This window comes from Carlito syrichta, unplaced genomic scaffold (assembly GCF_000164805.1).
Source record: "Carlito syrichta isolate Samal-C Ts95f unplaced genomic scaffold, Tarsius_syrichta-2.0.1 Scaffold82261, whole genome shotgun sequence".
In the NCBI taxonomy this organism is placed as follows: domain Eukaryota; kingdom Metazoa; phylum Chordata; class Mammalia; order Primates; family Tarsiidae; genus Carlito; species Carlito syrichta.
The window spans coordinates 50,517-186,218 of NW_007026357.1; the positions used below are offsets into that span (position 1 = coordinate 50,517).

Here is a 135,702-nt window from a genome sequence, read left to right on the forward strand (position 1 = left end):
ACAGGCTGAGCCAGCCAGCCCGGCTGGGGCAATAATTTTAAAAGGTTGAGAAACATTGTCTTAGGGCAAGGACTCCTGGACTCCTCAAAGATTTAAGATCTGACACATCAAATGCACTTTTTAAAGTTTTAAAAGTTTGTATTTAAAATGTATTTGCACCTCCTTTTCTTTCTAATCTACTACAAAACACTTTTTTTTGCAATGTTCTAAATTTAGACATTAAAAAATTCAATACAGTACAGTATATAAAACCCAACCTATGCCAAGGCTGTTTTTGTGACAAAAGGCATTTTTGAAAAATGACTTTCCCTTTGAGGTCAGACTGTTTGGTATGGCAATCTGGCAGCAAGATTTTGCAGAAGGCAGTGGAAGGAACGTTGGGCACCAGAAATATATACGTGTCCATCCCAGATTTGCTCGGGATTAGTTTTGCCATCAGGGGAAGTCACTGAATGCCCCTGAGCCCCGGTTTCCTAATCTGTCAAACAAGAATATTAATACCTAACCTAGGGTTGTGAAAGGATTTGAGATAAAGAATGTCAGGTGGGTGTCACTTACTGTCCTGATTTAAGTAATAAGGATAAAGTGAAAATTAACTGGATAGAAGGGAACAAGGCGCCCAGTGGATCTATTTTGCCAGACTTCACAAACATCCTGTTTGGACTCCTGCTGCTTCCATTAAAAATAAAAATAAAAATCCTTTCACACAGAATGTAGTCCCTGCCGAATTTAAATAAACTCACAAGGATTATCGGTAGCTTACAAAGTAAGATGTAGGCTTTGCATCAATGAAGAGACATGAGGATGATCAGATAGCAGCAAGGAGAAGCATTCCTCCTGCTTCGTAAAAATCACCATGATTTATTTCTTTAATGAAACAATCAGGGGCTTATGCAGGCACAACAGCTGTGGTTTTATGAAGGGAAAATAAGCCAGAATTCCTTACGGTGGGGCTGCTGCCACAAGGGGTCAGATCTGGATTATTGGTGTAGGCTGGCATCACCCCGGAGTAGCACAAGCATGACTAGCTATCACAAAACTTTAAATAACTTGCAGTTGTTTTAGGTGAGAAAAGCTCAAGCAATAGCAAACCAGACCAGCTCAAGTAAGGGCTTCAGTGTCTTTGATCTGAGCTGAGGTGAATGCCTGGAGCCGGAACACAAGAAGGAACACGGTTATCTTGAAGCTCACGCTGGTCGCTGGTTGCCCACTCAACAGATGTGAGCAGTTTAGCTGTCGCCATAAATCAAGGGTTTTTCCCCTCAAAAGTTATAAATAGGGATGTGTAAATATTTTGGATTCATCAGCCTCCAAGTATTCAGATGTTCTGGGTTCAACCAAACTTAATACATCGTGCTGAGCAAATTTCCTCCTGATTTTTTTAGGACCGTCTGTGATTTATGGGAAATGGAATCCATATGTTTCTGCTTCATTTACACTTAAATCATCAAAAGATTGTGTGTTGTAAGAGCTATTTCATGTCCAAGATGCCTCTGAGCATGATTTTTAGAAAAATATATAAGCAGCTTAAAATTTGTGGTCCCTTTATAAGACGGGGGGGTGGGGGGGGGAGACAGAGAGACAGAGGGAGAGAGAGAGAGAGAGAGAGAGAGAGAGAGAGAGAGAGAACAAGAACACACCTAGGAAAGCCTCTTTTGCCAAGACGAAATACATTTGAAAACCAGGAAGTTCAATTCAGGCTGAAACTACAAACCTATTAATTTCAAATGAGTCCAGAATTTGGGAGAAAATGAAGTTTCCTCTCCAGCAAGTTTCAGAAGCACCTTTGATGAATATAGAAAAGCAGCTGTCGGCCCGGCAACTGCTCCAGGGAAAAGAGGGCGGCGAAAGCTCCTTGAGCTACCCAGCTAACGGCGCCTGGAGGCTCTCTTACTCTTGGGCCTCCTGAGAGCCGTCGCTCCAGTCCGGATCAAGTCTCTGCCCGGTTTTGGCGTGGAAACACCGGCTCTCGCGATGTTTCCGGGGGGCTGTCCTCCAGTCGTAGGCCAGCACTTCCCGTCTGTGCTTCGGCCGCTTGGTGCCCTCGGCCAGCCCGTGGGCTGCCTGTTGTGTGTGCGTTTGGGATGGGTTTGCTTATTTATTGGGCAGTTTCTTTAGAGACGGATCTCATTCGCTCCCAAAAGGACCAAGTCATGCAGTTTGTGTAAAGTGAAAAGTATGGGAACTAGAGACTTACAAGGTAGTAAAAGGCCACAGGTAAAACTAAGTCTCCCTGCCCCCATCTCGACATTTAGTCTCTGACATCTTGGTAGCTCTTATGCCCTCTTACGTTTGTACTCTTATTTTTATATGGTATCCTTTAAAATATTTTATGTGATAACATAACAGATATCTTTAAATCTCTGCAGAGGATTTCTCTATTCATCATTAAAGTATTATAGCAAATTAGGATGTGGGACTTCATCGTCCAGTGGGGTCTCCAGACTGTGTGGTCTGAAATCACTTCAGCAGAATTAACAGTCCTGTGAATTACCTATATATCCCAATTCATTATCTGAGAATGAAGGACAAGATTTTGAGATATTAGAGGTTACTTTTTTGCTTCTCTCGTCCCTAATCCTAAAGATCATTCAATAAAATGTTTCTTAATCTCACCACCCGTAGGTAATCACTGTTAGCATTTTGGTGTATGTCCTTTGAGTTGATCTTGTGCATGCACATGTGCACAAATGCACGCAGTTTAATAAGATTGTACTATCTATTCTGGGTTATAGCTTCTCTTTTTCATTTAGTAGATATATTGTGCACTTTCCCCATATTAATAAACTATTTTTGCCTCTGAGCTTGAATACTTGTATACTATTTCACTCTGAGATTGCATCACAATTATCTTAATATCACAGAATATTTGTAAATATGAGCTTTAAAAATCAACATTTCAGATATATTTTTAAATGTCAACTTTTTTTAAGAAACATTTTCTGTATCTTAAGACAAACTAAGTATAACTTCTAATCTTACAGTTTCTTGCATCTTAGAGCAAAATAGAAAACATCTTTTGAGAATCATGGAAAATATCCACTTTGTTTAGAAAAGACCAAGCTCTTCTATTTAGACAGTACTTTTAAAACATCCCTAGGAAAAAATCAATAAGTTAATCGGTAAATATTGTTTCTTTTTCTTCTACATCCAAAACGAAAACAAAAACCCCTGTGACTTAAATTCATCTGCCTCTCCTTGTTGGATGCTCAGTCCATTGGTAAAGATGCTGGAATCAGTTTATAAGACAGCTAAAGTCCACACTCATTTTGCTGTCTGTTTCTGAGTTCCTTCCCCCCATGTTTTGGATTTTTCCAATCAGTTACTAGAGAACTCAGTTCTGTCCCTTTTGTTGACAGGTTGCCAGGATACATCCAGGAGACAAAGGCTGTGGTTCCTGTTACCCAGCAAGCAGCCTCAAACTAACACCAACTCCAAAAGAAGGGATGTGAATCTTGGAGCGCCTGGCTAATTTGCTCCATTTCCACCAGCCTCCTCCCTGAATACTCAGAGGTGCTCAGCATTCCATGCTAAAAAACAACATAGAAAAGTAAAGAATAAATGTTACAAGGTAAGGTTCTCAGACGGTGTGCTGTTTCTCTGTTGTCTGGTAGCTCTTAATTCTCAAACTTTTCCTTTCAACTAATAACGACTGCTTACTTGAGATAGTCTTGGTCTCTCACTTGTTTCTCACCCATGTGCAATAAATATTTCCTTGCTATAGAAAAGAAGATTAAAAAACCCCAATTAATCCTTAAGCAAAAAACCTCAAGTACTACTAAAAAATAAATACAATATACTTTGTTGGATGATGGTGGCAATAATAGGTGAACTATGGATCAAAGTTTCTAATAGCTAAAAGATAATTAAATTCCACTTAAAGGAATGATTTTTAAAATAATTTTCTTCAAAGAAAAGTAGATAGAATAGGTTTTTGACATTAATCCAGAGTTATATGCTTATTAGCCAGATAATACATGAAAGAAAAAGGGCAATAAAGGCTCTAGTTAGTCAGTTGACTTGGCTATTTTTTGTTTTCAGTTGAGATAAAATCTATTTGGAGTGGAATGTAACCAATCATGAGTTCTTAAATTCAAGCTCCTAAAATCAATGAGTTTAAACTCATTGATGTAACCATGTAACCATCACCTCAGTAGGCATAGGACATGTCTATCACCCCAAAAAGTTTCTTGTGTCCTTTCCAGCCAATCTTCACTCCATAACAACCACTGTTCTGATTTTTATCACCAAAGAATTGTTTGGTCATTTATGAACTTTATATAAATAGAATCATACAGTATATATTCTTGTATCTGACTTTGGCTCGGCAGAATGTTTTTCAAATATTTTTTCTGTTGTTTTGTAAATCAGTAGTTCTTTTTACAGGTGAGTATAATTGCATTACATGATTATTTCACATTTTTTTATTCTGTTGATTAATATTTTATTTGTTTCTAGTTTGGGCCTCCTATAACTAAAATGGCTATAAACTTTCTTGCACAAGCTTTTTCACCACAATTTTATTATTTATTTTTAAATTTCTTCCAGCATTATTGGGATATGATTGACAAATATAAATTGCATTTATGAGAGGTGACCCCCCCCCAAAAAAAAAACAGAATTATTTTTTGGAAGACGGGTCTCTTGTAATACAAGCTTCTTCCATAGGTAAGTGGTCTAGGAACCCATCAGCACTAGATACCAGCTAGTGGTGGTGTGATAGGCTGAATTTGGCTTCAGTGAAATTTTTTTTTTTTTTGGAGGTTCTTTCAAAACATTTGCTCTTTTCATGATGGATGATGTACATGAGCAACCTGCCCACACTGTCCTGTTAGCAGTTTCTGACCAAAAAAACAGCATGACTCCCTTTATCCCCATCTTCTCTATTCCCCTTGACCTTGCTCTGAGCGCCTTATTTTTGTTTCCCGGGATGAAAAAAGTCCTCAAAGGGAAACATTTTGCTGATGTGTAAGAGGTGAAACAAAAAAATGGCAGGGGCACTAAAGGGAATCAAAATTGATGAGTTCAAAAACGGTTTAGAACAGTGGAAAAGGCGACTCTAAAGGTGTATTACATCAAACGGAGAGTACTTTGAAGATGACTGAATTTTAAACATGTAAGAACAAATACACAATTTTTTTATAAATAAATTCTGGGTTGTTTTGAGTCCCCTTCTTATTTAGGATGTACAATGAGAAGTTTTGTTTTATGTATATATTGTAAAATGATTACCACAATCAAACTAATTAAAATATTCATCACCTCACATAGGTACCTTTTTTACTTTTTGGTGGTGATGAGAATACTTGGGATCTAATATCTTGGCAAATGTGTATACTACATTATTACCAACTATAGTCACCATGCTGTACTTTAGGTCTCCAGTACCTATTCATCGTATAGCTGAAAGTTTGTACCCTTTGACCAGTATCTTCCCTTCACCCCATCCCCCAACCCCTGGTAACCATGAGTCTACTAAAATGACCAACAGGTATATGAAAAGATGCTCAACATCTTTAATTATCAGAAATACAAACAAAACCACAATGAGATATTACCACACATCTATTAGAATGGCTGCTATAAAAAAGACCAAAGATAAGTGTTGGTGAGGATGTGAAGAAAAAGATATCCTTGTATACTGTTGGTAGGAATGTAAATTTTTACAGTTATTATTGAAAACAGTACGGAGGTTCCTCAAAAGGTTAAAAATAGAACTATCATATGATTCATCAATCCTACTTCTGAGTATCTATCTAAAGTAAACTTTGGGAGACAGAGGTGAAAGGATTGCCTGAGCTCAGGGGTTTGAAACCAGTCAGAGCAACTTGGCGAGACCTTGTCTCCAATAAATAAACAAATTAACCGGGCATGGTGGTGCATGCGTTTGGTTCCAGCTACTTGGAAGGCCGAGGCGGAAGTATCACCTGAGCCCAGCAGGTTGAGGCTGTAGTGGCCATGAGCAGTGTTCCACTGCACTCCAGCCTGGGTGACAGAGTGAGACTCTGACAGAAATATAAATAAATAAAAATAAAGTAAATGAAATCAGTATGTAAAAGAGATATCTACACTTTCTTGTTTATTGCAGCATTATTTACAATAGCCAAAATTTGGAAACAATTTAAGTGTTCATCAACAGATGAATGGATAAAGAAAAGGTGGTATTACATATAATGGAATATTATTGAACCTTAAAAAAAAGAACAAAATCCTGCCATTTACAACAATATAGATGAACCTAGAACATCTATATCTATGCTAGTGAAATAAGCCAGACATAGAAAGACAATACTATATAATCTCACTTATGTAAAACTGCACAAGTCTTTTGCTGGATATATATGTTCATTTATTCCGGATTTAGACCTGTAATGAATTTCAAGGGTGATAGGGTGGATATTTATAGTGAATAGAAAATGATATGTCACTATGATAATGAAATTATGACTAATGAAATTGAGCACTTTTACATGGGATTGTGGAGATTTGTATCTCTTTTTAATTCTTGATTTAATTACTGACTCCTTTTAATTATCACATATTTCACTCATTTTATTTTATTTTTATTTCAATAGCTTAGGGCGTACAAACGATGCATGGATCATCATGGATGCATTGTTTAGTGGTGAAGAAGTCTAGGCTATAAGTGTATCCTCCACCCCAACCTATGCATATTGCACCTGATAGGTGATTTTTCATTATCAGTCCCCTGCTCCCTTGCCCCTTCTACATCTCCAGTGTCCATTATGCCATTCCATATGCCTTTGTAGTTCCTTAGTTTAGCTTCTACTTGTAAGTGAGAACATGCAGTGTTTGGTTTTCCATTTCCGCATTACTTCACTTAGAATGGTGTTCTCCAGTTCCATCCAAATTGCCACAAAAGACATTATTTCATCCCTTTTCATGACTGAGTAGTAATCTATGGTCATGGTAAATATACATATGATATATATTATATATCACATTTTTGTTATCCTTCAGTCAGTTGATGGGCTTTAGGTTGATTCCACATCTTTGCAGTTGTGAATTTTTTACCCATTTTAAATGTTTTTCTTTTTTATAATGCCTTTATTGATGGATAATTTACATATAAGATGCAGCTATTTTAAGTATACAATTTGGTGATTGACAAATAATTACAACCTTGTAACCACCGACGATATCAGTATAAGAACATATACAAGCCAGGCTCAGTGGCTCAGCCTGTAATCCCGCGCCTTTGGGAGGCCGAGGTGAGTGGATTGCCTGAGCCCGCGGGTTCGAGACCCGCCTGGGCAGCGAGACCTCATCTCTACAATAAATCTAAAAATCAGCCGGGCGTGGTAACGCATGCCTGTAATTCTGGCTAATCGGAAGGCTGAGGCGGAAGGATCGCCGGAGCCCAGCAGGTCGAGGCTGCGGTGGCCGGGAGCAGCCACAGCACTCCTGCACTCCAGTCTGGGCAACAGAGTGAGACTCCAACTCAAAAAAAAAAAAAAAAAAAGAACATATACATTAACCTTTGGAGTCAATTCTCCACCCGTGCATCTACTCACCAAACAATCATTTATATTTTGTGTCACTACAGATTAGCTTTGTCTTTTCTGGTATCTCATATAAATGAAATAATCCAGTACATACTCTTTTGTATCTAATTTTTTCAGCATCATCTTTTTCAGAGGAATCCATGTTGCTGTGTATATGATAGTTTATTCATTTTTTAAACTGTGGAACAAGATTCTATTGTATAAATATGCCATCATTTTTATCCATTAATCTGTTGATATATATTTATGTTGTTTCCAATTTTTCACTATTATGAGTAAAGCTGCTATAAACGTTTGCATATGACTTTTTGTGAACATATACTCTCATTTTTCTTAGGTAATTATTTAAATTGCCAATACCACTGGGTAGGTATAGGTTTAATTTTATAAGAAATTATTGGCCGGGCTGGGTGGCTCAGCCTGTAATCCTGCGCCTTTGGGAGGCTGAGGTGAGTGGATTGCTTGAGCCCGCGGGTTCGAGACCCTCCTGGGCAACTTGGCAAGACCTCATCTCTACAATAAATCAAAAAATCAACCGGGCGTGGTAGCGCGTGCCTGTAGTTCCAGCTACTTGGAAGGCTGAGGCGGAAGGATCGCCTGAGCCCATCAGGTCGAGGCTGCGGTGGCCGGGAGCCGCCACTGCACTCCAGTCTGGGTGACAGAGTGAGACTCCAATTCAAAAAAAAAAAAAGAAAGAAATTATTGAACAGTTTTTCTGAGTGGTTGTAAAATTTCACATTCCCACCAAGCATTTATGAAAGTTCCAGTTTTTTTACATCTTCCATTTGTCTTGGCAATCTTTTTAATTTTAGCCATTCTAGTATGCACGTCTAGTGCTATCTCTGAAGTTATTTGTTTTGTTTTATTCTGTTTTATTTTTTTGAGTTGGAGTATCACTATGTCGCTCCTACCGGAGTGCAGTGGCGGCTCCCGGCCACCGCAGCCTGGATCTGCTGGGCTCTGGCGATCCTCTCAGGTAGCTGGAACTACAGGTGCGCGCTACCATGCCCGGCTAACTTTTGATATGAATATATCATATATATGAATATATGTTTCATATGTATTTCTTTTCAGAAATAGATCTTGCAAACATTTTTCAATCCTGGCTTGCTTTTTAATTTTCTTAATGATACATTTTAATGAGTATAAGTTTATAATTTAGAGTAAGTATAATTTATTATTTTTCTTTTATATGTAGTGCTTTGGTATTTTGTTTAAGAAATCTTTGCAAATATCAAGATCATAAAGATATTCTCCTATGCTTTCTCTTAGAAGCTTTGTAAATTTTCCTTTTATATTTTGTTCTATGAATCATCTTTAGTTAATTTTCGTGTGTGGTGAAAGTAGGGAGTTACTATTAATTTTCTCCCAATATGTTGAGTATTATTTTATGAGCCTATTGACTATATATTTTCTGTATATTTATATATAAATATATGTATATATTTATATACAAATATATATTTATATATCTTATCTATTGATATATACATTATATATTTTTTCTATATATAATATTTATACATATATTTCATATATTAATATATATAAATATATATTTCATATGTATTTCTTTTCAGATGTTCTACTATCATTTGTTTATTTTTTAAAATCTTTTTTCCTGTAATTTTTTTAATTTTAAAGATGTGGGGTACAATTCAGGGGTACAAACAAATGTTCATTATAGAATTTGTTTTAAAAGAGTTTCTTCTCCATTGAATTGTCTGTCATCTTTGTCAAAAATGAATTTACTGTGTATGTGAATTACCATATATGTCTGTCCTCCCTATTCTTTTACATGGATTCATTTGTTTATCTTTATTAAGATCATTAATTTTAAAGCTAATTCATCTTGGCTTGTAGGTAGTGAAGGAAGTATTCAGAATAAGTATGAAATTTGTGTTTTTCCATGACTGCTTGCCAGTGGAACCATCAACAAGAATTAGAGTCAGGTTGGGCACTCTTTCTTGCCTCTTGCCCAAATGTTTCTCTAGTCAGTAATCTGATTTTAAGTGATTCTGTAATAAGCAAAAGCCAAAAATATAGTTCTAAATTAGTTCATGAGTCATAATTCCAGATTTAAAAAATTTTTTTCATAAGCTAATTAATACAGAATGTGACTTGACCTTAATTTTTATTTATTCAATAATTTGCCAAGTGTCTACTATATTCCAAACACTGTCCTAGACAGGGAAAAAGGGAAGAGAATATTTATTTGTTCATAATTTCTGCAAGAAAATATTATTTATAAATCTACCTTATTTCTTATTTATAATGTATTTTTCACAATCCAGAGAAAAATCTATATGTGGTACAATAAGCAACAGATTAAATGTTTTTATATATTCCTATGAATTGACAGAAAACTACCAACACACAAATGTTTACTATGGAAAAATATTTTTCAGCTTTTGCAAATTTAGCTATCACTGCTATAAAATATCCATTTCGCTTAAGCCTGAAAATATAATATATCATTTGCTTTTTCCAGTTTATTTTAGAATTAGAATCTAATATATTATTTCCAAAAGAAATTTGTTTATAAGCTAGATCTTTATTATATTATTATTATTATCATTTTAAAGATGTGAGGAATTCAGGGTTGGGTATACAAATGTTCATTATGCAGGTACCCTTGTTGATAAGGTGTGCCCCCTTCCCCAGGCAGATTCCCACTACTGCCAATCCCACTTCCCCACAAGCTAGATCTTAATTTGGCCACTTCTTCTCTGGCTCTACATAATTTAAATGAAAGTCTAATATTATTTTAAATCATTTTCCCAGACTCTCTGGTGAATTATACATTTTCTGGAGTATATACAATTCTAAAAGTACGTTTTAAATGGTGAAGAATATAAATCATTTCAGAACACCCTTCTTGAGGGAGCAGTGATGATTCCTGTGGATTCTCAAAAACATAGAGAATAACTCTCTATATTTCACAGCATACACATATGGCAATAGGAATATACCATGTTGGGGGCAGTAGAGAGGGAAATGTAAAGAAGACAAGTTGCTAATAGGTTAAAAATGATGGCAAAGTGTAAATAGAATACCTATGGTACAATGTGGCCAAACATTTATTTAAAAGAAGGTCCTAAGAGGAGCCCAATGGAGTTCTGCAAAACAAAACTTGGTAGGATTCTGGTCACATTGAATACTGTCTTATGCAGTCACATTGATTAATAATTGAGTGTCTCATTGGTAAAATGAAGTCTCATTTGTAGAGACTGTAAATTTTTCTTATATATGCTCAAATAGTAAATAGTTTAGGCCTTGTAGCCCATGTATTCTGCCATTATGGGGCAAAAGCAGTAAAAGACAAATACAAATGAATAAACATGACTGTGTTCCAATAAAGCTTTATTTACAAAAAGAGGTGGACAGCTAGCCAGAACAAAGGGTCATAATTTGTCAGCCTTGTTCTTATGTTCAAGGAATACTGATGAAATACCTCCTAAAAATCATATGTTAATATTTAAAGGCCTATGGTTTGAAACTGCTGAGTGTTTTTCTGCTGAGTGACTAGTACTTGGGAGTTCTCTTTTAAGAGGTGTGACTGGAGATTCACATATAGAAGAATGAAACTAGATCTCGACTCTCATCATGTAAAAAAAATCAAATCAAAAGAAATTGGAGACTTACATCTAAGACCTGAAACTATGTAACCACTAGAAGACAAAAATCAGAGAAACATTTCAGGACATTGGTCTGGGCAAAGAAGTCGTCTTCTTCTTTTTTTTTTTTTTTGGTAGATTGATGGGAGATTTATTATGAGAATTGTCTTATCCATTATGAAGGCAAGAAATCCTGTGATATTCCATCTGCAAACTGGAGAACCAGGAAAGCTAGTTGTAAAATTCAGTCTAAGTCTGAAGGCCTGAAAAGTAGAGGCACTGCTGGTGTCAAGTCATAGAGTCTGAAAGTCCAACAACGAGGAGTTCTGATGTTAAAGGACAAGAGAAGATGGATGTCTTAGCTCAAGAAAAAAGAAATTCTCCTTTTTTTCACCTGTGTGTTTTATCAGAGCTCTCAACAAATTGGATGATGTCTACCCACACTGGTGAAGGTATATCATCTTTATTCAGTTTGCTGATTGAAGTGCCAGTCTCTTCCAGAAACATCTTCACAGACACACAAAATAACATCTTACCATCTATCTGAGTATCCCTTAACCCAGTCAAGTAGACACATAAAATTAACCATCACAGTGCCTTTTGATGCACAAATTTTTAAAATGTTGATGAAGTCCAGTAAATCTATATTTTCTTTTTTTGCTGGAACTTTTGTTGCTAGAGCTAAGGAATCATAGAAGTCTTCTTAAGTAAGACCTCAGAAGCACAGGAAACCAAAGCAAAAATGGACAAATGGGATCACATCAAACTAAAAAGCTTCTGAACAACAAAGGAAATAATTAATCACCTGAAAAACAACCCATCTGAGAAGGGATTAACAACTAGAATATGTAAGGAGTTCAAGCAACCCAATAGGAAAAATAATAATAATTCTCTTTTAAAATGGGCAAAATATCTGAATGGACATTTCTCAAAAGAAGACATACAAGTGGCCAGCAGGCATATGAAAAAATGCTCAGCATTATTAATCATCAGAGAAATGCACATCAAAACTACAATGAGATATTATCTCAGCCCAGTTATAAATGGCTTTTATAAAAAAGACAGGCAATAGCAGATGCTGGTGAGAATGTAGAGAAAGAGGAACACTTGTAACATTGTTGATGGGAATGTAAATTAGTACAATCACTGTGAAAAACAGTGGGTTTTCCACATATGGGGTTCCTCATAAAACTAAAAAGAGCTACCATATGATCCAGCAATCTCACTGCTGAGTATATTTCCAGGAGAAAGGAAATCAATATATCAAAGAGATATCTGCACTCCCATATTTATTGCAACACTATTCACAATAGCCAAGATAAGAATCAACTTATGTGTCCATCAATGGATGAACAGATAAGAAAATGTGGTATATAAACACAATAAAATATTATTCAGCCATAAAAAAGAATACACTCCTGTCATTTGCAACAACATGGGTGGAACTGGAAGTCATTATGTTCATTGAAATTATCTAGGCACAACAGCACACATTACATGTTCTCACATGTAAGAGCTAAAATAAACTGGATTCATGGAGACAGAGGTAGAATGATGGTCACCAGCGGCTGGGAAGGGTGGCAGGGAGTGAAGATAAAGAAGAGTTGTTTAATAGCTAGATAGAATAAGATTTAGTGTTTGGTAGCACAATAGGGTGACTGTGGTTAATAATTATTGTAGATTTAAAAATAACTAAAAGAGTGGAATCGTAATGTTCCCAACACAAAGAAATGATAAATGCTTGAGGAAATAGATATCCCAGTCACCCTGATCTGATTACATTGTATGCTTATATTAAAATATCACATGTACCCCATAAACATGTACAACTTTTATGTGTCCATAATGATTAAAGTATAAAATTTTTTAAAGGAAAAGATTTCCAAGGGAAACAACATCTTGAAAGTTATCAGCGCTCAGTATACATAAAGTCAAGAGGGACAATGTATGTATAAACTCAGCTCAGGAAAGACAAGCTCTCTTATTCTACTGTAGCTTTCCACCTAGTTAGACAGTGCCCGGTGCATGTGATTAGTTGGTTATACAGCCACCTTCATTCAGTGTGCCTGTCTAACTCATTCTCTGGGGGAGCTGTAGCCCAAAGATTCTGGTTGCTTATTATTTGATAAACAATCTTTACCATGAGGTACAGTGTTTGGTTCTGTTCACAGTCTTTGGCTGTATTTTTATTTATCTTAGATTCAGTATAGTTACTCTTCTAAAGCTGTAATGTTGTAATAAGACTAATTCCTTGAGTTAGTATTATAAAGAAGAGTGAACAAGAGTTAAATAAGCAGGTATACCTAAGCCTTGAGAAAATACCATAAAACAAGTTGTTTATTATTCCTCTATTTAAATATTAAACTTGACTTTTGTTTAAAAATCTAATATAAAATCAAACTAATCTTACTCAATTCAGCCAACATTCAATATATTTGGTTAGCCCCTACAATGTGCCTTGCACTGGTCTAGGCACTGGGGATACAACTGTGCAGAGATCAAATAAGTCCCTATTGTCTTGGAGTTTATGTATAAGTGAAGGAGATACATATCACACATGCAAACAAATAAACTAAACAAAAACATAGTGCTAAGTGCTGTGAAGAAAATAAATAGTGCCAGCTGGGCTCGGTGGCTCAGCCTGTAATCCCGCGCTCTTGGGAGGCTGAGGTGAGTGGATTGCCTGAGCCCGTGGGTTCGAGACCTGCCTGGGCAGCGAGACCTCATCTCTACAATAAATTAAAAAATCAGCCGGGTGTGGTAGCACGTGCCTGTATTTCCGGCTACTTGGAAGGCTGAGGCAGAAGGATCGCCGAAGCCCAGCAAGGTCGAGGCTGTGGTGGCCGAGAGCGGCCACTGCACTCCAGCCTGGGCGACAGAGTGAGACTCCAACTCAAAAAAAAGAAAAGAAATAGTGCCATCACTAAATACAACTTTGATGATGGTGACATCTGTTACATGTATGCACATAAATGGGTACGTGTATATGTGGGGTGTGTGTGTGTGTGTGTGTGTGTATGTGCACACGCATGTGCACACGTGTGTGTGATTGTGTATGTTGTGGGTGTGTTTGAGAGAGTGAGAGAAATTATTTAAGACAGAGTAATTAGGGAAGGCCTCTGTGAGTTGGTGATATTTAAATAGATGCCTGAAAGACGAAATGGGAAAACCAAACAAAAAACTGGAGGAAGGTTCCAGGCAATGGTAAAAGCATGTGCAAAGCCTCTTTCCAATCACTTCCTCAACCTTCCCCAGAGGAAGAAAGGGTTTGCCTTGTCAGAAGACTGAGAGATGAATATGGACGAAGCATTGTGCAGAAAAGGTAGAGTAAAAGGAGACAGGCAGAGACTTAAGGAGGTACCAGTTTACATGGGGTCTTTCTGGTCAAGAGTTTGGATTTTATTTTGAGAATAGTGGAACGACCATGGAGCATTTAGTCGGCAGAGGATTAAGTTCTGATCATAATTTAAGGAGTTGACTAGGAGTGCTCTGAGTCTTTGGCATTGGATAACTTCTGTGATATTACATTAATTCAACATGGGTTGAGGGGTAAAGCCGGTAAGGTTGGAAGTGGCTATTCACGCCCCTGATGAAATAGCCCATGGATGGTGAGGCACACCCATTCACCTGCATGGCAGTGGACTTATCAGTGCAGGCAAAACATCCAAAAGGAATAGCCATCCATTTCAATGCTAGATGTGGAACTGTTTCCACATGAATTAATGTAATATCACAGAAGTTATCCAATGCCAAACAGGTGGAATGGAGTCAAGAGTGAAAGAATGTGGGAAAGGTGATGCATTAAGATGCAAAAGGCAGGGGAAAAAACCAGAAAATGAGAAGGGGAGTATAAGACGATGACTAAAATAGGATAAGATGTTTACTTCCCTGCCAAATTATCAATAGGCAATCATATCGAGAACAAATGCATGATAAATGTTTTTAGAGTGTCTGTTAGTGCCTTTTCCCTTACTCGCTTCTTCCTAACCCCACATCTCACATGCGAGCCCATAATAAGATGGAGAATCTAGTCGGAGAGCTGGGCAGAGGAGACGACCTCATTATGATCTCAGCCAGGCCTCATCACCGGTGTGACTTCTCCCAAGTTCAAAGGTACGGTCAGAAGATTGTTTTAGTAAAATTACTGTGAAATGAAGAACAGAATGAGAAGTAGTGAGGATTGGAGACAGAAGAAAAAGCCATTGGACAAAGACTCAGAACTGAACTTCAGTTAGATTCTCAGCCAACAATTGTCTTTATTAATACCATCTGACCTAGTCACAGTCCAGCATATCATGACCAAATAAGTGTTAGATGGACTGGAATTCTGTCATGAAGTAGTGACTAAGTAAAGATTATAACAATGATTATCAATAAATTCCTTTCACCTGAAAGGAATATGGAGAGGGATGTGTAAGGAGTGTGTATATGTGTGTCTTCACGTGTGTGTATTCATGTGTGTGAGCAATTGGAAACTGAGTGCTCAGTGACGTGATAATGAATACAGCTAGGAAAATTCTAGCTTCTTGACAAGTGTATATATTTATTGAAAGGGTGAAAATACATATATTTAATTTTGTGAAAAATTATTTGCATTATAGTTCATTTTAAAATCATAAATGTGTAATCAAAGTTAATACTTACATTCCTTGAATCAGTTCATGGCATTTTTTCTCAAAAACACCAAATGTTTGTGCAATATTAAAATAAAATAAATCTGGGATTGCTTTATCTTCTTAGTTCCAAGTGAACCATCTTAAATATAAAACACATAATATTTCAATCAACAAAAATTAAAACCACATTTTCCTTTTCAGCTAGCCTATTTCCTATGTAAAATGCTATGTCAAGTGGAGTTTAATTATTTGAGCTATTAGAACACTTATGGATGATAAGAAGTTTCCAAATAAAGTTTTCATCTGAGATTCTCAGGATAAGTACCACAGGAATGCTGTTTTAGCTAGAATTACTTAAACTGACACTACCATTTTCTGCCTAAATAAAGTGTCTTTGTCATTCACTAAGAATTTAATAATCTTTAAGGTAACAAGACTTATTTCATTGTTAATTTTGTAACTGGGATTTTACAATTAACCAAAAAGAATAAAAATGTGTGGCCTAATATAGTCATTCTTTCACATGATATTTACAGGATGGATCCTCAATGTATGCATTTTCAAATATTGATCCCATAATGTCTTGAGATAGTTTAGCTTACTCTATGTATTTTTTCCATACAATCAAGATATTATAATATCATGAAATTTGAACAATTAGAAAACAAGGAGCAGATGGCATGAACAAATAAATGAAAACCAGCTTACAACACTAAAACTGGGAAGAAAGTACAGTGACTGAACAAAAATAAAATATTGAGAAATTGTCAAAGCCCACTGAAAGCAAATGAACACATGACTAAGTAAATTTCATCTGCACATTGCCACCTGGGATGGCAAGATAGAGAAGGAAAAGCCTTTTAAAGCAGCTTAGGAGTTATTTGCCTTATTTGTCTTTAGTGGTATGGGCTTTGTAGGTCTAGTACTTCTGGGCACAGATGGACAGGAAAGGTTAAGGAGGAGAAGGAAGGGAAGAGGATGTTCATGATGCCTATTATTGGTGTGCCATGAACTTGGGCTGATGAAATTCTCTGTAAAGTTCACCTGGGAGCTGGGATAACCACAAACCATCACAGAAAACCCTCACAGGTGAAGAGCTCTACTAAACTCTACAATTGGAAACCCTAGGTGCTATGACTAGAATGTTTTTGTCCTCTCCAAAATGCTGAAACTTAACTCTCTCCAAAATTTAGGTGTTGCCAGTGTGATGGTATTAAAACATAGAGCCTTTAGGAGATGATTAGGCCATGAGGGCTCTCTCAACATTAATGGGATTACGGTCCTTATAAAAGGGACTTCATGCAACATTCAGCTAGCTTTCTTGCCCCTCCCATCTTCTGCCATGTGAGGATGCAGCAAGAAGGCCCTCACCAGACCAGACGCCAATGCCCTTGAACTTTCTAGCCTTCGGAACTTTGAGAAATAAAATTCTGTTCTTTATAAGTTACCCAGTCTGTGGTATTATGTTACAGCAGCACAAAATGAACTGAGACACTAGGATTGGTCCTTCTGCTCTGTATGAAGCCAGTAGAATAACATAATTTAAATTACATTGTAGTAATAATACAGTAGTGCAGCTATGAAGGAAAGACCAAGACCATCACTGAAGCATGGATACTATTGAGCTTCTGATTACCTCCAGATTTCTTACTTTGATGAAAATATATTTCTCCATTTCTTTAAGTGACTGGAGAGGAAGTTTCTTTACTTATAGTATTATACTATTCACAATGATACAGAATTGCAGTAATAATATATATAATAATTAGCCTGTTGACTCATGGATGGAAGAATTGAGTTATTTGGAATTATCTCTAATGAATAAGGCAATGGTGATTTTAAAAAATTATGTCACAAAATATCTATTCTGGGCTCCATTAGCAGAGGCAACACCCCAGGATAAATTATCACATAAATTCTGTTCCAGGAAGGACATTCTTACCTGGCTCACGTAGTCTCAAACCATGGAGTATTTATTATAAGGATACATGCACACGGAAACCCAACGGAATCCAATAAGCAGGCCTCAGGAAGGACAGAGACTACCTGTTCTAGGGCAATTCCTAGCCAAGAATTGAGTAGACTCTGTTCTCTGGTCCAGACATCAAAATACTTACTAGGTCATTTTTCATGAAAGTTTCCAAATTCTAGGAGGAAAGTCAAAGAAGCTTTCAATCAAGCTATTGTTCCTTTTGCTGGCTAAAGTATTAATAATCACTTCCATTGCTTTTTCATCCCCATCCTCTAAAAATGTCTCTTTCTTGAATTGTTTTGAAAGTCTGAGCAGAGCTAGAGAACCCTACCCTGCTTCTGTTTTTAGGAGGGTTGGAAAAAAAGAGGCCTGTCCACCATGAAGCTCTGTGAGCCAACCTTTTGTCAGTGCCCAACTCTGTCCTAATCAGCTCTGACTGGGAATGAAGAGTTGACTAATATGCAGAAGAACATGACCACATAGGTCTACCTCACCAGAAGGTGGGGCAAGTTTCCTTAGCAGGGGCTATGTGTATGACAAGAAACATGATTAAAATATTTCATACTGGTTTGATAATTTTAGAAAATATATGCATATTTTTCATAATTTTTCAGCATTTCTTTCCTTTTCAAAACTACAGGTTAAAACATCTTTTAATAAAATCTGAATACAGCATGACTTTAGTTAGAAAATGAAAACACTGGAATTCTTCAGAATATTTTAGTGAAAGAATAATTTAAAAAATTCTATAGTTAGCCTCATAATTAAATTTTCCAGCCTGATGGATTTATGAATATAAAAATATGTGATAGAAGACAGGTTTTAAAACTATACAGTAACAATTGTGATATTATAATTATCATCTACCTGTGTACCAGTGTGCTAAGCATTTAATCTTACTTTTAAGCTTCACAACAATCCTGCAAGGTGAATATTATCCCACTAAACATATTATAAAACCAGACACATAGAGGTTACATGTCTCATTCAAGATTCCACAACTGCTACACATTTTGGAGTTAAGATTTGAAACTAGGTCTGAGTTTACAAGAGGGGATGCAAAAAATAACTTTGGAGTGGGGATTAGCAAAGTACTTATTTGATTCTTTGCTATAGGCTACTTTTTCTGCTGTTACTTAGTATATTAAACCTCACCGGTGTATTTCACAATTCACTTGACCATTGACATTTTCTCCCCAGATATGATGATTTCATCAAAATCAAGAGCTGAGTGAACTGATCCCATATAACAAAGAAAGGAGAATGGGGAATTGGTTTGACATTAAAAGGGAGGATGCTGTTGGAAAGAAATAATTTCATTATTTAGGCTCTGTCTAAATGAAGCAAAATTCTATAGCAGAAGCTCACTTTCTAGTCCAAAGCATTTGTCAAGATTTTGAATAAGAATATTTAGGTATATGTCAGCTACTAGTAACTCAAGATGGGACATGAAGGCAACTGTTAGAACCAACATTAAACAGAATTTCAGTATAGGAGGGAACATACAATATATGTCTGACTTTGGGTAGTACACAAGGTCTCATGAAGTGTAGGTACAAATTACATTTTTGTAAAACAGAGTGATCTATTTTTCTACTAAACGTGTGCTTTTAGAGGAAAATCTGCAATGCATCCTTTTAGGAAACTAAAAAATTCTCTTCATCTAAGTGGTAAAGGCTGACGTTATCCACATTTCATTACCCATGAACTTTTTTCAATCTTCTGTCATATATTTATAAGAAAATTAATAAAGTTTTCTCATTTCCCACAAGAAAATCAAAATTCCTGCAATTAGCAATAAGGCTGTTTATGATTTATTTCCATTTTACCTTTGCAGCTACTTATATCAGGTATACACCATTTGTTTTCCCCCTCTCATTTTAACCACATCCCATGGCCCATCTGTACACGTGTACTTGCATACACGCTCACACACTCACACACACATATACAACCACTCATATCCATCTACAAACTCATATTCATCCACATACCCATCTACACATTCACACTGTGTACACACTTACACCCATCCACTCATATCTCTCCACCTCCAATCCCTCACACCCACCTACACATACCCACACACGTAATATCCAACAATTTGTACCCATCTACACATTCACATCCATCTATATACCGACATCACTACACCCACTCACACCTATCTATGCACACACCCCTCCACTTGTATCACCTACGCACACTTGTACGCATCCCCGTAATCCCACCCATCTACTCACACCCATTTGCATGAACCCATCAACTCATCTACATTTCTCCCCCACACACACTCATCCACTTATGCCCATCTATATACACATACTCACACCCATGTACTCATACCTAATTACACACCCACACCCATCCACTCACACACATCCTCATCTTCTCATGTGCAGACACACCTCAAGCCCCTCCCTGACAAATACACACACATATCACACACACACACACACACACACACACACACACACACACACACACACCATATATATATACACCTATCTCTCCTGCCACAAATCAAGTCCCATGTTTTAAATGCTGCTCTGTAAGCTAAAAATGTCTGTCTTTGTCTCTCACTATCTAATTCCTATTCATTTTTCTTAGACTAGCTCACATGACTTTTGGCACATGAATGTTCATAGTAGCCGTATTTATAACAGCCAAACTGTAGTTATCCAAAATGTTCTTCAAAGGGTAAAACAAATTATAACACCTACATACCTTGAATTCAGCAATTAAAAGCAGCAAACTGTTGATACATGCAACAACGTGGATGAATCTCCAGAGAATTATGTGGAATGACAAAAAACCAACCCCCAAAGGTTGTATGCAGTATAATTCAATTTTTAAAGTATTTTTAAGTGGTAAAATTTTAGAATTAGAAGACAGATTAGTGGTTTTCAGGAGTAAGGGAGAGGGACTTGGGGGAGGCAGTTGAAGGGAGGTGGGTATAGTCATAAAAGGGCAGCACAAGGAATTCCTGTGGTGTTGGAACTGTTCAGTATATTGACTGTGGTAGTGGAAACTTACACAGGTGGTAAAACTGCATAGAGCTTAATCCATATCCATATCCATACATGTGAGTACAAATAAAACTGGGGATTCTGGCTTAGTTCAATAGATTGTATCAATGTCAATATTCTACCTGAGATATTATACTATAGTTTTGCAAAATGTTACCATTTGGATATAAACTGAGCAAGTGTACAAGAGATCTCCGTACTTCTTTAAATGGCATGTGAATCTTTAATTATCTCAATAAAAATTGCAATTAAATGTGCAATTATAATGTCATCATCAGACTTAAAAAGTTGACTTTTTTTTTTTTTTTTAAGTCAGAGTCTCACTCTCTTACCCAGGCTGGAGTGCAGTGGTATGCTTACAGCCACCACAGCCACAACCTGTTGGGCTCAGGTGATTCTTCCACCTCAGTCTTCCAAATAGCTGGAACTACAAGCATGTACCACCATGTCCAGCAAATTTTTTGATTTATTGTAGAGATGAGGTCTCGCCGAGTTGCCCAGGCTGGTCTCAAACTTGTGGTCTCAGGCAGTCCTCTCACTTCAGCCTCCCAAATGCTAGGATTATAGGTATGAGCCACTGCCCCTGGCCAGACATTCATTCTTAACATCTGGGTGGGAAGATACATTTTAAAGACTCATGATAGGGTTCCTTTGCAACTAAGATGTTGTAAACGGCAGTTAGATCCAAATTACTGTGTAAGTCTTTCTTCATGAGGGAGCAGGTAGACAGGAAAATAGCAATGGATGTCTCATCTTTGGTACAGGACAGCTACAGCATGTTAATGCTATAATTTACCCTTGTGTGACCCTTTTCTATCTGTGGAGAAGTTTCAAATATGACTCTTACAGATAAAATTCTCAGTGTCACCCCTGCATTAAACTGAAATCTACTTTCTAGGCATCACAGGTAGCACCTCCAACATCCTTACGCTATATTTACAGTGTACTCCAAATTTCATTATTTCTGCTTTTGTTTATGTGGTTCATACACATTGGGTATGAGCTGGATAAACAGTAGTATACCCATGAACTACTGACACCAGGGGACAATTAAAGGGGTTACACAGAAAGTGCCATAGAACACATAATGAAGGATCCATTTAATACTATGACTTCATATAGGTAATGACCCTACAAAATAGAAATCCAAACTGTAAGTGACTCTTTCCTCCCAGAAAGGGCTTAAACTCCCAACTCTATTTGTTAGAGAAAGCTGCTTATAGTCCTAAGGACACAATTGAAGGAGGAAAAGGAAAACTTTGTGATGCAAACAACACCTTCATTGACTGGAGATGTAGTCAGTTCTGGAGCAGTGGGTATTTTTGTCAAGTTTCTGAAGAAAACAGTTAATAAAGATACGCTTGAATGTGAATACGCAGATGCAAAACAAAGACTATGGTCAAATGGAAAAGGAGAGAAGAAACTCCAAGACATGCTGGCCACACTGAGGAGGATGCAAAACCTGTTGAGGTTTCTCACCAGAGGGAGAGAGAGATACTGGGACCCATGTTTAATGATATCTGAATATTTATCTTGTCTTGTTATTATAGAAGGAATTGTATCATAATTCTTATCCTAGAGGACTGTCGGGGGAATCTCAGCAAGGACCATGGGATGGAGTCTTCCATGGTGGTATTTCGAATGCAGAGTTGAGGTGGGTGACCATGCCCTGACTATTAAGAATCTGGGGGTAGCCGGGCTCAGTGGCTCAGCCTGTAATCCCGCGCCTTTGGGAGGCTGAGGTAAGTGGATTGCCTGAGCCCGCGGGTTCGAGACCCACCTGGACAGGTGAGACCTCATCTCTACAATAAATCAAAAAATTAGCCGGGCATGGTAGCGCATAATTCTGGCTACTTGGAAGGCTGAGGCGGAAGGATCGCCAGAGCCCAGCAGGTCGAGGTTGCGGTGGCCGGGAGCGGCCACTGCACTCCATTTCTGGGCGACAGAGTGAGACTCCAACTCAAAAAAAAAAAGAATCTGGGGGTACAGTGTGGCCAAAACTAGCTGAGAAACCTTTTTCTAAGGGCTGCGTTTACAAAGATATTTTCTTTCTCTTGGGATAACTTAGTTTTCTATAAGTACTGTATCAAGTTATCACAAAATTAGTGGCTTAAAACAACATAAATTTATTATAATTCTATAAGTCAGAAGTCCAACATGGGTCCCATTAAGGTAAAATCAAGGTGTCAGCAAGTCTGTGTTCCTTAGAAGGTGCTAGGCAAGAATCTGTTTCCTTGCTCTTCCCAGCTTTAGAGAATACCCATATTCTTTGGCTTACAGCCCCCTTCCTCCATCTTTCTTCCTTCCCTTCCCTTCCCTTCCCTTTCTCTTTCCTCCCTCCCTCCCACCCCTCTTCCTCCCTCCCCCTCTCCCTCCCTCCTTTCCTCCCTCCCTTCCTCCCTCTCTCTTTTTCTTTCTAACTGGACTCTCACTCTGTCTCCCAGGCTAGGATGCACTACTTATGGCCACCGCAGCCTCGACCTGCTGGGCTCAGGCAATCCTTCCACTTCAGGCTTCCAGTTAGCTGGAACTACTCGCATGCACCACCACACCCATGAGGTCTCGCCAAGTTGTCCAGGCTGGTCTTGAACCCCTGGGCTCAGTCAATCCTTTCCCTTCCGCCTCTCAAAGTGCTGAGATTCGAGATGTGAGCCACTGTACCCAGTGCTTTCCTCCATTTTAAAGTCAGCAACAGCTAATTGAGCCCTTTTCACACTTCATATTTCTTCTACTGCTTCTTCTTTCTCACTGATTGGGGAAAAGTTCTTCCACATTTGAGGACTCGTGTGATTATACTGGGCTCATCATCTCTAATCCTGGTTTCTTCAGAATATGATAAAGTAAAATATAAATCACATTTTTGTAATGGTGAACTGCTTGGCATTGCCTTCATTTTTTCCGTCAAGTGGAAAATCCATAACAAATTAGCAATGGAATTAACCATGGAATGCTATATTCTTCACTTTCTTCTTAATGACATCTTGTCCTTATTCTGTTGGGTTGTCGTAGACTTAAAGTGCAAGAAGACAATGGAAACATGAAACAAAGTGAAATAGAACACAGACGGTAGGCAACAGCCTGCAGAAAATAGAAGAAAGATAGGAAGCATCAGCATCTGCAATGTTCATTTTAAATTGAATTCTTCCAATCAAATATCTCAATATTTCCAATCCTTGTGTAACTTAAAATATTCTCATAGATCTCATCTTTGTGTAGCAAAGGAAAACAGAACAAGGCAGCTGATACTCTCACCGACTTCCTCACTATTTGATAAGTTTGATAGTTATTGGACATGGGGTGAAAGGAGTAAATTTTGAACCACAAAAACTTTAAACTGAAATCTAAGAAGGATTTAAAATAAAGAACATTCACCACATTTTATGATTTACTTGAGCTCTGGGGACATAGAGAATGAACAAGTTTCTCCTAGGTGCCAGGAGACTGACTCATCCTAATGGTTTTCTGCAGCAAGGTAGATATCTATGTAAACTTTTCTGAGAAATAAGTTGTAGTACTGAGAATTCTGCATAATCAGTGAGCTCTAAGCATGTGGCTCATAAAAGAGTGCCTTGTTTACAAGATTCATGTCAAATGGAATAACAATAGCTTTGTGATGACTCATTTATATAGAAAGATGACAGATGTGGGAAGAATGACAACAAAAAGCCTATGTTCGGAAGCAGCCTTTAGCTTATGGACACATACAAACTACAAGTCTCCAGAGTCACTACCAGGGAAGTCATGGTGAGCATGTCAGAAAACAGAGACGTATTCATTCATGCACACAGCAGAAATCCAGCCTGCGTTATGGGCTCTGCTGTTTTTGCCTTCCTTCCCAGGGATTTTTTTACCCCCAGAAACAGCTTTAGTGGATACAGCATTATTAACAAAGGGTGTTGATGTCTGTAATGAATGGTAATGATGATCAATTTAAGTGTTAGCCAGGCTCCAGGAGGCACTGACCTCCTGGAGGTGGATAAAACTTAGGCACAACTTTGAGACTTGTAGGGTAAATGGGTGATGTGGCTAGCAAGGTTTCTCCAGGACACAGTGAGGCCCATCCTTCTTATGCCAATTTATTCTGGCCACACAGCTCTCTTCAAGGGCAGCTGTATTCTTCATTGTGTTTGTTTCCACCTGGGCACACTGGCTTAGTGACTACACTTCTGATACTCCCATCCTGTGTCTCAGAAGTCTGGGCCAGAAATGTTGCACTAAGTTACAGTAAATCAACAGTGGGAACTGTATAAGCATATCACATAATGGGGACTAGGAAATATATGTGTCCATTTGTAATTCTTTTAAAATTTGATACTAAGACATCAATAGTTTTGTGATGTAAGTTTTTCCTCTCAAATTTTTTTTTAAACGTTGATGTGTCAGTTGTAGACACTTGATGATTATAGATCTCATTCTTGGTTGAGAAGGAATTACTTGGCCATTCAAATACATTTTCTTTTTTTTTCTGTAGTACTCTATTTATTTTTTTGAGTATACACATACAATATTGAGTTACACATACACACAATTTTCACTTGATTTCAGAGACTTCATGGACAAACTGCACAGTACATTATTTCTTCAGGAATGATCTTTTAAGATAGATTCTCATTTTGTAACCTATGGGCCCATAACTTCACAAAGATTTTTATTTATTTATTTTAGATACACATGTGTATTCTTTCTTTCTTTTTTTTGAGTCGGAGTTTCACCCTGTTGCCCAGGCTGGAATGCAGTGGCATGTTCACGGCCACCACAGCCTTGATCTGCTGAGTTCAAGTGATCCTTCTGCCTCAGTCTTCCAAGTAGCTGGAACCACATGCATGCACCACCATGCATAGCTAATTTTTTTATTTATTGTAGAGACAAGGTCTTGCCAAGTTGCCTAGGCTGGTCTTGAACCCCTGGGCTCAGGCAGTTCTCTTCCCTCTGCCTTCCAAAGTGCTAAAATTACAAACATGAGCCACCATGCCCAGCCCACATGCATATTCATTACATGGATATGTTGTGTAGTGGTGGGCACTGAGTCTCAGCTGGCCCACTCTCCAGTTGGTGAACATTGTGTCCCATAGGTAGTTTCTGAGTCTTAACCCCACTCTCCTTTCTCCTTCCCACTTATTGGTATCCCTGGTGTCTATTATTTCCATCTTTGTGACCATTTAGCTCCCACATGTGAGTCAGAACAGGTGGGATTTTGTTTTCTGTTTCTGAGTCAGGTCACTTAGGATGATAATCTCCATCTCCATCTCTATGTTTCTGCAAAGAACATGATTTCATTGTTTTTTATGACTGAGTAGTATTCCATGATGTGTATATACCACATTTTCATTATCCACTGATCGGTTGATGAGCATTTATGTTGTTGAATACATTTTCAATTCAAACTAATTTATAGGTACCTATTGGCAAAATGGTCAGCTTGGCAAAAAAGAAAGAAAAGTACACCAAATTCTGTGATTCCACAAAGAAGCATAATTCTCTTATGAAGTATATTCAGACCAAATCTTTAAAATCCAGCAATAGACTATATTGCTAATAGCTTGTTAATTGTTCTTTTTATTGACTGATTCTTTCTTTAAACTAATTATAAGACATCTACCACACCTCATCTAGGGAGTCATTTAGTGGCAAAACAGGGTTAAATAGAAGAGTAGCTGCTACATGAACAGATAAATCAATAATTATAGGAATGCCTCCAAAAAGTTCAGATGATTCACAAATCACATTTTTGACTGTGCCTCCTTTTTTTTCTTCTATTATCCTATCTGTGACTATTCTATACACTGGTTGCTTGATATTTTCTTTCCTAAATTATATATGTTATCTCCTATGACCCTTCAGTAACTTATGAAAATTCCTTCTTAGGTTCCTGGTTCTTTCTTTTCTCCTTGGATTTTCCCCTGCTTCCTACAACCAAGCATTTCAGCCCAGCCTACTTTCATTAGGAAGATTTCTTTCTAAATGATTATTAATAAATATGTTGTGTTTTTAAAAATTATACTCTATAGAAAAGACTTCAATTGGATTTCCAGTTTTTGAAAGGCTGGGACTCCCAATTCCTCAACATAATTTCAAATATTTAATTTAAGAATAAGGGAAAAGGCACTTTCAAGCAAGAGTCAGAACCAGCCACAAACTGAAATGCCCTTGAGGCTGAAGCATAAACCATAAATTGGAGAAGCAGGCTGGTTAGAAATTTTGGAAGAGTAAAGACTGGCTGCCTGACCTACAGGGACAGCTCTTAGCATCAGTTTATGTTGGATGTTAGCACATAGGAATGTGGGCTCTGTTTGGCCAGATCTTCCACTTTTTCAAGAGAACCAAACACCTTTATTTTATGTGACATCTCCCAATTTTAAAATAAAAACAACTAAGTCAAACAGTTGAACTCTTTGCAGGCCAAAAAGAACATATCTGTAGGCCACATGTGACCTATGAGCCAGTCCTTTAAAATCTTGAAAAAAAGCTATTGGTATAGAACTATTCTACTGGAATAGAATTTTCCTAAATATGAGAAAATATGGTATGTGAAATTTCTTTGGTGATGTGTTTGTTATTTCACAGCCTGACTCCTCCACTTTTTTTTGCATATTCTTTGAATTTCTATGTATTATAGGCCTCTAATGTGATTATACTGATTGCTTGCATAACCAGTTCTTCACCACTGCAAATGTCAGTATTGCAATTATATGGTCATACCTGTGTGACATTCATGACTCTTGGAGACTCTGTGATTTGGATACTCAATATAGAGGGAAAATTACAGGCTTGCTCTAACAATAGCTTTCATAGGGTGATATTATAAGCCTTGACAACATAAAATTTCCTTCAGAGGGCTCTACTTAGAAGTGTAAAGAGTGCATTTCTCCATTTTTTTGTTTTCATAGCTTTTCTAACACCATAAACTATTATGTTCACACCTGACAATTAGATTGAATGAAAGTGAAAGAACTTATTTCTTGGCTTAAAACTTCACAGTGAAGTGGAGACAAAGAAAGAAAAATGTTTCGTTAGCTATTCATAATCAGCCTAGAAATGTCAGTATGCCCTCAAAGCTGTGCCTCAGGCTATATGGCTTTCATGAAAGTGTTTCTACTTTTTATCTTTAAAATGCTGCCCCTGTATTTCTTAAACCATATTACCACCAGTCCCCAACTGCTCTCACATGTCCTTTTCCAAGCACAACTGATTTACTGAGGACTGCAGGCCCCACTGGCCCAGTGCTTCCTGGAAGAGAGTGAGCAGAACTAGTCAGAATAAGCCAGACCAGCTGCCCTCAACACTCCTTGTCCTCTTTGGTGTAGGAGTGGTGTCACTTTATTGTGAATCCCTCTGCAGTGGTGGCCTTATGGCTGGGTGGTCAGCTGGGGAAGAATGCCATATAAAAGTTAGAAAAGTATAAGTATGCTTAACATGGCATATTTCCCTTTAGGATTTTGTTCAGTTTGTGGAAAATGGAAGAGCATGTTTTGGCTCTTGAAGCATAGTGATGGTATAAAAATTACAAAACTGTGTTTTTGGTAGCCTGAATGAGTTGAGGGTTGAATGTTAATGTAAGCTTCTTCTTATTTTCTCAAATGTTATTAAAGAATTCATTTACATTTATATTTATTGCAATAGCTAAGTAATATGCAGCTTGAATACCACAGCTTTATATTACTTCTTTTCTGAGGTTTTTTTGTTGTTATCAGTTTGAATTACTAAAACTTAGAAAGTTAGAAGAAGCATCTATGGAGTTAAAAATCACATCTCCAAGGAGGAGGCACAGACTGGCTGGCGATACTGTCCAGTGGGGTTGGTCAGTTAGTCTGGTTTTACAAGTGTTGGAACAATTGCTATTCAGCTGGATTCAGCTGCCTCTACTGGAAAGAACTGCTGCTGCAGGGGTAAAGCCGTGTCGCGGTGATGCAACCACAAGCAGACAGGAAGCCTTTCAAAAGGAGTAAGTCCCTCTTCCTCCCACAACCTTACATTCTCCTTCCAGTGCCCCTGTTGGCAGAGCTTAGCACAGAGCCAACTGGCAGAGCAGAAATGGGTCAGGCAGAGCCCTAGCACCAGCATCATGCAGCTGGGGATAGAAAAGAAGTGGGAGAGTATAGACACAATAAGTTAACAACTGGCACGGTGTTGATGTCGTCTAGCTCTTTAAATATCTCTTGAAAAAATAAGTTTTCGTTTTCTTGAGGAAAAATAGGTCATTAAAACTTTTTCTTTAAAAAAAAGTCTATAGAAAAAGAAGTGCTGTAAATGAATTAAGAACCATTGATTCTGTATTTACAGTTTCGAGTTGTTTATTTCTGATTTTTAGGAGAATGTATATATTTAGTAAGTCAATTTTGTTCCATAGCATATATACTCCCTCAAAAAAATTTCTTCAAAAAAGATCCTGTAATTTGAAATATTACTATTAGAATTAATTTGTGTTAAGTCAATGACCACTATTAAAATACAGACACATCTCAGTTAGTATTAGGCTTTCGTATAAAGAAGAGACCCTTAAAAAGTGGCTAAAATGCAAATAAGCATTTATTTATTTTATGCAAGTAAAATCTAAGGAAGGCATTCCAGGGCTCCTAGGGTGACTCCAACATTATCAGGGGTCCAAGTCCATCCAGCTCTCTGCACTGTCATATCAGGGGTTACATGAATATAAACTGTTCTAAGATGACTGCTAGAGCTCCAGCCATCACATCCATGTTCTAGGCACCAGTATGAAGGGAAGGAAGAGGAGCAGGTTGTGAGCCTCTTCCCTTTCAAGAACAGTTATTGCAAGTTCTACATAATATTTCCACAACCTACAAAGGAGCCTGTAGATTTTTCACTTGGAAATCATGTGCCCTGCTAAAAATTGGGACTATGTTAATTTGAGGGAGTTGGAGGGAATAGTTATTGGTAGGGAACTAACTGTCTCTGCCAGACTCTGGGAGGGATGTTGCTTCATGAATCACAAGCCTCGGTGTGAATGATTCCATCAGCTCCTTTTTGAAAGCAAGATTTCATAGGTGAGAAAAACTGGTGAGCATATGAGGATATTAGACTGGAGAGGGTGAAGGCTGCTGAATGGGGTGGATGGAGGATATTGAAACTCTATTTTAGACTCTCACTCAGAGCCAACATCAGCCCCACTCCATCTTTCTTATTATATGTTTATCCATTTAAAGAATTTGGATTCTGTGCTAACAGGGAAAGGGTCATGTCAGGTACCATTTATATTTATTTTATTTTTCAAAGGACTAAATTTTTTTTAAGACTTAATCACACTTTTGGTTGTGTTCTTTCCCCCTCTCTCCTTTAGAGAAACACCTTCTAATGCCAGGATGAGTTCTACATTTTCATGGTTATGACATTCATCTTTGTGAGTTTGCCTCTCTCGTTTCATGAACCCCAAAGGGAATGGAAAAAAGGCATATTGATAAAATGTGGTGCCTTCCAAGACATTCTTTAAACATCCTATGTGCAAATATGGTCAAAATGAATAATTCAGGCCAACTGAGTGAACACTTCTCCAGGGATGCTTGGGGGTGAAACTGGCTGGTTTTGCAGTGATTCTCTTTATAAATTAGCAGCATTGCTTTATGACATGTCTGGGTGGTAGGTCAGTTTTTTATGTGGTTTAAGGGTATGCATTTAGTATTTTCCAGCACTTTCACTCTTAGAACTAACTTCTAGGGGAGGGCAACCGATGCTGTTGCCTTTGCAGAATCACTGTTGGAAACACCACACATTTGTCCATTAGTCATCTCAGAAATATCACTCGCTTCCCACTGCTTTATGTTTCATACTTTGATTCCTTTACTCACAATAAGAGAAAAGTTTCAAGAGGGCATTGGAAGAAGAAAGGGATGATAGGAAAAGAAAAGACAAAGATTCGCATGGGAATTTTATGACGTTTTATCATGTTTGCTGCAAAGGAAATGTTTGCTATGCACAAAAGCTTGTGTGCAGCAAAGATCCATCCCTCATCAAAATGAGGGTGTGGATGCAAACAGAACACCACCTGGCCTCCTGGGATGGCCTTCACTTTCACCCTGTGTCCATGATAAAGACAGGCTAAACCCATCATTCGTTTCTGACACACCCCACATCCCCTCACCTATCCCTACCCCTGGCTAGTTATGAAGATTTTTCTTAAAACGTTAGGGAAATCATTAAAAAAAATCTGTATTGTGCATTACTTGGAAAAATTCTTGGTCTAGAAACACACACATACACACACACACACACACACACACACACACACACACACACACACACACATTCTCTCCCACTTAACATTGAAAACATTGTCTTCAATAGCCCCAACCTCCCTCTTCCTCTTCTTGCATCTCAGGGGTTTCTCCTTTGTTCCTAATCTCCCCATCTCTTTTCCCCATCCTTCTCCTCAAGGGGAGCTTAAAGGCGGGTGAGAGCTTAGTGACCTTCCCATGTGGCATGTGAATAGTACATTGAATCAGGGATAAAAACCAAAGGGAAGACGCTCTGCTGGTGGAATTTAGGCAGAATGAATAATGGAAAAAGCTGAGAATTAGAGCCAGAGAGAGCTGGAGTTGATTCACAGTTCTGTCATTTAGAAACTGACTGCTTCGGGCAAATTTCTTGTCTTTCTGAGTCACAGTTTCTTTATTTATACAATTTAAATAATGATTTACCATCATTTGATAATTAACTTATGCATTAACTTTTAAAAATTAGTGCAATTCTGGCACATAATTGGCTTCAATTATTATTCTCTTATCTTATTAAGAGGAAGAGGGAGGAGTTTGGGGGGCAAGTCATCGGGATTTTCTCAGTATTCTAATCTGCTGAGAACCAGCTGACAGTGTGTGTGTAAGCAAAAGAGAGACAGAGTGTGTTCAGGGGAAGGAAATTCGATTGTATTGATTTTTCTAATCTGCCTTCTTAAGTAGTATTAGTGTCTGCAACTTCCTGGTATTAAGAAAATTTTTTTAAAAGTCTTTGGTGAACAAGAAATCAGAGTTGTTCGGGGTTATTTCACCCATGGGCTGACAAAAACCTAATGAAATATGTTTACACCATTCCTGTGTTCCCTAGATTTACCTTCTCTTTTGGATGGTGCTGATCAAGTGATACATTTCTCTAAGCTTCCTTTTCTGTGCTGGTCACTCTGGGATGAACACATACTTTTGCCACATGTGTTAATACTACTGTCTTATAATCTGTCAAAATGAAGAATGACTTCCTTCTCCATGCCACACCTTATTTGATACTCTTAATGACAAAGATTCAGACTTTTTTGGCACCAAATATAGGATGGGCACAGATCTCACACCTCTTGTTGTCCCTTATCAAACCCAACACCCAGTGTTTCCATATGATCAGCACTGCAGCCCTTGCTCTGCCTGAACTCAAGCATTTGCCCTAGTGTTGCAGGGTCCAGAATCCCAAGGCTGCTGCTTCTGTGATTGAGAATGGATGCTTTAGTCTCTAACCCTGAGCTGGGTCAGCCTTCAGGAAATGAATAAAGTCTCGAGGCTTTTGAAAATAATCATTTTGGGGGGCTCGATTATGAACCCATGGTAAAATTTACTCGTGATTGTTCACAAGATAAAAACTTAGGCTTCTGTCTGAAATAGGATCCTATAAGTCCTTTCTCCTGGTTTGGGAAATCCAGTGGCCTTGTGTTTATTTTAAAAAATTGGAAGACAAATATATATATGAAAGAAGAAAGCAAGTATGATACTTTACAAAAGAGCATCAGGCAATGCTTGAGCATCTCTATCCCATGGAAAAGCTGCAGATATCCCACTATCCCACTGGGATGTGTGTAGGCCTAGGCTGCATTCTTTGCCTGAGAATTAGGACCATACTTTATTAATACCCCTTTCCCATAATCAAGAAAAGTGGGCACATGGTAGATTACAAGGAGTTTATGCCCTTCTGAGGGTGTTCCTGATAATCCTCATAATAGTCACTATTGAATTACATCTTCTCCAGGAGTTCTTAAATTCAGGTTCGTGGACACTCAAGAAGTCTGTGACACAACTATGTCTCAATTAAAATGTATATCACAACTAAAAATATTTGACAAATTATTTCAATAATAGTGATAGTAAAACTATTTATTTTTTATTTATTTCTTCTTGTGAGTTGGAGTCTCACTCTTGTCGCCGAGGCTGGAGTGCAGTGGCACACTCACAGCTATCGCAGCCTTGACCTTCTGGGCTTAGGTGATCCTTCTGCCTCAGCCTTCCAAGTAGCTGGAACTATAGACACACGCCACCATGCCCGGCTAGATTTTTTGTGATTTATTGTAGAGATGGTTGTTTTTATTTTTTGCTTTTAAAAACATTCTGATAAGTCCATAGGTTTTACAGAACTGTCAAAGGGAACCATAGCACTAGAAAGTTAAGAATCTCTGAGGTAGTAGAAGTTTCTGTGGGGTCCAGGATTTTTTTTTTTTTTAATGGCTTGCTGATTTAATTAATCTAATTTTCTGAGTTCTTGATGTTCTCTTTTATTAGTCTCTCCACCCTAGCCTCAGCCTCTGTTGGTTTGTGCCATCTTTGTCTGTGATGTGCTGTTACTGTCAATTTTCTTTTCTTGAACATTAGTTTCAATATGATGATAGTTCAATTCATGATGGAAAATATCTTCACAATATGATGATAGTACAATTCATGATGGAAAATGTCTTCATGTTTACTTCAAAGCTTATCACCCAAATCCTATGTGCTAGTTACTATGCCAGCCAAGGAAGATATGAGGTCAATATTAATAAACAAATACTACCCTTGATCAGTTTATAATCTAAGGAGTGTGTGTGTGTGTGTGTGTGTGTGTGTGTGTGTGTGTGTGTGTGTGTGTACATAATAACTTCTTAATTTATATTCCCCACTCCCCTCCACAGATCTTGGAGACATCTGAGGTTTACTGGGGACTTTCCAACATTCCAGACTGCTGCCCTGCAATGAAAGCTCTGAGTCACGGTCTGTGGGACTAAGGTACTGGCAACAATGTAAACACCAGGACAGCCAACCTCACTAACCTTCACTCTAAGCAGAAGCCCAGACTGAGGCTGACCTGAACTCAGAGCAAGCACTAGAGAAAGACATCTTTGTTGATGGAAAGAGGAAAGAAGAAAAGGGTTTCCAGTAAACTTCAACAAACTTTCCATCATTCTAAAGAACCCACCTTCCTTATCAACCAAGCTGGAGTTCTATCTAGTGACTCTTATTCTAGCCTTTTGCCAGAAACAGAAGGTGTCAATCCTGGTGAAAAAAAAAAGACTAATGCTCAGAAAAATAGACCTGGGACGGTGATACTCTCAAAACCCTCATATAGGAGAATTATGTCGGAAAGCCAACTCAGCCCCCCTGTAATTCCATCCCGCAGGCCTGGATTCCGGGTGTGCTACATCTGTGGCCGAGAATTTGGATCTCAGTCACTTGCCATTCATGAGCCCCAGTGCTTGGAGAAGTGGCGTATTGAAAACAGCAAGCTGCCCAAGCACCTAAGGAGGCCAGAGCCCTCCAAACCACAGCCTCTCAGCAGCAGTGGGTCCTACAGTCTCCAGGCAGCTAATGAGGCTGCATTTCAGAGTGCCCAGGCTCAGCTGCTGCCCTGTGACTCCTGTGGCCGCACCTTCTTGCCAGATCGTCTTCTTGTCCACCAGAGAAGCTGCAAGTCAAAGGGTAAGGAACCCAGAGCACATCCCAACAGTCCTGACAATCTTACGGGTCTCAGGAAAACTCTTAGCGGAATCCCAGCCCGACCAAGGACTCTCATCTGCTACATTTGTGGTAGGGAATTTGGTACCCTGTCCCTTCCTATTCATGAGCCTAAATGCCTGAAAAAGTGGAAAATAGAAAATGATCGACTTCCCAGGGAGCTCCGCCTGCCACTCCCACAGAAGCCTCAGTCCCTTCCAACTGGGCAGTCCAGCCAAGAGGGACCAAGTCAAGCTCAGTTTGTGCCCTGCCCAAACTGCAGCCAGACCTTTGCCCCAGACCGCTTTCTGGTACATCAGAAAAATTGTAAAGCTCAAGCCAGTGGGCCAAAAGATCAGAATTTGACTCTAGGGAGTAAAGGAGGCCTAAAAGAGTCCACTGATTCCAAGCGGCAACGGAACATGGCAGCATCCAGTGTAACTGATAAGGTAACTCATGCCACATGAGATGCATTAGGTGGACCTGGTGGTACCTTCTGCTGCAGGGGAATAAAAAAAAACTGACCAAAGAATCAGCCACCCCAGCCCCTAGGATTCTTTCTTCCAATGCCTTATTTCTGCCTCAGTGTAACCTGTCCAAATGGACTCCCTGTTGGACTCCAGGGCCTCTCATCTCTTAGCTAAATAGATATAAGAACATCCTTGCCGGGTGAGTCCATATTCCTCTTCAGTTCTGTCGCCTAAAAGAAAGAGAGATGGATCTCTTTCTACCCTGATCCCACATACCAATAATCCCTGGGAGAGAGTGTAATTTAAAAATGAGTCATTAATACTGTGTCTACATTTCAGATATAATTCCCATTCCAACAGTCATATTTATTGCTGGTTTATTTTAGTCATCTACCTTAGGAATTCATTTTTGGCAATGCTGGGTTACACTGAGTTTATCTTACTAAAATAGAATTTGTGTCAAAAACCCCAAATGACTTTAGCAACAATTAAACACTGGAGCACTTGCAGAAATACACATGCTATGTAAATATGGCATGTTTTCTTTTAACACTTAAATGATTATAGTAAGTAGGGGATTAACCCCAGTATAGTCACCAAAGCAACTAGATGTATATCTAGTTCTGGGTGATGCTTAATCCCTGCTACTGCTCTGTGCCCTACATTTGGGCTGAATATAGGACCTGACCACCTTCCCACACATACCTGGGCCATTCTAAATAAGCATGATCCCAGGGATCCCAGCTTGTATGCAGTGAGTTGCTGGACTTTTACCTGGAGTTTCACCATCAACCAGGATTGGAAAGGGATGCTTTTGAGGGTGGCTGCCTATAAGATAGGGCATGGCCCATGCCTGTTGCCTTGCCTTTCAGCCAGGGAGTGGATGCACTGTCTTGTGTCCACCTTACAGAATATTAAATCATATGAAATAGAAAAGGAAAAAATCATTTCTCTATGGTTTGCTGCTTGAAACACCCAACCTACTGGGATTTAAATGGACTTTCAAGGAAACTAAGATCATGAAAACTATTGTAAAAGATTAAACCAGAGGGATCGGTGGAGGATGAGGCATTCTCTATTTTTAGTTAAAATTTTCTTTCATATAGTTATTGTATTAAAAAATAAAATACAACTGTTTAGTCCTTTTTCTTAAGTTTAAAATATAGGGACTGTCAAGTTCTTTTTCCTAAGTTCCACGTTTAAAATAAAATGATTATGATCTTACTGGTTTAGAAGATTCTAAGACAGTGATTCTAAAGCTGAAGAGTCAGACTAACAGATGCTGGGCAAGTTTTCCAATGAACATTGAAGAAAAAAACAGCTAGTTTCTTTGCCTAACTCTGAAAAACCAAACTCTTAAGTGTGGCATGGTCTTCAAGCTGGTCTTGTAAACATGATCTGTTTTTCCCATCTTCGGGCTGTGGCTTTTCTTCCAAAACGTGTGGGGTCTGGATTCAGAGAGTAAAAGAATGCGTGTCTCAGGGCCACAAGTCGGAAATTCTGTGAGCTTTCTGACTTTCAGGCCTGTTTCTTGATTGTATGCATTTACTTCAAACGTTCTCATTACTGATCTACAGATAGGGAGGAGTGCGGTCAGGATTCCTATGCTTGTTGTTGTAACACATACTTTGTGCTCAAGAATGGAGCCAACGGGCTGAGCACAGCATGTTCTCACTCAGTCACGACTGCTAAAAGAGGCTGGCCTGGGCCCACAGCTGCCAGAGAAGACACCTTCCTGACTCACCCAGTTGTCTGGAGGGGAGAATGTCAGGGGAGGCCAGCAATGGCTCGATGATTCGTGCATGCAGACAGGAGTAGGGGGAGGGGGAGGCCATCTAGAGGACATGGCCATGTCAGAGCACACCCAGCTCTGTTTTCAGGCCTGAGAACGCACATGTCTGTGGGAAACCGGCCTCCACCACGGTCAGATGTGTGCTGTCCTGTTTGGGGACCACACAGGCGTCAGTGGAGAGCATAGAAAGGTCATCCAACATAGGGTACCTTTAGCTTCCAGACTTCAAACAAACTTGGGCTAATTAAAATGGGGAAAACTCCTAGGCTTCATAGAAGCATAAGCTCTTTCAAAGCAATAATGGGCTTTATCCGTTCCTCGGAGAAGACATCTGCCACTCCATAGTGCTTTCAGCAGAAAGCCTTTCCTTCACAGTATATTTTTCTTTTCTAGTAATGATTTGATCTTATTGATGTTTTAATGTCTTTGTATCATACAAATTTTAGATAGTGCTATGAATCACTTACTTCCACAAAGAATGCTTCCCTGTTAGGTCAGAATTCCAGGGGGGCCTATGTTAGGTCAGACTGGGGGTCTGTGATCCAGTGCTACGTAAAAGATGCAAAGAATTGCACAGAAGTTAGATGGGAAAATATAGTTTATTTAGAAAGGAGAGAGAGAGAGAGAGAGAGAGAGAGAGAGAGAGATTTACCATTCACCTTCCCAAAGTAGAGGAGGGAACCAGAGCTTAGTAAAACATGGCTGCCGTAGCTCAAAGAGCCACATAACCTGATCAGAGTTTAGCAAAGTAATGGCAAATATCTGCTTGAGGGTGAATGTTTTTAAACCTTCCCTTTGATGGAGGACGGGTCATTAAGGTGAGTGGTGGACTATTTCACACAAGGGGCAGGTAAGCACAGGTACTGACATCATGATGATAGACAGCAGGCAGATGGGTGAGTCACATGATTGTTGCCATCTTGATGGGGTCTGTGTCACAAAGATCATGAAGGGCTGATTAGGTTTACTTGTTTCTTATGCAAATATTTGAAATAGAAAAGCTAATTAGTATGAAACAAGCTAGGGAGGGGTTGTAAAACAATTATCAAAGCTACCTCTGAGAAACCAGTTCTGTCCTGGGCTCATGATTAAAGGATAAATTAAAGTGAGCTGCTAGAAAAAACATGACAAAACTAGGCAATATTAAAATAGCTGCTCACTGGGTATATCAACTCCATCTTGGTCCCTTCACTATACATTACTAGATATCAGAATTTCTTCTGTCTGTGATGTTCATACATTCCTTTTTACAACTCAGATGATTTCCTTCTTGAATCCTTCATCCAACTTCAGATTAGAATCAGCTATCTTGTCTGATGTTTCTCAAGGAGTTCAATCTTGTAGTGGATTTAGGTAAGGGAAATATTTTTAGAACCATGATATAGTACTTGGAAATTGATTCACTCCAATGGGACGACAATAACTGTTTCACTGGCAGAGTGAATTACACTTCCCTTAGAACATTCCTCCAATGTAGATTAGCTCAATTCCCTTATGACACTCCTGTTATCCTTCAAACAAAACTAAACACAGATGCAGATTAGATGAGTTCTGCTCCAGGATCCTCGTGGGCACTTTGCATTGTCCTCTGACCACCATATTGGCTTGAATTGTCTCATTTTTTCTTACCTGAAATACAGGACTTAGTTTGCTCTTTCTAATCTCACAGGAAAGTTGTGAAGGACACAAAGCAGCATGTAAGAGATCCAAGACCTTAAGTGTGGGTTTTTATTAAAAAGGTAAGACTATTCTGGGACTGTCACTCTCCCATTCATGTGTAGTTACTGGGCAGCATTGCACTCCCAGAAAAGTCTGGATAAGTAATATTCAGTTTAGCAAAATGTAAAAAGTGGTGTCAATCCGGAATGAAATTTTGATGCATAATATGAAAAGTCATAGATGATCATTTTAAAATTTAACATTGTATCTATTTAATGAGATCCTTTGATGTCTATTTTAGTAAATAAGCAAAGCTATGATGAAGAATATAATACAGGTCATTACTGTTTCTTCTTTTAATATAAATGAATAAATTTTAATATTTGCACTTAACATTTGGAAAAAATATTGCTCTTTTCTAGAAGTTGATAGTAATTTATTCTCTAGCTTTACGCCCTTTCGGGTCAATTGGAACACAAGTTAACAGAGTTAATTAAATGCAACTATAACTCAAAATGAAGCCTTTGCCTAATAAATTTTTACTGGCTAGGTAATGTTTGGTGTTATTATTTTAAGATTTTGTTTATAACACGTGAACTATTGTTTCTAAAAACCATGACCTATATTGCAAAACAGGTATTATTTTTCATAAGGGATACTCCTTTTCTATAAATAATGGTCTCTCTGAATGTAGTTTGAAGCTACTCTTGGTATCCTCAATGCTCAGGTTTGAGCTAAAGCCTCATCGGACACATCTCTAGCATCTGGTGCTGCCATCTGGTGTTTTCTTGTGAAATAATGTCTTTGACTCTATCAAGTGTATCATTGTCTTTCTCCTCTTTGTGTTATCTCCAAATATATTTGAAAAGGTACTCTTAAAATGCAAACTCCAGTTACTTAGGGATGCCATTATATATTTGATTTAAAGTTATAAATGTTGTTCCTTGGCTAAATACCTTATTCTTTAAAAACAAAATGCAGGCCAGGCAGAGTGGCTCACTCCTGTAATCCTAGCAATTTGGGAGACTGAGGTATGCGTACCGTTTGAAGCCAGAAGTTCAAAGCTGCAGTGAGCTAGGAATATGCCACTGCACTCCAGCCTTGGTGACAGAGCAAGGCCCTGTCTCTACAGAAATAAAGATAAAAAATTAATTTAAAAAAGACAAAAATTCATAATGGGAAGGTCACAATCAGAAGAATTCACGCAGAATGAATATTATCAGATTTTCAAATTTTACATGTGTGCATGTGTATCTGTTGGGTAAGAAGAATGGAGAGTTTAGGGGGAAGCACAGAAAAAAAGGAAGTTTTATTGTGTACTCTTATGTTTTAGTTCATTTAAGCTACTATAACAATTTATCAGAGAAAATGTCAGAAATAAGAGTGTGAAAAAAAGAGTGCAATGCTGGGAGGTTGAGTAGAATGAGGACCAAAACATGTCTATTTAATTTGGCCAGGCGGCTGCAGTTGTTAACCTTGGAAGGAACATTTAGTGGGGGGTCATGGGGGTCATGGGAGCTGAAGCGTGTATGGGTGATAAAGGCAGGATGTGTTTTGAGAAGTATGGCTTTGAAGACTGGAGAAATAGTGAGTAGCCTAGACCAGAAATTCTGGGATAAGAGAGGTTTCTTTTAATAATGGAAACTTGTAGACTATGTTTGAATGCTTAAGATAATGATTCAGTGGAATGAAGGGGGTTGAAGAAGCAGAAGAGGTGACCAGGGGAAGTGCAAAACTGGAGGAGGAAGAGGCACCACGAGATGAGGTCACCAACATGTGTGAAAGAGGGCCTTTGATAGGAAGGGAAATTCTTTGTTTCAGGAGAATGTTGAGTACAGATTGAATACAGAAGGCAAGTTTGGAGGCTGGTAGTGGGGAGATGAAGGAGCTGGAATCTGCATGTTATCTTATATTTTCTCGTTGAAATATCATGCAAGCTTATCAGGCCCATCAGATGAGAGAGAGGTACTCGTATATAGAGAGAAATATGGTTAATTTTAATAGTTTTCTTAGTCTTTCATCTCTTCATGTCTTCCCTTTTGTTAAACTGAGTTCCTGAAGTCAAGACTGTGGTTCCCAGGACTATTTGTCTCCATGACCCCCAAATACAAGAATGACTTGAAATTCTGTAGCGGTGGTAGATAAAACATTCAGGATGATCCTACTTGGCATGCTTACCCTTTTAGTTGTTTTCAGGGGCCTCCTTAGTGCCAGTTCACCTCCTCAGCGGTGCTGATGTCACGAATACCAGCCTCGACCTCACAAACTGTCTTTTGATGATGCTGACAGCTGGGCTATTAATGTCCAGTGCCATGTGCCATTTCTTCATCTTTCCTTGGTGCCAAACATGCCTGCATACCAGGGCAACATTCTGTGATCCCATGGCTCTCAGGTCTACAAAATACAACATTGAGGTAACATGACCAGTTCTCTTCTACACTGTTGGTTCTAGAATTGACCCAAAGGAATCTGTGTGTATATATTGCATGTAAGGAATATGGGTGTTGGGGAGGGGAGTTACGAATTTTAGAGCAGGCACATCAGTGAAATATAATCTAACAGTGATACATAACTTCCTAATATAACATTCAAATGACAATATTCACCTGTATAAATTGCAGTCTAATGTAATTAAAAAAAAATTAGCCTCAACTTATAATTACATGTCTTATATCAGTGGGAAGAGAGACCATGATCGATACCAACTCCTCTCCCAGATCCTAAATCCAAAAGCAAAAATGAATTTTCTTTGCATTGGGGCTCTCCCATGTGACTTTCTTTTCCTAGAAAGAAAAATACTGATTGTAACTTCTGTGAGAGGAGATTATCACATACATTCATATATGTTAGGCCTAAAATTAACAAAATCTGCAAAATCTTTTTGTAGATTTTGTTAATTTTAGGCCTAACTTATATATGAATGTATATAAGTTAGGCCTAAAAAGATTAACTAGCTTAAATGATTTCATGTCTTCATAAGCCTTTTCCCTACCTTGCGTCCAGTCCCAAACACATCCACATTTCCTAGTGATAGATACATAGTAAATCTTAATATAATGACCAAATAAATACATGGTTCTTAAAAATCTAAATTCCAAAGTCAACAATTAAAATCTCTCCCAAAATTCTTAGAACTCCACCCACCAAAGTCAGTGCCACACAACCCAGAGAGAGTCCTTATTGAAATGGAGGTGACTGTCCCATGAACAGAACCTCACTGCTCCACGTGAGGCACAAGTTCAGCTTTATGAATAGGTGGAGGATTGAGAGAACTTCACTTAGGATCCCGTCTCTTTTCCTTTATATTGTTTATTGGTCCTCTTTCTTACATCTCTTGCTCTCTCTAACATTTACATCCATGAGTTTGTCTTATATATAAAGAAATGACCTACAAATTGAAGTGGGGCTTAGCAAATCCAGGAACTCAGTAAGTTTCCAATATTCCCACTCTGAGCACCTGCTCTGATGCCATGATCCCATCTTTAAAGTCCTCCAAGTACCTCTCATATGCCAGGCTACCAGTAAAAAGAGAAGGTGAAAACACAAACATATCACTAGTACCAACTGAAAGCTTCAGAAAATTGAAGACAGAGGACAGAAAGCAAAGATAGAAAGGAATTGATGTCAACAACTCTACTAGAAATTGAAACAAAAACAAAAAATCTGTCTCTTGAAGTTATTTTTGCCCCTTCCCGAGTGATAGCCTTGCTTTTATTGGAAGACTCCATTCCTTGGCCTTCTTCCTGATCTCAGAGCCTTCTAGCACGTAAGGTATAGACAAATCAGGTACTGGAACTAGTCCAACTTCCAAGTTCAGGTCAGATAGTATCTATGCTTTCTTTTTATCTTTTCTAACTATAAATGCTGGACAAAATGAGTGTCTAAGTCTCAGTGTTTTCCTGTCTTTCCCTTATTGCTCCCTGCTGCTTTATTTTACCCCATGACCTAGAAGCCATCCGGCCATGAGAGTCAGGCCTGTTGCCAAACTGATGACAGAAACCAACCAGGAATATCTTCCATTCATTTCCTTCAAGAAAAGTCATTTCTGGTAAGACTATAGCAAGAGATTTAATCAATACCTCAAACATTTCATCTTCCAACCAATGTTCTTCTAAGGTATCAGAAAAAAAAGTTTTATCTCAAATGTGAAAGAAAAAATTTAAGTTAGGAAACTATATTTCTTTCATAGACACTAATTTGGAATTGGTTCTTTGACCTATATTTTTCAGCCTTGTATCTCAGGATGAACAACCAAATAACTAAAATGTCAAGCATATATTCAAAACATCAATAGGTCTTTTTTAAAAACATCAAGTACATGAAGATACTTTAATATCAACAGCATTTTCAAATAAATGGCAAATCTTTTTTATGTTACAAAAATCTTTTTTATTGTTAAAAGGAGCAAAACAAAACTCCAAATCATAAGCAACAGACTCTCTTACAGTTAGCCAATAGACAGGCTGAATTGGAAAATTCCTTTACGTGGCATCCAGTTATTTCCAAAAAACAATTTAATTCCAAACAACGATCCTTCCAGATGTGACATTTGAGTAGAATTGTCTGAAAACACCAGAAGTAAATGGTGAAATACCAGTGGTTTCTAGACAATCGAACTTTGTAATTGTTGAGATTTGCAATAGAACTATGCAGTTACTCCTATATATTAAAATTCTATTTATACTTTGTCTGCATGTGTAAGACACACCTGAGGGAGTAGAAACTTAATTGTGTATATTCAGACTCAGTCAAGTTGGTTGAATTTGTGTTTTAATTGACTAACAACAACATTCTGTTTTAGGGAAATGAGTCCTTGGCATATTCTAATCTCCTGGTTCCTTTTAGCACCTTCTGCATGCCCCCACCCCTACCTTTTGATATTGTTGGAAGGGGATGGAGATAATATGACAAACTTCTTTGTGGAAGAATGTCTCTCATAGGACTATTTGCTTTCTGAAAAAGTATCTAGAGGCGGCAATGTTTGACCCAAAGGAATGAACTTTTGAGGTTGTTAGGAAAGCTGTGATATTGGCTTCTTTCAAATCCATCCAATGGCTGATTCTGGGCACGTAAAGCAGAGGCTGACAACCACTGACTGACTACTAATGTCCATATCCCTCCATGTTTCTAGAAGCTGCTGGAATCAGACAGACCTAGATCATAGATCATAGATGTGCAATAAAATCACTTATTTTGTAGCAAGTTACTTCACCTCCCCAAGCCTCAGCTCCCACCATGAGAGGCTGAAATAAGAAAATACCTGCAAAGGACCTGCGATGGTGTCTGACAAACTGTCACTTGCCAGCTCCTCCCTGTCCCCTTTGGAGTGGCAGTGTAGTGAAGGGTAGGGTCAGAAGACTCACTTTCTGGAGTAAAAACTGACTTTTTCACTTACTGATCACTACATGCCTCAGTTTCCTGGTTTGCTAAATGAGTTTAATGCGTTTTGTCCAGAGGGTTATTATGAGAATAAATGAGATGAAGTACATAAAGTGCTTAGTACAGGGCTTACTGCCTAGTAAATTCTAGGTAATTGATAACTGCTATTATGCTACTTGGTCAGATACATTTTTTTTTTTTTTTGAGAGAGAGAGAGAGAGAGACAGGGTCTGACTGTCACCGAGGCTGGAGTGACCTCCTGGGTTCAGGTGATCTTTCTGCCTCAGCCTCTTGGGTAGCTGGGACTACAGGTACATACGCTATGCCTGGTTGTTTCTTTTATTTTGTGGAGACGGAGTCTGACTGTATTGCTCAGGTTGGAGTCAGACATTTTTAATATTGCATATACACAAGGATTTTTAAGAGTTTTTCTTTTTTCATCAAGTATGAAGGGAGGGGAACTTTCCCTCTTATTTCCCCATCCAAACTTTCTGCATTCTATGATATACCCTGTGCACTCACCACAGATATCTCAATTATTTGGCCTAATGGAAGGGATCAAGAGTGTGGAAAATCTAAAACAGCAGCTAAGGCTCAAATTCTGTGTTTAATTTTATCATGCAGAAAGATGAACAATCATTGATGGAATGACATCCATTCTCACGGTGGCACAATCACATAGTTCTCTCACACCCTGTCAAGATGGGCCCTGTTTTTGACAACCTGGGATCCAGTTGAAAGTGGGGAAAGCAAAAGTCCTCAGAGAGAAATGGTGTGAATACACATGGTTACTTTGTGCACACAGTCTTGGAAATCAGCTTCATGCCTTATTTTGCCTAAGGATAGGTGTCAAGCCTCCTATCAGGTTCTGTTGTAATTGTCAGCATGCTTAAATTCAAAGGGATCAAGGAATCTTCAGTATGACACTCTCTAATGTGTCACCGTGGTTTTTTTTTTCTCTAAAATACTTCCTCTACTATCTGGCAAGTTTTTAAAAAAATTTTAATCCTACATTCAGAGATTCCTTTGAATTAAGACACCAAGTTCCTAACCAAAATGAAAAAAGATTTCCTAGATAGGTAACAGACTCTCTTTAGCAATTGGCACATCAATGTGAGTTAACCATAAAGTTAGTCCATTTCTTAGAAATGCGATATAGAGCAAATACCTTTTATTGGGGAGATAAGTGGGGAGAGGGACTGGGAAAAGAGGCAGCTCAGAGTCTCAAGCTCAAATGCTTTCAAGGGAGAGCAGGCTGCATAGAGGGCAATAGGGAATGGTGGAGCTTGTGGCATACTGGAGAGTAAGTCCCACCTATAGATATTCACATTTAAAAGTTTTAATGACATTGTGCTGGTCAAATGAAACAGACCTGTTTGCTGAAATGGCTGTTGGTGCATCATTTTATATCCTCACATCTAGAGTATGAAGTCAAGAAGAGACAGTACTCTGGGGTAGTCTGGGTTAAAAGCTGTAAAGAGGACAGCCTGGGTCATGAGAAAACATCTGTGATGCTGTCAGAATCCACATGGTTGTGTGATGGTTGTGAGCAGGGACCGGGGTCATGCACGCTTCATGCCTGAGCATAGTGTAACTTACCACCATCTGGATCACCTGTGAAAGTCTCCAGAACAGTGAGAACGTTCTTCTGGATCAGACACCTAGAAGCCAAACCTTCTGAGAATTTCAAAGGCCTGCAAAAAAGTTCAAGGTCCTAGAAACATTCTACATCTGGAGAGCAGTTTTGAAACTAATCCGAATGAATTCAAGCATGTCAGTGGGCAGAGAAGTCAAGATGCTTCCTCCACTCAGAAGGTCCCGTTGTCACCCACTCCCTCTTGTGCCCCTCTTTTCTTGAATAATTTCAGGTGGAATGGACTCTGTGCATGCCAGATAGGAATCTGTCAACCTATATTGCCCCAGAGAAAATTCCAAATAATGGTGGTTGAATATGGCAATTCCTACTCTCAGGGCTAGTTCCCAGTTCTGCATCTAGCACAGCGCCTGGCACATTGTTGGTAATCAGCAAATACTTCTGAGCTACAATTCAGTCACCTTCTTAGAGACAGCCCTCTTCTCCTGATACGTTTTCATTGAATGTAGGTCTCATCTGAATCAATCTCATTTGTAGTTTCAGTCAACATCTCTGGTTTATTTCCACTCACAATGCAACCGCAATATCAATACTCAGAATCCCATTGTGTTATTGACTTTTGTGAAACTGAGAAAGATCAGATTCAATCCAGATATTAGCCATACTGTGCTGGTTACCTGTCATGCTCCATCTGAGAGACAAAGTACACATCGATCTATAGGGCAGTTCTAGGTCCATTCATGAGACAGGGTAAGGATTATCCTGTCTGTCTATTCCACGGTCATCATTTTTTAATTTTACATGTTGTGACTTGTATTATTACAGATTAATGATTACAACCATATGGTTGGAAAGTGTCTGAAGGTAGGAGTGTCTTTTGCTGATTTGCTCAAAATTGTGGTTCAGACTTATACGAGCTATTTTCCTTTCAGGATGTTCTTTCACCTCTAAGTTCCCTGAGTTCCCTTTGACTCTTAGGTTAACAAATGACCTCAGATGAACATAGGGAATATGACTGTTTTGATACAGGGATGTTATGGTGCAACCTGAAAAGGAATCACTAAACTTTCTGCATTAAAAAATTTATATTTCCAAGTAATGTATGAAGCAGGTTATTTGGGAAAAGGAAACAGGCATTTCATTTGTATATATATTTAGTAATAAAAAAAAGACCTTTTTAATATTTGATATAGCTCCTTTGGTAAAGCCGCACTAAACTGTCCTCATCAAAAAAGAACAGATCAACTGCTTCAATGACAGCTAATAAATCCAGCAAACTACTGCCTTCCAGTATATAAATACGAGAGGCTTCCTCCATTCCCTGGTAGCAGATAATTGCTCGAGTGACTTCCTACAGCCAAAGTTCTCAGCTGTCTCTTTCTTCTTGAGTTGAATGACCCTAAAGAAAATAATTGTAGGCTGGAAAGTAAACAAGGACAAGGGCAAGAAAAATACAAAGACAGAGTTTGAGGCAAGGGGATCCTTTCAGTATCTCTAAAGTCAGCTGGAGATGGTGACTAACTGAACTTATATATAGGTCTTCTGTGCACACACACCCAGGCACACTTACATACTAATGAACCTTGAAGATCCTCACGCTGGAAGATGAGAAACTGGTAAGCTGTGTTTCAGATAGACGAGATACCATGAATATGGGCACAGATGGAGAGTCCTGTCTTTATGGCATTCATGGCTGGCTGTAGGACTCAGGCTCTGGTACTCTGGAATTGAACTTTTCATTTTTATAGGTTCTGGGGGTATGTGTGCAGGATTGTTACATGGGTATATTGCATAATGGTGAGATTTGGGCTTCTAGCATGACTATAGTGAACATGGCACCCAGTAGGAAATGTTTTGACCCCCATCCCCCTTTTGGAAACCCAAGTATCTATTATTTCCTACTGTATGTCTATAAACTTTTCCAGAAAAAAATTATGTAAATGGAGTTGCTAACTGGTGCACTTTCTCTGGCAAAACAAATTTAATATTTCTGGAAAAAGAAGCCTGAATAAGATATTTTCTGAGTTTCTCTAAGACTTTTTCTTTGTTTTCTTTTGTGATTGTATGTTTTGTATTTTTGAACTGGAAAACTTCTTAGGAGTTTATAATCTAGATCGTATAAAAATATTCCCTAGTTCCAGGCAAAAAAATCACTCCCATTGCTTGATTTGGAAATTTCTTTGAAAATGTGTACTGCTGACTTTCAACTGACTGCATTGCATGAGTATGAGAATGAAAAAATACCCAAGTAACCTATGTCTTCATGTTTTTAGATCAGTTGTATTGAGAAATAATATACAAACAATAAACTGTGTTTGTTGAAAATGTAATTCAGAGCCAGGCTTGGTGGCTCAGCCTGTAATCCCGCGCCTTTGGGAGGCTGAGGTGAGTGGATTGCCTGAGCCCGCGGGTTCGAGACCCGCCTGGGCAGCAAGACCTCATCTCTACAATAAATCAAAAAAAAAAAAAAATCAGCCGGGTGTGGTAGCGCATGCCTGTAATTCTGGCTACTTGAAAGGCTGAGGCGGAAGGATAGCCGGAGCCCAGCAGGTCGAGGCTGCGGTGCCTGGGAGTGGCCACTGCACTCCAGTCTGGGCGACAGAGTGAGACTCCAACTCAAAAAAAAAAAAAATTCAGTGAGTTTTGATGGCTTTATACACCTGTGATATCACTACTACAATCAAGACATACAGAACATTTTGTTTGCGCCCAAATTCTTTACACTCCTTTATCCCTCCTTCCACCTGCAGCCTCTAAGCAACCACTAATTTGATTTTTGGCCACTACAGTTTAGTTTGAAATTTATATAAATGTAATCATGCAGCATGCACTCTTTTGTGTCTGGCTTCTTTCAGCATAATGATTCTGAGTTTTATCCACTGGTGTAAGTAGCAGTAGTTCTTTTTTATTGCTAATAGTCCTTTGAATGACTGTATTACATTGTTGATCTATTCATGGATGTTTCCAGTTGCATTAGTGTTTTTATTATGCCTTTAGAGTGCTGTCTGCTTCAGTGCAGGCTGAACCAGTGTGCATTTCTCCAATATGAGATAACCAAGATGTTATAGTATACAAAAATTATAAGCTGTCCCATCTGGCCCATTCCCTAATCTGAATCTTTCTCAAAGATATGAAGTCCTCATCCTTGCATTCAGGTCTCAACACAATTCCAAAACAATTTTCATGTGTTTTTATGGTGCTCTGTCTACCTTCCACCTTAACTTGGCTGATGCAGCCCTCTTGGCAGTGAAAGTCCTTCCTTCTAGTACTATGGGTCAGATCTTTACTATTGACATACGGCCAGCTTCTGACAGAAGGTTGGAGTCTAGGATGGAGTGGGGGAGGGAGACAAGGAGGCAGGGGATACTTAGAAAAGGTGTCAAGGTTTGACTTCTTTCTCAGGAAGTCAAAGTTTCAAGCTGAAACCACTCATGCTTCAGTTCTATATTGAACAGACTAATTCTGACTTGTCCTTGTTCTCTAACCAGTTTTTCCATTCTGGGCTTTAAACCTTCATGTTAACATACTACAGTACTATCAAACAGTTGTTGGAAAGCTCATGTTGTCTATTTGCTTAAGGAAATTCTCCTTCATCAGAACAGTTCTACCCATTCACAAACCCACTTCAGATCTCACCGACTTCATTGGCTTCTGGTCAAAAACTCTTCCCTTCCTATTTCAGGCTCCTATGGCAATATGTCTGCCAATGTCCTATGGCACTGATCAATTTTGCCTTGTAACTTATTTAGTAGTTTATATGTTTGTCTTCATAATTAAGGAGAGTTAGTAATTGGGGCATCCCACAAATTCCAGCACGGTGAGGGTGCTATACTCAATTAAATGCATGGTACTAGAGGGAGTAGATAAAAGAAGGCATGAAGACAGCAAAGTTGAAGATTGTGGCCTCCATCTTGGAGAATGGTGTCAAGTTTGGTGTGGATGGATGATCTGTTTCATAGGGCTAAAGTTGGCCCTGGCTGAAGTCGGCATGAAGTGTTTCAACTTTATTCTGTAGCCACTGAGAGTCACAAAAATTACTGAGATCACATCAGATAGGCCAAGTCTAAACAAAAAGTCAACTGCAAAGAGGAGGGAGATAGTTGAGAGACTGAAAGTTACTTAGTGATTTGTCATTCCAGCTAAAATTGGTAATACAGGACCCAAGGGATGATTGGTCCACCCAGCCACCAAATTGTCGTTTGACTGGCACTTTTCAATATAAGATACCTAATACCATACAACCCCATTTAGGGTCCGTGAGTTCATTTCCTGACTAATGCATCCAAGTCAGGGAAACAGTCTAAACAAAATTAAAATACCTGGAAGAGTTGTATTCCAGGCCTATGTTTCTGCCTTTTAAAGTCATAGAACAAAGTTCTGGGACTTCAATTGCATTTTATCATATAAACACTTAATTGATGCATATTCAACTATAAACAATTAGCAAAATAAAATAGTATTCTTAGAAAAATGTAATTTAAAATACTGTAAATATTTTCATTTTGCATTTAAAGAAAAACTATTTACAACACTTCTGATAACTGTGTGTGTGTGTGTGTGTGTGTGTGTGTGTGTGTGTGTGTGTGTGTGTGTTTTCCATAGCAACAACCAATTCTCCAACTCTTCAGACAACAACTGGCTGTTCTATAATTCAAATCTGACACTAGCTCCCAACGTCAGTGCAGAACCAACAGACTGAGGCCTCAATCCCACAAGACTGCCTCCCAATTCAGATGCCAATCACAACTAGTGGATCCCCAGGCTACTCATACTTCTGTTCAACTTGGCTAAAAAAATGGGATTTCCTATGATCTGTCTTCAAGTTTGGTAATTTACTATAACAGCTCACCAAACTCAGGAACTCAGGGAAACACTTTATCATGGTATTTATTATGAAAGATCCAGATGAACAGCCAGATGAAGAAAGACATACGGAAGCGGTGTGGGGCTTCCATGACCCTTGTGGGCTCAACACCCTCCCAGCACCTCAGTGTGTTTGCTAACCTGGCAACTCTTTAAATCCCTTCATTTAGAAGTTCGATGAAGGTTCCATTACATAGGGATGATTGATTACATCAATTGGTGATAAGCTTAATCCCCAACCCGTCTCCCCTCCTCTGAGGTGAGGGAGTGGGGCTGAGACGTCTCACTCTCAGATCATGCCTTTGTCTTTCCATCAACCAGCTTCAGCTAGGGACCCCAACCACCATTAGCACAAAAAAGGTACTCCTCGTTCTTGGAGATTCTAAGGGTCTTAAAAACTCTTGTTTCAGGAACAGAGGACAAGGATCAAAGACACCAAAAAACATTCCTATCACCCCTATCACTCAGGATATTACATGGGTTTGGGGAGCTCTGTTTCAGGAACTAGAAGCAGAGACCAAATATGCCTTTCATATTATGTCACAGCATTGTACTTTTATGCTGTGCAAAGCTGTATGCATTCATGATATTAATTCTAATTCCAACTACTAATTCACTATAATACTGAACTGTGTTATATACATGATGTTTGAATATCTTTCATATGAGCCATTTAAGGAATTTTTAGGATGTAATTTAGGCTACACTTGATTTTACCTTTAGGACTAATTGTATTGCCTACTCTCTGCTTAAGTTTTGACTCTGGAGCTGATTTCTTTTATACTGTATTATTCTTGTAAAAATGATAATACAAGTTAATTATAAAAATTCAAGCCATTAGGAAAATGTAAAGATTAGGACAAAAATTAAACACTCCCCTTAATTTGACATTAGTAAATATCATTCCAGATATTTTTATACACAGATATATATATATATAGAGAGAGAGAGAGAGAGAGAGAGAGAGAGAGAGAGATGCATACATTTTCACAGAAGCAAGATTATTATATAAGTTTTTATTGATAGAGCTATCACATTTAATTTTACTTGGATTTGACAAAAAGAAACCAAAGTGAAATTAATGATTTTACTGATATTCAAAAAAAATTTCCCCACTAAAATATTTAGTTGTTTTTTTTTTTTTTTTTTAAAGATACAGAGTCTCACTAATTGCCCAGGCTGGTCTCAAGGTCCTGGGCTCAAGTGATCCTCCTGCCTCAGCCTTCCAAAGTGCTGGGATCACAGGTGTGAGCCACTATGTCTGGCCAAAAAATTTAGTTTTGAAAGGACACACTAAGTCAAAAAACAAAAATAAATTATGAAAGGATTTGTAAAATATTAACTTCATATTTTAATTTTACACTGCTTTAATTGACTGATATGAAAGGTGAGGAATGTAGTGTTAACTTCTTTTTTTTAAAGGAGTTTTTAAAAATTTCAATAGCTTTGAGGGGTACAAATAGTTTCATCTTGGCTTTAAGTGTACCCACCCCCCACACACACTTATGCACATTTTGCCCCTCTACCTTTTCCCCTTTCACCCTTCTGATTCTTCAGGGTCCATTATACAATTATCTATGTCTTTGCAGATCCTTAGTTTAGCTTCCACTTACAAATGAGGACTTGCGGTATTAAACAAATACAAAACAAAACAAAAACATCTGTTTCTGAGTTAGCTAACTTAGAATGATGTTCTCAGATTCCAACCAAGTTACTGCAGAAGATACTATTTCATTCTCTAGTGTTGTTAACTTCTTTGTACCTCTCCTTCCCCTGTCAATTTTGATAATTAAAGTATTTTTATTTGTCAAGTTGTATTCCTTTCATATTCCCATCTCTACAGTTTCTATAGTTATTTTGCCTTGTTTGTTTAAATATACTAATTGCCACTCTTTTAGTCATAGCCTCGATATTTTTTAGCTTTTTTTTTGCAACACATAGATTGCATGTATTTTATGGATGTTTTTTAAAGGGGTTTAGAGGTAGGGCGGCTGTCTGATGCATTGATGAAATAGGGACTCTTTAGAGAGTAAAAGAGAAGCAATTAATACTTAGTGAAGGCAACAACAGGTATAATAGAGCCTTTCTAGGCAAAGCAGTACTTAGGGTCACCCTAAAGTCATAAGTTCTTGCATGCTTCAACTTTTTGAGGTATATAAATGGTGTCAAATAAATCCTTAAGCAAATAATCATCTTTTTGAAGAAAAAAACAAGCTCTGGCTAAAGACCCAGTAGCTAACTTCCTGAAGCCAATGGACGAGTTTTAAGGAGTTCACCCAATCAGTTGAAATCATATTCACAATTCTGTATACATGTGCATTTTTCTAGAGAGATGACCATAACATTTATCAAATTTTCAAAGGGGACTATTGCCCCATAAACATTTCTTACTAATTTCCGTTTCCCAATGACATTCCAAAAATCTACGTGTTCTCTTAACTCTCCTGTGAATTACATTACAAAACTATACTTTCACACTGCAAATTATCACTTAGAATTAATATAAGAAATGAAAAGTGGGGAGTGTTTCTGATCTTTTGTAAAACTGCTAGTACTGACTTCCATTTTAGTTTTTATTATATCTTTCATTATAATTCATGCATAAAATTAGTGCTAAGGATATTTTCCCTTCTGACCAATTGACATATCTGCTACCATACATTCTGTTACTGAGTTGTGTATTTCACTGTGGTTTCCTTTCAGTCTGAGCTGTCAGGGAAGTCATCTGGAGATATATGAAGCTATTTGAAATATAGGTATCTTAATCTAGGTTCTCTGAAACAACTATCTTCATTCCTCTTTTATCAAAACTTCTCTTAAGGTTCTCCATCAAACCAACCTCTTTTCTTGGTCCTTATTTTTTCTCCTTTGCTTTAATGATATTATGACTATTTATTTTACACTATAGCAATAAATGGATAACAGGACAGGTCATACATACTGATTAGGAGAAATGTTGCTTAATATCCACTTCCCTTTATGCTTGACAGAACTGGCCTAAAACATTGAACATAAGGCATTCCTGACGAGAAGAGACATTATAAAAAGAAAAAGACGCTGCATGGAAAATAATATGACAAACAATAGTGGCCAGCAAAATAATTGAAAACATCTGAAAAGCTAGTGAATATAAACTAAAGGAATTGCACACATATGAACACTTTCCCTAAAGTGTTCAAGTGCCTCTGTCTATATCCAGTCTAAGTCAACTTTCCCAGGAAACAATAAGGCCAAAAGAAAATCATGATGAGCCCTAAAGGACTTTTTTGTAAAGGGACATTTCATTGCCTACCATAAAAAGGTAAATACCTGAAATAGCATTTACCATAAGTCTAGTGATTAACTTTAAAAAGGAAAAGTCTTTTATCCTGATGTTAGAAAAGTAATGTCACACTACCAAAATAACTGAAGCTTTACAGAAAACTGTTGATCTGATCTTTTGTTCTCAGCAACTTCAGACTTATCAACTTCCTCTTTGCCTTCCTTTAATTATACTTTCCTGGAGTTGGCTAGCTGGGCAAGAACCCATGTAGACAGGGCTCCCTGCCCTCACATAACCCCTAGGCTACCTTTCCACTGCCCCACCTCGCTCTGTCATACCATGACACTGAAAGCTACCATCACATCTTCCCTCAGAGAGGGGCTTCTGCTGATTCTGCCAGGGCTACAGTCTCTTCCTCTTGTTTTTCCTCTCCATCCCCACATATCCACACGTATCTGAAAACACTGGAGAAAGAGAGCAAACAGGAAAACCTTGGCAATTGAGGTAGTGGCAATGACCATAAGTTGGGCTTGCTCAGTTTTCCCTGGAAGTTTCAAACTGACACTTGTAAAATTAATGAAAAATAAAATAGTTTCTCTTATCTCCATTCAGATCCAGGGGGATGTATTTTTCTCTCCAGCAGCGGCTGGCTGGGTTGCTTAACATCCCCAAAACGTGGCTTAGGAGTAAGATGTTCAAAACCTGAGAATATAGTGTATGTTGCAGGTTCAGCTGAAGTTCAACCACAAATATAGAGCGTGGGGAAAGCTTTGGAAAATATAATATAGAACATCTTAGCCTCTTTATGGTATTAATTTTCTCCCACATCCTTTTCAGTTTTCTGTGCGTGTCTTCTGGCCTCTGTGTCTGCCTGTTTTCTTCTAACTTTTCCTTCCAAAGGAAACCTTCTGACAATGTGACATGAATGTCTTCATTTATGAACACGCCATTTATTTTACTTATATGCTTGGTTAAATACTGGATTTAGCTCATACTTTCCAAATGGAATTTTAATAAATTCACTATTTTCAAAGTTAAAAAAAAAACCTTTTCATTTTTAAACCAAAAATCTGCATCTAATTAACCCTTTAAATAAATAAACACGTGAAAAATAGTAAGAAACTTAGATTTCTTGAAAATTATTGCTTATGATTTGTACTGTCTCTTAGGCCTTTCCTGAATTTCCCAAATATTTTAAAAGTCACTTTTCACTTGTTAGAGCCTGCTACCTGGTTAATAATTAGGAAGGATAAACAACTATTATTTTGATGAACATAGATAGTCTATTGTCATACATTAGTATAGAATAATAGGATAAGAATATTCTATCGCAAATGATATGTTTTATAAAGACTTTGACCATGCTGGAAGCAATTCCATTTTCCAATTTGCTTGGCCTATATTAATTGTGAATTTACTCATCTAGAATCTGTTTTTACTTTTGGTAGGCAGAAATCATTAATGTGTTTCCTTCTGGCTTTGATCTTGCTCTGTGCAAGGTGAAACTCCCAAAGGCCATAGTTACAGGAAGACTGACGCTAAAACTTACCATGTTTTATTTCCCCAAAGGAGGCCACACCATTAGCTTAGTTTGTTTCTGTTTTCATGTCACCTGGTGCTACTAAAAGGCATATTGAAAAAAGGTTGTTTAATTCCACCAAAATGTCTTGTAGCTTCATTTAACTAGGCATTTTCCATTATTCAGTGAGTGTTCTTCCCTAAATGAAATACTACTGCATTCCCCCAGTGCCTTATCCCAGCATTATTCACTATCCTATTTCCCAGAATCCAAATCTCTTTATTTTCTGAAGATCACTTTGCCTCATGCTTAGAAGACTAAGTTCAACTTTGTGAGCTCCAGCAATTCCTCACTTCTCTACACATGCCTTTCTCTAACTTTGTCTACTTTCTCTTTCTTCCAGCTCTCCAGAGGCTAACACCTCCAACTCTGCCCTTGATCCCATCTTCTGCTATCTTCTCTGAGACCTTTCTCTGCTGATTATTCCATTTTATCTTGGGCCTACAATCTCTGTCCTCTGCCTGAGACACCCTTACCTTTAAACAACAACAAATCTCTGTCCCACTTTGTTTATCTCTCAAGTTTCCATTCTCCAAGTTTTTTGAAAGTATATTTCTCTTTTCCTTGACCAAATTTTTAATTTAATCTTAACAATTTAGTCTTATCTCACTCCTTTGGGGCAAAATTCTCAAAACTCACTGGTATATAATCTACTAATAACTGAATTGAATAGCCTGTTTTTAACCACTCACTACCCTTTGTAGTATTTGATAAAGTTGATGACACCATCTTTCTGGAAACGAGAAATGTTTCTGGAATTCTGAATGGAATATTTTATCTCCAGGTCCTGTTTCTTTAACTGCATATTTGAACCTTTCTCCATGTTTTCCAACTGCAGATTTCCTTGTCCAATGTCCTTATTATATTCTCCCAGGAATTTTTCTCTGTACACTCTCTATACTTCCTTTTTATAAAATATTTATGAATTTAAACATATTTTTCTATGTGAATAGCTCTGAAATCTATTAATCCTAAATTGCAGGCCTATATTTCTGTTTTGGTTGGACTTATCCACATTTAATTCTACAGTTATGTCAAACTCAACAGATCCAGAACAAAATTGTTTTTCTTCTTCCCTAACTTGCCTTTTATGATTTCCCCCCTTTCTGTAAATGGCATCACCATCTTCCCTGTCACCCAGAATAAAACATTGGGATTCCCTTAGACTCATAATTTTCTTAGCCCCAGAGCTGTGAATGCTCAAGTGCTCAAAAGGATGCTGCCCATACTTCTTGAGTAACTCTTGAAGCACAATTATAGGTTATTCCTTGCCTAATCGTTCCTATCATTTACAAAATAAAATCCAGTTCTTAGTATGGCATTCATGGTGGTTAACAACATGGCTGCACTCTACCTGTCTGAGTCTAGTTCTCAGTGCTACACTGAACACTAGGAAAGCTGAATTATTTGCAATGGTACCTGTCCCTGAGGTTTTGCTCGACTATTCCCTCAGTCTCTAATAACTGTCTTCACCCTCCCATTCCTTTGGTCTAAATTCTACTCATCCTTCAAAAGATACCTCCTTAAAGACTCCCCTATCTTTGCAACTGGAAGAAATCTTTTTAATCTCTGAATTTCAATTACGTTTTATAGCTGTACCAACTTTCCTTTGCTTAATATTTACATAGACTATTTTTTCCCATCTTCTTACTTGTAACCTGTTTGTATCGATGTGTTCTTAAAGTGCATTTCTTGTAAGCAGTATATAATTAGGTCTTGCTTTTTCCTCTAGTATGGCAATCTATACCTTTTAATTGTATTCTCTAGTCTATATTTACTGCAAATATGACAGACTTGGATTTAAGTCAACTATCATGGAGTTTTAATTCTTCTGCCATTTTTTTCTTTTTGGTCCTTTGTTTCTCCTTTCCCATCTTTCTTTTGGGTGTAGTTAACTCATCATACATTTTTTTCTAGTATTCTATCTTCCCTATTGATTTTGAATTATGCCTCTTTATATGTCTTTGTGCATTAGTAATTATTATATATATGAGACACATCTTTAACTCATCAATTCTATATCTAAACTACCTCAAGAAAAATGTAAGACTTGTTTGACAATCTATTGCCAATTTTACTCTTTGCCCTTTGTGCTCTTGTTAACTATAACTTGCTTTACATATATATGTAATAAACTCCATGTCTTTTGATATTCTTTTAAAAATTTCATAAAAGATTTAGCCACATATATGTACAAAAGTTAGAAATAGTATTTTTAAAAAGATTGTTTTAATTTCAGGATGTAGAACTTCTTTTAGGATTTTTTTGTAGAGTAAGTCTGTCAGGGACAAATTCTTTCACCTTGTCTGGCCAAAGGTATCTTTATTTCATCTTTATTTTTTTTTTTATTTTTTGAGTTGGAGTCTCACTCTGTCGCCCAGACTGGAGTGCAGTGGCCGCTCCCAGCCACCGCAGCCTCCACCTGCTGGGCTCCAGTGATCCTTCCGCCTCAGCCTTCCGAGTAGCCGGAATTATAGGCATGCGCTACCACACCCGGCTGATTTTTTGATTTATTGTAGAGATAAGGTCTCGCTGCCCAGGCGGGTCTCGAACCCGCGGGCTCAGGCAATCCACTCACCTCAGCCTCCCAAAGGCGAGGGATTGCAGGCTGAGCCACCGAGCCCGGCTTCATCTTTATTTTTGAGAGATATTTTTACTGGATATAGAAATCTGAATTGACATAGTACAGTAGTTTTTTTTTCTTCTTTTAGCATTTAAAAAATGTCATTCCATTGTTTCCTGGCCTCCATTTTTCCCCCCTTGAGGAGAAATAATCTAAAATTCTAATCATTGTTTTATTGCATGCGTGTATGTATTGTTTCTGTTTTTTTCTGACTACTTTCAAGTTTATCTTTGGTTTCTAGCAGTTTCACTATATGTGTCTAGTTTCATTTTTTAAAAAGCCTGTTTAGATTTCTCTGAGCTTCTTGGATATGACATTTTTATCTCATTAATTTTAGAAAATTCTCAGCCACTATCTCTATTTCTTTTATTGCATTTGGGCTCCAATTACATATATATATTAGGCCATTTTGACTGTTCTATTTTTTCCTTCACCTTTTTTTCTTCTGTGTAACTGTTTGGATAATCTCTCTTGAGATGTCTTCAAGCTTATTGATTCCTTTTTCTTTGCAGGCTTTGACTGAAAAGTTCATCAAATTAATATTTCATCTCTGATATCACATTTTTCATTTTGGCATTTCCCATTGGTTTTCTTTAATAATTTTCTCTCTCCACTTTTTATCTTTCTACTGGCATATATTTACATATACTATCCACCTTTTCTCCTAGCTCTTTCAACATATTTATTATAATTATTTTTAAATAAGTATCTTATTATGTTGAATATTCTATCTAGGCCATCTTGAACTGGTTATATTCTGTATTTATCTAATGATAATGGATCCTATTTTCCGTGTGTGTTGAGTGCCTACACTTCATAATTTTGATTGAATTCTAGACATTGTACTAAAGAAAACAGTAGATTCTGAGGTAAATTATATTCATACCCAGTGTCAAGCATGCTTTCTCTTCTGTTGGACTGCTGGTATAAGTGGTGGTGTCAACATAACCTGAAATATAGTAGGGTTTGGACTTCATTTTTGCTTTAGTTATTATGTTCATGCACTATAGGCTTTAAATTTCCACAGTGGAAAACTGTCCTAGCCTGTGCTTGGTATAAGACCTGGATACAAGGACACCTCTCAGTTTTCCTGTTGCATTCTTAGACTCCTGTAGATACTACATGCCCAAAACACAAAGGGAGCTTTTCTCAGTGCTCCCACCCCTCCTTCAGCATTAGATCACTCTTATTCCATGCAAGGCCTAATTTTCCAGCTCTCCCCTCAAATTTAGACAGGCTCTGTGTTGCTGAATGGGTAAGTTTCTTTTAAGGCTCCTTTCTTTCTCTAGTATTAGATTGTTACCTACATTACTGGATGTAAGATCTGGTGAGTAGGAGAGCATCCATAGACAGTGCTTACATGCCTGTACCTTAAAGAGGTTCATACTCAGCTTCCCGGCTCTTTCCTCTGTGTCAGACAACTGCTATCTTGTATTCACTATAAGATTTGGAGTATGGGAGGTTTTTCCTTGGTTCTGCTGATCCATCCTCAAACTTAGGCAGTCTTTAATGGCATCAAAGATTATGACTCTGCAGACTATCCAATTTATCCTCACTGTTTAGGTGGAAGCAATATTTCTTGTGCTTTTCTATATCCTAGACAGAAGCTAAAATTTTCTGTTGCTTCTTATCCTTAACTCTCCTTTATATTTGGTTCCCTGAAAAACCAAGAAAACTAAAAAAAGGATTTGCGTTCAAATAGTGTATTTGGGAGGTGATCTCAGGATACCCCAGTAAAGGAATGGGAGGAGAGGAAGAGAAGAAAAGGAAGCCTCTATAGTGTGTTAATGAGCAACTATGATACAATCCCGGTGGGGACTTCTAGAAGACTATGGAATCAGCCTTGTTGAGGAAGCAGGGTATTTATCCACCAGTTCTCATCTGTGACTGATTATCTGCCCTGCCTCTGGGCTGGGCCTACTACTCCAGATCAAAAAAGGCAAAGAATCACAAGTGTTTGCAGTAGAAAGTTGTTGACATGAGGAAATGTTGATGGGCACAACAATGTCGTTATAAACTCACCAATGACATTTACTTCTTTATTTCTCAGATATATTGGTGTACCAGAGCCTGATGTTATTGAGAGGAAGATTTATGCCTAGTTTATGTTTGTATACTTTGTATAATAGTCAAAAGGCAATCAATCAATATTTATTGAAGAAAAAAATGCACTTTATATAAACCCAATATAGAGAATTCCGGGAGCTCTTCTTTGTTTCCTCTCAAATCCACATCCTCATCTCCACCTCAATCACTCAGATAACATACTTTTGTCTTTTAATTGTCAAAAAGGTGAAACTTACCAGAGGGTTAGAATTTTTAAAAATCATATGATTTTCCAGCTAATTTGAATGTATTATAATGTCAAAATATAATTTCCAAATCTAAACTTTATCTAACAGATATTTTATGTTACTTGCAGCCAACAATGGTAAGGCATCCACCAACAATTGTTTGCTACATTTGTGGTCGTGAATATGGAACAAAATCCATTAGCATCCACGAGCCACAATGTCTGAAAAAATGGCATAATGAAAACAACTTGTTGCCTAAAGAGTTAAGGAGACCAGAACCTAAAAAACCAGAAGTCAGAACAATTACTGGTAAGTTCCTAGAAAAAAAGACAAACACAGAAGAGGAGACTTTTTCCTACAAACTTACAAGAGTGGAGGTATTATTTTCTTACTTACTCAAATGACTAAAATCAGCAACATTTTTTGCCTTGGCCACAACCAAATAAGAAAAACAGTTATGGAATATTTGTCCAAAGTATTGTCTTTAGATGCTGAGACATGAAGACACTATTCCTTGGAAACACTGTGCATGGGAGGGACCCACTAGAATTTACAGTATTTCCAAAAAGTTACCTTTTTTTTTTTTTTTCAGAGTCTAATGTTGTCACCCAAGCCAGAGTACATGGCATGATCATAGCTCACAGCTTCAACTTTCAACTCCTGGGCCCAGGCATTCCTTCCACCTCAGCCCCCCAAGTAGTTAGGCCTACAGGCATGTGCCACCATGCCTGGCTAATTTTTTTTTTTTTTTTTTTTTTGTGGAGAGAAAGTTTCACTATGTTATTCAAACTGGTCTTGAATTCCTGGGCTCAAGAAATCCTCCCACCTCAGCTACCCAATGTTCTGGGGTTACAGGCATGAACCACCACACTCAGCTCCCAAAAGTTATTTTCGTATATTATCAAATATTTTAAAAACATAAAGCTTTGAAAAACCTTTGGAGACATGCCGGGTCATGCTTCTGAATATGAGTATGTTTTGCTGTCCAGAGAGCAGGGATACCAATTCAAATTCTCACAAGGTCCTAGTCAGATTACAAAATTAAATAAACTGGTTCATGTGTGAAAAGAAGGAGGAGGTGAGAACTATGATGAGCTGCAGAGGGCTGGCTCTCTCTAAAGGAGACAGCTGCTGCCCAGTTCCAGCTGGTGGTGTCATTTAGTCCAATGTGGTTGTATCTTTTAATAATTCAAAATAAACTGGAAATCGAGATATCTACATGAAATGCCCAGATTTTTTAAATGTCTGTAGTTAATAATTTGTAAAGTATTCTGCAAACCAAATGAAACTAGAACTACACTGATACATGTGGCCTTGTCACAGAGCCTTATGCTTATTCATTTAGGGTGTGAGAATTGTTAATTGAATAATTTTCCAGGCAGGCTGAGACTTGTTTATCATATTTCTGCTGTTGTCATTTTCTCAGTTGATCCCCAAAATCACCACAAAGGAAAATCTTGGTTTTAAGAGGACTAATTTTCACTTCATTCTCTTTATGTAACCATAGATTTAAAGTGCTAGAAGGACCCTTGGAGGTCATTTAGCATCAATTAGTCCAAAGCACTCTTAACAAAGATGTGACTCAAGGAGAGTTTTACAACAACCACAGAGTAGAATCTAGATTATCTGATGAAATTCTAGATGCTATTAAATCCCAACTATTCACAGTCCTTCTAAGAGGAAGACTTTGCATACAGGTGGGAAAAGAGCGCAAGGTGAAAAACATCCTCCATCTACTGAAATTAGAGCATTTGCCCAATTCTCATCTGGTGTCGAAAGTCTGTTTCCTTCCCTTCTAATCTCATCATTTTCTTTGCTTGACCATAATTATCACAAGGCTAGAAGTGAGAGGAATGACTGGTTTCAAAGCCCTAGTGGATTCATTATTACTATCAACAGATAAAAAAGGTAGATCCTACATCTGCACTTCCTGGACATTTTTCTCTTAGCCCCATGCTATTTTTATCTCTGAGGGTACCCTTCATCTCTTAGCAAAGAGAATTCATATTACCATCTCCATCTCATGGACTCATTGTAGTCATAGAGTTCACATAACCCTTCCTCCTGGTCTGAAGTCAAGCCCCATGGCAAAAACACTTAGAAATGTGATGAATCACCTTCAAGCAAGAGTCAATGACTACTCTGGAATTTTTTAGTCTGTATTAGAACTCACATGAGTAATGAAAAAGTCAGTGTCATGTAACCATAGATTTAAAGTGCTAGAAGGACCCTTGGAGGTCATTTAGCATCAATTAGTCCAAAGCACTCTTAACAAAGATGTGACTCAAGGAGAGTTTTACAACAACCACAGAGTAGAATCTAGATTATCTGATGAAATTTTTTATCAACAAAGTTTTCAAAGCACCCAAAATACACATTTTTATCCTGTATAGAAAGTGACACTAGCTTTGTCCAAAGGAGATATATTAGATTTTGCTGGGGTTTAAGTTCCCATAAAGCGAAAAATGAGCACTGGGTGCAGGCATGTTAAAAAAAAAATTAAGGTTCACTGTGGTTGTGTGAACCATTAGATAGAAATCATATGAGAATTGCCTAGGCTTTAATGAAGTAATATAGGCTGTGCCAAAGATAAAAACTAAGCAATATATTTCTGAGTGCCTTGCTACATTTGGGGGCCTATTTTGAGCGATTCTAAGACATAGTCAATTTAATGTACTAAAGTCATTCTATTTAAATAAGGTTTATTAAAGTTCAATCCCACATTGTTTCTCTAAAATAAAGCCATATGCCTTTTTCCCCTATGCTCTGCCAACAAAGATTATACATTTCTCAGCTGTCTTTGTTGTTTTCTTAAGGATACTTCTTTCTGTCAGATTATTTTGTTTGCATTCTTGACTTTAATTAAAAAATCTCTGTATATATGACCATGAAGAGATGATAAAATTTTTAGGATATAATTCATCTTAAGTTCACTTTCCACTGTCAGATTTGGCCTCTAAAAACATTCCACTGAAGAATTACAGAAAAGGAAAATACAAATATATGTTCTCTCCCCTTTGTAAGCTTATATTTAGAGTCAACTGAAGGAAGGCCAAGTTATATTTGCAAGATAATAATGTGTAAGCAAAGATGTTAATAATTAGTGAAGAATGCATATCATAACACAAAATAATGCCGTCCCCTTTTAAAAATTCAAGGAGTCAAAACCTTCTAATTCATGGCTAATGTTACTCAGCCCTTGAAAGAGTAAGCAGCACTTTTTTTTCTTCTTTTTGGCAAAAGTAATAAGATTTGTTTAGAAGCCTCAGTCAACAGGTATTTCCTGAAAATATTTTCCATACAAAGTAGAATATGGTACTCCAGAATAAAAACTGATCCATTTTACCTTTTTCTTTCTTCTTTTCTTTTTTTTTTTTTCCTCTTTTTCTTTAACTTCCCAGCCAAAGGTTTCTATGATCTTGATGCCTTAACTGAAGCTGCTTGGACAAGTGCCCAGAGCCAGCTGGTTCCCTGTAATATTTGTGGGCGTACCTTCCTGCCAGACAGACTGATTGTTCACCAACGATCTTGTAAACCCAAAGCCGCCAAGTAAAGTCCTTTTCTCTCTACTGAAGTGTTATAGGAATTAATCCCTTTGAAAGAGATTGGGATAGAATGGGAAGGAGAGTGAGGAGGTGAAGAGGGGAAACAAGGAGGACTGGCATTGACTAAGGACTGGTCTAGCAGGGTAGGCCCAGCTCAGTACTTTGGTGGTGCTTGTTTGCCCTCCATTGTGTAGTGGCAAATGCTCTGGCTTCACAAGCAGTTGCGTGTGCACAGATACACTGGGGGCTATTTCACACATTTGTCAGGCAGAATTACAAGCAGGCTGCCTCTCATCAGGTCTAGCATTTTTGTTCAAAATAAATATTGGAGCCAATCGTTGTCACTTTTCTTCATTCTACTTTTCTGAACAAGATTTTGAACCTTGTCACAATTGGGACTATTTTATTCTGTGAACAAGGGCTTTGGAGGCAACTTCAGGCAACTCCTTAGTCCTAGGAAGAACTGGATTCCTTCTTATCCCTGTGCTTTCTGAAATAACATGCCAATCCCTGCTTCCTCTGATCCAGGGATATTTTTTAATTGAGTTATTGATTGGGGGGGTTCTTTTCTCCATAAGATCATTCAGTAGGAAAGACATTCAAAAAAGTGCTGAGAACTTAAAGTACTGGAACCATATCTAACCCGTTCTGCCTTTCTAACGGCAAGAAATGCTACGAGGTATTTCCAAGCCAGTGCCAGCCTTCATGTGTCAGAAGACAGATGCAATACAAACCTCAGAATGGGTGGAGACTAGCTCCTTCCTTCTATAGGAGACATCCAGGATGAATTCTTTATGCCCTCATAGGAGTTCATAGGTGTTTTGTTGACGAGGTCTAAAAGCCTGCCAGAAAGTTCTGTGCCACCCCACCCAAGGCCCATGCACAGTAAGTGGGTTGTGAAACTGCTCTGTCTCTTAGAGTACTTGAATGTGTATTCATTGAGGTGGGGCTCTCCTGGGAAGAGGCCAGGGCCAAGGAGGGGGCTCTGCCCAGGAAATTCTGCTCCCCCAGGCTGTGCTGCTTTGCCTGGACTCTTAGTGGTTTTGCTTGAGATCTTTGTTCATTGTGTGGCTGAATTCCAGGACCATTCTAGATTCACTGGTTTCCGGCAAGCCTCGCATTCATGACCTTACACAACACAGTGGACTCCAAATTACACAGGCAAATTTATTCAACCTAATATTTGGGTCATACATCTACTTATTACATGGGGTTAGGTCAGGATAATTGTGCTAATCATTCTATTTTTCTGCCTTTCTCCAAAGGAAGCAAGCGATGGCCTTTTTGAAAAAAGTTTTTAGATATCCTCAAATAAGAATCTTGTGCAAGACATGGTATTTCATAACTCATAGTTGATGGGTTAGTTATTTTATTTTGTTAACAAAAAATAATGAAAGCATTTAATACATTTTGAGTGTAATATGGGTCCGGCGCTGTGCTAAGTGCTTCATATTCATTGATTATATACAACTCACATCAATCCTACAAAGAGATATCATTATCCTTATTTTATAAATCAGGAAACTGATACTTAGGCCAAGTAGCTAACTCAAGGTCACACTGAGCTTGAGTTAAGGGATGGGCAGGGAAGCAGACTCAGGACTACTGGACTTCCAAACCCACAGCCTTATTTATCTCTTGCTATTTGTATGCTAGATATCATCGTCAATAAGATTAGCCTCACCAACACAAATGATTGCACATTGTTTCATAGCTGAGGCAAATAGGAATCTTAGCATGCCTACAGTCCTGCTGCTGGTCTGAGTTTATCTTAGATTGAGATGAAAACAAGTTTGAACTGCATTCTGCATTTTGTGGATGTTCAGAAATCCAATAGCGGGAAAATAAAGCAAAAGTTCTGGCCTCAACCGTGACATGAGTTGTCACTCGGTCCATATAAAGAGATTCTTGGGAAAGACTGAAAAAAGCAAATCGAAAAACCTAACATCTTTATCTGTATGAATCACGAAGTCTGTAGTTCCTGAAGTGTTGAAAAGGACAACTCTTGTAGAAATTATCATATCCACATCGCATCGTGAGCCAACTTGAAGTATGTGAAGATACAGTCTGACTATGGAGACTTCACTATGGCTCCGCCTTGGCTGGTCTACAGATGGTCCAAGGAATTAAATCTGGAGCAAGCTCAGTTGTAATAACATCCATCCAAGAGTTCTGGTCCATAATCAAGGCAAGTCATTAAAGTCTCACCATTAATGAGAAAGAGCTCACCTGCTCCCTGCCAATTGCCCTCCCCCAATGAGTTCACATCTGTGCAGATCTTTGTAACTCTCGAGAGAAAATAATTTCTTGAACAATGCTTGGCATGTCCCTGAGCTATGAATTTGAAACTTGAAATGGTTCCAATGGATAGTCTCCTAGATGATGAAGAGCAGATATTAGATGAAGGTACTTGGAAGTCTGCACTAACCCAGGCAGATATTGGTGTGGGATGTAATGCTATTACAGGCATCAACAACAATGTAATTCCCTCCCTACTCTCTTATCTGGTGCTGTACAAAGCTAAATGGAATTCCCCTCTAGTTGAGGTTATGGGAATAATTCCAGGGTTTCTTGCTGTTCATTTGCACATTTAATTCACATCAGAGTTTCAGGGCATGCCCTACCAAAAGGAGAACTGAACAAACGTGTCCTAGTCAGGGGCATGGAGAGGGGGAATCTTCTACCATGAATGAGCATATAAATCTTTCAGATTCATTTGTGTGTTCTTCAGGCAGACTCGGTATAGCATTTTCTAATATATACTTCCAAGTAGGGTCTCAAGAACGGCTCTCTGATGTACTGCTTTAGTTTGAGGAACACTGTTCTGAGTCTTTTTAGGAAAAAAAAAATCTGCTATTGATGATCAGGGGCATTTGTGAGGGAAAAAAAGATGGAAGACAACCCCCCCCCCCATAAACCTGAAAACAGCACTTGATCTTTGTCTGTCCTTGTCTGTCTCTGGCATGAGCAATGTTTCTTCTTTATACTTCTGTCTAAGACCACCTCACATGGCTTGGATCCCATTCAGATCAGGGCAGGGAGTTCAGCCCTTTCCTTCCCCACTTCTGAGGGATCTGTCCTTTCCCTTCTCTGGCTGGTCTATCTTCCCTTATCATTTATGATTTTCATACTGACTCATTGTCTGGCCCACATAAACTGTGGTGCCTGTTTCTGTTGTCCCTAACTGCTCTCTCTGAGCACTATGGCAAGAGATGAAAAACAAGGTTTTCTTGCACTTGGGAGAAACAGCACAAATGAGAAGCAGTTAAGTTTCCAGTAAAGGCCAAATTGGACAGTACAGAGAGAATATACACTAGAAAAAGTACTGCTAAGTTACCATAAGATGGTACACCTTTATGCTTAGTTCTTTTTAAACTGTGTTATAAAATAGATATACAGAAAAGTATGATGAAGTCTCATGCTCTCCACACCGAGGTAAACTTGATTTTGACAGCCCACTGAAGTTGATATGAATGGTTTAAATTCCAGTCACTACTCTTTTGGGTTAAAAGGAAGGTGGTGGGAGAGGTGCTGGGATCCCAGGATTCCAGGGTATCTTTGATAATGTCTTTCAGTCCTATTTATAGAAATTCGAAATTAAGGCAGTATGGGTATAAGCCTAACTGCAAGTGTCATTAAAAATAATACTGGGCAGCAAGACCTCATCTCTACAATAAATCAAAAAATCAGCCGGGCGTGGTAGTGTGCACCTGTAATACCGGCTACTCGGAAGGCTGAGGTGGAAGGATCGCCAGAGCCCAGTGGGTAGAGGCTGCGGTGGCCGGGAGCGGCCACTGCACTCCAGTCTGGGAGACAGAGTGAGACTCCAACTCAAAAAAAAAAAAAAAAATAATAATAATAATAATAATAAAGTAAAACCCGGCCTAGGCATCATGGGGTTAGGTCCTATCATTGATTCATACTAATCACCCTATGGGTCAGGGTTTTTCAGATGTCTCTGTTAGTTAATAATGAGTTAGACAAAAGAATGGTCCCCAAAGATGTTGACATTCTAATCTCCGATACCTGTGAATACACTACCTTACATGGCAAAAGGGACTTTGCAGATATGATTAATGTTCTGGACCTCAAGATGGGGAGATTATTTCAGGTTATCTGGATGAGCCTGAACTAATCAAATGAGTTCTTAAAAGTAGAAGAAGACAACAGAAAGGTGAATGAGGGAGATGGCAGCATAAGAAGAATCTAACACCCTATTTCTGGTTCTGAGACATAGTATGTGCAAGGAGAAAGGGTCTTCTAGGAGCTAAGAGCAGTCCTCAGTGGAATAGTCAGCAAGGAAACTGGATCCTCAGTTTCACAACCACGAGGAACTAACTAAATTCTCTGAATAATACAAACAAGAAAGGGAACAGAATCCCCCCACCCACCAGAGCCTCTGGAAAGTAACACAGCCCTAACACCATCTTTTATCAGCTGAGTCTAAGGTTGAACTTTTAACCCTACAGAACTATATGAAAACCTGTCTTGTTTAAGCCACTAAATTTGCAGTAATTTGTTATGGCAACAACAGACAACCACTGCAAGATGTATCCATGTGGCATAAAGTAGGACCGATACAATCTCCCATTGATCAGAGAGGTAGAGCTTGCAAATCAAGAAGGCACCGTGGCCACCCCCTACTGCTTGCTTTAGTGAGAGAGCAACTAGACAGCATCCCATAGGGGCAGATAGCCTAAGAAAAACTGGCCCCAAGATTTACCACACTTGAATACACAACTATTTTGCTATATATATATATATAAATTCTGGGGACAGATTTCCAATGTCCTTCTAAGGAAAATTGATATTCTTATCCATAAAATTGATTTTATCATATATAGGTACTTATTTTAAAAGTAATAATAAGTGGGTAAATACTATTGAATTGTTTGGTGATTGACTTTTGGCACAAGTAGACCTGTTACCTTAACCTGCCCTCCTGTCTCTCCTGAAAGTCATGTAGTTTTCCATGAGCTGCAGAAAGACAAGAACTCTGAAATGGTAAATGGTTGATATAGAGATCTCTAAATAAGGTGCTGATGGAAAAATAATCAAAACATCCAGCCTCTGAAAGTGCAGATATGTTTTGAACAAGTTCCAAATTTCTCTTTTGATTTTTGCCAGGGCTTTCCTGAGGAACTATGTGTAGATCTAAAAAGTAGGCTAGACCATCAAAATTACTCACCTAAAGGGTAGAAAAAGGGCAGACAAAAGCACTTGATTTGAGGGTCAAAATTCAGCTAAATTATCAACCGAGAAACTTGCCTTGAATGCCCTCATCTCCCGTCTTGGCACTTTTTGTGTCTCATCAAAATTTCTCCTACAATCTCCACTCCAGTGTAAATTCCCACCAACCACCACTCAGACTTCTGTTTCTGTTGGAGCAAAAGCTCAAGCACGCCATGATCCAGCTATCCCTCTCTCTCTCCCAGGCTGCCCTTCAGTGTTTTACTTCCTGTGTTCCTTTTCAACTTTTCAGTAGGTAACTCATTGCAAAGATACCTGAGAAACTCATCTATGCTATGGGGTTCATGGAAGATCATGGTTGAATGTGCTCCTTCAGGTGATATCATTATTTTATAAGAAGATTCCTAGAAGTATTACATCTTTATCCAAAGTAATAAAATCCATGTGGTAGACTTTTAGACAAATACTGGAATGGCGGTCAAAGCGGCATGGAAAATGGGCCTCTCCTTAACCATTACGTCTTTTATTTCAGGGGCAACCCTGACTGACAGGGTATCTATTTACAGCTTGCATTGAAGTAGGCTACTTGCTGTAATAAATTGACCCCAAAGAGTATAATGGTTTAAATAAGATAGAAGACTATTTCTTCCTCTAAAAAAGAGCACTGAGCAAATGAGCAGTTGAGTAAAGTATCCCTTTTTCATGAAATCATTCAGGATCCTAGGCTGATGAAGTCTCTACCATTTTTAACATTCAACATGTGGCCCTCAAAAGTGGCCCTGGGGCAGGGAGGTGCTCCTTTCAGCCCAGCCAGAAAGAGAAAAGAGCAAGGAGTTAGCCATTTGGCAGGTTTATACAGGCCTGATGTGGAAGAAATGCTCATCATTCCACTAACATTCATTGGCTAAATCTCAGTCACATGGTTGTATCTAAATGCAAGGAAGGCTGGGAATTCTGTCCTTACCACAGCAGCTGGGAGAAGAGGTGAACAGGGATTTGGGGGAACAATTAATGGTCTCAGTTATACAGCTAAAACGTGTTTATTCCTGGCTTCTATTAAGGAACTCCTTTCCCTCTTGTGGAAAATCAACAGTATTGACCTAGGAGGACAAGACATTGTTCTTTGTCACAAAGGTGATATGTTTGATAAATTAACCAAAAAAAAGGTGAAAGTTTAAAAAATGCGAACCAAATAAAAAAATAAATTTAAAAAATATTTTTAAAATGTAAAAAATGTGAGCCAATTTTTCACATGAAGAATAGCAGCATCCCTCATTTTTTGGAGGAAAAATTCTTTTTGTTTGAGGAAAAACTTTAGGGATGTCTTTAATATGCAAATTTAATCCTGGATTTTGTCTCATATCTAGTTGAGACAGAAGAGAGATACTGTTTTGCAAAAGAATGTGAATGGTGAATGGCCACCTTTATAGTGGGCAGAGCTCCAACTGTGGGTAATTATTATGAAGTAGATGAATTTTTCATCATGTGGCTAGAGTCTCACAAAAAAGAAATTGGGGAACTGGAGTTTGGGACTGAGTCCAAACTAGGTAGGGGAACTCCTACCGATATGAAGAGGGACTGAAACCATGGCGACATGTCAGCAAGACAGACTGAGGTGAGAGACAGTGGGTGGGACTCCTTACATTGGGTATGTTAACAAGTTTTTAAAAGTCCTTTTCTGCTTTTTGGTTCTAATTCTGTATATCATCTTCAAGCTCTCAGTAAAAATGCTTTAGTATTCATTCTGGCCTATTATTAGTTGTGCTGGGGTGTGGAGTGGGGCTGTGAAATAAGAGGAGAACTAATGTCTACTGATGTATGAATAGAACAAGAAAGCAGTTGAATCTTCATGGAACATGCAAAGTAGGTAGCAGTTAGAAGCAACAGATGTCAGAGATAAGAGCCAAGGTAGGTGCATATTTTATAGTAGTACTCGATGTCGTCTGAGAAGAGAATTGGGTTTCCTTATATCATCTAATGGGGGTTTGGATTTGATTTTTGGCTATCAAAGGAGCACGTAACCCTGGAAGGCCACAGAACATGGATATATGGTTAAACATGCACAAAATATCAGCAAGCAACACAAAGCTCAGGGCATCTGTGCCAAATGGTATTGTACGGTCTCTAACTCCTGCAGGTCAAGCAGAGGGGAGGACTGACATTGTTAGGAAAACCTCACAGCAGAGGAAAGTCAGAGCTGGCACTGAAAGATGAAAAGGTAAAGGCAGCCGGGGCACAAGAGGACACTCCAGAAAGGAAATCCACAGAAACCAGGCAATTCCAAGAATTGCAGAGTTGGGCATGTTTTGTTTCCACTCTAATTGGCGTGTTTTTCTTTGTTACTCCCTGGGGTTTGTCCACAGGATTTCCTGATAATTCAATAAGTCATGTTAGTTTGCCTTAATCTGTTCTATTTTCTAGACCACAGTTTCCTAACCAATGTGCCCATTACTGATGTCCTAATGCATTAAGCCCTTTGGCTTTCCAGGCTGTCTTTCAGGGCCTATGGTGGTTACCTCTGGCTATAAGCAGCCTCACTGGTTAACACTGATGCGTGATATTAGCACGTTTTAGATGTGCTGTAAAGTGAAATATGGTGGGAAGCTCTATCGTCTATGTTGGTAAGTGACATTGACCATGAAGAGGACAAGTACAGTAGCATTCTAAACTATGTAAGATATGGGACCCCCAACACTAGGCAGGGTCGACTTAAAAGAAGTTATCAAAGTTAAAGTTTTTGTTGCTTGCTCTAGCTAAAGTTATGATTTCTCTTCCTCTCTTTTTCACATGCTTCCTTTCAACTTCTATCACCAATTTGGTGTTTTCCAGAGAGTTGAAGAACCCAGATCCAGAAGGTGGTAAAGCAATTTCCTATATCTTTTAGCAATAAGAGATAGAAAAAAAAATCTCCATATATATTAATAGCTGGAGTAATCAAGGGAGGCGCCAGGATACCTAAGAGTGGGCATGTGGTGTGTGGAGGTTATCTGGGAAACAAACCAACCACTGACTACAAATCAGAGGAACAGTTGGAGCAGGGATGAAGGGTGGCAGCAGATTTTGTGTGCAAGGAAGGAGAGGACTGTCGACAGAGAAGATTCTCGATCAGGGCAGTGATGGCTTCATTTCTTTCAAGTCTCAGCTTTCCTTGGATACTAAAGCAAGTAGGATGAACTGTATGTCTTGCCTGTTTTCATTCAGGAGGGCATTGGACAAGATGACCTCGACAGGAAACATGTGGCTGAGTGTGCTTGAAGGTTAAGGATGGTGATACAGCTACCTTTCCCATTTGTGTTCCCCAATTTTTCACCTAATTTTGTTTCTCTTACAATATCATTGTCTCTGTCCCCAGTTATTCCTTTTCTCATTATAAACAGGCTCTTTTCATGCAGCTCTACTAATAAGTACTCTCTAGCCAGAAGAGGGCAGTGTTTAGAAGCAATGAACATAGAAACCCTCATGGTGTTGGCATAGGAGTTATCAAGCAGGTTGGGTTTTCTTTCCCTCTCACTCTCTCTGTCTCTTTTTACTGTTGCAGCAAACTATAAACGGATATGCATTTACTTCCGAAATCATATCAAGTGACTCCTTCATCTCCCCCCTCTCAACCTTTTAAAGGAACAACCATAAATATTTTGTATATCAATATCAACCTGGCTTAATAACAGGGTACATTTTGGCCAGTTTTCTGACAAACTTACACAGAATATAGAATGAAAGTTCCTACATACCATGAGTAGGAAGTATATGGTGTTTTCAGACAAAATGGGCACTTTACTTAAAGCATGCCCGCTCTTACTATATAGTTGGGCCAGTAAATTCGTATTCTATCCAGTTTTTCAAAAATAATTGTACAAGACACTTATTAGCTTTCTCAACACATATTCATATTTATTGAGCACCTATGAAGTGTCATGTCCTGGATGGGATATGGGGAGATTCAAGGAGAAATACTGGGTGTGGTCAGTCACAGGGGCTTGAAAGAAATTTGATTTTTGAAGAAGGGAAATATAGTTTTAACTAGGAAAAGCAATGAGGAATAGAGAGGGCACCCACTCTATCCTCAGGCACTGTACTATGTAGGACACGGGGTTCCAACAGTGACCTCAAGGGACAGTTATATCTCAGACTAAGAAGAATTCTTTTCAGTAGTTAGGGAAGAAATTTAGGATTCAGGGGATTTTGCTGATGACAGACGATGAGAGACAACAAAGTGTTTGGAAGTAGGGTGCATAGCTGACTTCATGAATGCTTGTGTACTCACACGGAGCCCCATACTTAGACGGGCTCCATGCTTGTTTTAGTGTTTTGCTGATACCGTCATGAAATTCTTAATAACTTTTGAACAAAGAGCTCCACAGTTTTCTTTTGTACTAGGCTCTGCAAATTACGTGGTCAGAGAGGTCAGGGGTATGCAGACATTTGGATAATGTAAGATGAGAAGATCTATAGATCTGTCTGTGGATAAGAGTGTCCATGATGTTCTGGGAAGCCTGAACTTCTGGTGGTGTTTAAATTAAACAGGGGTAGCTGGGTGCGGTGGCTCACATCTGTAATCCCAGCACTTTGGGAGGCCAAGGTGGGCAGATTACTTGAGCCCAGGAGTTCTAGACCAGCCGGGGCAACATACCAAAACCTCTCTAAAAAAAAAAAAAATTAAAAAGCAAAGAAAAATTAGCAGGGTGTGGCATTGTATGCCTGTAGTCCCAGCTACTTGGGGTACTGAGGTAGAAGGATGACCTGAGCCCAGGAGGTCGAGGCTGTTGAAAGCCGCAATTGTTGTGATCATGCCACTGCACTCCAACCTGGGCGACAGAGTGAGACCCTGACTCAAAAGAAAAATAAATAATTAAAAAATAAATAATTTCCAATGAAATTGGTACTGGGGGTCTTTTCAGGAATTATGGTTCATCAGTTCTAATTAAAACTTCTTTCTAGCCCAGGCATGGTGGCTCACACCCATAATCCCAGCACTTTTGGAGGCTGTAGCGAGAGAATTGTCTAAGCCAAAGAGTTCCTGGGCAACATATGAGATCTCTCTCTACAATAAATCAAACTGGGCATGGTGGCATTGGCCTGTAGTCCCAGCTACTTGGAGGACTGAAGCAGAAGGATCGCCTGCAGTAGATGTGCGTGTGCCACCACCTTCCAACCTGGGCTAGAGAGTGAGGATCTGACTCAAACGAACAAACAAAAATGTCCTTCTAAGAGGTGGAGGTGCTGGAGGGAGTGATACCTAGAGATGGGCAGTGTTTGGGAGCACTTACCGTTCTGTAGTCAGGTATAGGAAGGCCTACACTGGAGCAGATGGGGGCCTTCCTTAGGCCTAGAGGCGATTGGTGCTGTCATGTCCTTTCTAGACTGCAGTGTAACATGTGGCATGGGATTAAAGGGAATTTTGTGGGCCAACCTTAAATCCCACTGTAGACAACATCTGGAAGATAAGATTGTCTTATCAGAAGTCTTATAGCCACTTAATTGTAGCAAAATATGTTAAACTTTTGCTTTCTGCTTTTCAGAGTATGATGTCTGACTTAGAGAGCCTTTCAGTCCTTTTCCCAAAACTATACTGTCTCTTAAGTTTCTTCTAACAATTTTTAGGTTTAATATTTAGCACTTAATTCACATGAAATTTTATTCTGTATGGTGCATAATAGACATTCGATTTTTTTCCCTAATGAAGTTTTCTAGTATCATTTATTGGTTTATCCTATATATAAATAAATCCATTATAGGATGTTCCATTCTGTTCTATTGATCTATTTTCCTGTATCTGCAATATGATCACACTGCTTATATGATTATATCTTTAGAGTGTATTTTGATATTGTGTGGCCAAGGCTGGCTTCCTTATGAAAATTTCTTGACTCGTCTTACTCATTTCTTCTAGATGAATTTTAGAATCAAGCTTGTCAAATAACAGGAATAATTCTGATAGGACATTGATTTGTAGTGAATCAAACTGATAATTTTTTTTAAAAGAAGAGTCAGCATTTTTACAATATGAATTTTTTCTGCTCAGGAAAATCCTCAGTCCTGAATTCTGCTCATTCACTCAGGCTGATTGGTTTATTTTGCCAACTTAATCTTGTACATTTTCTATTTTTGTGGGGCCCTTGGCATCTCCCTGTGTACAGTCATGTGTATTTTTCATATAACTCTGAGGGGCAGTGAGTGCATAGAGAAGAGAAAAAGGAGAGTAAGAACTTTATATTCAGAAGTTTTCTACTAGGTGCTTCTGTTTACTTCTTAACTCCATGTTAAATTGAATTGTTTATTCTCTTAAACACTCTAGAAAAGACTGAACAGTTTTGCCTTAGACCCTGAAAATAATCTATAACAATATCTCCTCTATAATCAAATAGTTAAAATATAAAGCCATAAGAAATTAAATGCCAAGCATCATTGCAAATCAATATACAGTTGGAAAATCACACCACATAGCTCACTTTTTAAAAAAGGAAACCAAAACCTTCAGCAATACCCATCTTACAAAATAAGGACATTCAGGAAGAAGAAAATAATTTTTATTCAGTCAGTTCACTTATTCCACTGTCCGAGGCTAATCAAGGCCTATGATTAATAATAGTCCCTTAAAATTGCCTATTGAGAAGTGTTTTCACTTAGGCCTAATGAAAAACACTTGGAAGCAACTGAGTGCTATAAAGAAGTGGTTAGTTGTTATTCCTGTTTATGAATTAGCATGGGTTTGAAAAGTAGTTGACGCTGAAAGCTAAATATTTTATTTTTCATCAGCATTTTCCCACCGAAACTGAAACCGAAAGATTGACAAATGTCAGAGGACAGTTAACCTGCAAAAGAAGCTAGAAGCCAGAGATTTGGAACCAGAGATGGTGGACTGGGTAGTCTGATAAAAACACTATTCCCAGCAGGTGGCAGTAGAGGCTCTTCTCTTCTCTCCTTGTCCAGGCAACTTGCCTCTTAACCCATCATTAAAGCAAACATAATTTCAATTATCTATGGCCCCCTTGTTCTCGCGAAAATAAGGACAGGAGTCAGAGTAGGAGGAATGAAAGCTTGCACATAAAATCTGAGCCCTGGAGAAGGACTTTGCTTTCCCAAGTTACTGAAATGCCTGTTCTCAAAGAACATGTATATTTCAGTAGCCTCTGTACAAGTTAATCACTGTAAAAAAATTTTTTTTGAGTTGGAAAGCAACAAAATCATTTTAATCATCAATAGCTTTCAGCTTAATAGTAAGACTTGGCAGACTGCTTGATATGGATTATTAGTTCAAAGAGAGCTCACTGAAATCTTTGAACTATTAAAGACTGTTATAGAGTGAAAATTTTAAAATCCCAAGTGTTTTCGTGCAGAGTAGAGAGAAAACTGAGATGTTACTCAGGATAATTTGGAAGAGGGAAACTTCTAAATGGGTTGGATTAGTATTTCCAGATCACACCAAAGTAGAAGAGATTATTCTATAGGATAATTTCTCAAAGGTCTGTCCACAAAGAAGACAGGCATTTATACTCAGGATTTTATTTTCTTTTATTTTTAAAGTATAGTTAGTGGAAGCTGAGTGCAGTGGCTCATGCCTGTAATCCCAGTACTTGTGAGGTCAGGGTGGCAGGATTGCTTGAGCCGAGGAGTTCAAGATCAGCCTGAGCAACATAGCAAGATTTTGTCTCTACCAAAAAAAAACCCAAAAAATCAAAAAATTATCCAGGCATGGTGGTGCCCAACTGTAGTCCCAGCTACTTGGGAGGCTGAGATGGAAGAACTACCTGAGCCTAGGAAGTCAAGGCTATGGTGAGTTGTGACCATGTCACTGCACTCCAACCTGGGCAACAGAGTGAGATCCAGACTTAAAAGTAAATAAATAAAAAAGTATAGTTAGTGGAAATAATGGACTTTGGAGCTTAGAGCTTGAATTTAAAATTCCACCTCCACCAATTACTATCCATGGGATCTTGGGTAAATGAAATGTCTTTTTGTACCTCAGGTTTTTGGCATTTTTTTTTTTTTTTAGTCTGAAAAATAGGATTGATGTTAATATTTACCTCACAGCATTGTAATAAATGTAAAGCACTTAAAATAGTATTTTTTTTTTCCTTTTTTGAGTCAGGGTCTCACTCTGCTCCCCAGGTTGGGGTGCAGTGATAAAATCATGGTTCACTGCAGTCTTGACCTCCTGGGCTCAGATGATCCATCCCCGCCTCCTGCGTAGCTGGGACTATCAGTGTGTACCACCACACGTAGATAACTTTTTGATTTTTGGGGGGGTAGAGATGAGGTCTCACTTCTGTTCCCCAGGCTGGTCTCGAACTCCTGGGCTCAAGCAAGCCTTCTGTTGCCCAGGCTGGTCTCCCAAAGTGCTAGAATTATAGGCGTGAGTCACCACCCTTGGTTACTCTTGGCTTATTTATTTGTACTTTTACATTTTCCAGCTTCCCTTACTGTTAGTTTCAGGCCATGTACCTGAAAGGACTGAGAAAGTTAAGAGTCAGTGTACCTTTAAACTCTCTCTTTCCCTGATGAGGAGAATTTGGGGGCCACACGTTTCAAATGGCACAGCTCCAAGATGGCAGAGAGCCACCCAGCCCACATCAGGGCATGATGAGGATGACAGACTTTTTTTTGTATTAAGTCACTGGGATTTCAAGGCTAATGTGTTGCCATAATATAGCCTCACTGTGTAAGGAAGATATAGGATTTGACTTGGAGTTCTTTTAATAAAAATGTCAAAATAAAATAAGTATCAGACTGACTTCTAGTTCTCAATAACCAGAATGTAACCTCCTTTAAGAGTAGAGCCTTAGGCTGGGTGTGGTGACTAACGCCTATAATCTCAGCACTATGGGAGGCCAAGGTGGGAGGATTGCTTAAGGCCGAAGTGTGAGACCAGCCTAGACAACACAGTGAGAGCTCATCTCTACAAAAATTTTTTAAAAAAAGAGTAGAGCCTTTATCTATCTTATGTACCACTGATACATCAGTACCTAGAATAGTGCTGGGCACAAAATGAATGATTAAATGCATATTTTTGTGAAGGTACAGTACATTTTCAATATGGTTAGCACTTTGCATGCATTGTGGCGAACATTAGAAATTAAAATTCTGGTCTTTGCCCTCAAGGAGAATATAATCCCAAATGAAGAGACAGACACAATTTTCTTCTCTCACCTACTCCCATCCCTGGGTACACACACCAGTGACATTGCTGCTTCCACTAAAAGAAATGATATGTAATGCTAATTTATGCAGTGGACTTAAGACAGAGAGTTCAGAGGGCTGCAGATATAAAGAAGGGAATATCTCAATAGGCTAGAGAAAAGGAGTCAGGTTAGTGGGTTAGGCAGAGGTGAGTGAAATTGCTACAGTGAAGACTCTGGGTTCAGGACATGAAACTACAAATGTAAATGATTCAGGACCAGACTGGAAGAAAAACATGTGCTAGGGAGGAGAAAAAAAAAAAAAAGTGGTTGGTGGATACCATAGTATCCACTCTTCAGAACTAAAGCCCTAATTCCCCCAGCTGCTGGGATTATTGACTGCTGAAGTCTCTCAGCTGTGACCACTCCAGACATTTCCCTAGCTGAAGAAAGCCACCTGGGCCAAAGTCTCATCCCGTTCCAGGGGCAACTATATCCAATGACTGACTGATACGTAAAAAAGCTGAAGCCAAGCCGGGCTCGGGGGCTCAGCCTGTAATCCCGCGCCTTTGGGAGGCTGAGGTGAGTGGATTGCCTGAGCCGCGGGTTCGAGACCCGCCTGGGCAGCGAGACCTCATCTCTACAATAAATCAAAAAATCAGCCGGGCGTGGTAGCACATGCCTGTAATTCCGGCTACTCGGAAGGCTGAGGAGGAAGGATCGCCGGAGACCAGCAGGTCGAGGCTGCGGTGGCCGGGAGCAGCCACTGCACTCCAGTCTGGGCGACCGAGTGAGACTCCAACTAAAAAAAAAAAAAAAAAGCTGAAGCTGGGCCCCTTGCACCCATGGACCATCCCAGCTCCAGGGCACCCCACAGGATCATCAAAAGCCCCTGCTGTGTCTGTATCAGAGCCTAACATCTTTGTCCACTCAATCCCGCTTCTGTCCCTTCTCCACAGCTGTGGATTCCCAAAGTATGCCCTCAATACTTCCTGCATATAAATCACCACCTCAAAATCGGCTCTGCAATAGACAGTAAGGATGAGACAAAGTTACAGAGGGTTACACAAGCAGGAAGAGCTTAGGCTTGTTGGAGTAGGAAAAAAAAGAGAGTCACAAGAGGAGGAGAGGAGAATGAGTCTAGGAAGCGCTGGGCCTGGTAACGGAATAGAGGCTCAGTAGATGCAAAGATTCTTCCACTGGAAAGGCAAAAATAGCTTTCAAGAATTCTGCTAGATGGTCTATACAGCACTTGAGTGCAGTTCCACTGTCTAGACCCCCGCATGTTTGCCTGGAATGTGTCTACTATTCCAAAGTCCACTTAGGACTCTGAACTACAAGTCAAATGACTAAAAGGGAGGGAAGTTCCTTCCTTGGGTCTATTTCAAGCAGGATCATTTCACTGAAGATGTGTTCAAGGAGTAGCCAGAGTTAAGGGTGAATTCTAGATTTCTTGAGGAAAACCTCAGCATTTTATAGACTTTCGCTGTACGGAATTGGGATCGTGATGGAATGAGCAACTGAAAGAAAGACCTCATCCTTATACAGAGAACGGACCACAGGCGCCTCATTCTTACCAGTCAGACCTTAGCATTCAGTGGTAGCACTGGTCACAGAATTAAAAAACCAGCTGGCAAGAGAATTTGTTCAAAGAAAGAGAGGGAAAGGGAGGGGGAGGGGAGAGGAAGTAGAGAGGGAGAGCGAGAAATGGAAACCAGGGTAGATAGGGAAGAATATCTAAGTAGACATGGTATATTGACAAATTATGGAAATATTGATCAATGAATATTGTTGACTGTTTGACATGATAACTTTTCTAGACACAACTTGTAAAACTTTGACATGATAACTTTTCTAGACACAACTTGTAAAGCATCTCTGGGGAGATCTTCCCTCTAGACTAGTAAGACATCTTCTTTCTTCCCTCCTTTCTTTTGATTTCTATTGTTTCTATTGTTATTTACTGTTTTATTGTTCTATTGATATTTATTGTTTTAAAGATACTTCTCATGACATCGTGCCTTACATGCCAGTTGCTGTATGCATTTGACAAAAAATATGCATTTGACAAAAATACAAGAAAATCTAATAAATGCTGTCAATGGAGTCTTAGGAAATGATTATTTTCACTGGAGCAATTTTGGAAGTGTTAATTAAACATTTTAAAAGAAGGAAACAGAATGGGGAAAAATATTTACCAACTGTATATCTGACAAAGGCCTAACATCTAGAATCTACAAGGAACTGACACTCACTGAAAGGAAAAAAATAAACATCCCCATTAAAAAGTGGGCAAAAGACGTGAATAGACACTTCTCAAAAGAAGATATACAGGAAGCCAATAGACATGAAAAAGTGCTCAGCCTCATCATCAGAGAAATGCAAATCAAAACTACATTGAGATACCACCTAACCCTAGTAAGAATTACCATCATTAATTAAAAAAAAAAAAGATGCTGGCGAGGATGTGAAAAAAAGGGACACTTCTGCATTGCTGGTGGGAATGCAAACTAGTACAACCTCTGGAGGACAGTGTGGTGATTTCTGAAAGAACTAGAAATTGACCTTCCATATGACCCAGCAATTCCCCTGTTGGGAATATACCTGGAGGAACTCAAATCATTCTACAAAATAGATACCTGCACACGTATGTTTGTTTCACAATACCAAAAACATGGAACCAACCATGTTGCCCATTGAAGCTGGACTGGATTAAAAAAATGTGGTACATATATACAATGGAATATTATGCAGCCATAAAGAAGGACAAACATATGGACTTCGCGGCAAACTTGGATGGATTTGGGGCCGCTCATACTCAGTGATCTATCACAGAAACAAAGAACAGAGTACCATATGTTCTCACTCATAAGTGTTCCTTGAACAATGATAATACTGTAAGAAAGGGATTGACAGTAGTGGGAAACTGTCAGGCGAGGGGGGTGGGATTGGCATTTGAGGGAAACTGCTAGGGGAGGGAGGGGCATACCTCATCAACAAGGGTGCCTGCATAATCAATGTTTGTATACCCAACCCTGAATTGTACCCCACATCTTTATAATAAAAATAAATAAATTTTAAAAATAAATAAATAAAAAGATGGAAAAAAGGTTACTCTTCCAACACGTTTTTAATGGGGCCATGAGTTCAAGTGAGTGTGGCATGCTGTAATGCTGATCCCAGATTGATGGAGCAGATGCTATAACACGTAAATGGGAGAACTTATTTATTCAAAGGAAAGAACAAAGGTAGGCCATCCTAAAGCAAGATGTGTGTAATGAATGGTTTGGGCACTAATGAGCCCAGTAGGATGGAAATTATCTGCATTCTAAGTTCAGTCAAAAACATTTCTTAAGCCTCTTCACTGTGCCAAGCACTGCAAGTGGGCGGTGACTTTATAAAGAATTAGAACTTGTAAGGCTTTCTGAATTCAGAAAGAGGAAGGAAAAGGCAAAAGACACAAAGGGGGAAAAGTACTAAAATTTATCATTGGGCAAATGAGGAGAATTGAGTCTGGACGAAGTGGCCTTTGTAAGAAAAGGCCGCTCAGTAAAATTCCCTTGTAACTCCAATTAATCAGGTGATCCTGTGACTTCTGAGAGCAGAAGTATAACATGTCATTGTGGAGTGGTGAGAAGAATCCATCTAGAATCAGACTGCCCGAGCTGACATTCCACGTCTATATCAATACAACTATGGGACTTTGACTAGTGCTTTTATCTCTCCACCCCTCAGTTTCCACGTCTGTACAATGAGGCTAATATAGTATGAATTGTTGCTAGAAATTAATAAAATAATTCCTGTAGAGTGCTCCACACACTGTCTGGCACTCTATCAAAGTCCTTGAATAGATTTGCATGTACTGTATGATGGTGGAAATTGTGCGGGGAGGGATATCACTGGAGAAATGAAAGGAACACCTGTTCTCGGGATGTCATTCTTGCAAAAGCCCTCTCTAAGTTCCCTCGGGGATAAGAATGGGGAAAAAAAATCAGCCAGCACAAGCGAACTGAGGAACAAAGCTAGGACACATTCTCTTCAGAGTCATTCATCTCATTGTAGACATCCACACTGACGTGTAATTTCTTTTCTCTCAAGCTTATAGCTTACAGAGTGTCTCAGCTAGACTGCAGGTAACTTCTGGTGAGACGTAAGCAATTTTATCAATTTTTGCTTAATAAGAATAATTCACTCTAAATGCCAAGTCTGCATAAATAGTTTCTGACAGATGAAACAGTTTATAAATCCTCAAGCTCTTTTTATTATTCCTTGCAAAAAACCTTTACACTTTACTATCTTTGTGCCCAGAGGTTGTGTTGGAGGGAAGGGTCTCCACTCTAAAGAACAAAGGAAGGCAGTATTTTGGGGGTTTTGGGGTTTTTTAAAAGCATAATTGTTCTGCATGACTAAAGTCTTCTTTATACTGCAAACCTCGAAATTACTGTTCACTATTAGTATAGATGTATTAGCAAGAATAGGAGGGTGCCAGATTCACTGAATTTCCATGTCAGCACTGCTCGGTCCTTGCATGACAGGTGACAAATGGCTTTTCTTCTTTTTCCTTCACCCCTGCAACCCCTGACATATCTGAACTCTTGCTCATGCGTTTTCTCTGGCCTTTGAGGATAACAAAGGAGCTGCACATTAAGCAGAGATTAAGTAGCCTTCAGAAGAGTTATTTGGCTTTCATAAGCTCCAGATAAGAATAAATTGAAAGTAAAGACAAGTGAGTTCGCTTGCCCCAAGTGAAAATATACTCTGATCAGAGAGAGGAATAGCATATTTGGAGGCTTTCTCAGCCCTGTTTTCAGTATCAATCTTTAACTCCCACCAGATGCAGCAAAGCCAGTTGATAGAAGGGATCTTCACCATCTGCCCTCTCTTCCCAGCCGGACTCTTGACTTTCCAGCTCTCCTCTTGCCTTATTCCACCCACCTGACTCAGCATGTGTGGGAGCCAGGTAGAATGCTAGAGGGTATCTTTGTGTGCATCACTGTGTATCAACTCACTAAATAAAGGCCTTTGGAAAAAACTTTCCAGAGATATGATGTTGGGGAACAATTCTCCACGTCTCATGTTTGTGCACATCTTGCAAAAGATGTGCTGAATGTCCTTTTTTTCTGGGCCATAGTTTTAAGGATGTTTATATAGTGAAAGAGATAGTGTCTCCTTTTTTATCAAAGGGCAGCCATGCTTACTGCCTTCATAAAAATAAAAAAATAAAAAATCAGGTTCCCTGACTCTGGAAGTCCTGCCCCATAGCATAACCCACTGTGATTGCAGGTATATTATGGATCTTCTCAAATTGATCTGGAGGAATTGGGGCTAAGGGACTGGCATAGAAACACTGTTACTGCTATTGCTATGTGTAATAAACTATTATTCATCTCTGTTCAGGTGTCTTGTGTCTTCCGCCAGCAGCCATAAAACTGTGGCAATCTCACTTGTTTACATGTAAGTTAAAATCTTACACCTTTCCCAGTTCTTGATGACTTCATATTTAAAGTGATCCCCAAGAAATTTGCTAATGTAAAAAAACTCTTGACAAGCAGTCTAATGTACTGACCACCATGAGGCTACACCAAACTGCTCAGCATACCCCACTGCTTTCTTAAGTTCTCAGACACTCATCCTGTCATGTGTGTAACAGCTGTACTTGGTCAACGTTCTCCTTGAAGTCTTTATTTCTGAAACTTTCTTAAAAGTTGTCAAAAGAGCATTCAGTCTTCAGACAACTTTCTAAATGTTGTTAGACCTTTGACACACTGACTAAGGATTAAGCCCCTGCAAATGGCTAGGACGATTTGTGTTTAGAAATAACATAAAAAGTATCTCTGCTCCCATTGTACAGGTTGGCATAGTCATTCTGACCCATTCATTCATGCAAACCAATTTATGCATTAACTTTAAAAATATTTTTCACAGAGGTGAACAAAATAGGCATAGATTCTGCCTTCAAGGAAATTATACATTAATCAGAAAGAAAATATTTTAAATAGTTACATAAAATTATTGAACAAGTCATAAATACTATGGAGGAAATAAGTACTATGAAATATTATAAAGCATGATATAAAAGGATTTCATGGGGGAATTTTTTTAAATTCTCAAATATCACAGCTAACATAGGTTAGCATATAACACTAAAAAACTTTGTGAAAAATTCAGAAACTGAAATCTCTTTTCCTTCTTTTTTCCTTCCTTTTCTTTTTTTGAGGGGGAAGCTTTCTCTAGCAAGTAAACAAGAAATAAGAACTAAAATATATGTTCTTCACAATTTTACCCAAATAAAGTCACATTTCCTAGGTAAAGTGAATTTTCAGAAGTTTTCGTGAAGATCTCGCTAGAGAAAAAAATAAAAATTGCTGCCCTGACAATCTTTGAGGTGAAGTTGAAGTTTCTTCACTATAACATAGACATTAGAAGCTAGAGGGGATCTGAGAAAAAAACAAACAAAAAAACCAGGCATACTTCACTTCTTATAACAATAAGGTAGACTCAATACCAGAAACAATTTTCTCATTTTCCCAGCAGTGTGTCAGGCTATCTTTAGGTGACTACAGGCTGCAATGATAAGCACCTAACAGAGTATTCAAAAAAGCTAGTTGAAATGGTAAGAGGGGAAAAGCACATAAAAAACAATGGTTAGTTACGAACACTCTAAGCAAACATTTCAGAAAAGTGAAAACTTGTGAAATTTTCTAGGCAACTCTCACTGCATTCAATTCACAGGTTTGATATGAGCAGAAAAACCATAAAACAGGATCAACTGGTATTCCAGAGCTTTAGGGAATAGTCTATTTGTCATGTCTGTCTCTACCTCTCTCTCTCCCTGTAAACATGTGAAATGATGTATATGTACTGCTTCGGTTTTCTAATAATTCAATCATGAATGTTTGAATTATTTTAAATTATGCAGATAATTTATTAAAATCTGTACTTTTGCCTGTTTTTGGCAAAACTTAGTCATGAAATTCGAGTAATAAAGGTTATTTTTAAGTGAGAATGAAGAAAAGATGGGCTAGGAAAGGATTTGATTGAGGGATGGTTTTTTTTTTTTTTTAAAGAAGGTATTATTATGTTCCTCTAGATTAAAGGAAACTAATCCAATTGAAATTTTTCTTTTAAGGTGGTGCCAGGAAGGAATTTATTTTTCTTTGCAGTTATGCTAGGACTTGAAATAACTTACCTAGTAATTAGTTACTTCATGGGAAAGAAAAATCTCATTTGTGTTTGCATTACTAAAAATGAAGGCAAAGAAGCCAAGATGTGGTAGACCAGTTCTCTTCCTCCGTCAGCAATGGAAGATGTTTATCTCTCTTTCCCCCAGTGCTGCGTGTATGTCTGGATGACGCTGAGGCTTTCTGCCAAGGCACACAGAACTGATCCTTGCTATCCAGCTAACCATATTGCTTTCAGCTATTGCTTCTGGCTTGGTGATCCTCACTACACAGCTCATTTTGGATAGGGATTGTTCGATATGATCGTCTCTTGTTCTTAAAGGCAATTACATTACAAATAAGTATAAGATTTCTGGTTTCCTTTTAGAGCATTATTAGATGAGTGTCTTCTCTCTAACTCTCCTTCCCATCAGCATTTTAACTTTATCAGACCTTCACCCTTGCCATCAAGGTCAAATAAAAGGCTTAAAAGGCTGTAGTCTTTCCACTTCTCTATCCCTAGGAGGGAGGGAACACTGGGAAAAGTATGGATGGGACCAAAAGATCAACTTGTATAAGAAGCAATCCTATATTGATTATATTGCCTGCATTTGGAACTATCCACAGAGTGTTCAGTTTCTTTCTTCACAACCGACCCTGGCCATTTCTGACACCTAGCAATACAATCCTAGAGGTTCTTGTAGGATTCTTGGTGACCATTACTACTTTATCTGAATTATCTCTTGTAAAATAATGCAAGCAACTCGTATTGTATTAATGAAGGAAATTCTCTTGCTGGGTCCAAGTCAGTCTCACATTGCCTAAACAGAGAACAATTGTATTGCATTATGATGGCATTCTTAGTCTTCTCTATTTCTACAAGGGTGGATATTATGATACTGCCTTGAGAATTTTTTCTAAAGTGTTATTTCCATTTAATGACTGCTGAAACTAAATCAAAAATTTTTTATAGAAAGTTACCCGCTGGGCTTGGTGGCTCAGCCTGTAATCCCGCGCCTTTGGGAGGCTGAGGTGAGTGGATTGCCTGAGCCCGTGGGTTCAAGACCCCGCCTGGGCAGTGAGACCTCATCTCTACAATAAATAAAAAAATCAGCTGGGCGTGGTAATTCCGGCTACTTGGAAGGCTGAGGCGGAAGGATCGCCGGAGCCCAGCAGGTCGAAGCTGTGGTGACCGGGAGCGGCCACTGCACTCCAGTCTGGGTGACCCAGTGAGACTCCAACTCAAAAAAAAAAAAAAGAAAAGAAAAGAAAAAGAAAGTTACCCTACAGATGCAAAATTTTTCGCTAGCATTTTGAAGTATTTTGCTTCAATGAGTGATCATAGAAACTGTATCTTTGGTTGAGTTTTTACGTGGGGTAGACTAGGGTTTTTCTTCTGGTCTATATATCACTCTGTGTCTCCTAGGCTCTAGGCAGGGAGATGGTCCCCTCGACTATTGATTTTTGAATCAGTTTGGGAATTTTAAAAATTAAATTCAAAGATATTTCATGTTTGGTGAGCAGTTTTTATATCTCTAAGGCATTTTTGTTACTTTTTCCTATATTGCTTTTTCATGAAAACATGAGGAAATAAAATAATGACCTCTGATCATGCCAAAATAAATATCCTAGTGCTTTTTAAAAATTTTTATTTTTCAAAGAAAAGGTTGTGATGTCAAAACACTCAATTATTAGGCAAGAGCCAGATCAGGCAAGCTTCTGTAATATGTCAGATGTGCCTTAGGTATTCTCAGAGCCTCCCTTTGTCCATGGTTGCCTAGGTGTTGGCACCAGTCAGGATAAATTAGGTTATACTGTGAAATAAACAGTCCCCAAATCTCAGTGGCTTAATCCAGCAAGGTTTATTTACTACATGTGCTATGATGGACTGTGGCTTTGCTCCATAGCATTTTTTTTCTGGAGCTCAGGCTGAAAGAGCAGCCTCTGACTAGAATGTTGCTGGTTATTGTGGTGGAGAGGCAAAGAAGACATGGTGAACCACGCTCAGGCTCTTAAAGCTTCTGCCTAGAGAGGGTGACATAGCTGTGCCTGAATTTCATGGGTGACCTCTATACCACCTTTCTCCACAGGGAGGGATATAACATATTTGAGAATGAAAGTACACCACATAATTCTCTTCAGGAGACAAATAGTGCTGTTCTTAAATCAACAGAAAACAACCTATCATGTTCCAGACACTGTGTAAACACTGAGAATACAGCAGTAAAAGGAAAACACAACATCCCTGAACTCTTGGGGCTTTCATAGAAGGGATGTATGGGGGAGAATTAAAAATAAATATTTTTGATTTGAAGAGAAACAAAACAGGATAAGGGAATAAGAGTGATAGAAATATTGAGAGTTCAATTTAGACAGGGTCATCAGGGAAGTGTCTTGAGAAGAGATAATTGAGCATAAAATTTCAGGAAGAGAATGGAGCATATTCAGAAATGGGGTGGGGGGGGGGGAGAAGGCTTTGAGGCAGAGAAAGCAGCAATTGCAGAGATCCTGAGGCAGGAACAAGTATGGCCTGACTGAGGAAGTAGACCAGGCCAGGATGACTAGAAAGGAGTGAATCTAGGGAAGGAAGAAATAAGGTGGAAGGGGTCACCATAAACCTGATTAGATAGGTTCCTGCAGGTCATGGTCAAGGCTTTGAATTTTCTTACAGTAAGATGGAAAACAATTGGAGGATTTTGAGCAGAGAGAGATATTATCCTATTTTCATTTTTGCATTTTAAAGGAATCTTTCCACTTTCTGTTTGAATATAGACTGTAAAGAAACAAGACAATAATAGGGTGACCAGCCAGGAGGCTATTGCAGGCATCTAAAGAGAAAAATGTTGATAGCTTGAGGCAAATTTATAGTAGTAAATGTGGCAAGAAGTAGTCATGTTTAGGATACATTGTAGAAATGGAGCTGGCTGGGTTTACTGATGGTTGAATGTGAGTTCTGAGAGAAGGGAGAAGTCAAAGAAAACTCCTAAAATGTTGACCTGAGCAAGTGAGCGATTGGAAGTTCATTTACTGAGTTGAGAACTTGAAGAAGAGCTAGGGGATGATCAAAAGGTAGTTTTGGTGCTGGGTGTTGTACACCTCTAATCTCAGCATTTTGGGAGGCTGAGGTGGGAAGATTGCTTGAACCCAAGAGTTTAAGACCAACCTGGGAAACATAGCAAGACCTCTCGCTACAAAAAATCAGTACAATAGTCAGGCATGATGGCACACACCTGTAGCCCCAGTCACTCATGAGGCTGAGGTAGAAGGATTCTCTGAGCCCAGGAGCTTGAGGCTGCAGTGAGCCATAATCGTGCCATTGCACTCCAGCTTGAGTGCAGAGTGAGACTCTGACTCAAAACAAAAGCAAAAACAAAAAAATTTAGTTTTAGAGCAAATTAAATATATTTTACATCCAAGGTTGGATATACAAACCTGAAATCCAGAGTAGAGTCTGGGTTAAAACTGTAAATTAGGGAATCAAAAGATGGATGAGACAACTTTGGAAATAAGTGGAAATAGAGGTGAGAAGAGGTCCAAGCCGGGCTCAGTGGCTCAGCCTGTAATCCCGTGCCTTTGGGAAGCTGAGGTGAATGGATTGCCTGAGCCTGCGGGTTCAAGACCCGCCTGGGCAACTTGGCGAGACCTCATCTCTACAATAAATAAAAAAGTCGGCCAGGCATGGTAGAGCATGCCTGTAACTCTGGCTACTCAGAAGGCTGAGGCGGAAGGATCGCCGGAGCCCAGCAGGTCGAGGCTGTGGTGGCCGGGACCGCATTCCAGTCTGGGTGACAGAGTGAGACTCCAACTCAAACAAACAAACAAACAAACAACAACAACAACAACAAAAACAAGAGGTCCAGGATGGAGCCCTAACATCCTCCAGAGTTTTGGAGGTTGGGGTGAAAGAATATCCTGTGAGGACACGGATACTGATTAGGAGAAGACAGTAAGGCAGGAAAAGAGTCCGGAGAGTGTGGTATTTCAAAGCCTTGTGAAGAAAATCTTTTAGGAAGGAGTGCTCGTGTATGCCATATGCTGAGACATTGATGAAATGAGGACTAAGAGTTGACTGCTTATTTCACCACTGTGGAGGTCATCGGTCATTTTGGTAAGGAAGGTTTAAATGAAATAATAAGGGTTAAAAATAAATAAATAGCACTTGACTTGAGAGGAATGGAAACTGAGAATTTAGAGAGCAAATACCATCTCCTTAAAAGGTTTTACTATAAATGGCCACAGACAGATAGGGTTCCTTAGTCAGTAGTTACCCTTTCAACTGTCATTGTACCATTTTACATACCTGTCAGTAGTACTTTAAGAGTTTCAGTTGTTTCACATCCCAGCCAACACTTGGTATGAACAGTTTATGTTCATTTTCGTCCTTCTAATGAGCACTAGTTGTAGCTCATGGTGGGCTGAATTTGTATTTCCCCGATGACTATTGAAATGGAGCACAATTTCATGTGCTTGTTGGCCAGGTGTATGCCTTCTTTTGTTAAGTAACTCTTCAAATTGCCCATTTTCTTACAGGTCTTTGGTCCTTAAAATTGAGATACAAGAAAGCTGTATGTGTCCTGGGTACAAGTCTTTTGCCTTGTGTGTGTCTTGCCAGTATTTTCTCTCATCATCCCTGGCTTCTCTTTTTGCTCCTCTCCAGATCTCCACTCTGAAATTCTCTTCTCACTTTCCAGCTGCTGAAAACTCATTTCCCTCCTTCCTCTGGCCAGGAGCACAGGATCTTTCTTGGAGTTTTGGCCCTTTACAGGCCGGCTGCTGCTGCAGCCCACCAAGGCCAAGGTCCACTATTGGCGGCAAAGTCACAAGAGAAAAAAGAAAAAAATGAGAAACATACCCCCGTGCAGTCAGTTCTCCAAGTTTGGGCTCCTTTCCAAATGTGGCTATATTAGTTTACCTTCCAGCATCCTCAAGTTGTTGCTTTGTTTGTATTTTCTACAGAGTTTTAGCTGTAACCAGTGGGAGCGATGGGCCGTAATGAACTGATGTGCCATGCCAGTACCAAAACATCTAAGAGGTTTTTAAATTTTATGTAAAGAACTTTTTTGTCTTTTCACCAGGAATTCTAAATTTTGTGCTTTTGTCCAATAAGGTCTTCTTCATCCCAAAGTTGAGAGGCAAAATAAAAAATAAATAAATATATATATATATATTTTAGAATATCTATAGTCTATCTATTTCTTTCAGCACTTTTGAAGTTCTTTGGTTTTGCTTGTTTATTTTATCTTAGGTTTATTTATTAGTCCAAATAAGATTCATTTGTCAAATTTTTTAGTCGTGGTTAAATACATTTAACATAAAATTTATTATCTCAATCATTTTTAAGTATACAGTTCAGTAGTGTCAAATATTTTCACATTGTTGTGCAACCACTCTCCAGAACATTTTCATCTTGCAGAACTAAAACTCTACCCATTAAACTAGTAGGTACCTATCCCTCTCCCAAATTTCTTTTTATTTTTGGCATGGGGTGACATAGATACTTAACTCTAACTTTTTAAATTTTATTTTATTTTATTTTATTTATTTATTTTCTGAGTTGGAATCTCACTCCCATCCACTGCAGCCTCGACCTGCTGGGCTCCAGCGATCCTTCCGCTCAGCCTTCCAAGTAGCTGGAACTACAGGTGCGCGCTACCACACCCGGCTAATTTTTTGATTTATTGTAGAGATGAGGTCTCGCTGCCCAGGCGGGTCTCGAACCCGCGGGCTCAGGCAATTCACTCACCTCAGCCTCCCAAGGCACGGGATTACAGGCTGAGCCACCAAGCCCGGCAACTTTTTAAATTTTAAATAGATGATTAATGGTCCAAGCACCACTCATTACATACTCAATAATTTTTCTACTGATTGGAGTGCCACTTTTAAATATAAACCAAAATTTTATGTATACACACATATTTATATTATATATATGTATGTATTTGTATACACACACTCCTAAATTTATTTCTAGATTTCATTTTATTCTATTGACGAATTTGATGTATTGATCAGCTTTATGTTATTAAATGTAGGTTGTTGTCAGCTTAAAATAGATTGTTATAACTACAAGATATTTTATATAAGCCCCAAGGTTACCACCAATATATATATATATATAAATGAATAGAAGTTACATGAAAGACAAAGATGAAGAAAACCAAGATATAACAATACAAAAAAACTAATAAAGCACAAAGGAAGATAAGAGAGGAAAAGACAAAAGAACTATAAGACAATCATAAAACCATTAATCAAATGGCTATAGTAAATACTTTCCTGTTAACAATTACGTTGAATGTAAATGAAACAAACTTCCTAATCCAAATACATAGAACAACTGAATGAATTTTTTTTAAATCCAACTATATGTTGTCTACAGGAAAACCACTTTAGATTTAAGGACACATATGGGCAGAAAGTGATAAAGTGGTAAAAGATATTCTATGCAAATATTGAACAAAGAGAGCAGAGATGGCTATAGTTAGATCAGCCAAAATAGACCTTACGTAAAAAATTGTCACAAGAGACAGATAAAGACATTATATAATAACAGAAGGATCAATTCATCAGGAAGACCACCAGGAATATTGTAATTATAAATATATATGCACCTAACATGAGAGCACCTAGGTATATAAAAACAGATATTGACAGAGTAATGGAAGAAATAGACAGTAATACAATAATAGTAGGAGACTTCAACCCCTCACTTTCAATCATAGAAAGATCATCCATACAGAAGATCAATAAACAGAGGACTTGAACAACACTATCAACCAAATGAAACTAACTGATGTGTAGAGAAGAATTCACCCAGCAGCACCAGAACACACATTTTTCTCAATCATACACAGAACTTTCTGCAGCATAGAGCATGTGTTAGTTCACAAGATAATGCTTAAAAAACTTAAGAAGATTAAAATAATACCAAATATATTTTCTGACCACAATGGAATGAAAATAGAAATCAATAACAGAAAGAAAACAGATATTCACAAATATTTAGAAATTAAACTGCACACACTTGAACAATCATTGAGTCACAGAAGAAACAAAAAATAAATAAGTAAATACCTTCAGGCAAACAGAAGAAAAACACAAAATACTAAAACTTAGGCATTAAACCTGCATTAAAAGCATTTCAAATAAACAAGCTAACTTTGCATTTTGAGGAGCTAGAACTAGAAGAACAAACTAAGACTGAAGTTAGCAGATGAAAAGAAATAACAAAAATTAGACCAGAAATAAATGAAATCGAAGAACAATAGAAAAAAAATCAGCAAACCTAAGAGTTGACTTTCAAAAAGATAAATAATATTTGCAAAACTTAAACTACCTATGAAGAGAGAAGACTCAAAACACAAAAGGAGAAATGAAAGAGGAAACAATACATTTGATGTCACAGCAATAAAAAAGGATTGTAAGAGAATACTATAAACAATTATATCCCAACAAACTGAATAATCTAGAAGAAATGAATGAATTTCTAGAAACCTACAACCCCAAAACTAATTTATGAAGAAATATTCTTAACAGAACTAAAACTAGCATGAAGATTCAATTAATAATCAAAAACCTCCCATCAAGAAAAAACCCTGGGCCAGATAGATTCACTGGTGAATTCTACCATAATATTTAAGGAAGAATTTGTGTTAATTTTTCTCAAATTCCTTCAAAGAATGGGAGAGGAGAAAATGTTTCTAAATTCATTTTATGAGATCAGCATTACCATGATACTAAGGCTGGACAAAGACACCACAAAAGAAGAACATTTAAGGCCAATATTCCTGGTAAATAGAAATGGAAAAATCCCCAACAGCACACTAGCAAACATAATCCAAGGCACATTAAAAGAATAATACCTCACAAATAAATGAATCTTATCCCTCAAATGGAAGAATGGTTCAACATATGAAAATCAATTCATGTAGTATACCACGTTATCAGAATAAAGGATACAAATCACATAATCATCTCAACAGATACAGGAAAAATGTTAAGCAAAATTCAATACGCTTTAATGATGAAAACTGTCAACAAAATAGGAATAGAGGAAAAATAAAAGAACTCATCAAAATACAGGCCATATATGACAAGCCCTCAGTTAACATCATACTCAACAATGAAAAACTAAAAGCTTTTCCTCTAAGATCAAGGCAAGAATGCCCACTCCTGCCACTTTTACTCTATATAGTACTAGAAGTTCTAGCCAGAACAGTTAGGAAGGGGAAAAAAAGGGCATCCCATTTGGAAAGAAGTAAAATTGTACCTGTTTGCAGATAACATTTTCTTACGTATAGATAACCCTAAATACTTCAGAAAAACCTATTAGAATAAAAAAATTCAGTAAAGTTTCAGAATACAAAATCAACATACAAAAACCAGTTGTGTTTCTATACACTAACAATAAATTATCTGAGAAGGACGTTAGGAAAGCAATACCACTCATAATAACATAAAAAAATATAATACTTTGATCTCAAATCAAGCGAAGCAGGGATTAAAGGGAGGCCCAAACTTTACCTGTACAATGACTACTTATCTACCTGATACTAAATTATACCCCACATCTTTAAAGCAAAAAATAAAGTAAAATAAACCAAGGAGGCGAAAGAGTTGTATACCAAAAACTACAAAACACTGATGAAAGACACACACAGAAAAGAAAACCATTCTATATTCATAAACTGAAAACTTAATATTGTTAAAATGTCCATACTGCCTAAAATAGCATACGTATTCAATGCTGCCTCTATCAAAATGCCAATGGCATTTTTACAAAAAAAAGTTATATAATTCATATGAAACCACAGAAGACAAAAAATAGACAAACCAAACTTGAGAAAAAACAAACCTGGAGTCATCACACTTTCTGATTTGAAAATGTATTCCAAAGCTACGGTAATCAAAATAGTATGGTACTGGCATAAAAATGAATGCATAGACTAAAGGACCTACATAGACAATTCTCTAGAGAAGACATAAAAATGGCCAACAGATATACAAAAAATTCTCAGCATCATTGATCATCAGGGAAATGCAAATTAAACCACAATGAGTATCACCTCACACTTATCAGGATGGCTATTATAAAAAAAAAAAAAAAAAAGACAAGGGTTGGCAAGGATGTGGAGAAACTGGAATCCTTGCACACGATTGGTAGGAATGCCAAATTAGTGGGGTGCAGTTGTTATGGAAAACAGTATGGAGGTTTCTCAGGAAAGTAATAATAAAAGTACTACATGATCCAGCAATCCCACTTCCAGGCATTTATCCAAAAGATTAAGATCAGGATCTCAAAGAGGTGTGAGCACGCCCATGTTCACTGCATGCATTATTAATAGTGGCCAGAATATGGAAAGTACCTAAATGCCTTTGAATAGATGAATGGATTAAAAACATTCTACATGATAGAATATTATGCAGCCATAAAGAAGAACAAAATCATGAACTTCACAGCAACTTGGATGGACTTAGAGTCTATAATACTGAGTGATCTTTCACAGAAACAAAGAACTGAGTACCACATGTTCTCGCTCATTAGCAGACCTTGAACAATTATTGTAATACTATAAGAAAAGGATCAACAGTAAGTAGCAGGAAACTGCCAGGAGGGAAGCTAGGAAGCAGGATTGGCAGCAGTGGGAATCTGCCGGAGGGAGGGGGGACACACCTCATCAACAAAGGTAACGGCATAATGAACATTTGTATACCTAACCCTGAATTGTACCCCACATCTTTAAAATTAAAAAGTAAAATTAAAGAAAAACATTCTAGATACATACAACAGACTTAGCCTTTAAAAAGAAGGAAATTCTGCATTATGCAATAAATAGCATGGATTAACCTTGAGGGCATTATGTTTGATTGAAATAAGTCAATTACAGAAAGGCAAATACAGTAAGTTCTCACTTAACGTCATTGATAGGTTCTTGGAAACTGTAATTTTACGTGAAACAATGTATAATATAACCAATTTTACCATAGGCCAATTGACAGGCACAAGAGTTAAGTTTGTATGGCATATTTATGGTTACAAAAGCATCACCAAACTTCTAAACAAAAATCAAAACATGTCTAATATTAAACATTCAAATAAATGTGAGTCAGACATACATTTAAGGAAGATTAATACAAACAAGTAGGATAATTATGTACCCAATTTTTGGTGAGGCAGTGAGTGACGACAGTCATAGTGGCAGTGAATTAAATCAGGGAATAAATGCCTGCAAATTGAGCATTATAAGGAGTACTTCCTACAGCACACAGTTCAAAAACAATGAATCACAAATATGCTAGGCTTGCCGAGTGCTTTAATACTACATTGTTTATTGTGCATTTGTAGACTTTCTGAATTTTTACCTTACAATAGTGTGTATTCATTCATTTTCCTGCTTATTCTATTCAATGTCTTCAGTGGTTGGAACCTATCCCAGCAGCTCAGGGTGCAATGTGGGAACCAGTCTTGGCCAGGACACTATTCCATCACAAATGGCACTCACACCCGCATCCACACTCACACAGGGACCACTTAGACACATCAGTTAACCTCACATGCACATCTTTGGGATGTGGGCGGAAACTGGAGTACCCAGAGAAAACCCACGCAGACCTGGGACGAGCATGCAAGCACCGCACAGACAGGGAATCAATTTTTTTTTCTCACCAATGCTCTAACAAAACAACATTGAATAAAATGACATTATTTGAGGACCTGCTGTGTTGCTAAATTCCACTTACATAAGGTATTTAAAATAGTCAGATTCATAGAATTAAAGAGTAAAATGGTGGTTGTTGAGAGCTCGGAGTGGTGGGGTGGGGAGAGAAATGATGAGTTACTAATATGTGGGCATAAAATTTCAGGTAAGAAAGATACAGAAGTTCTAGAGATCTGCTGTATAACATTGTACCCATAGTACACAGTACTGCATTGTACACCTAAATATTTAAAGCAGTGGATCTCTTGTTAACTGTTCTCATCATGATAAAATAAAATTTTAAAAAATATTTTATAAAGTGGGAATCTAACTTTTTTGGAAATAGAAAAATCATCTGTATTATCTATAAAGCTGACATTGGGTGACAAGTCCATCTTTGGACAGATGATCTTCCCTATATTAAATTGCAGAATTAAACTTTTAAAAAATGGCTAGCCAATTGTTCTGCAACCACTTTCTGCACATTCCGTCATATTCTTGCTAATTTGAAATGGCTTCTTTCAATATAAACCACATCGAGTTACATACATACACACATACACATTTCTGGATGCTCTATACTGCTCCATTGTCCTACTTGTTTATTATTTTTTCAATATTTAGCAGTAATATGTTAAATATTTTTTGATCATGATGTATATTATTCTTTTAGTGAAGGTCTTCTTTAAAAGTGCTAGTATTTTATTCAGGGTTTTTTTCACCTTGTTTTATAAGAGGTCTATTGTGTTCTCTTCTTTAATATCCTGATCTGATTTTGCAGAATCCACTCATAAAACATTCTGGATCTGGCTTTCTAGTGTATTTTCCATTTTGTCTATGTTGCTGGTTTATTCTGTTTTTGTTTGTTTGTTTTTTATTTCTTGATGCAATCTCATTATTATATTTTTCTAGGAAAGTTAATCATTTTTATTTTTAAAATTATTTTGTGTAAAAATGCTATCTTATTGCTTTAGAAATTCCTGAATTTCTACTTTTGAATTCTTTATCATTTTAGTGTTTTTGACTCTTAATCAGGTTGCCAAAGTTTTATTTTATTGGCATTTTCAAAGAGGCAAGTTTTGACTTATATATCCTATTGTGCTTTATTTTCTATTTAGTTAATTTATATTTCTATCCTTTTAATTCTAGCCTACGTTTTTGAGGTATGCTTTTTCATTCTTTCTGCAGCTTATGTTATTTAGTTTATTTAAATTTAATTTATATTTTACTGTATAGTTTTAAACACAGATTTTTTAAAAATTACTATCAATATATATGTTTTTAAGTTTTCAAGCGAGTTGACTTCCCTGTCTTGGTTTATTTCTTTTTATCTATACTTTAGGAGTTTTAAAATTTTATTCTATTGCATTTTGCTTTGAAGGTGTGACATTATGTTTTCTGATTTTTTTAAGTTTACTAAGATTCTATTTTTAGCTGAATACGTGATCTACTATTGTGAATTGACCTTATGTGTTTGAGAAAAAGTTCTTTTTACAAATGCATATCTGTTGGTTTAAACAAATTTTTTTTCCCAAACTATTTAAATGATCACACATATTTTTTGTCTATCTATTGTGCTTCTGGGAGAAGTTTGTTAAAGTCTCCCACATTAGTATTCTCTCTTGTTGCCGGACTAGTTCCAGAACATTCTTCCCCAGGTACTTCTGAATTGCACTTTCTATGGCTTCCCATGACCTCTGGAACCAGCTTAGAGATCCAGAGAGAGAGAGAGAGAGAGAGAGAATCTGGAAGGCAATACCCCAAGGTCTTTAATGCAATGCCTGTTGCAACATCTCTTTGCTTCCCCAGCTAAACCAGATCAGCAGTACACTTGGAGGTCAGACCCTCCCTCTGAAGGTAACTGCGTGTAATTAATGAGAGAAGCAGTCTCTCTCTATATGACATATTCATAAGATGTACTTGATGTGATGAAGGAAACTGAAAGTTCCCTGGGGAACGTCTTTGTATACACTCTGAGCACTCATTTACTTCACAAAATACAGATTTGTAAACTGTTAACTGACCAAACAACTTTGAGAATAGTATCTCCTTTTGTAGGAAGAAAGTTTGACTTGTAAAGAAGTTGAAAATGCCATACAGTCAGAGAAATTTTTGCAAAGCAAATTAAAGTTTATTATAATTCATAGTGTATTTTTATATACACTAGGCAATTTCATACTTGCAACAATTCTGTGACAAAAGTAAAAAAAATGACTGTCATCACCATTCTGATAGATACCACTGAGTATGAGGGACAGAACTATCTCATCAACGTTATATACCTATATAATGAAGCCAATATTGCAATATGTACCTTATGATAGCAAATTTCAAGTTATTTACACTTCACTATAGCAGTCCTTTACAGTTTGGAGCCTCACTTTCTGTAGAGAAATAAATTCTCCTTGGATTTCAATTCATGTGTACAATGAAATTTTGGAAATGAGAAATTTCTCAAACATAGTTGTTAAACAAATATTGTTGATTTTAATAGAAATGTACTAGATCTCTTCCAGTTGCTCCATTCATTCTTTCCACCACGCTCTGTACATGAGGATGAATTAAACACAGCATCATTGGGATCTTTTGCCCTGTGAGATTCAGTAGGGTTGGCCGATGGGAGCACCCGAGTAGGAGGCTCAGAGAAAGAAGAGAGAGGTCTGGACATTTATTTCCCTCATTTCCTCTGCTGGTTGCTGTGGGCTGGACAGGTAACTTAAATGAGGATCCCAGTTCTTACGAGGGGCCCTCTTCACCCACTTCTTTCTTTCTCCCTGTTTCAGTAGCAATTTCCTCCCCGTGTCCCCACAGGCCTAAGGTGGAAGTGGTTCCCTAGTGTTACTTACCCCAAGTACTGCACTATCCCTTGTGTTTTCTCTACATCTCGCCTAAACCTTTGTAAATGGCCTCTTTTTAAAATAGTCCTCAAATTATTCAACTTGAATGTGCCAGTTGTTTCTTTCAAGGACCTTGAGTGATAGAGGAAACATATTACTCTTAAAGTGTATGACTTAAGTAAAAAACAAAAAGACCCCCAAAACACTGGGTGAAAGTACAAGTTTTCTAGCCAAGCCATAAGCTATTCATATACTAACATCTGATTAATACAGTTTCAGAAAGGAGTTGACTTTTTAAATATATTCTTCATTAGGGATTACACATTTTCTGGACCAAAATTATAATCAGATCCAAAAGATTTTGAATACTTTATATATTGTTAATAAAATTTAACAGTAACAGAAAAAAAAAAGAAAGAAAAACAATGCTTTCGGTTTCCAAAGCAGAGAGAAAATTCATTGTATTGTTCCTAAATCACTCTGTTGCCAGGCAAACCTTGTGTCACTCCACCACCCTGAGAAATCCCTTAGATTTCGGTTAATTAAAGCAGGCACAGAGTGCTGCAAAGGCTCACTTTTCAAAATTCATTGTAAGAAGAGAGAGGGATTGATGAGCAAATGTTAGAGGAAGGATTGAAACAGAGGAAGGATTGCTGCTTCATGTCCAGCAGTCTCTGTGCATGCCGGAGACTATGTGTCTGAGAGTATACACACACACACACAAACACACACACACACACACACACACACACAAAACCAGGAAGGCAAACCTAAAGAGAAGATGTTGTGACCCTCAGAATTCCTTCTGGTGCTTGGGGACTAGTTGGGAATGGAGGCTATTACTTTCCTTCAGAGTCAGAGCAGGGTGATATGCTGACATGTTTGCTATTTTCTGCCAGTTGGCTACAATTGGGGTGAGTGGGAAAATATGTTTCATTCCCATTCTCCTCCCTTACTCCCTTGCCATGGCTAATTTTTAATAGAATGCCATAGGGATATTATAATTCAAAAAAATAAGAAAAAAAATCAAACTACATGATTGCTTAATCAATAAAAGACAGGTTGCCACTGTCAACATGGAATGGAGCATCATCCTCTGGAGGATTTGCTTTCCTATTGTTTGTGTGGGAATTAGAACGACTCCATTTATTCCCTCTTTTGCATTTTAATGAGAAGGGGGATTGCAAACTACAATGCAGTGGCTGAATTCACTGAAGGTAAGGTTGAGCAAAGCTGGAGTCCACCTTTTGTTTTAGCAATTTCAATTTTGAAATAAGGTCTTTCTGTTGTCATTCAAGTTAAAGAGATAAAGTAGCCTACTAGAGAATTAAGTTTTACATTTTGTATCCTTGAGCCATTAATGTGGGTTTGCTAGTCCCTTGGCTGCATTTTCAGCAGTGTAATAGATATTTCCTTAGACCACCAACTTAGGAGTACAGTCATGGCACAAAATAGCAAAAAAGTTTGTGCATCAGTCCTTTAGGTTTGAAACAAGGGAGATGAAAATCTGCACTTAGGAATGAAAACTATGATTGATAATATTAACACTTATTCTCTAGCTTTTCAAAGTGAGGAGAAATAGCTATATCTCAAATCAAAATTGATATACAACCGTAGGGGATGTCAGTAAGATGGTCAGCTAGAAGCTCCTAGCACTCTGCTTCTCCTGCTTAAAAAAACTCCAAATAACAAATAAATAATTACATTTTAATCAAAATAATAAAGAGCACCAGAGAACAGGAAGAAAAAAAAAAGCCAGAAAAAAAAGCAGTGGAAATTCTGTAGAGCACAGAAACCCAGACCAAGGTGTTTTCATCACCCCGTCCCCCATGTTGGGATGCCTAGGAACCAGGAGGGACCTCTCCCTGTAAGGAAAAGATTAGTAAGAGGAACCCAGCACCACCCAGCAGACACCTGCAGTTCTGCTCCTGGAGATTCCTGCAGTTCTCACAGGCTATGAGCCCAGCTAAGAGAGCTCCCCAGAGTCCACACCCTGAACTACCCCCAGAGAAGGCGCAGACACATGCCCTGCCCTCGTGGCCAGTGCTGCTGATGCTCTGCACCCTCTTGAAACAGGAGCTATTGCTAGAGTGTGTTCTGCTCTGAGGCGAGTGGCCATTGCATCCCTCCATCCCTAAGGCACCATGTCCACCCACCAAGCCAAGCTGCTGCTGTGACCGTCTGATGTGCTCTAACCCTGAAGGCCAAATGACTGCAGACTCACTTCATTCCCTACCCAGGCCCAGTCACGGGTGCACTCTTCCCTTAAGGGCCAAGCTGAAGTGGTACCCTGCCCTCGAGGACCTGTAGTCTCAAACTACTAAAGCATTGGCACCCAGAGTATTACAGCTGAGGTAGTATCCTGGGCCTCAGGATCTTCAGGCTTCTAGCACATTAGCGAATTGCTTCTTCCAGCCCACATCTCACAGGGGAAGCAGCACCTCACCCCGCAGGGGATCTGAGTCTCTGGCACACCAGAGCAGCTGCACCTCCAGTGCCACAACTAATATGGCACCCCACGCCCAGGGATCTGGAGGCTCCACTGACCTGTGTAACCACGCTCTCTGGAGTCAAGCAGATGTACTACCTCATGTCCCAAGGAATCAGAGCTTTGGTTGAGCTGTGCCACTCTGCCTTCCAGGCCAAACCCCCATAGCACTCCACCTACCCGAAATTGGACTAGCACAGCCCAGTCTAAGCTGCTGAGGCCCTCCAGCTCTCTGGAGCAAGGAGTGACTGCTATACTATTCCCTCACCTTCTCCCCCCACCTCCCACAAGCCCCACCACAGTATCTTGCCATTCCTGGGTCTGGCCTCACAGAGCCTGGACTACTGCCTTGTTTCACCATCTCAGGGTCCATAGTCACCACCACGTGGCCCCTAATTCCCCAGAACCTGATGTGCCACAGTGCCCTCTTGGTTCCAGGTCCCAGATTTCCTGCAGAGCACACTTTCTTTCCCAGAGCAATGCCAGTACTGTGCCCTTCTGGAAAGGTCAGAACTATAGCTACATATCAGCCCCTTGAACCTGATCTGCTGGGGTATGCCTCAAAGCAACAATCCCCAGCTTTGCGGGAGAACTGCATCCATTCGTGCCTTGGAGTGTGAACCTGCACCTTAAGTCCCAGGTGCTATAGTAGTTTTGCAAGACCCTGGGTCTAGGAACCCAGCTCCACAGCTGCTCCAAGCACCTCTGCCCAAGAATACTATACCCAGCAAATCTGTTCTTCAGACGTAAAGGAGGAAGTTACTATTAGCTTAAAATAGCAGATTGTAACTACATGATGTTCTATGTAAGCCTCAAGACAACCTCAAAACAAAAAACTGAGGCAGATATTCAAATGATGAGAAAAGAATCAAAGTTTTTCACTACAGAAAATTATCAAATCGTGAAGGCAGAAAAGAGGAGAAAGAAAGAAACAAAGGAGTTACAAAATGACAAGAAAACAAATAACAAAATGGCAGTAGGAAGTCCATACCTATTAATAGTAAACCTTGACTATAAATGAATTAAATTTCAAATCAAAAGACATACAGTGACTGAATAGATTTTTTAAAACTCCAAAATCCAATTATGTGCTGCCTACAAGAGGCCCAGCTATGCTTTTTTTGTTTTGTTTTGTTTTGTTTGTTTTTGAGTCAATGTTGTACTCTGCTGCCCAGGCTAGAGTGCAATGGCATGATCACAACTCATCACAGTCTCAACCTCCTGGGCTCAGCTGATCCTTCTGCCTCAGGCTCCCAAGCAGCTAGGAATACAGACATATGCTACCATGTCCTGCTAATTTATTTATTTATATTTATTTTATTGTTTTTTTTTTTTTTAGAGACAAGGTCTCACTATGTTACTGAGGCTGATCTCAAACTCCTGGACTCAAGCAATCCTCCTGCTTTAACCTTCCAACGTTCTGGCATTACAGGTATGAACCACCACACCCACCCTCCACTTAAGCTTTAAGGAAGCACATAGGCTGATGGTGAAAAAATGTAAGACGATATTTCATGCAAATAGTTTAAAAGAGAGAGGGGTGGCTATGCTTATATCTGACGATATAGACTTCAAGTTAAAAACTGTCACAAGGGACAATGAAGGTCATTATTTAATGATAAAGGGGTCAATTCATGAAGAAGACAAAACCATTGTAAACATGTATGTGCTTAACATTGGAGCACCTGAATACTTAAAGAAAATATTAATACACATAAAGCGAGAAATAAATAGAAGGAGACTTCAGTAATAAGTAGGAGACTGGCAATATTCCATTTTCAACAATAGATAGATCAACCAGACAGAAATACTGGATTTGAATTGTACTTTTGACAACATGGACCTAACAGACATATACAGAATATTCCATCCAACAGCAACAGAATAAACATTTTTATCTAGAGCACATGGAACGTTTTCCAGGGTAAACCATATGTTAGGCCACAAAACAAGTCTTAACAAATTTAAGAAGACTGACATCATATCTAGCATTATTTCAGACAACAATGGCGTGAAACTAAAAATCAATCATAAGAAGAAGCTTGAAAATTCACAAATATGTGAAATTAAACCACATGCTCCTGAACTACCAATAAGCCAAAGAAGAAAGCAAAGGGGAAATTGAAAAATGTATTGAGCCGGCCTCGGTGGCTCAGCCTGTAATCCTACGCCTTTGGGAGGCTGAGGTGAATGGATTGCCTGAGCCCGTGGGTTTGAGACTCACCTGGGCAACTTGGTGAGACCTTATCTCTACAATAAATCAAAATGAGCAGGGTGTGGTAGCGCGTACCTGTAGTTCCAGCTACTCGGAAAGCTGAGGCGGAAGGATCGCCAGAGCCCAGCAGGTAGAGGCTGCGGTGGCCGGGAGTGGCCACTGCACTCCAGTCTGGGTGACAGAGTGAGACTCCAATTAAAAAAAAACCCCAAAAAAACCACAACAAAAAAAGAAAAATGTATTGAGACAAACAATGGAAACACACGACACCCAAACTTATAGGATATAGCAAAAGCAACTCTAAGACATAACTTTATAATAATAAATGCCACTTAAAAAAAAAGATTCCAAATAGTCTAACATTATGCCTAAAGAAGCTACACAAACAATAAACTGAACACAAGATTAGCAGAAGGAAGGAAATAATAAAAATCAGAACAGAAATTAATCAAATTGAGAATGGAAAAGCAAAAAGAGAATCAATAAAAATAAGATGTTTTCTTGTGAAAAAAAGTAAAAAACATTCAAATGAATAAAATAAAAAAGTAAGTTAAGAAATTACAGCAGACACTTCAGAAATTAAAAAGATCATAAGTGACTAGTATGAGCAATTACATGACAACAAATTGGATAACCTAGAGGAAATGGAGAAGTTCCTAGAAAAATACAACTTACTAAGATTAAGTCAGAAGGAAATAGAAAGCCTGAATAGACCAATAACAAATAAAGAAATTGAAGGAGTAACAAAAACCTCCCTCCCCACAAAAATCTCAGGACCAGATGGCTTCAAAGTTGAATTCTACAAACTATTCGAGGAAGAATTAACACTGATACTTTTAAAACTCTTTCAAAAATTAAAAAAAGATTTTAAAATGGGCAAAAGACCTGAATAGACATTTTTCCAAAGAAGACATAAAAATGGTCAACAAGTACATTAAAAGGTACTCAGCATCACTAATCATCAGAGAAATGCAAATCAAAATCACTGTGAGATACCACTTCATACCCATTAAAATGCCTATCATAAAAAAGTCAAAAATAGCAAATGTTGGTGAGATCTGGAAGAAGTTTAACTTTTTTTTTTTTTTTTTTTGAGTTGGAGTTTCACTCTTTCGCCCAGACTGGAGTGCAGTGGCCGCTTCCGGCCTCCTCAGCCTCGACCTGCTGGACTCCGGTGATCCTTCTGCCTCAGCCTTCCCAGTATCCGGAATTATAGGCATGCGCTACCACGTCCGGCTGATTTTTGATTTAGTGTAGAGATGAGGTCTCGCTGCCCAGGCGGGTCTCGAACCCGCGGGCTCAAGCAATCCACTCACCTCAGCCTCCCAAAGGCGCGGGATTACAGGCTGAGCCACCGAGCCCGGCAAAAGTTTAACTCTTATACACTGTAGGTGGAAATATAGATCAGTATAACCATTGTGGAAAACAGTATGGCGTTTTCTAAAGAAATGAAACACAGAACTACCATATGACCCAGCAATCCCTCTTCTGGGCATATTCCCAAAGGAAAAGGAAAAAAAAAATCACAATTTTGCAAAGATATATGCATTTCTATATTCATTGCAGAATTATTCAAAATTGCCAAGATATAGAAATAACCTAAGTGCATACTGATTAATGAATGAATAAAGAAACTGTGGTACATATACATAATGGAATATTATTCAGCCCTAAAAAAGAACAGTTTTTGCCATTTGTTACAACATGAATGAGATTAAAGAACATTCTTCTTAGTGAAATTAGCCAGAAATAGAAATAAATATACTGCATTATCTAATTTATATGTGCAATCTAAACAACAACAAAAAATCAAATATACAGAGAGAACAAAACAATGGTTACCAGGGGCAGGAAAGCAAGAAGAAATAGGAAGATGTAGATCAGAGGATATAAAGTAGCAGACACATAGGATAAACTGGTCTAGAGATGTAATGTACAGGATGAGGACTATAGATAATAAAATTGTATTGTACATGGGATTTATGCTCAATGAATACATTTTAGCTGCCCTTGACACAGAAAAAAACAAAGAAGACATGATGGATATGTTAATTTGCTTCACGATAGTAACCTTTTTACTATCTATATGTAGCTCATAACCATCTACTGTGCAACTTAAATACACACAATATGGTTTACATTTTTAGAAAGAACCATTGGTTTAAATATATGCAGTTATATTTTGCAGTGTACAATTTGAACTTAAAATAGTCTGCAGTTTTTTTAACTATCAAAGAAGATGGCAAAAAAGGAAACACAACATAATAAAAGTGGAGAAAAAGTTGGTTTGGCAAAAGACCTAAGATATTGACTTGAGAATAAAAATAAATAACATAATCTACTAAATAAACAAAATGGTGGCAGGAAGCTTTATACTAATATTAGAGTTGAAAGCAAGCTGAAAATCTTAAGTCACTTAATGATTCAGGTTAAAATCTACAAAGAAGTTATAATTATCATAATTCCTTATAAAAATTGCTATGGGTAAAATATAAATAACAGATGATAAAGGTTATATTTACAAGAACACGATTATAGTGAAAGGTAATACCGGGCTTTCAGCTTTTTATGGATCAAAAGACAAAACTTAGCCAAGAATATGGAAGAGTCGAATAGCAATGTTTATAAGAGTAAGTAGTGAATATTCATATGTCAAATATCAAACTTTGGAAAGAAAAATGCATATTTTTCAACTACTGATACCATATGTATAATGGTTTTTTTAACAGAAAGATTAACTTCTCAAAAGTAAAGATACAATAGGCAACATTCTCTGACCAAAATGCATTCAATGCTAGAAACTAAGAAAATTAGAAACAAAACAAAACTTTTGTATTAAGCAATGCTTGGGCAAAATAAATAATAAAAATCACAATTACAGAATTTCTGCAAAATAGCAGTGAGAGAAAAATTTTAAGCTTTATACATTACTAAAAAAGAGTGAAAATAAGTGAATAAGCTACCACTTGTTAAGCTAAAAAAAAAAAGGAAACATAATACACTTTAGAAAAACAAAAGGAATCTTTTTAAATAAGAGACAAAAATCCAGGAAGAGAAAAATGATAGAAATTATAAATGAATGTAACACTTATTCCCATAGGGTGAGGGAATCAAGCACAATTAAATAGATACTTCATTTACCATTAAAAAATATATAAGAGAACAAAAAGAAAAAAATGAATAAAATATGCAATGAAAATGGGGAATGACTACAGATGATGAGAAAATCATCAGAAGAAAATATGCTGCATACCTTATATTAATTAATAACTTTTAAAATTTATTTTTTTAAGAAAAAATAAAGTAAAAATTGTGAAATAAATTGTGCATATGGTCAAAAAGCTTCAGATACAGAAGGTGTCTTTGGTAACTTTTTTTCTTCCAAGAAGCAAATTACTCCAATGTGATTTAAATCTTTTCCAGAGCAATACAAAATAAAAAATTATTTTATGACATCAGCATATGTGTGATAGTAACATCTAACAGATTTGCTCTCTCTCTGCCTCTCTCCTTCTCTAAGTTCTAATGATATTTTAGCAAAAATAATTTAGCATTATATTAAAAGAACAATAGATAGCCAAGTGGGTTTAACTCCAGGAATGTATCAAATTCAATATTAAGAAACCCACTAAATATCTCTCAGTCAATCAAATCATAGTAAATACTGAGAAGGATTTGATTAATCCAGACCTATTCTTGATTTTTTTAAAGATTTAAATCTAAAGGATATGAAATGTAATTTAATAAATATCATGTTCTTGATTACAAAATCTCATTATTAATTTAATCTCAATCTTAAGATTTCAACTGTTCACCTTTCCAAAAATAATCTATGATGTCTATAAATTTTAATTCAAAATTGAAGCAAGATTTCTTTAGGAAAATTTGTGGATTATTGAAAAATTAATTTCAAAAAGCTCTCAGTGAAAAAGCCTAGAAAGAATTTTTTTAAAGGAACTATAAGCATACTTCCCACTATATATTGAAACCTATAAACCACAATATCTGAAACAGAACTTTCACAGGGGCACAGAAGAAATCTAAATTGAAACAGAATAAAGGAGCCAGAAATAGATCCAAGGATGTGTGGTAGTTATGTATATTATAAAGATGGCATTTCAAATTGGTAGGAAGATGAATTAAATTTTCAGTAAATAACACTGGGATAACTAGCTAGACATTTGGGAAAAACAAAGTTGAATCTCTTATGGAAAAATAATTTCCAGATGGATCAAAGACTTAAATATGTAGGGAAAAAACAAAAGGAAAAAGAGAAGGAAACTATAAAATACTAGAAAAATATGGGTGAATAATTTTCTAACAAGAAGGCCTTTCTAATAAGTATGAGAAATTCACAATCCATAGTATAATTTTGATATACTATGGATACTATTTATCCATAGTATAAATTTGATATGTAAAATTTCTAATCATAAAATTAGCTTTTAAAGTAAATGCAAAAACAAAATGCAAATTGGGATATAAACAAGAAAGAGTTAATACACTTGATATACAAAGAGTTCTAGCAGGTCAATGAGATGAAATCAACCAATCCAACAGAAAAACAGGTTAAAAAAAAAAAAACAGGCAGTTCAAAAAGGAGAAATAAAAAGGAGAATAAAAAAGAAGAAATGTGGAAAAGGCAATTATTTTCACTAATAGAAAAATGGGAAACAAATATATATCATTTTTCATTCATGAAGTTAATGAATGCTTATGTGATTGAAAGGATCACTGAAACATTTAAGACTTTTTGGCAAAAATGCAGTTCTATAGAAGATTTCTGGAGGGCAGTGTGGGAGTGTGTATAAAATCTTAAATTAGATAGCTTTGGCCTAACAACTTCACTTTTAGAAAATTTAACTGGAGGAGATCATTGTATAGGTTAAATTAATAAATATGCATGAGATCATTATATAGGTTGAATTAATAAATATGATTTTCTCTAGTATAATTAAACAACTCTGTAAATTTCTCTCAGGATGGAACTGATTCAATAAATTATGATACAAATTATGGACTATCATATACTCAATAAAATAATTACCCAGGAAGATACTCTTGATATGTTTTGGTTGGGAAAAGAAAATTAAAAATAGTAGGTATACTACATAAATATAATCAACTGAACTTTGGCAAGGGAGCAAAGACAATAAAATGGAGCAAAGATGGTCTTTTGAACTAATGGTGCTGGAACAACTGACCATGCACATGCAAAATAATTAATCTAGACACAGACCCTACACCTTTCACAAAAATTAACTCAAAATAAGTGACAGATCTAATTAAAAATGCAAAACTATAAAACTCCTAGAAGATAAAATCGGAGAAGATCTAGATTTGGATTTGGTGATAACTTTTTAGATACAATGACAAAGGTATTATTCATTAAAAAAAGAATAAATAAGATGAACTTCATTAAACTAAAATTTTCTGCTTTTCAAAAGATACTGTCAAGAGAATGAAAAGACAAACTACAGATTAGGAGTAAATATTTACAAAAGATGTATCTGATAAAGAGCTGCTATCTAAAATATACAAAGAACTCTTAAAGCATATAGGAGGAAAACAAATAACCTTATTTTTAAAATAGGCCATAACCTTAACAGACACATTACCAAAAACAATATACAAATAGCCGATACACATATGCAAAGATGCTCTGCATCATAAGTCACTAGGGAATTGCAAATTACAACAGCAATGAGATACCACTCCACACCTATTAGAAAGTCCAGAATTCCAGAACACTCCAAATGTAGGTCAGGATATGGAGCAACAGGAACTGTCATTCATTGCTGGCGGGAATGTAAAGTGGTACAGCCACTTTGGAGAGCAGTTTGAGTTTCTTACAAAGTTAAACATACTCTTACCATACAATTCAGTAATTTTGTTCATTGATATTTATACAAAGGAGTTGAAAATGTATTTACACACAAAAACCTGCACACAGGTGTTTGTAACAGGTTTATTTAGGTTGACCAAAACTTAAAAGCAACTAAGATACCATTCAATAGGTGAATGGATAACTAAACGGATATATCCAGACAATGGAATATTATTAAGCACTTAAAAAGAAATAAACTATCAAGCTATGAAAAGACACAGAGAAACTTTAAATACATATTAAAAGAGAAAGCAATCTGAAAAGACTACATACTATATGAGTCCAACTAGGTGACATTCTGGGAAAAGACAAAATAATGGAGACAGTAAAAAATAAGTGGATGCCAGGAGTTTGGAAGGAGAGGAATGAAGGGGTAGGGCCAAATATTTTACTTTAGAGCAATGAAACCAGTCTGTGTGATGCCTTAATGGTGGATACATGTTATCATACGTTTGTCCAGATCCATAGAGTATACAACACTGAGAGTGAACCCTAATGCAAACTATGGACTTTGGATAATAATGACGTGTCACTGTACACTCATCAATTTTAAGAAATGTGCCACTCTGGTGGAGGGGGTTGATGAAGACGGAGGCTATACTTATGTGGGAACAGGGGCATATGGGATATCTCTGTACCTTCCTCTCAATTTTGTGGTGGACCTAACTAAATCTGCTCTTAAAAAATAAAGTCTTTTTAAAAATAGTATCTAAAGACTAATGATTACACAATTATACATAATAAGATCTATCTATGACTGTGTACACATAGAACTATGCAAAATTTTAGTTATGTCTTCCTTGCCTGTAAGACACAAGAACTCAATCCAAACTAGTTAAGCAGACGGGGTACTTTTGGGCTTGGAAAGGTGAAAAATATAGAGTATTGCTTTTCAGGTACATCTTTTTCAAGGCTCCAAACAGGGCCTCCTCAGGAGGAGCTAGTTTTTCTCCTTGTTCCCAAGTCTCTGGCCTGCTTTCTTTGTGGAGGCTCTGTTTCAGAATGGGATTGCCCCTCTTGGTGACAAGATAGCTACCACAGTCCTTGTCTCTCCTTTCTAGGTTAGCTCTAACATGAAAGAAAAAATCTTATTCCTGATTATTGAAAGCTAGGTTCCCTGGACCTGGCTGGCTTAACTTGGGACATGTTAAGAATAGAATCTACAGCATGTAAACTGGAAACTTTGGGTACTAAGTCTGTCGATAAAGTATCACCACAACCTACATTAAGTTTTACCAGCAACACAGAGCTTTAGTAACACAAACTATCTCCTTTTTAAAGTATCACATGACAAACAAGTTCCTTTTTACTATAAAGTAATGACAATTGTTTGATATTGGCCATTGGGTTGATCATTAGCGCAGGCAGATAGAATCCTAAAGTGTAGGTTCTGCTTCCTGATTATTGAAAGCTAGGTTCCCTGGACCTGGCTGGCTTAACTTGGGACATGTTAAGAATAGAATCTACAGCATGTAAACTGGGGACTTTGGGTACTAATACTGTGTTCTAGAGAATGTAAGATGCTGATTGGCTCAGGCTTGTGTGCTGTGTCACATGTCCCACCCCTGAAGGATATCACTTATGGCATGTGGCCTGAGAGTTGGGTGGGGCAGGGGGAGGAAGAGTGTCCCTAAAGGAAAATTGGTAGTATTATAACCTGGGAAAGGGTAAGTGGATGCAGGGCTACCAAAAGAACAGGAGAAACGTATCCCTTCTTGATCCTATATCTTGACATATTGTTTTTTACTCCCTACTTTTTGTAATATTTAAGAATTTGCCTTTTTTTTTTACTTAGTGTAAGCTATGAAAAACCATTAGCATGCATCATTTTTATATTTAGATAAACAATAAATATATTCTCAATATAAATAAAGTAAAATGTTCAAAGATCTGTTTCTTCTTTTCATGCTGTTTTTGCTCTTTTGTGTTTCGGCCTTGTTTTTCATACAAATCTCTCAGTATTATTTCTTTCCATTATCTTTCCATAGCTGTTATTCAAACTTCCAAAATCACAGGCAAAAGAACCTGTGCAAAATAGTGAAGTTATTTACTCTAGGAAGTATTTCAGAGAAGGAAGTATAGAAATAAAGAAATGTGTTGGCCGGGCTCGGTGGCTCAGCCTGTAATTCCAGCACTTTGGGAGACCGAGGCGAGTGGATTGCCTGAGCCCATGGGTTCAAGACCCGCCTGGGCAACTTGGCGAAACAGCGTCTCTACAATAAATCAAAAACTAGCCGGGTGTGGTAGCGTGCACCTGTAGTTCCAGCTGCCTGGAAGGCTGAGGCGGAAGGATCGCCGGAGCCCAGCAGGTTGAGGCTGCGGTGGCCGGGAGCAGCCACTGCACTCCAGTCTGGGCGACAGAGTGAGACTCCACCTCAAAAAAAAAAAAAGAAAGAAAGAAATGTGTTGTGGCTAGAATATTTGAAGAGAATTTTAGGGGACTGGTTTGAAGTTATATTTGCATAGCAAACATAATTTTTACTTTGTTAGTTTTTTTTTTCATAATTTTTACTTTGATAGCATGTTTATAGGCAGTTGCTGGAAGGAAGAATGGCTTTCCAAAGTCAACTTGATGTTACCTTTGGTGAATGGTTAATTTAGATCATCACCCTGGGAGTCACCTAGAGATCAGATAAAATACAGATTCTGATCCAGTATGCCTATGTTGGGGCCTAAGAGTCATCTTTTCTTACAAGCTTCCAGGTGATGTTAATGCTGCAGTTCCATGAACCATACTTTGAAAAACAAGGATTTGTACAATATTTTCTAATCTATCAAGTATAGAATTAAACCCCAGTCATATTCCTCATATTTTTTATTAAAACTAAAAGCATATTAAGATATACTTTCAACTATTCTGAGTTTTTTTGGTATATGCCACTATTTTCTATTTTGGTCCAAACAAAACAAAGTCAACACAATTTGATTTGGGGTTATCTCATCTTAAAAGAAGGTAGATATTTCAATTATCTTACCTACTACCTATTATAAAATCTTAAATCCATTTTTACATTATTTCATAAGAAAAAACATGCATTCTTGCTGTCTGAGATGTGATTTTTCTTATTCTGGGAACCAAAGATGACTCAATTCACTGAGATTGAGTGGAAAATATTTTATTGCTTGAAATTTGACAGTATGTTCTGTCAAGGGCAAACTTAAGAGCCATGAGTTTCTAACTGTGTTACTGTCAACCAGAGTGATTTGTAGAGCAAAAGAAGCAAGGTACAAAAACATCTCAGAGAAAAAAGTATTTCACGACTTAGATTCCCACTTCAAAATGGTGACTCTTTCTCCTCACTGAGGGTCTATGTGACTTTGGGCAGCAGACACAGCTTAGCCCTAGCTTTCAATACTAATAATGTCTGAAGGCCCAAGACAGCTAACCTGTCAAAGGCCAATTTTTGTGACTGCATAAGAATTCACCTTGGTTACAAACATCTTTCATAATTTTTTTGTTTTTAAGCTTTCTATACCCTCTCCAACCCCAGGTCCTATACCAGTCCCTTTTGGCTCTGCTGAGAAGAATGGAATCTGGGAACCAAGGTAAAAATCAAGAGTGAGCTTTGTTTAAGAGAATGTGTGTGTGCACATTTGTGTGTAAAATATAAACACCTCTCTCTTTGCTTCCATTGATTTTGTTGCCTTTCTTGCAGCTTACCCCAGGAGCCAAAATTGCTCTAGAAGGCAATTCCAAAATGATAGCTCTGCCATTATTTTTTACTTATGTACAAGCATCTCGCTTGCCCTGAGTTTCTGCCTGTGGTTTTGAATATGGCATGCCTGTTGGGTGAACCATGATGTTAACTCTCTTGGGCCCTCATTGCTTTCCTGACTGCATACTCAGGTTACCTTCTGTTTTAGGAGCTTGTTTAATTGGATGTTTAGTCTGCACTCAGCACCTACAGCTACCTACCCCATCTCTGGCTCCTATTGAGGCTCATTGGCTAGGCATTGTTCACATTCTTACCTGTTTGGCCCTGCTTCTGTGAAAATTGCTGGCACTTGCAAAAAAAGACAGAGTGATATAACAGAGACACCATGAGAACAAAAAGTCTGTCGATAAAGTATCACCACAACCTACATTAAGTTTTACCAGCAACACAGAGCTTTAGTAACACAAACTATCTCCTTTTTAAAGTATCACATGACAAACAAGTTCCTTTTTACTATAAAGTGATGACAATTGTTTGATATTGGCCATTGGGTTGATCATTAGTGCAGGCAGATAGAATCCTAAAGTGTAGGTTCAGCCATCAGTCTTACTAGATAGATGACGGAAACAGAGATTCTTACAATGGGTAAGAGACTGTGGCTTGATAACTCTCTTTATGCTCCCTTTTCTTGCCCTGAGATATTTTGATGACACATCGGTTCTCAATCAGGATACTGAGGACCATACTGGAGCTGGAGAATTAATGCCGATAGTAGCATAATCTATAGGCATAAGGAAGAATCTTGTGTATATGTAACTATTTTTTAAATGTATAAGAAGAAAAGCATGTTCTATTTTCATTGATTTTTGGATGCAAAGCTGAAGCTATTGAAAAAAAGAAAATGGATTCAAATATGTTTTGAATAATCATTTATTCTAAAGCATCTGGCAAACATAAACTTGGAAGTATGGAAGAACCTCCATGTTAACAATGGCCACTTTCCAAAGAACAGTAAGGGGCATACATTTAAGAAAACAACACAAAAAAGCACAAACCACATTCATCTGCCACAGAAGTAATGACTGCAGGAATCACAAAGAATGGTGATAATAAGTAGAGGGTTATGCCTTTAAGTACTGCCAATGAAATCCAATTTAATTAAATGAGGGTTTAATTATAAAAACAAAGATGACTTTCACTTCTATTTTTAATTTTATGGATGAAAAGTAAACCATGGAAATATGAAGAAACCAAATAAAGTCATCAAATAACTTAAACTCTATTTTTTATCCTGGTTTGTTGGGGGCTGGGAAGCAGGAGAACAGAGGACCATTTGGCAAGCAACAGATAAATATAAGCAAACTGCAAGTCCTTGTTTTTGCCTTAAGTGGCAAAATGCATGATGAAGACAAGACTGAGAGAGTCTGAGTGGATAAACATAAAGGCAATTACTGTTCTTATTTATTGGCTTCTAAAGCATATCTTGCTCAATACAAGGTGCTGTGCTGCTGGAAAGCAGAAAAGCTATTAAAATCCTGAAGTAGAGACGTTCGTTCACATAATTACATGCATACATGCAAGATTCTTTTTTTCTGTCTATAGTCAATGCTTTGGGCATTAACTCTTCAACACCTATATAGTCTCCAGTATCCTGATGGGGAACTGCTGTGTCATCAAAGCATCTAAGGACAAGAGAAGGAAGTTTAAAAGGAATTTCCACGCAGAAAATATTTTTAATTACTTCAGAAAAGAAGATATCATATGTATTTCATGAACTATCTCTATGAAAGAGTTTAAATAAAGATTACAGTTCCAAAATGAATGCTATACCATGTGCCAAGATGGCAACGATATGTTGAAACTGAATAATGTATGCTAAAGCACTAAAACAATTAAGATATTTAGAACCAAATTTATTATTATTATATTATTTTTAAACATTTGTCTGAGTGAGATGGTGGTGCAGGGGAGAGGGGCCAAGGCAGAAAAGGAATTATAAAAAGAGAAGGACCACAGGGGTTAAGCAAAATTGGTTAAGTGATTCAGACAACTCAGTGGGAGGTCTATGTCACAGTTTTTTACATTTTGTAATAAATCCAAAACTATATTTGTCTATTTTCCCTAAACTGGCAACTCTATGTGACTGTGTTCATCTATACTCAATCTGAGTGGGCATAAGCACATACTAAAAAGCTAGAAAAAGAGATGTGTCTGTCTCCAGGACATTTTAAACTAATTTATTTTACTTTACATCATCATTAAGAAAGATTATTTAAACAGAGGTACAGTCTACTTTTTGAATATCCTACCCTGGGACTAAAATTAGCAACCAACTCCTTGAATTTAAAGCATTCCAAGTTTTGGATCTGATCGTATTAACCTTTCTACCAGTTTTCCTGCTCAGTTTAATCTGATAGCCCCAAGAGGTGGGTTCTGAGGAGAGCCTGAGCCATTGGGGAAGGAAGTGGTTAAGAAGGAAGAAGCACACTTTTTGGCAGAGAGTCTGAGCATGAAGCAACTTTACTCAAAGCTGGAGTCAGCAGTGCCTAAGTATCCTTACATCTAAAAGTATAATTTAGAGGTGCCAAAAGTCTTATCGGCTCTGAAACACCCAATAGTCCCAGCATAAGTTCACTCAACAAGGATATATTTGTTAATTAAACATTTGGGAATGGAAGCAAGTTTGTGTTTGGCATTTACAGATGGTTAGAGGGTTGAACAAGAAATGGTCTTTGATTTCAGAAAGAGACACACTTCACATTCACTGGGTGCTGTCAAGAGTACAAATAGAGACCCATATACTATCTAGTTAAATATTTAAAAGCTATAAACTAACTTTTGAAGTCAAAATTATCTAAGTAGAGCTGAAAATTTTGGGACTTTTAAAACAATGAAATATTACTAAATATTAAAACTATTTTCATTTCTAGCATGGAGTATGTCTTTCATTGCTAATATAAGGAATTAGTACCATGCTTTATGTATGTCATGTCTAGACCTACATGTATTAATTATTTCATATTTTAAAATGTCCCTTAGCCACCATGGGCAACTATTGTGAATATCATACCACTAGAGCCACAAACTAGAACACACACACATACACACAAACACACACACAGAGCAGGAAAAGCAACTCTTGGCACTACAGAGAAACAATTCTCTGTTATGCAAAGTTCTGTTACATTAATGCTATAGAAAAGGAAGAATTTGACAGTTAATAGCCTTGTCTTTTCTCTTCTCTAAGTACCTCTGCCCATATCAGGTCTTTCCCTTACTCTAGAGGAGCATTTACTTCTGACATGGGCAGTGGTACACACAACAAAACTTCACAACATTCAGGTGCAATCAGCTTTGTTTTGAGGAAACAAGACAAGAAAGTGGATGAGACTTTCCCCAGACCTGAATAAGTTAGTCACAAGAGCTGGTGTTCTAGGGTGCCAGTGTTCAGAGCTGAATCTTGAGTATCTGTATCTTTAATAAATTTAGCATTTAGGTGTTTATAATATATGGTGCTCACTAAAGCATGGATGCTGGGTCACAGGCCGCTCTTTCTCAGGCCAAAGATGCTACTACCACAGAATTTATAATTTAGCAAGAGAAATAAACATATATATCATGAATTATAATAAGAGATTAAATGAAGGAATACTGTAACAGAAACATAATAATAATACCCAACTTTTATTGTCTCCCTTGTGCTTCATATTCATTATTTCATTTGAACGTCACAAAATAATAATAAGAGGGTTATGGAATCCAGAATAGAGGCACAGAAACATTAGATAGCTTTCCCAAGTAGGTAAGGGTCAGTCAAAGACCATTTTTTATATAGAAGTCTGCTTGATCTAGTGGTCTGTCAACTTTTATTTTAGATTTATGTTCATGAAAGGCATTTTTTATTATTGTAAAACTTTTGTCAGATTTTGAATTCTCAGGAAAAAATTCAGCTACAGCATTGTGTGTGGGCGTGTGTGTGTGGGCATGTGTGTGTGGGCGTGTGTGTGGGTGTGGGTGTGTGTATGTTGTTAAATGGAGGAACTAAGTCTAAAATATATATGGAAATTCCAAAGGCAAGAATAGCCATGACAATACTGCAGAAGGACAAAGTTGGAAGATTTACACTAGTGACTATCAATACATATAATAAATCAACAATTATTAAAACGACGATATTTGAAAAAAGAAGAAACAAAAGAATATCATAGGTAATTTAGAAACAGGCCCAAACCCAAATGGCCCTTTGATTTATGAAAAAATATATTCTCTCTTGGAAGTAAAGAAAGGGTAGTCTTTGCAATAAATGATGATGGGTCAATTGGATTTCTATATGTGGAAATAAAATTTGATTCTCACCTCACATCAAGCCCAAACGTCAATTCCAGGTGAATTGTAGGTCTTAATGTGGAAGGCAAATTCTCAATGTGTTGGGAGCCGGCCATGGAGGCCCACTGAGCGTTAGGGATCAGGGAGGGCCATGGACCTCGAGACCGCTAGGACGTGTTCGGGAGCCGTAGACCCCATTTTCCTCCCCCTTTTGCCATGCAGCACAAAAACAACCTAAAGGAACTCTGCTGGCCTAAGCTGAAGGCTCTGTGACTATGACAGGCATAGCTGACTCTAGAAACCCATTGTTCCTGTTTCCCATAAACTGTGGTTTTGGCCTAGGTATTAGATATAATTCAAATTCAGGTCACATTTGGGAGCCTTTTATACGATACAAGCTTCTTTATAAGATTTAAAAGAATATTTGTAGAATTAGTATATACTTAGGGAGAGCTGTTTGCAGTTTTTCAATGGTGTAGATGATTATCAAGAGTGGCCCAGCACAGAGTTTGGGCTGGGCCACATTCCTGAGAGCCCAGCGCGTACTTTGGACTGGCTGCATTCTTTTAGGCCGCTTTAGCTACAGTTAATGTAAGGTCTTTTTTCTACCTGTTATAGACATTGAATTTATTTTATTCATAGAAGGTATTGTAGAATAGGTCATGCTACGAATCATGTTAGTTCAAACATAATCAATCATAATATTTTTAGGTTTAATAAGAATATAGTTAACTTTAGAAATTTCATTGTCTCCACTTTCTACTATCGAAGTTTTGGCCTTAATACATTTACAGTTTACATTTAGGTTTTAGAAGCTTTGTTGCTGCTAATCAGCTTTATATATTAGAATTAAGAATTAGAAAACTTTCATAGAAATTAGGATAGACATATAAGACTTTGGAATAGCCATTTTGTTAAGAGATTGTAGTCTATTGTTCCAAAAGTTGGCCCACCGTGGACCTTGGACTGGGCCACATCCTGTAGGGCCCAGTGTGATCTTTGGACTGGGCCACATTCTTTAGGAAATTGGCTTAAGCTATAATTAAGAGCTTCCGTAGCATTGTGTAAGTAGTAAAGTTTAAGATAGTCATCATGGGTTTTGTGTGAGCTCTAGAAGTTATTGATTATCAGAGCATCATTAGGCTAGTAAGGATTGTTACACTGCTTTTGAAGAACATTAACTAGCAAAGGGAACAATGAGACAATCTTGAGGTTTGTCCCTCCTCACACCTAAGCATCTGGTGGGTGGGGGATGCCCCCCTTGCACCTGGCTTTGTGTTCACGTGAAAGACTTGTGAGACTGCCTGTGTAAAATTTGGGGATAAATACCTGCTGTAACTTTCAATAAACGGCTTCTGCTCATTTCATTGAACAGTTGTCCGCTTCCTTTCTTTCGCCTTCTCTTTCTTTCTTTTAATATCTATCTCTACAGATTCACCGACGCCACCACATCTTCCAAGGGACTCCCCAAAACTTGCAGGGGCTGGCCCCCCACATCAATGCTTCTAGAAGATAGCACGGGAATGTATCTTATTGACTTTGAGAAGTGAATAGATATTTTTTTAAGTGCCTCATGCTCTAGTGACTGAGCTAGCTGGGTGTTTATAGATATATATATATATTTAAAACAGAACATAAAAACACTAACAATAAAGAAAAACATTTATACATTGGAATGCATCACATTTTTGTTTACCAAAAGACATCAATAACAGAGTAAAAAGTTAAGCCAGAATGTGGCAGACATTTGCAATACATATAACTTGCAAGTATTCATATCACTTAGAAAAAAAGAGTATACAGTAGAAAAATGGGCAAGATATTTGAGTTGGCACTTCCTAAAAGAGAATATCCAAATGGACTACAAACACGAAAATATGCTAAACTTTATTATTCATTAGGTAAACAAACTCAAGTCAAAACCAAAATAAGATATAACAAATTATTCCCCAGAGAGTCTAAAATTTTTTAAGTGATTATCAATATCAAGTGTTGATATGGATATGAAACTCTTATACTTTGGTGGTATGAATGTAAGTTCATACATCCACTTTGGAAAATTTATCTGCAATGTATATTAAACCTGAAAAATTGTACTCCTATGAACTAGTAGTTTTTCAGTCCAAAATACATAGCCTACAGAAATGCATACATATGTGTATCAAAACACATGAACAAAAACATTCATAGGAATATTATTTGTAACAGGCCCAAATTGGAAACAACTGAATTGTCCCTCAATAGTAAAATAAAGAAATATATTGTGATATAGTTATACAATTAAATTATGTTCAGCATCAAAGTGAATGAACTGTTAAACTACACTACATGCAATGATATGCAACAACACCTGTGGATTTCACAGATGCTGTATTGCATGAAAAAGTCAGGCATACCAAAAGCACATTTCACTTCATGAAATTCAAAAACATTCAAATTATCTGTGGTGAAGGTGTCAGGATTGTGATTACCTTTCAGGTAGAAAAGAAGGAATGGACCAAGAGGCATGATGTGGGTGTCTGAGATGCTGGCAAAGTTCTTCTTCTGGATCTACCTGGAGGTGACAGGGCTGTGGTCACTGCGTAGAAATCTATCACACTATGGTTATGATTTGTGCACTTTTAAAAAAACATGGAATACTTTGATACAAAATTTTCAGGGCTATAAATGACATAAACAGTAGTGAAAGAGAAAAGTTAGAGGAGGGAGGTTAAGGAAACTCTTTTTGTCTTTTAGAGAAGATGACACAAGGGCAAGAAAGAGGCACACAGCTTGTGAAAACCTTATGGCGTCTGCCAAGGCGAATGTATTATTTCACACTAATGAGGTAGTTTTATGGTTAACTCATGACTGCTCTTGTCATTCACCAAAGGGCAAGACTATGACACAAAATAAAGTATTTTGAGGGACTGCAAGACTGAGGAAAATTCAGAAATATGACATGCTCTGCAAGTTTCTATTCCCCAACTTCCACTCCCACCCCCAACCTCTGGTAACCACCACTCTACTCTCTGTTTCTATATACTGAACTGTTTTTAGATTCCACACATAAGTGAGATCATGGCAGAATTTGTCTTTGTCTGGCTTATTTCACTTAGCATAGTGACCTCCATATTCTTTCATGTTGTCACAAAAGACAGGGTCCCCCTTCTTTTTAAGGCTGAATAATATTTCGTTGTATATATGCTGCTGCCTACCACAATTTCCTTATCCATTCGTCTGTTGATGTATTTATCAACAGGCACTTAAGTTGTTGCCATATCCTGGCTATTGTAAGTAATACTGCAATGAACATGGGACTATAGATATCTCTACAAGGTGCTGTTTCATTTCCTTTGGCTGTGTACCCAGAAGAGGGATTGCTGGGTCAAATGGTAGTTCTATTTTTAATTTTTGGAGGAATGTCCATACTGTTTTCCATAAGGGCTGTACCAATTTACATTCCACCCACAGTGTATGTAAGGAATTTTTTTTTCTCCACACTCTGCGAAACTTATTTCCTTTCTTTTTGAAAATAGCCATCCTAATAGGTATGAGATGGTTTTGATTTGCATTTCCCTGATGATGACTCATGTTGAGCACCTTCTCATATACCTTTCGGGCGTTTTTATGTCTTTACTGGAGAAATGTTTATTTGGTTTCTTTGCCCATTAAAAAAAATGGGTTATTTGACTTTTTGCTAATAATGTATATATTATATATTTTGATTAACCCCTTATCAGATATATTGTTCACAAATATTTTCTCCCCATCTATAGTCTACCTTTTCATTTTTCCTAATCATTTCCCTTTCTTTGCAGAAGCTTTATAGTTTGGTGTTGTCCCACTTTTTTATTTTTGCTTTCGTTTCCTGGGCTTTTATGTCATATCAAAAAACCCATTGCCAAAGCAATGGCATGAAGTTTTTCCTCTACATTTTTTCCTAGGAATTTTACAGCCTCGGGTTCTATGTTTAGGTCTTTAATCCACTGTGCTGGTGTAAGCAGTCCAATTTCATTCTTTGACAAGTGGATATTCAGTTTTCCTGACACCATTTATTGGAGAGACCTGTCCTTTCTCCATTGTGTCTTCTTGGTGCTCTTGTTAAAAATTAGTTGACTCTTTATGTTTGGATTTATTTCTGTGATCTTTATTCTATTCCCTTGATGGCTTTTCTTATTTTTATGTAAAGTTATGAAGCCCCTTGGCTATAAAACAGAATGCCTAAAAATTTTAAAACAATTAATAATAGGATTAATTAGACTCTGGCCCTACAGCTAAAAAAATGGAGTGAAAATTAAAATACTCCAAAATTTTATAAGTTGTCCAAGTGCCAAAGTATAACTAATTAATACTAGCAAACTAAAGTCTAATCAGACTATTCACTTGCCATCTTAAAAATATAAGTATTAAAAAATATAACCTCCTGAACTAAGGCTAATAATTCAACAATAATAAAATAATGCCTTAATTTAAAATATGTTATAATTACATTACAGTACTTTAAAGCATTGAACTCTCATCGTAAAGACATGAAATTTTCTCTAAAATTAATATATTCTGGGCCGGGCTCGGTGGCTCAGCCTGTAATCCCGTGCTTTGGGAGGCCGAGGTAAGTGAATTGCCTGAGCTCGCGGGCTCGAGACCCGCCCGGGCAACTTGGCGAGACCTCATCTCTACAATAAATAAAAAAAATTAGCCGTGTGTGGTAGCGTGCGCCTGTAGTTCCAGCTACTTGGAAGCCTGAGGAGGAAGGATCGCCGGAGCCCAGCAGGTCGAGGCTACAGTGGCTGGGAGTGGCCACTGCACTCCAGTCTGGGCAACTGAGTGAGACTCCAACTCAAAACAAAACAAAACAAACAAACAAAAAATTAAATTAATATATTCCATAAAAATAATTTGTAATAGAAAAAGAGAAATAAGAGATGCTTCCCAGAGTACATGCATATGTAGGGGGACATAGCTGGGAAGAGATGGCCCCGAGGCTCAGCATGAGAACGCTGACAAGGTGAAAGGAGTGAATGACAGGAAAGATGACAAAAAAGAGCAATATTCAATCCAATCTTGGCCTCCTCCACCATGTCGCCTGACTTGATCCCAGTCATCAATTGATGGAATCAGGGCCAAATAGATCAAGAAAAATGACCAGAAGAGAAGAAAATGTCTGAAGCTAGTTGCAGAATATCTAGTTATCTAGTGTGTAAACGACATACATAGACTTGTTGATGAGTTCACATGAGCAAATGCACAGGAGGGAACTGAGTGGACAGGACAAATATAAACAGGGAGGTTAGAAAAGAGAGACAGAGAGGAGGGCCTCCATCAATAAAGGTAAAGTGAAAATTAGATACGCAAGTTTGTGTGACATCATCCAGAAACATTACCTGTTTTATAGACCTGTCTCATTTTTCAAAAAAAAAAAAAAAAAAGGTCGGTACAAAACGTAAGAACCAATGAGCCAAAAGGGTAATGCAAAGAAGAAAAAAGACTGCCGAGTGCCTTCCTGTGTACCTTAATTGAGGTTATGAAGGAATGGACTGGAACAGTAACACTTTTGCACTATTTAGACAGCACCCCACACGTTACTCCTCCCCATGAAAAGGCTTTACGTACAAAACTTGAGTATAGGAGTATTAATGCTTTTAGGCTGAAGGCTTTAAAAGCTAAGAGGGTAAAAATTACAAACTTTTGGGCCTCAGAGTAACATAAATAAATGTTTGTACACTACACACACTAACTGTGACTAAAGACTAACTCTGTTACTTGAGGGAATGTCATAGTATTATTAATTAATTCTTCTCTGCAACTTTTTACTTCAGGAGTTCAGTTGTACACAAAAAGACTAAAAACAGTCAGACTAGTTTTGGTCAAGGAAATAGTCTGAAACAAGAAAATGTAAAATCCAAGGACAGTTCCTGTTAAATTTCTAAAGTGATCACAGTGCTAAACTATAAAATGTACTTTTCCAGGTGTGAACCAGATGCTGCAAGATCATCTTAAAAAGGTACTTTTTCTTCTGCAAAGACTTTTCTTTCAACATATTCTCAAGGATTATGAACCAACGATTCACACTTGTGTTGAACACATTCCAATTGCTTAAGTTGAATACTTTCTAACAAAAATTGAACAAAGGCTTATTTAAATGGTGCTTTACTGGAAGTCACTTATTTTCTAGCATTTCAGGAGAATTGTCAGAAACAAGCTAAAATATAACAAATTGTAATTATTTTAAAAAGTAATCAGTGATTTTTAACTTAGAGTTTGTAAGGCAGTAAAAAATAAAAACAAAAAAGAAAGAAAGAAAGAAAAGGAAAGTGCTGGGCTCAGTGGTTTGTGCCTGTAATCCCAGCTACTTGGAAGACTGCTGAGCCAGAAGGATAGCTTGAGCCCAGGAGTTTGAGTACAACTGGGGCAATATAGTAAGACCCTGCCTCCAAAAAAACAAAAGAAAAAATAAATAAAAAAGCATAATTTTATTTGTAGAGTAATTAATTCTTATTACATAAAGCAATAGTCAGCTCACTTCAGTAAAAGACTTTTTCTTGGAGTAAACAGAAATGATATAGCTGGAAAAAGAAATTTGATACTCTCATAAAATATATGAATGACAATCCCCCATTGTTTACAGTAAATTTATATGTAGCCCAAACGTAACAGAGATTAATAAATATATGACATGAACTTTATGGTAAGGTTGAACGGAGGTAAATTTAATTTTATTGCACCATAGTAAAACCAATGAAATATTTGAATTTCTTTCCCAAAATTTCTTACTAGAGTATGTCCTAGAAATAAAAAACAGAAAAACACAGTTTACATATGGGTATAGGAAACATAAAGCTGATTGTGACCATCATTACACACTCTATACCTATACGAATCATTACATTGTACACCTTGAATACATACCATCTTTATGTCAATTAAATATGTTAAAATTTCAAAACATGTTATTTAAAAAGTTTAAATTAAAACCCATAAAGCTGTGAGTAAGGCTGTCTGTGAGTCCTCCCCATCGGGAGGACTTGTGTAAATCCCAAACAAGGGAAACTCAACTTATGCAGCCAGTAATAACCAAAAATCTATTATGGGAAAATTAATGGGGGAAACAATTATGTAGCAGCTGAGGCTTTTTTCTAAGTTAATTGGACTGTGACAGCGAGTCCTCCCTCTGACTGAACTTAACAGTTTCCAGTGACTACAGCCGAGAAAGTTCACCTTGTGACTTTTCCCACTCTAGGAAAACAATGTATCTCAGGAGAATAGCCCTGGCTCTTAGTCCATTTCATCCATGCCAGTGATTCATTCACCAGATAAATGCTGGGGAGAAGCGTCTGTAGCGTCTATAGGTCATCTAACATGCAATTATCTTAACTTCATTAGGCAAAATCTCCAGGACCACACCCATGAGGACCCTCCCAGGATAAAAACACCCCATCTCAGCCGTCTCCCTTTCACTGTCTCCAGTTCTCTGTCTCCACTCCATCTGTGGCTCTTCTCAGAGCCCCAATTCCTTCTCTCACTCCCTTTTATTTTTTCTCTCGTTATCCTTCTCATGTGTTCTTCTTTTTCTCTATTTCTTCCTCCTTCTTCTCCATTTCCTTGTCCCCTGGTCCTTCTTTTATCAGACCCTCCCTTCTCTCTGTTTCTTCTATTTGTTTCTCTCTCATCTGCTTGGGGTTGGGATTTTGGGGGTGGAGATTTTGGGGATGAATACCTTTCTGAGCATGCTCTCTGCAGAACCTGTTTCAGCAGCTCTCCTCAGATATACATCCTTCGCCCCACCACAAGCCTCATCCTTGGCCCACGCTGACCCTTTGAACCCAAACACATCGTTCCCTTTGGGGAGGTAGAGTGGTTAGAGAAATAAACACCTTACAGGAAATCTAAATCTCACTGACATTGCCATCAGCAACATGTTCAGGCCAGATTTTCAAGGGTCCTCTCTTTTCAGAGCCTCCTATTTTTTAAGGTGTCTGTTTGATTCATGCCTAAAGCCAGTAAATTGTTTTTTGCAAGATAAGAGGTAAAAAGTCAATTTGTTCTCATATAACTGGACACTGTTCCTTTGAAAATCTAGCCAGAAATGGTGGTGGAGTTCTTCTATTCATCAAGGCACAAAAGACCAAGAGACTGAAAATCTTTAGGAGGAAAACAAAAACCAAAAAACACCAGTGCTGTCTCTGCTGTCTAATTGCTTAGACAGAAGAGCCCGCAACTGACTGCACTGATGGATTACTACAGCTTATATATCAGAAATGAAATTGTTAAATTATGCTTAAAATACACAAATGAATCATCTTTCACTGCTGTTTAATTATGTCTGTTAGTAGTTCCCAGTCAAACTGAGAAGGAAAAGTCCCTCGGAGCTGTGTTGGTGGGTGCTTTGTTCATGAAGAGAATGCAAACATGGCTGGATGCATTCACAACCTTAGCATGGAGATGTTTCCCCCACAATAACACTGACAATCAACTGATAATGAAAACTGGGCTACTGGATTATGTACCCATAGATAACCCCCACCTTCAAAGTTTGATTCTTACACTGTGAATTCTCTTATAATAAAAGTAGGGGTTAAAAATATTACTTGTCTGTATTGTTCCTGACAGAATTTCAACCTCAACCAAGTTCTCTCATCCTGCTTGAGTCAGACAAGAAGTTGTTGCTTTCATGTTTTCTTACTGAAATCTATCAGTTGTTTCCTGGTTCACAATTTAGGCATTTTTAGCTGTGATTAACCCAAATTAAAGTTTAACATGTCTGCTTTTTTAGATTTTCTTGTTGGATGAAAGAAACATCCTTAGCATTCAGTGGGAACTATGATAATCAAAATGACCCTAGCCAGCCATCCTGGCTCTAAATATGTGTGGTTTGCTAATTGCAAAAGGGAAAGAAAAAAAAAACCCTATTATATAAGATTAAAATCTTCATTCCTTAATGAGCAGCACACTCAGAGTTTCTTTGTCTGAAGAGTGTCTTAAAATCAATTTTTCTCTTTGTGTCAGAGTCCAAGGAATCTGCTTTTGTTATTTGAAAAATTCAATAGAAGTGTATATATTTATATAAATAGAGATTTATATTTTGAAAACTGTAAGAAATATTTTTAAATAGATAATGCAAAATCTGAGAATGAAAAGAATTGCCAGTTCATTGTTTAAAGTGCATAAGTATTCAATTTCAAGTTATATAGAATATATGTATTTAAGTTAAATATATATGCGATCTTGTGACATTTAAATTTTTCCAAATGATCATAAAATGTTTATATTGAAGAGGACTTTAGAGCCCATCTGATGGTTCTCAAATTCAGCTTGCATCAGAAACACCTGCAGGGCTTGTTAAACCACAGATCGAGTACTCACCCAGCATTTCTGAGTCAGTAGAATTTGTATTTCCATCATGTACAGGTGCTGCTAGTCTGCAAGCCACTCTGTGAGGACTTTCGACCTAGTACATCCACTTGTTTTACAGACTAGAAAACCAAAGTTTGAATACTGCCCAATGCTAAATAACGTTTGCGTGGATGAGGTTAAAAAAAGAACCTAGTTCTTCTTGCTCTCAGTGTAATCCTTGGTTTTCCACATCAGTGCTTCTAAAATTTTGACTTGTATACAAATAACCTGGGGAACTTTTTCAAACACAGACTGTGATCCATTAAATTTGGGGAGAGACCTGGGCTTCAACTTTTTTTTTTTTTTTTTTGAGTTGGAGTCTCTCTCTGTCGCCCAGACTGGAGTGCAATGGCCGCTCCCGGCCACCGCAGCCTCGACCTGCTAGACCTGCTGGGCTCCGGCGATCCTTCCGCCTCAGCCTTCCGAGTAGCTGGAACTACAGGCGCGTGCTACCACGCCCGGCTGATTTTTTGATTGATTGTAGAGATGAGGTCTCGCTGCCCAGGTGGGTCTCGAACCTGCGGGCTCAGGCAATTCACTCACCTCAGCCTCCCAAAGGCGCGGGATTACAGGCTGAGCCACCGAGCCCGGCTGGGCTTCAACATTTTTAACAAGTTCCCGCGCTCTGTCCTGGCAGCTGGTCCACAGCATCCTTCAAGTAGCAAGATCCCGCATTGTTCTGAGCAGTAGTGTCGTCTCTTTCATTTCAGTTACTTACACTAAAAAAAAAGGACAGATATTCTCTTTTTAAGAGAGTTTTTTAAAGAGCAGTTTTAGATTCACAGCAAAATTGAGCAGAAGGTACAGAGATTTCCCTTTTATCTTCTGCCTTCATCACAGCATCCCCCACTATCAACATCCAGCACCTGCCCGGTATAGTTGTTACAATAGATGTACCTACATTGACATATCATTACCACCCAAAGTTCATAGAGTTTGCATTAGAGTTCACTTTTAGCGTCATACAGTCTATATGTTTTGGCAAATGTATTATGACCCACAATTATTGTATGATATAGAATAGTTTCACTGTTCTAAAAAATCCTCTGTGCTCTGTCTCTTCATCCCTTCTTCCCACCTAACCTGGCAACCACTGATCTTCTTACTGTCTCTATAGTTTTGCCTTTTCCAGAATGTCACATTGTTGGAATCAGAGTATGTAGCCTTTTCTAATCCACTTCTTAGCAATATGCAATTAGAGTCCTGTTTTTTCAGGACTTAATAGCTCATTTTTTTTTAGTGCTAAATAATATTCTGTTGTTTTGATATACCACAGTTTATCTATTCCGCTATGAAAAATATCTTGGTTGTTTCCAAGTTTTGACAATTATGAATAAAGCTGCTATAAATATCTATGTGCAGGTTTTGTGTGGACATAAATTGTGAGTTCATCTGAGTAAATACTAAGGAACATGATTACTGGTTTATATGGTAAGACCTGTTTCATTTTGTAAAGAACAAAGAAACAATAAAACAAAACTGCCATGCTATCTTGCAAAATGACTGTCTCATTTTGCCTTTCCATCAGCAATAAACAAGAGGTCCTATTGCTCCTTACCAGTATTTGGTGTTGTCCGTGTTAATGGATTTGGCAATTCCAATAGGTGTAAAGTGGTATCTCACTGTTGTTTTAATTTGCAATTCCCTAATGACATATGATGTGAAATATTTTTTTGGAATGCTCATTTGGCGTCTGTATATATTCTTTGTGAGGTATATCTGTTTAGGTTTTTGCCCATTTTTTAATCAGATTGCTCTTTTTCTTATTGTTACATTTTACTAGCTCTTTGTACATTTTGTATAGCAGACCTTTGTCAGCTACATCTTTTGCATATCTGTATCTTTTGCAGGCTGTGACTAATCTTCTCATTTTCTTGACAGATAGTCATTTTTAAACCAAAAGACGTCATTTGTCGTTTAGATTTTATTCTGTTACAAAGCTAAGCTTTATTGATCAGCACTGAATCTATATCAATGAAGTATATAAATTATTTAAAATACCTTTTAAATTATAGTTTTATTACTCAAGGAGAGGAAGGATACTCTGAATATACTAGGTATTTTTGTGGATATGTTAAAACTATTTTAATAAAAGGTTATTAAATAGGCATTATTTGCTTCTATATGAAAGTATTCATTCATTTAACAGTGTTTATTATCAAGCGGGTTCCCTGTGCTAGAGACCCAATCTCCATCATCAAGTCTAGGCAGGAAAGCAAGTGTAAAATAAAGGAAAGTGTAATGTGGTAGGTGTTAGCACACAGTATATGCAAGAATGGAAAGACTTCTGGAGGAAAGGAGATTCGTGGGTGGTTTTCCAGAGGGGGTGACTTCTGAGCTGGGTTTGAAAGTACATATGAAAGTTTGACAGGTAGGGGGTGGGGAACAGACATTCCAGAATGAGATTTAGTAGAATTTAAGACTAGAAGAGGAACGACTTGAAGACAAAACGTTGAGGAAGGTTAACATCATTTAGGGAGCTCAAGGAAGACGAGAGATACAATGGAAATAGGGCATTTTCAGAGACTTGGCAGGAACCAATATTCAGATCTAATTTTCAAAATGGAATAGAATTACCTACTGGTTGCTCTTATACTCCAGAAGACATAAACAATGAGCATCTGGCATCTCATCAGTTTTTTAGTCTATAGAAACCCCAACTTCATGTAGCTCAACGGAACTAGTTGTTAAGGAAGACACCCTGGCTAACATTCAGGAATTCTTGTAAATTTAAAACCTATGCTGTTAAAAAATATATCTCTTTTTAGCAATTAAAGGTTAAACTAATATATGAACTTCTATTTTAATTGTAATATACTTTAAAGAAATTTAATAAAATACAACCAACTGGCTAGATTGCAAACATTCAGAAGACTACAAGCTAAATTTACGAACAACTAAAGATTAATTAACTAGTATTTTTACTTCTAATCATGCTCTCTAGTTCTTTAAAAACTTATATATGTTTTAAAAGAAAGCTCTTCTCTTCCTTCTCTTCTCTATACATTTATTCACAATGTAGCTCAGTTGCAAGTCCCTGCTCTTTTTGGCAGCTCACTTCTCTTTTGGGAGCGATCTTTCTCTGACTCAGACATGCCTGCCTTTCCCTCTCTCTTGTGTAAGACCTCTACCTAAATTTTCCAGCTATATTTCAGCTAAAAGATCCCTTCTTTCCTGTGTGGGTAATTCATTTCTCTCTAGTTTATTTTCTACTCTTCCATTTCCCTGTCTTTCCTTGGGAGAAAGAACCCTTATAGAATTTTCTTAGCTCTCAACATATCTATGCACAGTGATTTAGAGGTGTGTTGTAATTTTATTTCTCAGTTATGACTTTTTAGATTGAGAGTGAATACTTGCAAATTCCCAGAATCTCTTCAAATGAAAACTTAGTACAATTTTAACTTATATGTCAATGAGCTGGTTTTCACTTTCTAGCTAAATATTTTTTGTCACTTGGTACTGTTAAATATGAAACATTTTTACTAATTTAAGGATTATTCAGTATTTAACATGATTAAAATCATTTTTATGTACTATCCTGTCAATTCATAAATAATTAGCTTTTAAAATGAAAATATAAATATAGAAGCATAAACTTTAGATACCACCAAGCAGAAGGAAAGAAATAATAAAAATAAGAGCATTTATAAATAAACCTGAAAACAGAGAAAAATCAATGAACAAAAAGCTGGTTCTTTGAAAAAAATCAATAAAATTGATATATCTCTAGCAAGACTGACAAGAGAAAAAAGATAGAGAAAGCACAAATCACCAATATCATAAATAAAATGGGGGCTATCACTATAGATCCTGTAGATATCAGAAAGATAACAAGAAATTTCTACAAACTACTTTATGCTCATAAATTTGACAACTCAGTAGAAATGGACTTGAAAATCCAAAAGCTACCAAACTCAACCAAGATGAAATAGGCACACTAAATAGTCCTACACACACTAAATTTAATTAGCAATTTAAAAGTTCCTGGAAAATAAATCTCTGTCCATATACAGTTTCCCTGAAGAATTCTACCAAACATTTAAGTTATTAAAACCACTTTTATACAGTTTCTTCCAAAAAACAGAAGAAGAAAGGAGACTTCTCATCTCACTTTAGAAAGATAATACTACCCTGATACCAACATCAGACAAAGACAAAATAGAAAAGAAAACCATAGGCCAATATCTCTCATGAACATAGATGTAAAAATCCTCATCAAAATATTAGTAAATTGAATCCAGCAATGTATAAAAATTATTATATACCATGGCCAAGTGGTATTTATGCCAAGTATGCAAGACTAGTTCAACATCTGGAAATCAGTGTAGTCTAATGTATGTGCCCAGACTAAAGAAGAAAAATCATATGAGAGCAAGTCAATTGATACAGAAAAAGCATTTCTAAAACCCAACAATGAATGTTAATCATAATAAAAACGCTCAGAAAACTAGGAATACAGGCAAAACTTCTTCAACTTGATAAGAATGCACCTATAAAACACCTGTAGTTAGCTGGGTTCGGTGGCTCAGCCTGTAATCCCGCGCCTTTGGGAGGCTGAGGTAAGTGGATTGCCTGAGCCTGCGGGTTCAAGACCCGCCAGGGCAGCGAGACCTCATCTCTACAATAAATCAAAAAATCAGCTGGGCGTGGTAGCGCATGTCTGTAATTCCCGCTACTTGGAAGGCTGAGGTGGAAGGATCGCCGGAGCCCAGCGGGTCGAGGCTGCGGTGGCTGGGAGTGGCCACTGCACTCCAGTCTGGGCGACAGAGTGAGACTCCAACTCAAGAAACAAAAAACAAAAAAAACCAAAAAACACCTGTAGTTAATATCATACTTAATGGAGAAAGACTCAAGGCAAGGATGTCCATTCTTACCACTCTTATTCAACATAGTACTCAAAGATAGTACTCAAAGTTCCAACCATTTTAATAAGACTAAAATAAAAATAAATTAAATATATACATATTAGAATAGAATAAATAAAACTATCCCTGTTTGCAGATGACAAGATTGTCTGTATAGACTATCCTAAAGGATCCACAAAAAACATTCCTAAAACTAGTAAGTAAGCTCAGCAAAGTTGCAGGGTCACAAGATTAACACACACAAATCCATCACTTTTCTATATACAAAGACAGAACACATGAAAACCAAAATTAAAATACCATTGACAGGTTTTCAACAACAACAACAACAAAAAACCCCGAATACTTAGGTACAAACTTAAAACATGTGCAGCATCTGTATGCTGAAAATTACTAAATGCTGATGAAAAAATCAAGGACCTAAATAAGTAGAAAGACATACTGCCTTTATGGGTTTATAAGTCTCAACACAGTAAAGATGTCAATTATCGGCAAATAAATCTATAGGTTTAACACAATTCTTATAAAAATTCCAGTAATGTTTTTTGTAGGCAAAGGCAGTATAAGTCTACTCTAATATGTACCTGAAAGACATAGATCATAGAATAGCTAAAGCAATCTTGAAAAAGAAATAAGATAGAAGGCATCACGCTACCCAATATTCAAGATATAGCATAATCAAAATAGTTTGATACCCTACACAAAAAATACTCAACTTATAGCTGACAATAATTCAGTGAAAGAAGGGTAGAGTTTCAACATATGATGCTGGAACATCAGAGGAAAAAAATAAGGAATCTCAATCTAAATGTCATATTTTATACAAAAATTAACGCAGAATGCATCACAGATGTCAATGTAAAACATAAAACATAAAAATAGGAGAAAAATCTTTGATATCTACAGACAGGCAAGGGCTCTTAGATTCAACACCAAAATCACAATCCATAAAAAGTAAAGTTAATAAATTGGGCCTCATTAAAGTTTTAAAATTTTGCTCCCAGAAAGACCCTTTCAAGATTTAAAAAAAAAAAAAAACAAGCTACAGAGTAAGAGAAAATATTTTCAAATCATTTGACTAACAAAGGACTAGAATCTAGAATATATTAGGAAGACTCAAAACTCAACAGTAAACAAATAATCCAAATAGAAAAAAGACATGTAGCCAGGTGTGGTGGTGCATGTTGGTAATCCCATCTACTCAAGAGGCTGAGGCAGGAACATTGCTTGAGCCGTGAGTTCAGGACTATCCTGGACAACATAGGGAAACCCTGTCTCAAAAAAAAAAGAAAGAAAGAAAGAAAGAAAAGAAAAGAAAAGAAAAAGAAAAGAAAAGAAAAAAAAGGAAAATAAAAAAGACGATATGTAGTTGACAGACAAGCACATGAAAAGATATCAGCCATTAGGGAAATGCAAATTATAATCACTAACTACATACCTATCAGAATAACTAAAATAAAAAATAGTAATAACACCAAATGTTGTTAGGAAAGTAGAGAAATGGAATCACTCAAACTTCTGGTGGGATAAAAACAGTACCACCACTATGTAAAAACAGTTTGGCATTATCTTATGAAACTAAACATGTAACTATTATATGATGCAGGAATTGTACATATTTCCCAGATAAATGAAAGCTTATGTTCACACAAGAACTTGCAGTGAATGTTTTATTCATAACAGCTCCAAACCCACATGTCCATCAACAGGTGAATATTAATATTAAATCAACTGGGACATTCATATCACAGAAAAGTGTTCAACAGTAGTAGAATAGTTCTAGATCAATTCTAATCTTTTCCTATTTTCCAATTATTTGGCAAAATTGTACCAATGCCAAAAGAAGAAAAAAAAGTCAGATTATTTATGATTCTATGGAAAGACAAAGAGAAATTATTCATCTATTTATGGAATACTAACTAATACTTACAATATTAATAAGCTATATTGTAAATATGAAGTTTTATATGGGATGTTGTAAGACAAACAGAATATGGCATTGCCTCTTCAGATCTTATGTGGAACAATGTGGTGTGTGAGGAACCAAAAATACATATTTGGTATGAATATAATCTCAGTTTCTCCATATAGAATGTTAATCAAGTAGCATTTTTATCTTAGTCTCATTCAAATTATAAGCAGTATATCTTTATCATCTCTGCTTAGGCTTTTAACATTAAGATGGTTCATGTGTGTCATTAATTAATTGGATTAATTCTATAATTCAAAGTGAACATTTCACCGTTTCTCTGCAAAGAAAACAAGTAAAAAAGTACAACCTAGAAATTGAAGCCCAGGATTGAACACCAGGGTCATAGGACATTCTTTATTGTTTTCACCATGGTGTATGAACCTTGATCCATAAATGACATAACATTTGCATATCCTATATTCATTAATTCATTTATTTTTGTATTCATTTGTTCAACTAACATTTACTGAGGACATACTAGGTCCACAAAATTATGCTAGGCACAGAAGTAGAGCAGGTATATAAGGTTCTGTTCTCTAGTAGACTTCAAAGTAACACACATCCAGAAACACAGTAGTATAAAACAAAAAGTCTTAAGTGCCCAAAAGTAGAGTCCATATAAGCACAGGGCAGTCAGCATTGAGTCCTGATCGAGAGAAACAAGGGAAGACTTTATGGAGAGAATGGTGCCTGGTATGATTTTTTTTAAAGTCTGGGTTTAAATAGACTGAGATAGTGAAGGATTAGGACAGAATGTGGCAAAGGCCCTCTGGAATTGCAAGAGAAGTCTGAGGTCATCTAGGTTAATAAAGAGATGTCCTTCTTTTTGGCATGTTTGAGTGCCTTGTAGATCTTAGATGTTAGGCCTCTGTCAGATATACAGTTGGGAAATATATGTTCCCATTCTGTGGGCTGTCTCCCCAATCCCTTAATGGTTTCTTTTGCTTTGTAGAAGCTTGTCAGTTTGATGAGGTCCCACTTGTCTATTTTATCTCTTATTGCATGGGCACTTGGTGTGTTGATCAGGAATTGGTTGCCAGTTCCAATTTCCATAAGGATGTCTCCTGTGTTTTCTAAGGTTCTTACAGGTTGAGGTTTTACATTTAGGTCTTTGATCTATTTAGAGTTGATTTTTATGTACGGTGATAGATAGAGGTCTTGTTTTAATCTTCTGCATGTGGTCCTCCAGTTTTCCCAGCACCATTTGCTAAATAGGTTCTTCTCTCCCCAGTGTTTGATGGTGGAGACTTTGTCAAAGATGAGTTGGTTGAGAAATTGAAGTTTTGCTTCTGGAATCTCTATCCTGTTCCATTGGTCTATATGCTTGTTCTTGTACCAATGCCAGGCTGTTTTGATTATCGTAGCTTTATAATCAAGTTTAAAGTTTGGGAGTGTGATATCTTCTGCTTTATTCTTTTTGCTGAGGATTGTTTTGGTGATTTGTGGTCGTTTATGTTTCCATGTGAATTTCTGTATTGTCATTTCCAGGTCTGAGAAGAATGCTGCTGGTAATTTAACAGGTATTGCGTTAAATCTGTAGATTGCCTTTACAATGAAAACTACAAAACACTGCTCAAAGAAATCAAAGATGACACAAACAAAAAGAAAAATATTCCATGCCCACGGATTCGAAGAATCAGATGTCATCCATGAGCATGGAATATTTTTCCATTTGTTTGTGTCGTCTTTGATTTCTTTGAGCAGTGTTTTGTAGTTTTCATTGTAAAGGTCTTTCTTTGGGCAGGAAGATGCCAAGATATTTCATTTGTGTGTGGGGGGGGCTATATTAATGGAATTGTGCTTTTTATTTGGATTTCTGTTGGTTTACTGCTGGTGTATAGGAATGCGACTGTTTACAAAGTAGGCAAAAGATTTGAATAGACACTTCTCAAAAGAAGACATGTAAGCAGTCAACAGATACATGAAAAAATGCTCAGCCTCACTAGTCTTCAAAGAAATGCAAATTAAAACCATACTAAGCTACCACCTAACTCTAGTCAGGATGACCATAGTCAATAACTCAAAAAAAACTGAAGATGCTGGAGAGGGTGCAGAGAAAAGGAAACACTTCTACAATGTTGGTGGTAGTGTAAACTAGTACAGCCTCTGTGGAAAACAGTGTGGTGATTCATAAAAGAGCTAAAAATTGACCTTCCATATTACCCCACAATCCCCCTGTTGGGAATATACTTGGAGGAACTCGAATCACTCTTTGAAAAAGATACCTGCACATACATATTTATTGCAGCATTATTCATAATAGCAAAAACATGAAACCAAACATGCTGCAATCAAAAGAGAACTGTATAAAAAAATGTAGAACAGACCGGGCTTGGTGGCTCAGTCTGTAATCCCAGCACTTTGGGAGGCTGAAGCGAGAGGATTGCCTGAGCCCACAGGTTCAAGACCCGCCCGGGCAACTTGGCGAGACCTC

General features: G+C 37.7%; 2 protein-coding genes across 3 annotated transcripts; both read left to right on the top strand.

Moving 5' to 3' along the window:
- Positions 1-3,376: 3,376 nt before the first annotated feature.
- Positions 3,377-35,406, top strand: LOC103257965 (zinc finger protein 474). Of its 2 annotated transcripts, none has more exons than XM_008055671.1 (2): positions 3,377-3,550; positions 33,629-35,406. In XM_008055671.1, exon 2 carries the CDS (start codon positions 33,842-33,844, stop codon positions 34,892-34,894), a length of 1,053 nt encoding a protein of 350 aa, XP_008053862.1. In that variant the 5' UTR covers positions 3,377-3,550; positions 33,629-33,841; the 3' UTR covers positions 34,895-35,406. The 2 variants fall into 2 exon arrangements, with proteins under 2 accessions (XP_008053862.1, XP_008053870.1); XM_008055679.1 differs by having other exon boundaries at positions 3,426-3,571.
- Positions 35,407-40,681: 5,275 nt separating this feature from the next.
- On the top strand, positions 40,682-63,511 carry LOC103257982 (zinc finger protein 474). The gene is made up of 3 exons (XM_008055685.1): positions 40,682-40,762; positions 60,071-60,251; positions 63,344-63,511. Exons 1-3 carry the CDS (start codon positions 40,730-40,732, stop codon positions 63,493-63,495), a joined length of 366 nt encoding a protein of 121 aa, XP_008053876.1. The 5' UTR covers positions 40,682-40,729; the 3' UTR covers positions 63,496-63,511.
- Positions 63,512-135,702: the final 72,191 nt, after the last annotated feature.

Coding starts and splice junctions, on each gene's coding strand:
- LOC103257965 (XM_008055671.1), top strand. CDS start 33,842: ATGGAAAGAGGAAAGAAGAAAAGGGTTTCCAGTAAACTTCAACAAACT.
- LOC103257982 (XM_008055685.1), top strand. CDS start 40,730: ATGGCTCTCAGGTCTACAAAATACAACATTGAG. Junction 40,763..60,070: donor CTACAAAATACAACATTGAG/GTAACATGACCA, acceptor TGTTACTTGCAG/CCAACAATGGTAAGGCATCC. Junction 60,252..63,343: donor AGAAGTCAGAACAATTACTG/GTAAGTTCCTAG, acceptor TTAACTTCCCAG/CCAAAGGTTTCTATGATCTT.